The sequence below is a fragment of the Squalius cephalus genome (assembly GCF_949319135.1).
Source record: "Squalius cephalus genome assembly, chromosome: 5".
Taxonomy (NCBI): Eukaryota; Metazoa; Chordata; class Actinopteri; order Cypriniformes; family Leuciscidae; genus Squalius; species Squalius cephalus.
In genome coordinates this window covers 18,868,262-19,009,462 of record NC_137126.1, presented here as the reverse complement: position 1 = coordinate 19,009,462, position 141,201 = coordinate 18,868,262, and the positions used below count along the sequence as shown (strand labels likewise).

General features: G+C 37.2%; 13 protein-coding genes and 1 long non-coding RNA gene across 21 annotated transcripts in view; 6 read left to right on the top strand and 8 right to left on the bottom strand.

Moving 5' to 3' along the window:
• LOC307159720 (flavin reductase (NADPH)-like) overlaps window positions 1–5,290 on the top strand; it is an 8,176-nt gene extending 2,886 nt beyond the window's left edge. For all 4 annotated transcript variants that reach the window (XM_079873265.1, XM_079873266.1, XM_079873268.1 and 1 more), the window contains exon 5: window positions 3,147–5,290. In XM_079873265.1, the coding sequence (XP_079729391.1) occupies window positions 3,147–3,304 (158 nt within the window). In that variant the 3' untranslated portion in view covers window positions 3,305–5,290. The remainder of the gene's footprint in view (window positions 1–3,146) is intronic.
• A 51-nt stretch (window positions 5,291–5,341) lies between these two features.
• Window positions 5,342–16,689, bottom strand: LOC307159719 (long-chain-fatty-acid--CoA ligase ACSBG2-like). The gene is made up of 14 exons (XM_079873264.1): window positions 16,312–16,689; window positions 16,141–16,235; window positions 14,168–14,445; window positions 13,112–13,200; window positions 12,853–12,973; window positions 10,694–10,774; window positions 10,332–10,481; window positions 10,016–10,183; window positions 9,691–9,872; window positions 9,375–9,608; window positions 8,280–8,497; window positions 7,534–7,673; window positions 7,160–7,403; window positions 5,342–6,906 (listed from the first exon to the last, which is right to left on the bottom strand). The coding sequence occupies exons 1-14, from the start codon at window positions 16,371–16,373 to the stop codon at window positions 6,830–6,832; spliced, it is 2,139 nt and encodes a 712-aa protein (XP_079729390.1). The 5' UTR covers window positions 16,374–16,689; the 3' UTR covers window positions 5,342–6,829.
• A 2,685-nt stretch (window positions 16,690–19,374) lies between these two features.
• hint2 (histidine triad nucleotide binding protein 2) lies at window positions 19,375–20,628 on the bottom strand. The gene is made up of 5 exons (XM_079870458.1): window positions 20,468–20,628; window positions 20,182–20,319; window positions 19,937–20,041; window positions 19,778–19,850; window positions 19,375–19,625 (listed from the first exon to the last, which is right to left on the bottom strand). The coding sequence occupies exons 1-5, from the start codon at window positions 20,579–20,581 to the stop codon at window positions 19,534–19,536; spliced, it is 522 nt and encodes a 173-aa protein (XP_079726584.1). The 5' UTR covers window positions 20,582–20,628; the 3' UTR covers window positions 19,375–19,533.
• Window positions 20,629–32,154: 11,526 nt separating this feature from the next.
• On the top strand, window positions 32,155–36,718 carry mrps30 (mitochondrial ribosomal protein S30). The gene is made up of 5 exons (XM_079870950.1): window positions 32,155–32,789; window positions 33,519–33,664; window positions 33,837–33,942; window positions 35,649–35,825; window positions 36,391–36,718. Exons 1-5 carry the CDS (start codon window positions 32,225–32,227, stop codon window positions 36,651–36,653), a joined length of 1,257 nt encoding a protein of 418 aa, XP_079727076.1. The 5' UTR covers window positions 32,155–32,224; the 3' UTR covers window positions 36,654–36,718.
• A 480-nt stretch (window positions 36,719–37,198) lies between these two features.
• Window positions 37,199–40,583, bottom strand: emb (embigin). The gene is made up of 8 exons (XM_079870951.1): window positions 40,381–40,583; window positions 40,002–40,061; window positions 39,640–39,829; window positions 39,421–39,503; window positions 39,194–39,321; window positions 38,004–38,292; window positions 37,874–37,907; window positions 37,199–37,793 (listed from the first exon to the last, which is right to left on the bottom strand). The coding sequence occupies exons 1-8, from the start codon at window positions 40,481–40,483 to the stop codon at window positions 37,733–37,735; spliced, it is 948 nt and encodes a 315-aa protein (XP_079727077.1). The 5' UTR covers window positions 40,484–40,583; the 3' UTR covers window positions 37,199–37,732.
• A 4,099-nt stretch (window positions 40,584–44,682) lies between these two features.
• Window positions 44,683–50,338, top strand: cplx4b (complexin 4b). The gene is made up of 3 exons (XM_079870949.1): window positions 44,683–44,846; window positions 45,115–45,202; window positions 46,914–50,338. The coding sequence occupies exons 1-3, from the start codon at window positions 44,782–44,784 to the stop codon at window positions 47,139–47,141; spliced, it is 381 nt and encodes a 126-aa protein (XP_079727075.1). The 5' UTR covers window positions 44,683–44,781; the 3' UTR covers window positions 47,142–50,338.
• On the bottom strand, window positions 47,453–61,279 carry malt1 (MALT paracaspase 1). Of its 2 annotated transcripts, XM_079870943.1 has the most exons (18): window positions 61,121–61,279; window positions 60,006–60,230; window positions 59,739–59,905; window positions 57,265–57,386; window positions 57,039–57,186; window positions 56,781–56,959; window positions 56,210–56,309; window positions 55,840–55,914; window positions 54,902–54,925; window positions 54,793–54,816; window positions 54,497–54,700; window positions 52,784–52,961; window positions 52,626–52,697; window positions 52,411–52,538; window positions 51,987–52,136; window positions 50,338–50,495; window positions 49,514–49,639; window positions 47,453–49,364 (listed from the first exon to the last, which is right to left on the bottom strand). In XM_079870943.1, exons 2-18 carry the CDS (start codon window positions 60,152–60,154, stop codon window positions 48,906–48,908), a joined length of 2,463 nt encoding a protein of 820 aa, XP_079727069.1. In that variant the 5' UTR covers window positions 60,155–60,230; window positions 61,121–61,279; the 3' UTR covers window positions 47,453–48,905. The 2 variants fall into 2 exon arrangements, with proteins under 2 accessions (XP_079727069.1, XP_079727070.1); XM_079870944.1 differs by lacking the exon at window positions 55,840–55,914.
• A 2,155-nt stretch (window positions 61,280–63,434) lies between these two features.
• LOC307158521 lies at window positions 63,435–64,310 on the bottom strand. Its single transcript, XR_013821243.1, has 3 exons — window positions 64,255–64,310; window positions 64,049–64,187; window positions 63,435–63,672 (listed from the first exon to the last, which is right to left on the bottom strand). It is a non-coding gene; the product is annotated as an uncharacterized lncRNA (long non-coding RNA).
• A 92-nt stretch (window positions 64,311–64,402) lies between these two features.
• Window positions 64,403–77,185, top strand: prlrb (prolactin receptor b). 2 transcript variants are annotated; one of them, XR_013821242.1, is made up of 10 exons: window positions 64,403–64,669; window positions 67,672–67,743; window positions 68,106–68,238; window positions 69,166–69,335; window positions 72,335–72,513; window positions 72,785–72,926; window positions 73,642–73,741; window positions 74,177–74,246; window positions 75,485–76,690; window positions 76,815–77,185. XR_013821242.1 is itself a non-coding variant. In XM_079871130.1 (9 exons), the coding sequence occupies exons 2-9, from the start codon at window positions 67,677–67,679 to the stop codon at window positions 76,118–76,120; spliced, it is 1,497 nt and encodes a 498-aa protein (XP_079727256.1). In that variant the 5' UTR covers window positions 64,403–64,669; window positions 67,672–67,676; the 3' UTR covers window positions 76,121–77,185. The 2 variants fall into 2 exon arrangements, 1 of the variants encoding a protein (XP_079727256.1); XM_079871130.1 differs by having other exon boundaries at window positions 75,485–77,185.
• Window positions 77,186–80,131: 2,946 nt separating this feature from the next.
• LOC307158518 (selenocysteine insertion sequence-binding protein 2-like) lies at window positions 80,132–95,912 on the bottom strand. 3 transcript variants are annotated; one of them, XM_079871128.1, is made up of 18 exons: window positions 95,763–95,912; window positions 95,079–95,165; window positions 93,780–93,972; window positions 93,623–93,692; window positions 93,330–93,547; window positions 93,136–93,217; window positions 92,384–92,499; window positions 92,162–92,302; window positions 91,581–91,616; window positions 91,365–91,475; window positions 91,049–91,169; window positions 84,177–84,340; window positions 83,859–83,961; window positions 83,594–83,765; window positions 82,322–82,542; window positions 82,079–82,233; window positions 81,751–81,907; window positions 80,132–80,279 (listed from the first exon to the last, which is right to left on the bottom strand). In XM_079871128.1, the coding sequence occupies exons 2-18, from the start codon at window positions 95,096–95,098 to the stop codon at window positions 80,137–80,139; spliced, it is 2,223 nt and encodes a 740-aa protein (XP_079727254.1). In that variant the 5' UTR covers window positions 95,099–95,165; window positions 95,763–95,912; the 3' UTR covers window positions 80,132–80,136. The 3 variants fall into 3 exon arrangements, with proteins under 3 accessions (XP_079727254.1, XP_079727252.1, XP_079727253.1); XM_079871126.1 differs by having other exon boundaries at window positions 83,594–83,961; XM_079871127.1 differs by having other exon boundaries at window positions 83,594–83,961; window positions 92,162–92,284.
• Window positions 95,913–107,654: 11,742 nt separating this feature from the next.
• Window positions 107,655–115,822, bottom strand: LOC307158517 (major facilitator superfamily domain-containing protein 10-like). The gene is made up of 13 exons (XM_079871125.1): window positions 115,723–115,822; window positions 114,044–114,255; window positions 113,085–113,181; window positions 112,861–112,964; window positions 112,312–112,470; window positions 112,015–112,194; window positions 110,957–111,065; window positions 110,741–110,852; window positions 110,119–110,227; window positions 109,887–109,977; window positions 109,729–109,776; window positions 108,386–108,475; window positions 107,655–108,178 (listed from the first exon to the last, which is right to left on the bottom strand). Exons 2-13 carry the CDS (start codon window positions 114,188–114,190, stop codon window positions 108,075–108,077), a joined length of 1,350 nt encoding a protein of 449 aa, XP_079727251.1. The 5' UTR covers window positions 114,191–114,255; window positions 115,723–115,822; the 3' UTR covers window positions 107,655–108,074.
• Window positions 115,823–116,838: 1,016 nt separating this feature from the next.
• coq2 (coenzyme Q2 4-hydroxybenzoate polyprenyltransferase) lies at window positions 116,839–122,461 on the top strand. Its single transcript, XM_079870413.1, has 8 exons — window positions 116,839–116,910; window positions 117,259–117,689; window positions 117,778–117,944; window positions 119,043–119,164; window positions 120,203–120,288; window positions 120,413–120,546; window positions 120,630–120,818; window positions 121,705–122,461. Exons 2-8 carry the CDS (start codon window positions 117,386–117,388, stop codon window positions 121,864–121,866), a joined length of 1,164 nt encoding a protein of 387 aa, XP_079726539.1. The 5' UTR covers window positions 116,839–116,910; window positions 117,259–117,385; the 3' UTR covers window positions 121,867–122,461.
• Window positions 121,098–136,631, bottom strand: gldc (glycine dehydrogenase (decarboxylating)). The gene is made up of 25 exons (XM_079870411.1): window positions 136,160–136,631; window positions 135,891–135,969; window positions 133,922–134,057; window positions 133,435–133,599; window positions 131,789–131,866; window positions 131,559–131,706; window positions 130,905–131,101; window positions 130,718–130,814; window positions 129,470–129,575; window positions 129,244–129,383; window positions 129,056–129,136; window positions 128,859–128,956; window positions 128,657–128,741; window positions 128,499–128,540; window positions 128,149–128,291; window positions 127,779–127,854; window positions 125,989–126,114; window positions 125,446–125,595; window positions 124,384–124,496; window positions 124,147–124,288; window positions 123,302–123,413; window positions 123,118–123,213; window positions 122,870–123,042; window positions 122,576–122,656; window positions 121,098–122,474 (listed from the first exon to the last, which is right to left on the bottom strand). Exons 1-25 carry the CDS (start codon window positions 136,433–136,435, stop codon window positions 122,337–122,339), a joined length of 3,078 nt encoding a protein of 1,025 aa, XP_079726537.1. The 5' UTR covers window positions 136,436–136,631; the 3' UTR covers window positions 121,098–122,336.
• Window positions 135,815–139,787, top strand: mboat4 (membrane bound O-acyltransferase domain containing 4). Its single transcript, XM_079870412.1, has 4 exons — window positions 135,815–135,988; window positions 137,703–137,848; window positions 137,965–138,189; window positions 138,270–139,787. Exons 2-4 carry the CDS (start codon window positions 137,727–137,729, stop codon window positions 139,201–139,203), a joined length of 1,281 nt encoding a protein of 426 aa, XP_079726538.1. The 5' UTR covers window positions 135,815–135,988; window positions 137,703–137,726; the 3' UTR covers window positions 139,204–139,787.
• The last annotated feature ends 1,414 nt before the right edge of the window (window positions 139,788–141,201 follow it).

The following is a 141,201-nucleotide window of genomic DNA, read 5'->3' as shown; positions in this document are numbered from 1 at the left end:
AGCGCTTTTAACAATGTAGATTGCAATGTAGAACATGCGCTAGGGGGAAGCGAGACAGCCACCATTCAACCTGAAAAAAGTCATATAACCATTCCAATGACTCTGAAGCTGTTCAGTTAAGGTAAATAAAGCTAAAAAAAAAAAAAAACGGCATAGTTCCCCTTTAAATAACAGGTAAAATGTAGTGACGGACTACATGTAAAAATGTAGTATTTTTATTTAGGGAAAATTTTACATCACTACATTTCATAAAAATTCCTCGTTACTTTGAACTAAAGAAATTATCACCCGCTCTGAGATGCGAGAGCGGTGTCTTTTTAATTAACCTGTTAAATCGGTTTGCAAATCGCAATGAACAAATCATTCGTCAATTGGACCAATCCGATTGCCACAACTCACTGATTCAAATGAACGAACACCACTAACCACTCGGTGAGCTGCACAGTTTTGAAAACTAATGTTAAGGGTTGTTTTAAGGGCATGTTTGTGCATGGCCATAGACTCCCATTCTAAAGCGGTCATGGGCAATTCTAAAATAGTCAAAAAGTCGAGACTGGAACCATTGTCAAAATGTCTTTGTCCACCACTCTTGTTCATCCAAAACAAACTACAAAATAGACAAAATAAAGTGTTAAATACCGGAATTGTCCTTTAACAATTCACTGAATTCACAAGTCTGACTCAAAATGAGCCAAGAACTTGAGATCCTCGGAGCTTACTAATGCTGAATTTTAGGATTTATTATTGTAAATGAAAATCGTATTCATGGCATGACTGTCAGTTGTTTGTGAACTACAGGGGTCCTACGCAGTAGGAGTATGGAAAAGTATGGAATTTGATTTGAGTAACTTCCAGTTCTGGATAAGTATGGAAAAAAGAAAACAGAAAAAGGAAAAAATTGTGTTTCCAGACTAATACCCCTATTTGGTTTCCTAAAATATAAAATTAAGAATTTCTAAAAAATAATTGTATCAAACAAGCAGTGTTTTCATGGCAGAAGTTTAGTGATCATTTAATGAATGAAATCAAGGTGCACATTTTCATAACGCAAAACGTCTCTGTTACAAACGTAACCCTGGTTCCCTAAGAAGGGGAACGAGACACTGTGTCTGACAAGACGCTATGGGAAACGTCATCAACGTGACCGGTGTCTGAAGCACGTATTTAAATGCAACAATGTCATTGGCCGGTGTCCATGATCCATGTCCATGTCACTCCTGGTGCGACCATGAGGGTGCCTGTAGTACACTTAATCAACTTCTTCGTCTGAAGGAGGCGTAAGCAGGCAAGCCTGAGACATGCCAGTGTCTCGTTCCCCTTCTCAGGGAACCAGGGTTACATTTGTAACAGAGATGTTCCCTTTCGAATAGGAACTCACACTGCGTCTGATAAGACGCAATGGGGAACAAATACCCACTATGCCATGCTGAGGGGAATGACTGCCTGATCGGCTGTGACTAAGCACTCAAATAAAAAAGCGCCTTGGCTTGACCCACTGCCACGTATTCCCTTACATTCAGCGAGGACAGACGTGATATGAGCCTCTTCATAGAGAAACTCTTTATAATAACGCGCAAGTCGTGTGTGTCCTCAGGTGTCAGATAATGCTGACACAGAGGCATGCACTTGCTGAAACGCATTACCTGCCATTCATCATAACACTTATCATAAAGGTTGGTGACACATCCTTGGAAAATCTCCTGAGATCCAAAAGCTAATGCCTGCGACTTATATGGTGACTTGACAGCTGAGGACGGGCATTTCACTCACGTTGGATGCGTCAACGTCACATTTGTACAGGCCGTAGTCTACTCTTTGAATTCATGATTTGTTGACTGCCAAATATTAAATAGAACATACCTTTTTCCTTAAACTTACCTTACCATATCTTTTTCAATCAGATCATCCCCTACGTTGTCTACATTTAAATCATCTCTTAATTTATTTTTTTTTCTTTCTCATGCTTAACTCGATAACACCTTTAGTTTGGTTTTAGAGGTCCCGTGTTATGCCCCTTTTCACAAGATGTAAAATAAGTCTTTGATGTCTCCAGAGTGTGTATGTGAAGTTTCAGTTCAAAATACCCAACAGATCATTTTTTACAGCATGTTTAAATTGTCATTTTTTGGGGCTCAGAAAAACGCGCTGTTTTAGTGTGTGCCCTTTAAATGCAAATGAGCTGCTGCTGGACGGCACGGGGGGCGGAGCCTCATGAGCTCACGCTCAGTCTCTCAGGACAATTTCATCTCACGGAATGATGATAATATCAGAAACTCTCAGTAACGGTGTTCATTTCGAGTCGGACAATAATGCCTACAGAGTCAGAGTGCAGTATAGAGATGAAACAGGTATAGTTTAGTAGTTTAATTACGGTTATTATAACGTATTTGTCATCTGCTTGTATGTATCCATTATTTATTAATAGCCTACAAGTCTGCTGTCTGAATGATGATCAAACATATACTGATGAGTTTAATAAAGTTTATTGTACATCACAGAAAAGATGAAGCGTCAGTTTTACTTCAGAAAATCACCGTAAGAGCTGAGTAAACACAGTAAGTTATAAGAAGTGCGCAAGTACATAAACGAATTTCGGTAGAGTTGAGGGAGCATTCCTGTGGGCGGAGGTTAGTCAAAAAACTGTTCTACTGACGTCATTAAAGAAGGAAGTAGAGGGATGTAGTCCAAACGAGCCGTTCGCTGTAGGCGACTTCTGTTAAATAAAATATCTTGCTTGGCATTGAACTTTGAGCTTTATAATTTTACAGATATTATTTATATTCTAACAACAACATTACACACTAACTAAAATTTGAAACATGGGATCACAAAGAACGGGACCATTAATCATGTTTTTATTTGTTTGGTGATGTTTTGTATTAATTCTGCTATTTTATGATCTGGTTCAGATCCTTTCTTTTAATACTTAAGTACATCAAAATCAAGTACTTTTATAAAATTGAAAAGGACTAATCGTTTATTAGAGTATCTGTACTTTTACTCAAGTACTTGATGTGTTTACTTTGTCCACCACTGTTAAAATGCTTATTGACAAATTTGCCTTTGCTGCAAAGCTATTAGATTATCACAAATTGCATTTTTGTATTTTGTTAAATTTGTGGTAATTTTTCTCATTCTTTTCAAAGCCAATGAGTTCCTCACACATGAAGGTTATTATGTCCCTGATGAAAATGGTATGCCAATCGGCCAATCTGTGTCAAGAGGAGATGTGGCTCGTTTCATGCTCTCTCTACTCAATAACAATGCCTGGATGAAGAAAGCTGTTGCTATCATCACCAAATGAGTTTGCACTTTGCTTGCTCAACGTGAACAAGAGAAAAACATTTATTTCATAATGAGATTTTCCCCCTATTGTTTTACTTCAATGAAAGGTTAGAATGTTGTGTATTTTTTGAATGAAAGATCAAAAGGATAAATGCAGATTTATTCTCACATGCAGCTGCCTTTGCTCATATTTACCAAGGGTGCCAATATTGGCACTGTATATGATGCTTATTTTAATTTTAAAATGTGTTTCTTAATGCCAAAGAAAGGTTGGCAGAATTACAAGAAAATGTAATTCATAAAACCTTGTAGAAAATGCATTTTGTGATGTAAATTGGATTTAACATGAAATTCCAGGGGTAAAAATGGAGAGCAAAGAAATGACAATAAGCTGCATGCACTTTTGTCTTCTCTAAAATACTGTATATGAATTGTGAAATTAAATGTGAAAGGCCATATTTTTTATCAAGGCAACATTTGTTCATTTCTAATCATTATCAGTCTATAATTTTAGACATTTGTGTGCATTATGTGTAACATAAAACATTAATCCCTGTCTTAATATTGTAAGCAATTTTTTCAATTCTTTAAAACTACTTTAAAACACCATTATATAATAATAAAAAAACATATTTTAATGGTATACAAATGTTTTAGGCAAAATTCTTTTCTTTTTTTCACTTTTTTTTTTTTTTTTGCATATTTTATGTTCATTGATGTATTCAATTTCTCTTGGTTTTATACAGTACACATATGCCTACAGATTTTACATTTTAAATAGATTTTATACAGCTATTTATACACTATGACTACTTGGATGTTCAGGTTAAAATATTGGCTATATTGGTACATATGTTATTTAACATATGTTAAATAAAGCACACTGACCTGCTATTTAACATATAGTCGTAAGTGATTTAAAACCTTTGATTTATGTATGGAAATGTAAAAATGTATCTCTGGTTTAGACAAAGTAAACACTAACTAATAGCAAAATATCTTTAGAGAGTACCTGAAGTTTGTTCCTGCCAAACACTAATTGGCTCTTCGCCGTTCAAGGAGTTCAGCATAGACACAGAAATCTATAAGTTTTGGAAGTGAATGCTTTGTGAAACGATTTTTGTTTTGGTTGTTTGTTGTTGAGCAAATTAATGAATTAAACTGTCCTCTAATATTCAGTCTGCTAGAGATAGTAAGTGACATTTGTTACGCAATTGGTGTGACCGAGTGTCTCATGACCACATGAGCGCAGTGTTGCACTGTTCACAATAAACCGTTTCTGTGGTGAAAGGCTGATGTCAGTGTGTCAGAGAGTCTATAGCCTGGAAATACATGTTGGTATGTTCTGTATTGTGTTATAAGCTGATAGCTGCCTTATTATTGTTAAAGTAAGGGCCAAAGGACTTACAAAGCTCATACTTTATCATTAAAACATTCTAACAAAAGAACAGCCTGAACATTAGTGCTAAAGATTTTCTTTTGTGTTCCGAAAAAGAAAACAAATTTTAAACGACATTAGGGGGAGACAGAATTTACATTTTGGGGTGCACTGTCTCTTTAAGACTTGTGTAGTAAGATTTCACCCAGTAAATTGATATTTTCTAAATAAAGGTCAAATCCAAAACCAACACAAGTCTGTCTATGTTGCAAGAGCCAAAGGCAACCCGTAAGGACACTTTCTAGATTGTTCCAGAGCCAGATGGGTCTGATGGATGAAATGACAGCGAGAATAGTTGTTGCTAGAGTTCTAGTGATATATTTTTACTTTATACTTATCAAAGTGCAGTTTTTTTATGTCAACAGAGATAGTGAATGAAAATTGTTCATTTCTTGCACTTTTATTACTGGTGAGCTTTTGCAAGTTGAACTGATGACTTCCTTTGATTAATGTTCTGATTGTGATCTGAGGACTTTGTTCTGAATGGACAGATATCATGTTTGTTAATCAGAAGAGCAATAACTAGTGTTAGGAAAGAGGATTTATGCGTATTGTTGAAGGAGTACATTAAATCATTGGGGGACAAGTGAATGATTCACATTTCAAATAAAAATATGAACATATTGAGAAAAAATGATTACTAATGCACAATCCCATTGCCAAGTCTTGTTTTGCAGCACATTGTTCAGATTTTATTTTATCAACCAGGACAGGCTGTATTATTAAGAATATTTGAATAATTATATTTTGAAAGAGTATTAAAAACCGTTTAAAATTTTTTACTTTGACATGCACAAAAAGAAAAAGAGATTAGCTTAAAAAAGTGCTTGATGCTTTTTTTTTTTTTTGCCATGTGCCTCTGTATAGGATGGGTCCTTTCTATGGCTGAAAATGATGCACTGACGCATCTTAAGCTTTTTAAAGAAACTTTGATGATTCACAAGTTTTTTTTTTTTTTTTTTTAAGTATCTCCATATGCATGTTATATATAAAAGTAAGAGTGTCATACATACATACGTGCTCTTAATAACTAGTCAGAACAATGACTAAGCAGTAAAATTACTTTAGATGTCAAAGTATCCTAAAATCTAACCTCTGAGCTATACTAACTTAATAATTACATAATTATAGTAGTTAATTGGGGTCTAAAGTTGCATGTAACACCAGAACCTCCAACAAATGGAAATGCAAAACACACAACACATCAGTTTCAATGAAACCGTGAACAAAAAAAAGAAGAAGTGAACAAAAGATGACTCTTTTTTTTTTTTAGAGAGATGATGTTTCTTGATAAACCCTTCTTGTGTTTCTGCATTACCTCAAAACTGGTTCACGAACACAATATGAACAATAACTGGGGGGGCGGGGTGGACTTAAACCACAATGTGCTTTTAGTTTGAGACCTTATCAGAGAGACTTTTGTGTTGTTTCAGAACACAAGCACATAAGCAAACACAAACACAAACATATCAGCAGTTTTCCCTGCACCTGCTCACTGGTTACACTCCCATTTTAAGAAATGTACACAAAGAAAAAATTACATTCATAAAAGGAACTAAACAAATACTTATTGAGTTCCAATATATTATTCACTTATATTTCAACATATGCTGACAGCCTCCACTCTCATAAATATTAAATGTGCTGGGTGAAATTTGAACAATATTAAGAAGACAAACATTCATCACACATCTGTATCTTTACAGTTACACTGTAACTGTTTGACGTACCAACAACACTCTGCGTGCAAGCAACAATATTATCCTTGTACATATCACTCAATCTAAGCCTGTTTCTAAACATTTTGACTGAACTTCTTCACAGATCCTAGATTAACAGTAATGCGCACAGTAATATCACATACAATCAACTCCAATTTCATACATTGTACAGAATATACATAACCAGCTATAATGACAATAGATAGATTTGAAAACGGATTAATTGACCATTTATAGAAGGTAATGATGTATTGGTATAAAATGGTGTAAAGTTTGACTGAGGCCTATTGGAGTGAGCAAAATACAAATTACTGAACAATGGCAAAAGAATATGATCCAGTGTAGTCTTGCGTTTAATTCCCACAGTTTCATTTGGGTTCTTCTGTTATTCACCATAAAATTGGTTGATTTCTTCTTGATACATTTTACTGACGACAGGCCTTTTGAGCTTCATGGTTGGACCTGAGAAGAAGAAAAAACTTGAGCTCACTTCACATCCAGTAAATCCATCAGTCTGTTTACATTCCTCTCGGTAATTATGCACTCAAGAATGCAGTTAGGCAAGCATGTTCAGTGTGTCACGTAAAGCCATTTCATCAAAACATGTGAGACTTGCATGACATGCAAGCTGACAGATAAAAGTACTTCTGCACTATCTTCACTTCACTTCATCTATTTTATATTCTTGTCTTTATAAAGAAATGATAACACTCACCAAGTTCTCCTCCAGATATGGAGAAGTCTCGTGGAAGGAGGGTCCACTTCTGGACTCTCTGGGCATTGGATGTCGCTTTGGCATTCACGCGATCTACGCCCTCCTGGATGGCTTTGTAAATGGCTGGCTCTTTTTTGCTAATGATCTCTGAGACTTTGCTGGCAGTTACACCGAGCTGCCGACAATACTCCACCGCCAGTGGTGTCAGTTCATCTGTGGGGTCTCCATTGTCATCAATGTTACACTAAAAATAAGAAAATATACATTTTGAAAATGGTGCTTTAGCAAATACTCTCTTATAGTGGCTGGTATAAATGTAAACATTTGGTAAAATGTGCACATTTAATGGTCCCACTAAGTAAAAATAGACTTACTTTGAGTGTAAGGAGCATAGCAAGGAACTTCTTTTTGTCTCCAACCAACATGATATTGCTGATGATTGACACCTCCTCCTTTAGGGCGTCCTCAGTAGGGACGGGTGGTATATTTTCTCCACCGGCAGTAATGATTAATTCTGCAAAAGCAAGGTAATTAGATACAAATCAATGTTAAAGTATATAATTCTATATGTATTTATCTAATTGATATGATAATTTTCTGATAATTTTCGGCATGGAGAAAAAAAAGATTTCCATAGGGGGAAATGATTTTTAATGATAACTCATAGACATTTAAAGACAGACCTTTTGCGAGCTATGTATTTGTTACTCAATCGATGGTATACGATATTGTTGAGATCATCAGTCCACTTTTTTTATATAATTGTGTTTAACAGCAAAATGCCAAGTGAAAAACTAAATTACCCATGATTCTGCAAAGAAATCTGCGGCAAGACTGCATCAAGATTATGTAATTTGCAATGCATTATTAAATTGCAGTCCTTTCCCTCATTTAAGCCATTAAGTTCACAGTCTTGTACCTTGCCTTTTTGTCAAATTTTCAAATACTTTTTTGATTCACCTTGAAGCTGGTCGGTTTGGTTCATATAACTCTTTCATGAAGACTTTTTAAAAAATCCATGGGAAAAGTACTTATGGAACCAAGGCCGATGAAAAAGTGTACAGGCACTGTTGCACCCTAAATGTACAAATGTGAAATGTCTCCAAATGTGTATTTCTACCTTTTATTCGGCCAGTGATGAACAGGAAGTCATTGCTGTCATGTTTGCCCAGGTCTCCTGAGTGGAGCCACCCTTCTGCATCCAGTGCCTCCTCAGTCTTGTCTGGCATGTTCAGGTATCCCATGAACACATGCCTTCCCCAGAAACAGATCTCACCATTCCCATCACTATCTGGTTTGTCTAACTTGGTTTTGCAGCCTGTCAACACCTTACCACAGCTGGAGGAAGAAAAAAAACATATGTCACATACGATTGTCATCAGCAATTGTCATCATGTTTTTTTTAGAAGTATCCAGTGACTTTTAACCAGTAGTCGATGTTTGAAGTCAAGCTCACACAGGTTGAGTTTATCACATTAATCATGGACATGTTCTATAAAGCCTGAACCAGTAAATGTTTTGTCTACATTTTAAAATAATTAAAAAAATTGTTTTGTTTTACAACTTGTAGGCCTATTTCATAACTTTTTAATCTTGGATGTATATTTTGTCACAAATTTTAAAGGGATAGTTCACCCAAAAATGTACATTCTGCAATCATTTACTCACCCTTAAGTTGTTCTAAACCTGTTTTCTTTTTAATGTAGCTTAAGTCTCCACTTAGTTAATAGGACCACTGTAATTACGAAAACAATTAAATAGCACGACATATTCTGGTGTTTATTTTAAGGTGACATAGTTATACATATTATGTGTACTTACTGTGGTAATAACAGTAAAGTATGTATAATTAAGTACTGTAACTAAACCTAAACTAAACCCTAACCCTATAGTTTCAGTTTATTTATTTTTAAAGCACATGTAAGACTGACCAAAGTGCTGTACATGAGAAAAGTAAACAAATACTAAAGTATAAAACATAGCAGAGTAAGTACACGTAGTTCATTAATATTACTCAGTATTTATTTCTAACCCTAACCCTATAGTAAGTACATGTAATAGGTATAAATATAATACCCTGAAATAAAGTGTTTGCATTTTTTTTTTCATAAGAAAATAGAAATAATACCAGCACACAGGTTTGGAGCAACATGAAGTGAGTATAACAACATCTTATATGTTAATATATATATACACGGCACATCATGCCTCTGACCTCATAATGCGATAACCCTCCGCACAGGAGATGGTGTGAGGTCCAGTGCTCTCACTCATGCCGTACAGCTCAAAGATAGGAATGTGAAGGCTCATGAAGTACTCCAGTGTGTCTTTGGTGATGGGAGCTGCACCGGTGAAAAAGGCTCTACAGCGGTCAAGACCCAGAGCTTTGAGCACATTCTTGAAAACCAGATGATTGGCCAAGGTGAAGCCCCAAGGCACTGAAGAATCACTGCAGAGAAATAACATGAGCTTCGGGTTTCTTTCAAATAATTCAATCTATAAATTAATTTGTGGTTCTTTTAAAAACTCACCCATTCATGGCATTATAGCTTGCTTGAAGTCCGATTCCCTTTGCCCAGTCGGCAATCTTCTTCTTCATGACGGATGACTTCGCACCTGCGGCTTTCATTGCTTCTTGCATTTTTTCCCACACTCTGGGAACTCCCAAGAAGCCCGTGGGACGCACCTCTCTCAGCGTGTTGGCCAGGGAGCCCTGTATTGTTTAACCAAGACGCTGCCAGTTATTCATTTGTGTTTCCTCGTTTCTACAGAAGTGTCTGCAGAACGAATACATTTAAATCTAGACAAATATATTTTTTCCATAAGTAAATAATGTAAGCAACTTAAGACTTTAACCTTCAGGGCATCTGGCTCGGCGAAATTGGTTACGGCGGCAAACCTCATGCAGATCCACATGTCTTGGACTTGGGCTGCCACGTGACTCAGGGGCAAGTAGCTCACCACTTCCTCCTCAGCCATCTTCAGCCGGACCATGCGACCTGCTGAATTGGCTGTCCATGTGATCTGGACAGAGGAGAGATGAATTTAAGGAACAACACTACTTATCCATCAAAATGAGAAGAATTACACTGTTTATCTGTGACTAATTACATTTGGCATTGAAGTAAGTGCTGAACTAGACACTTTATGTGACACTATACGTGGTACTCACATTATCATGGCTGAGCATGACCCCTTTGGGATTCCCTGTGGTGCCTGAGGTGTATATTAATGTGCAGCACTCATTGGCCTTTTGACTGTCGATCAGCGCATCCAGCTCAGCATCAGGGACATTCTCTCCCAACTTCATAAATTCAGCCCACTGAGAGAACATCAAATTCATGTATATATTCAAATATAGCACTGTTTAATTATTTGCTTAGTAGACATGATGGAACGTTTTGCTTGTTTACATTCACTTTCCACGACTATATATACATATCTGTAATTATCAGTGGACCTCCAGCTTGCATTTGTATGTTTTGTACAGAAAACCATTTGACAGTTTTATTGTATTATTTGGCAAAAACTTACTGTATATAAGTTTGGTAACTTCTGCTCCAGTTCACCCTTGTACTGAACAATAGCCTTCAAATGTGGCAGCTGATCCCTCACCTATAATGACAGTGAAAGAAAATGTATTAGTATTTTATGAGAAGATTCAGTATATTATGTTTAGTTTTGGTTTCTGTTCATAAGTTTAGTTCCTGTGTCATTTGTTTCCATTGTTTCCTCTGCTAGTTTGTTTCCATGGTTTCTGATTTGTTAATTGATTATGCTCACCTGTCGCATGTTGAATTCCCATCTTTTCCAGTATACTTAAGCCTGTGTTTTCAGTTCAGTTTCGTCAGTCGTTGTCTATGCATGTTTTGTGATAGATGTTCTGGTTTGTGTTGGTTTTCTCCTGTTTCTTTTGTTTCTAAATAACGTTTGCTGCAACTAGATATACATATATAAACTATTGACACACTACACTATTTATTGTTATTTGTTCAAATTACATTAACATTAATACTTTACATGGGGAGAATTAATTCCCCAGTTTCACAGACGAGACTTAAGCCTAGTCCCAGACTAAACTGCAAGTTTGAGTTGTTTTAACTGAAAGCAACTTGCACAGATATATCTTAAAATATGTCAGTTCCATTGTTTCGTCTCAAGATGCACACCAGTAATGTTTTTTTCCCCAAAGGCACATTTATAAAAGCTACTTAAATGCCCTAATCCTGGCTTTATATAAGACCTGTCTGTGAAAACTGGGCCTGTATGTAAAAATTTACATTAGTCAAGATTATTAATGCTGCAAAAGCATTGTTCATAATTATTTAATGTTATACCATGGTCTGTCTGAATACTCGATTCTAATTGGCTGGAAGTGCATTAAGTAAGGGATAATTCACATCTAGCTGTCCATTAAACGATTGTAATGCGCGTCGTGGAGGCAAAAAACTGCAAAGAATTTGTAATGATTCACGTTGTGCATTAAAAATTGTTTAATGTACAGCTAGCCATTGATTATCCCTTACTTAGCTAGTGAATTATAAAATGTTAAAAGATTAGTTCATCATTTACTCACCCTCAAATTGTTTCAAACCTGTATGAACACAAAAGAAGATATTTTTGAAGAATGTTGGTAACCAGACAGTTGATGAGCCCCATTGACTTGCATAGTTTTTTTCCCTGTCAGTCAATGGTGTCCATCAACTGTTTGGTTACCGACATTCTTCAAAAATATCTTCTTTTGTGTTCAGCAGAAGAAAGAAATTCATACAGGTTTGAAATAGCTTGAGGGTGAGTAATGATGACAGAATTTTCATTTTGAAGTGAACTATTCCTTTAACGTTCAGAACCTTTTTGTAAAATGTTACAAAGGACTCATATATAAGAACTTTCAGACTAACAGGTTATTGTACTTCAAGCAGGAAATAAAACTATGTTACATTTTTTGAAAAGATTATTTTTATAAGATCCCATGAACATTCTTGTTCATAATAAGGATTATGTTTGAAGGAAGTATTTCGATTTAGTGGGTTTTTTTAAAGGTGGTGTAATGAATAAATGATTAATCTGCTTTTAACTCATTGTTACACACTCTCTAGATAAGATGGGTCTAATAATGAATCAAATTTTTTAGTGAAATTATTAACTTGGTAAACTAAGTTGTATATAGTTATTATTTATATCCTTCCAATTCTATCTGAATTATTTCATAAAGCTTAACTAATAACTGTTAATGCACTTACTCTTTTGTTAAAAAGAATACTATCTCTGTGTTAGCTTATACATTTTTGAGCAGTTCTGAAACTTTGTAATGCACCACTTATGTTCAAAACCTGCAAAACTGTGGGCTCAAAAAATTATGATAATTTGGGTACGGATTGAAAAACCGAAGGTACGGTTTACAAATCTGAGCGCACAGATCGGAAAATCATGGGTACGTTTAATTAACAGATTCTTAAATTGTTCCCTTGGTTTAACAAATCGCACCGATTTGTTAAACCAAGGGAACAATTTAAGAATCTGTAAGTATGGTTTATAAACTGAGGGGACGAATTGCAAAACTATGGCCACAGATTTGTGGGACTCTTTTTTTTTTTTTTCTCCTACAGTCAGGTGCCTCCCAGGGCTCCGTACATTCGTAATTTGATAAAAGCATCCACTAAATGATAAAATACTGTTCATTTTGAAATTACCTGGAGGATTTTGATCAGTTGCTTGTTGTTTTCAACCACCAGAACATTAGCTTCAGAATTATCAGCAACATACTGGCAGGCCTCTGGAGAGTTGGTGGTGTAGATGCCAGTGGCCAGTCCCCTGTGACAAAACAAGATGTACTGTATGTTCACACAGCTACTTTATCTGATCCTACATTCCATAATCACTTATTCTCAAGTCTTTTCCTCATTGTCTAACTTTGAGAAGATTAAATTTTAACAGATGAACAGTCAATACCCTGCTAGGATACATCCGACATCTGCTATAAACCATTCAGGAGAATTGAAGCCCAGAATACCGACACCATGGAATCGCTCCAGGCCAAGCTAGAGTACACAAAGAGCACAGCGACTCAGTATATGCAAAAGCAATTCATCACCTTGTGTTGTTTAGAGCTTTGACACAACAATGAAACTCGAGTTGTAAAAGCTTTGACTCCTTAATGCCTTAATGCAATATTTTGATTATTACACAAATGATAGCTAGGATATATCATTCAAACTTCAAAGGGACTTTCAAAAACAAATATGCTAGATAAACTTTTAATAATTTTCATTATTTAACATTATTACATGGCTTGGCTGAATTCCAATGTAGAATGCGGTCTGTTATTTCTTGATAACAGACCGCTGGGAATTATAACAGACCGTTGCCATGAAAAACAGAGCGTTGCTATGGACGCGGAACGGACTATTTTCTTTAGCGGAAGCAATACAATCGTTTTTAAATCAATAAACTCCTTTAAAAATCAATTATTTGTGTCAAATTATTTATTTATTTTGTAGGTAGCCATGTAATAAGCGGGATAATGTATAGCGAGGCGGTTGTTATAGCAAATAACAACCCCTTCAGGCTGATTCAAGACCCGTTCAGCCTGTCGGGGTTGTTTATTCGCTATAACAACCGCCTCGCTATACATTATCCCTTACTTAGTTAATGTATTAACTAACATGAACAAACCCTGAGCAATACATTGTTACTGTATTTGTTCATCTTTGTTAACGTTAGTTAATAAAAAATACAGCTGTTCATTGTTTGTTCATGTTAGTTCACAGTGCATGAGCTAATGTTAACAAGATTTGAATAAAGTACTAGTAAATATTAGTAACATTAACAAAGATTAATAAATGCTGTATAAGTGCAGTTCATTATAAGTTCATGCTAACTAATGTAGTTAACTAAAGTTAACTAATGAACCTTATTGTAAAGTGTTACCCAGTTCTTTTCATACAGTGTTTCTGAAAAACATTTGAAATGAATTTTCAAAGAATAAAAAAAGATGTGAACCCTTACCTTCAGAAAGCTTTTGGCTGCCGCTCTTGAATGTTGATAGTACTCCTTATAGGTCAGGGTGACCCATGCTCCATCTTTCTTCGCACGGAGGGCGGGAGAGTCTCCGTACTTCTGCACTGTAGCCATGAACATCTGATGGACCGTCATGGGAGGTTCTGAGCTGAGTTCTGAAGCGTTCATCCTCAGTTTGACAGCCTCGTCTCTGGCTGTGCTCCACAGCTCCTCGGCTGGAGCGAGACGCACATCTTCAGCCTTCAATGGTATAGCCGGTTCATCGTCTTTATGAGCAGGACAGCAGGGACACACAGGAGACATGACCATATATTAAAAGTGCTTCTGAAAGGAATCTTATGTTTATGGATAAAGCTTCTGTATGCTGTCTAAGCGAGAACAGATCAGTCCATCCAAGAACCTGCCCTCGTCTCCTATCACACATTCAGAAAAACAAAGATGAACTGACAGCTTAACAAGAGTGAAGAAGTAGGTCAGGTTACTGGCAGGATATGGTGTGTGTTTCTCACCAATCAGGTTTCACAACTGGTTAAAAAAAAAAAATCTATTTCTATTTTTAACTAGTGCATTTACATGTTGTGAGCTACAAATCTGCATATCTGCTGCAGCTACATTGATAAGTTAAATGTGGTTATTATTATTTGAATAATTATTATTATTGTTAAATGTTTTATTTAGATATTTATTAATATTATTATAAAATCACACACACATTTACTAGGCTATGGGGACTTGCAAAGATTTCTATTGTTTTAATATGCAGCTAGTTATAAATACTGTAACCTAACAGAAAACTTTCTGCATATTTACAATTAAATTTTTTTTTTGCTGTATGCTGTTTTTTATGCTGTTTTTACAAATGAGGACACACCCAAGAGGAGTTTTTGTCAGGTTTAACTCGCTTCTGGGTACAAATTTGTAAGGGATTCACTGATATGAAAATTTTGGCCGATTCTGATAACCGATATATTGGCCGATAAATCTAAACCTAAATTTTTAGATAATTTCTGAGAGCCTGATTACAAAAACAAAAGTCTCACCATTAAAATCCATGTCCCAAGCACACAATTATAATGTTCTCATTATAATTTTACGTAGCCGATATGACATATGCAGAAATGACTGCGCATGTTGCACTTAAAGTCCGCGTGAACCGGAAGTTGCAAACGACTTTTCTCCAGTGTTGTGACGTATTTCCAAGTGAAAGGGAATATTGAACAGAGGGCAGGGTTTTACTTAGCGCTCCTCCTCTCAATCTCTGCTCATAGCAGACTAACGATTTGAGGGGAGTGGTTAAGCGTTTCCCAACCCAAGCCGTCAAACTGACATCATCAGAAAAGGAACGCCATTCCAGACCGGAAGTAACTTTTCAGATTTTGATTAAAGATTACCACGGCAAACAATTTTTTTCTGTATATTAACTGGCACAGATTAATTGTTCACCACAAGACTAGTAATATGCGCTAACAAAGTAAATAGGGTCAATTTTGATTTCATGTCGACTTTAACTGCATTTTCCTTTTTTGAAGTGATTCAAATCATATTTCAAAACCATCATGAAGAACAGTGTGCATCTGAAGTGTTTCAGCTGAAGGAAATAATCCACTATTTATCGGCTTTAATATATCGGCCTTCTTATCGGGACGATAATGACTACATTAAAAAATGAACATATATTGGCCGATACCGATGTGGTGGATTTATCGTGCATCCCTCAAAAATATTGTGTGTGTGTGTGTGTGTGATTTCTACAATACACTGACCTAGATCTGTTAACAAAGTGACATTCAGAAACAAAGTGATTTGTCATTTTCACAAGAATCTATGTGTAAATAATCTTCTGTATATCTGCCAGCAAGTAGAACATGACTGGTGGGAAATTAATATTCCTCAGAATGTATGCAAAACAGTTGGATTTTCAATATGTAAACATTTTGGGAATATTCATGTGAAGACTGTACCTGTGTTACTCTTTACAGAGATTGAACAATTTCCATTTGGATGGTTTTTGGAGTCATGGAGTGCTACAGTCTGATATTCCTCAGTTTTAACAGAACTAAGAAGAAAGACAAATGAGACTTCTGTCATGATAACATAAGAAATTCCATATTTCATTGATTAAGTCTACATACCCATTTCCAGAGACAGGAATTTCCTTGGAATCACTCGGTGGCATACATTCATCGGCAGACATTGCAGAGTCTTAAAATGACCAAAAAAAAAATATTTACAAAACTCCAAAAACTTGGGCTCACAAAGTAGCGACCAAACGCAATATTAAAAGAAAATATAATATGTCCAATGTCTTCCTTTCAGTCAAAACTGGCCGAGACTCTAACACAAGTGGTTACAAAATGTCATTTATCTTTATATGTACCCCAACTCTTGCAAAATACTAGCAATATGTGCCAGTGGATACAGTGCCAGATGATGAAAGCAGCAGAGGAGAGGGTTTCTGTGAAACACTGGCCTTTCATCTACATTAGGAAACTGTTTAAGACACACTAGTCGAATGTGCAAATGTGCATGTCTTTAAATCTAGATTTTCAAATGAGAAATGCCCACATCTTTTGGTGATTCCTGAGGTTTACACAAGTGTGCCATCTAGAGTATGTCTAATGTAGTTCTTATATTTGAAAATTCAGTTGAGTAGATTGGATGTTGCATTTTTGTTACATTTTATATTTGTGATTGTGGTATATCGGGCCATTAGAATAAGGTAGGCCTACTCAAAAGATGTCAAGCTTCTGACATTTGTCTTGAATTCCATAAAACAGTTCATAAATAAAATTAAAATCCTTGTAATGAGACCTAGAAGTTCATCAGTAGACTGTACTCAAGATTGCAAAATGACAAAGTTCATGATAATTACAACATAAGTGTGGCCACATCATGATCTTTGTCATTTTGAACTTGTACACAGATGTGAGAAGAAAAAAAAAAAACTCTGAGACTGTCACAGTTCATTGCTGACAAGGAGAAGGAAATAGGCTCAAGTATAATCTTGTGAAATAATTTGATGGCTTTAAGGAATCGGATCCTAATCTGTACTTAAAAGTAATGGGAGTGAAGGTGTCATGTTCAATGTTCACTCATTCACATAAGCAGCTTTTTACAAGTACCATGATATTGTACTGAAGCTTTATGCATGAAAAATTATTTTTTAAAACTGCAGCAGCTCTATAATGCACAATATAACAGACCACCTGATGACAAAGCAGGTGAAGAGTGCAGCTTGAATACTTTTTTGTAATATAACGGAGGGAGACCAGGGCTAGCGGTCTGTGTTTAATTGGAAAGTCTCTGTATAGGCGCACCATAAAAAAATTAAACATTTACACTGTTATTGCCCAGAGGAACAATAATATACAGTTAATGTCACATATATAGGCATACTATCACACTATATGTTGTAAATCACAGTGGAAACAGCAATTAAATTTCACTCAAAACAACATTAGTTTTATCTAATGACCTAATTTTTGTACTACTACTTTCAATTGTACAGCGACAGATTCGTTTTAAGCAAACAAATGATCTTCATAACAAATGCGTCGCTATATTAACTATGTATAACTATAAAAAAAAAAGAGAAGACTACTTACATGTTTCTGTTTTTTTTTCCCCGTCAGTCCTTGTTATGTTGATGACTTGGAATTGTGCAGTTAGCGGGAGTGGATGAGACACAGAAGTAACGTTAGCCTATGTTTCTCAGGTGCAGTAAGAACTTACTTGGCACCTGGTGTTCCATTCAAACCTATGGACCGCAGTGTGTAATCGTCACATGACGTGTCAGATTATTTATTGTGCTGTGTCTGCGCTCACGTTTCCTTTATTAAATAAACGATTTAATCGGCACAGCATAATAAACGTTTTAAATGAAAGTAAAAAAATAAATGCAATCTAAATTCGACGTTTGTCGAACCCATAGGCCTACTTTTTTTTATAAAAGAAAAACAACACGCATACATTCCGAATGTCTGTCACAGACATAAAACAGTAAATAACAGAAATTTGACCATATGTGTGGCACGTCATGTAAATATTGTGAGATATTTCAATAAAACTCGCATTCTAAAATTTACTTAGGTTGCATTTCACGGCATTTGCATAAAGCGTGCAGTATCTACATCTCAACTGCAAATGTCTGTGTTAATATTGATTCATTAATTCATGTTTGCAGGCCTGTTTTTGGTATTTCCGTTTTCTGGTAAATATAGTGTTTTGTCAACTGATCGGCATGTTATTCATTAAGATTGTGTCATACAAGCTCCAAGGCCACAATTTAGATACACTTATAACCAACAGATAGTATGAAAGAGCTCAGAGATTAAGATAAGATTAATTAAGATTAAGCATCTGAGCGGTTAAGATAAAGCAAAACTCATTATTTATAAGACAATTGTGGACATTTGTTATTGATAAGACAATTCTGTACAATTTAATTGTAATGTATTTTGTTGAAATGAGATATTCACGTGTTTTAAAATAAATTAAGAGACAATGAAAGTCGTTCATGTTTAAAATATTGGGATTGTTATAAACTTTTCTCTTCCAGTCAGCAGCACAGACATTGATGCCTGAACTGTACCGATGCATCTGATGTTTCAGCAAATAAGATGAAAGTTCAGTTAATATAAACACTTGTGCAGGAGCCATAGAAACACACAGACTGGCCACCAAGGTCACTTGATCACACCACCCGTCACCAATGAAACAGCTCTACAGGATGACCTTAGCTGAGGCCAAACCGGTTCTCATGCAAGATTTTAGATCTTTTTTTTACAGCACATCCTAAAATGTGTCTTCATGGTATAAACACTTATTCATGAAACATGGGCAAAAGGAATTGCAGTGTACTGTAAAATGTTAACTCATTTATATGTAAATAATCCCATTGATTTGAATGCAATGATTTTTAGTTGTGTGGGGTTTTTTTTTTGCAAGAAATTTGTTCTGCTTGCATATCACGAATAAAACCCAATATGCATTTTATATAGTACCTGTCCTTCTTTTCAGTACTTTGTTGCATATGTTGCGCATTTAATATTCATTGCTCAACAACCTGGGGCACTTGCAAAACTCACCAGGACGTTTTTATTACCCACTGCTGACAGTAAACAATAGTAAAGTCAACCCAACCCAGCTAAATGCAGGCAATTCAACAGCTCATTAACATCAACTGTAGACTGAAATCCAGAAAAAATGTTTTAATGTAACAGTAGTATTACATTTTTCCACTATCTCATTATCTAACAAACATTTATTGATAATATCCAACAGTTTAAAAAAATGAAATCAGTAATCTCCTCCAAAAATGCAGAACATTACTTTTATTCTGACAGTAGGTCCATCTATCCTGGAGGCCATTTCATTTGCCGTCCTCCAAGAACATGAATGTGAAGGTGATACACGGACTGCGCCCCATTCTTTCCATCATTAATGACTGTAAATAATAATGACACATAATTAAGCAATTATTACATATATTACAGCTAATGACATGGTATTATAGCGTACTGCACTAAAAGTACTGCAGATATAAAGATAATATAGATGCTAAATGAACCAATTTCAAACAAAGGCTATTTCACTCACCAACTCTGTACCCTTCATCCAGTCCTTCTTTCTTTGCTACGTTTTTGGCCACTATCAAGAGATGACCCAGGAGCTGGGTGGAAAAACATCAGTATTTTAGAGGAGTGTCATACTCTTACTAAGACAAGAAATGTATCATATATATATGGGCAGATAAACCTGTGCATCATCATTGTGTGCTTCACTGATCCTGGGAATGGGAATCCTTGGAATAACCAGGAAATGAACAGGAGCCTGAGGATTTACATCTCTGAATGCTAGACACTGCAACAAAACACATTTAACATGCAAACTATTCATTTATAAACTGTTTACAAAATAATATGTACAAAAAATGTTTCAACAAAATGTTACCGTACAATATATTAATCAAAGTTACTAAAGATCTGTGGTCTGTAACTTACCTTCTCATCTTCATAAATGATCACTGCAGGAATAGTTTTGTCAATTATTTTAGAAAATATAGTGGGTTCCGGTTTTCCGTACTTCTTGCTGGCCTCCTTTGCCAAGCGAACCTCATCACTCGTGGAAGAGCAGAAGCTCTGACACAAACAAGCAAACAAACAAACCCTCAGCAACAACATCTCTCCTAAATCAAGCTTACAGTAGACTTCGGCGCACTTCAAATTCAGAGCATACACAGACCGCACTTAAACTCTGACGGAGTGTGCAAAAGATAAAATTAAGCACCTTCACGGGTAAGGCACGCCGTAAATGATGTCCAAGAGGCAACACTTGCCGGGTTAGTAAAATACTGCGGGCTGTCATTGCACTGTTTAAGGACAAACAGCGTCCATGTGCCATAGAAGATCCACTCTCACGTGCTTCTGATTTGTTTACATCCGGTGCTCAAGTTCTGCGGATTTCAAAATAAAGGTCGCCGAGCTACTCACAGTAAAAATATTGGTTTCATTACGCAGATTTTATTTTCACACTTTTTTAGATGAAATGTGATCAAACATTACATATTTTCGAGAGATTTTTAATTTTTTATTGAATAAACACAACATTATGCACTTTGGTTCAATTTCAAATACTAAATGCATAGAAATATATAACAGAAAAAGGGCAAGAAAAAGAGAAAACAACTATAACAATATATTTTTATAGTTTCTTAGTTATTAGTTATATATTACATCTACAGCTACAGATTTTTATTTATAAACGTGCATTTGTGAAAGTGAAACTTTCAAAAATATGAGTAGGCCTAAATGTATTAAATAAATATTTTCCATTTATTGATTCCTGTATAACACAGTATAAATAAATACAATGCCAAAATAAATGCAAGGTGGTTTCATGATAGTTATTACAGAAGAAAATACAATATTATACATTTTTAAATAATGATTTGCTGGATACAGTTTGTGTATACGAGATTTACCCCTGGTTTCACAGACCAGGCTTATGATACCCTTGTGAAAAAAAAGTGCACTTAAGTGTACTTTTATAAAGTGTACTTATTACATAAATAATATACTTTAAATATATACACTTAAGTGTGAATTAAATGCCATCTTTTCGGCGCACTTAATGCACATTAAGTGTAACTAATTTCAAATATATCATATATTAAGTTGAAATAAAATGTAATAAGTTGCCATTAAGAGTGATTTTTTGGAACAACTTAATTGGTACTTTATTACAACTTTATATCTACTTTCATAATTGCTTCTAGTGTTTTTAAAATATACTTAAAGTGCACTACACAATATAATGACACGCAATTAATGTGATTTAAAATATACTTTAATGTCAGTTAACAATACACTTAAGTGTGAATTAAATGCAATGTTTTCAACACACTGAATGCACATTAAGTGCAATTAATTTCAAATATATCACATATTAAGTTGAAATAAAATGCAATAAGTTGCCATTAAGAGTGATTTTTTGGAACAACTTAATTGGTACTTTAATACAACTTTATATCTACTTTCATAATTGCTTCTAATATCTTCAAAATATAGTTAAAGTGCACTACACAATATAATGACACGCAATTAATGTGATTTAAAATATACTTTAATGTCAGTTAACAATACACTTAAGTGTGAATTAAATGCAATGTTACAATCAACAAAACTAAATGTAAAACCCTCTAAATTTACTGACAAAATAATCTCTAAAAGAAGTACATAAAAACCTTTCTGTTGATGCACAATAAAACCCCAAGAAACACTATGCATAAACACAAACAGTTTTGGAAAGAGACCTTTGGGTAATGCTTTACAAAAATATATTAGTTACCTACTTCAGTTAACATGAACTAAGAATGAATAATACTTTAAGCATTTATTAGTCTAAGTAAGATAATATTAGTCTTGGTTAGATCATGTTGGCTAAAAAATAAACTAATATTAACAAATGAGACCTAATTAAAAGTTACCGAACCTTGTTATTTAGCTCTTAAAGGGATGTTCAGCAGAAGAAAGAAATCTCCAAAAGCACAAAAACCAAAATGATTTGTCACCCAATTTTTTAAGTTGTTGGAAAGTGCTGTTTATGTCAATGTCCCAGATGCTCTCCAGAGTATATGTGAATGGAAATGTTTCAAAGATGCAGGAAAGTCAGAAAAAATGCCTTGAGGAAAAAAAAAAAAAAAACAGAAAATTTGTTTATAATACAGATCCAGTCCATTATTATATTTGGCTCAATTGAATGAAAGAGATAGATATACAGTTGCGCTTCAAAGTTGATATACACCTTGCAGTATCTGCAAAATGTTAACAATTTTATCAATAATAGGGATCACAAAAATGTGCGTTTTATCTTTATTTAGTACTACCCTGATGAAGCAGTTTATTCTGCAAGGTGTATGTAAACTTTTGACTGTTAACTGTTGATGAATGTGTGATGTGATTGATTACCTCAATCACCAGGGCCACATCGTAGTAGAAAGCTGGGCAAGGTTCCTTCTATTTCCCACAAACAGCAGGATTCCACTGACTACGCCATCTTTACTGACACTGGGCTTAAAGTGATTAAAAATAGAGAACCTTTTTATTGCTACTTTACAGGGAATTAAGCATAACTTTATCAATTACACAAATATAGATATATGACCCATGCAAACCCAAGACCAATGCAAATTAAGAAAGGTATTCTTACATTTTAAGCTTGCCCCACATAGCTATCTTCATGAAGGATGTTCCTGTTGCTGTATTTACCACGGTTGACACAGCAATGCTGCAAGCCTTCTTCCTTTGGTTTGTTACCTATAAAATATATGATGATTATAGGGCAGGTGTAAATGCACAGGTGGGAATTTATTACTTGCACATGCAAAAGATTCAAAGCATTTAAAAGCTATAGGGATAGTTAGAGACTTGAAAGTAGTGTTTTAGCTTGATCAGGATGTGCTGTCATGATAAATCTTGTAACATCACCTCATCAATTACAGGTCTGTGATTCCACACCGCGTGCACTGTATCTCCAATAACAAATATGAACTGATCCTGCAAAATGAATGTTTAAATCCAGATAAACACAAAAATATTACATATTCCAAAACAAATAGTAATTGAACAACTCTTTAAATACAAAATGAAATTGAACACATTACAAGCATTTTTTATAGAGGTGGGTAATATATTAAATATTTATGGTGGTTATAAGATTGATTATTTGTATTAAATGTATATAAACGTCTTCGAGTGTTACAATATTGGATCAGCATTCAGCAAATGTTTAGTAGCTTGTTTAAAATAATTTAAAAAGTCGGTTTAGTTAAAAAAAAAAATCAGCAACCAAATTCCTCGAACACGACCACACACGCCTTCCTCACATTAGGCTACAATGTAAGACATTATTAGAATGCAATCATATATAAATTATTGAAAACATGATTAATTCACCTCCCGAGTCTATTGAGTTTATAATATATGCGATTAAAATGCACTCAGCAACTGACATGTTACGGTGAAAAAATAATTAAATAAAGAAAGCATCAATATATACTTACTTGACTGATTATTTGCAGCATAACGTCTCATCTGCAAACAAACATCCAAACGTGGTGCTCCTTTTGTTCTCTTGTTTGGCTAGCTTCAGTATTAGGCCGGGAGCCAGGTCCACTCCTCAGGATGTTTTTTGCTACCTTTTTTTCACTATTATTTCCTATTATCTTATACCTTGGGCCATCACAAGTTGATAATGACCACCTCCAACTCGGCCCCGTTTGGTCTCAGGGGCCAAAAAACACCCTTTTTGGGGAAAAGCTTGTGGCGGAATGATGTAATTGTGAATATAAAGATACTGCAGCTACATAAATGGCCATATAACCCTAAAATTTTGCATGGTGTATCCTGACACACAGGGGAAACTAGCAGAAAAAGATTCTGGGCATTGCTGCCTTTTTTCTGTCAAATATTACCCTCAACATACCCCAAAAGATTAAAAAATGGCTGTCCGCCTGACAAAATGTCATCAAAAGTGATCATTTTCAAGCATTTTATTATATATTTCACTGCCTCAAATGTATATGAAAAACTTTCCAAGTTTATAAGCTTCAATTTAAGTCCAAGATGACCTTTCTATCTAGAGGATTATAGCTGGTATAACCAAAGTTCTCCACTGTACCTCAAATCGGAGAAAACAGAAATTTCAAGCATTACCATTCTATATTGGATTAAGCATATTTTTTACATATGAACAATGTCTTAAACAAGAGTTGAGACTTGACTTATGAGCTATATTATATGAAATGAATTACATGAAAAGTGAGCAATGTTATGCCCCTAGGTCAGGGCTATTCAATTAGCATCATTCAAGGGCCGGATTATTAAAGGGGGGGTGAAATGCTATTTCATGCATACTGAGTTTTTTACACTGTTAAAGAGTTGGATTCCCATGCTAAACATGGACAATGTTTCAAAAATTAAATTGTATGATTGAAGGAGTATTTCTGTGCCAAAAATGCTCCTTCCGGTTTGTCACAAGTTTCGGAAAGTTTTTTTTTTCGAGTATGGGCCTGTGTAACGTCAGCTGGGGCGTAATTTGACGGCACGGCACGGCACGCCTCCAGCCGCTCGTTTTTATCCAGAAAGACTCGGTACAGCCTATCTTGATTTTTTATAAATATAATAAAACTAAAGACTTTTTGGAGTTTTGAAGGATGCAATACTACTCTATAGGTACTCAAGATTAACATGAGATTGACTGAAAATGAGTGTTTCACCCCCCCTTTAAATCGAAATATTGAGAAGGGCCGGTGGGTTTAGCTTATTTATTGAAACATTATTTATTACTTATTGAAACATATAGTCCATGAGCCAGGGGGGTCCATCGGTATCAATGGGGGGGCAAATGCTATCATTGTTTTTTGGCAAGGTATACACCCCTAGTATAAGAAAAATCATGATAGCAGTGCAGCGGTGGTAGCGAAATCACTTTTTTGAGCTCATGAAGTTACTAACCCCCTAAAATAAATTCCGTTTTTGAAATCTGGTGTATATCTGGTTTAGGCTCATGCTAGGGATATTATCAATATTCTATAATATGGTGCTTGGTATCGTTGGAAAGGGGACCTTTTAGGCTTTCATTTAAGCCTAGTACTGAATCTGTCTGACAAACACAGAGGTCACATGTCTTCTTTAAACCAGAAATAACACACATTTTTTCACAATTTCCGCCTAAACTGTATGCTTTCTTTTATCCCTGTTGCATGAAAGAACACCACGGACACAAAACTCAACAACTTCAATACTCAAGGCACTCTGATGACTCAGAAAAATGTATAATATACCCATAATATTTATTTGTGAGAGCCTTAAATTAGACTTGTGCAGCCAGCACAAGTCTTCAAAATAGAATAGAGCCAATAGAATGGACAAATAGAATAAACTATTAGTCCAGGGCCAAATGGCCTATTTATTCATGTACAGTTGTAATAAAAAGTAATTGTTTCAATAGTGTAGTCAATGGTGTTGTAAACATAACAATTGTAAGTGGTTTAACAAAATGTTTCTATCATTGGATCAAGTGCATCTATCCATCATAAAAGTGCATCTATTCATTATAAAAGTCCATCTATCCATTATAAAAGTGCATCTATCCATCATAAAAGTGCATCTATCCATTATAAAAGTCCATCTATCCATTATAAAAGTGCATCTATCCATCATAAAAGTGCATCTATCCATTATAAAAGTGCATCTATCCATTATAAAAGTGCATCTATCCATTGTAAAAGTGCATCTATCCATTGTAAAAGTGCATCTATCCATTATAAAAGTGCATCTATCCATCATAAAAGTGCATCTATCCATCATAAAAGTGCATCTATCCATTATAAAAGTCCATCTATCCATTATAAAAGTGCATCTCTCCATCATAAAAGTGCATCTCTCCATCATAAGTGCATCTATCCATTATAAAAGTGCATCTATCCATTATAAAAGAGCATCTGTCCATCATAAAAGTGCATCTATCCATCTTAAAAGTGCATCTATCCATTATAAAAGAGCATCTGTCCATCATAAAAGTGCATCTCTCCATCATAAAATGCATCTATCCATTATAAAAGTGCATCTATCCATTATAAAAGAGCATCTGTCCATCATAAAAGTGCATCTATCCATTATAAAAGTGCATCTATCCATTATAAAAGTGCATCTATCCATTATAAAAGAGCATCTCTCCATCATAAAATGCATCTATCCATTATAAAAGTGCATCTATCCATTATAAAAGAGCATCTGTCCATCATAAAAGTGCATCTATCCATTATAAAAGTGCATCTATCCATTATAAAAGTGCATCTATCCATTATAAAAGAGCATCTGTCCATCATAAAAGTGCATCTATCCATTATAAAAGAGCATCTGTCCATCATAAAAGTGCATCTATCCATTATAAAAGAGCATCTGTCCATCATAAAAGTGCATCTATCCATTATAAAAGAGCATCTGTCCATCATAAATGTGCATCTATCCATCTTAAAAGTGTCTCTATCCATTATAAAAGAGCATCTCTCCATCATAAAAGTGCATCTCTCCATCATAAAATGCATCTATCCATTATAAAAGTGCATCTATCCATCATAAAAGTGCATCTATCCATCATAAAAGTGCATCTATCCATTATAAAAGTGCATCTATCCATCATAAAAGTGCATCTCTTCATCATAAAAGTGCATGTCTTCATGTTCATTTTATGAAGTATACGTAAGTAATTTTACCCTCTTGATAGAGGCCAGTGCAATCAGCAGCAAAATCTTCAAAGAGAGAAGCTTTAAGTCTACTGACTTCAAAGGCTCAAAGGGAGCATCCTGAAGAGCTTGAAGCACCAGGGAAAGGTCCCAAGAGGTTATGGAGGGGGGGACAAGGAGGGTTTAACCTTCTCGCCCCCCTAAGGAACCTGACGACCAGTTCGTGCTTTCCATAGATGGCACATAGATGGCAACTGATTTGCCATCTATGTGGTCGTGATAAGCTAAAATGGCAGCAGCATGTAATTTGAGGGTGGATAGAGACAGCCTTCACTCCAACCCTTGCTGCAAAAAGGAAAGCATGGACCCTATTGAACATCTTCGGGGGTCCTCTCGGCGAAAAGAAAACTACTTGATGAACAGGTTCCACTTCAAGGCACACGTCTCGTGGACGGCGTCTGTGCAGAAGTGATGGTGTTAAGTACCTATGGGAGTCACCTAGAACCAGAGATTGAGTTTCCAGAGGTCCGGACGCTGGTGCCATAGGGTGCCCTGTCTCGGAGTCAGAAGATCCTTCCTCAGAGGAATGGGAGGGACTGTCACGAGGAGCATGATTTCTGGGAACCAGGTCTGGGTGGGCCAATAGGGGGCCACCAGAAGGACCTGCTCCTCGTCCTCCCTGACTTTGCACAGGGTCCTACCTTTGAAGGTGTTCAAGCTCAAGCAGTTCAGCACCGACTGAGCGCGTTTGCTCTGTGAGGCGTGCTGTCTGTGTGATCGAATCCAACTCCATACCGAGAAAAGAGATCCTCTGGGGGTGAGTTTGCTCTTCTCCCAGTTGGCCGGAAGACGCAACTGACTGAGGTGCCTGAGCACGAGGTCCCTGTGTTTGCATAACTGATCTCGAGAGTGTGCTAATATGAGTCAGTTGTCGAAATAGTTCAGGATGTGCACACCCTGTTCTCTCATGGAAACAAGGGTCCCCTCCGTGACTTTTGTGAAGACACGGGGAGACAGGGATAGCCAGAAGGGCAGGACCTTCTACTGATATGCTCGACCCTCGAACGCAAAGCGCAGAAATGGCCTGTGTCGAGGAAGAATCAAGACATGAAAGTACACGTCGACCCTTCAGGTCGATCGCTGCAAACCAATCTTGGGGATGGATGCATTCGAAAATGCGTTTCTGCATGAGCATTTTGAACCCACCACATTTCTTGGGTACAATAAAGTAGGGACTGTAGTGCCCTGACCTCCTATCGGCTGGAGGGACTGGCTCTATCGCGTCCTAGTAGGACTGGGATCTCTGCTCGCAAGACATGGGCATCGGCTGCTCTCACTGTAGTGGAGTGAATGGCCCAATCCATCTCCGGGTCGCCCGTCCTAGGGCTGCTTGCTCTTGGCTTTACCGCCCTGCTTGGCAGGGGCCTGGATGGGTAGGGGGTTGCCTGCCTGCGACTGGCTCCTTGGCTCCACTTAGGTGGAGGCTGCTGCTGCAGCGCGGGAGCGAGGGCAGACACAGAAGGCCGCCCCGGCGACGAGCAGACTGAGGGGCTGCGGGCAATGGGGTGGAGGCAGCAGCTGACCACCGCAGCAGGATGTGCTTGATGGTCTCAGTCTGCTTTTCAGCCAGTTTCTGCTGGGCAAAGTTCTCGACCACCTTGCCTTTGAGTGCTCTCAAGCGCACCTTACCAGCTGTGAGAACAGCTTTTGTTTGCTCAAGTCAAAACAAAAGCAAAAAAAAAAGAAAGTGAGAGAATAAAGACCACTCGCGCTGCTGTGCTGTCACCCGCACCAGTGTGGAGAGGTCCGAAGAAGAAGAAGCTCACTCAGTTTCACAATCTCCTTGAAGGTATGTAGAACACATCGAAGTGCTTGGCTCCAAAAACTGATGAAATCCATATAAATATAGATGAAGATAAGGAAAATGATGATTAAGAGTTTATATTCTACACTAATACAACACACTAACATGACCAGTCATCAAAGTACAGCATGGATAAGCAGCAAAAAGATCTAATAACCAAATATATGTTTTCTATTTTATGTTTGAGCTGTATTTTAGTTTGCCATTTGACTGTAAAGAATGTTTACCTGTACAGAAGGTTACTAACGTTTACTCTATTGAAGGTTTTTTGATAAAAGACTACACACTAGAGTCATCTTTATTCCTTGTGTTGCGAGGACTTTGTGGACTTATGGAACCCGTAAGGAATGGTAATGCTTGAAAATACTGTTTTCTCCGATTTGAGTGGAGAACTTTGGTTACACCAGCTATAATACTCTAGATAGAATGGTCATCTTGGACTTAAATTGAAGCTTATAAACTTGGGAAGTTTTTCATATACATTTGAGGCAGTGATGAATATAATAAAATGCTTGAAAATGATCACTTTTGATGACATTTTGTCAGACGGACAGCCATTTTTTAGTCTTTTGGGGTATGTTGAGGGTGATATTTGACAGAAAAAAGGCAGCAATGCCCAGAATCTTTTTCTGATAGTTTCCCCTATGTGTCAGGATACACCATGCAAAATTTTAGGGTTATATGGCCATTTATGTAGCTGCAGTACCTTTATATTCACAATTACATCATTCCGCCAAAAGCTTTTTCCAAAAAGGGTGTTTTTTGGCCCCTGAGACCAAACGGGGCCGAGTTGGGGGTGGTCATTATCAACTTGTGATGGCCCAAGGTATAAGATAATAGGAAATAATAGTGAAAAAAAGGTAGCAAAAACATCCTGAGGAGTGGACCTGGCTCCCGGCCTATATCATCACGCATCGCAAACGGATCGCAAAACATAGCGCATTTTTTAAACTCTAGTGAAGTAGAGCGTCATAATGACGTAGTATTTCTCGCGCATGCGCATTAAACAAAATATTCATATATCATGCATGGTTAAATGTTATTTCAGCTTTTCTGTTTAAGTTGAAGTTGTTCTAACTCATTGTGTTGTTAAACTCTGTAAGTTTACAAAACTTTACTCATTAACCTAACTAAAAGTCAATCTTTTTTTTCAATGTAGTCTAGTGTGATTAAAATTAAATGTATTTTAACTGAATTTAAATGCAAATTCATTTTGTTTACATTTGTTTAACTTTTGCTCGCAATTAATACAATTTTAAATGTGTGTTTAATTGACTTAGAACAACAATGATATTGAAAGTATTATGTTCACAGATGTAAAGTAGCTACAACACATTACTATTAGACTCCTCTCATATATTACATTTTATTTTCAAATATTATGTAGAAAGCTGACACTAGTTGAGTTCATAGAGCAAGGGCTGGTGATAAAAATGTCAACAATAAGTTGTACTGGATTATACTGTATAAGCAGATATATTGGAAAAATACATTTCAACTGCATAATGCACACAGTATATATTATAGACAAAACACATTTAAAATACATTAACAAATTAATTTTGGACAACACACTTGAGTTGGAATTAAAATCAATTATTTTCCATGTTTTCCATTAAAACTGTTATTTTATATATTAGTCAATACATCAAAATAAATTCCCTTTAATAACTTATAACTTTAACTTTAATAAATTTAAAACACTATAAATCATAATTATTTAAAATGTATGTTTAAGTAAAACTTAGTAGACATTGCAAAGTGCATTTTTTAAAACATGCACTTAAGTGTGTTTATAAATATTGTCATGAAAGTGTTCTTTCTTTAAGTTAAGCTTAATTAGACATTATTACAAAGTGCATTTTTAAAAAGTGTACTTAAGTGTGTTAATAAATATTGTGATGAAAGTGTACTTACTTTAAATTAAACTTAAAGGAGCTGTATGTAAGAAATGTATTTCAATTAATCATAAAATGGCCCTGATATGTCACTTGACATTAAGAAATTATGTTCATTTCAAATACTTATATCACTGACAACAGTAGTACGGCCAGGATATTGTCATTTAAAAAGTGAAGTTGCAGCCCTCAACTAATGTTGATGTTGTCATGTTGTGTTTTGGCCTGAAGCCCCACCCTCCACCTATCTACCAATCACGAAGTCAGTAGTGTTTTGGCATCCGGGTTGCCAGCTCTGCTCTAGTTACCACAGCTATAGCAGCCTACGTTCCTGCTGGATCCTGCAACATATCTGGCAACCTCGAGTCAGGGGGGAGGGGGAGGGGATACAGTGATTGCAGTACCAGTTTTGGCCACAATCTTACATACAGCTCCTTTAATTAGATATTACAAAGTGCATTTGTAAAAAGTGCACTTAAGTGTGTTTATAAATATTGTGATGAAAGTGTACTTTCTTTAAGTTAAGCTTAATTAGACATTATTACAAAGTGCATTTTTAAAAATGCACTTAAGTGTGTTTATAAATATTGTGATGAAAGAGTACTTACTTTAAGTTAAACTTAATTAGATATTATTACAAAGTGCATTCGTAAAAAGTGCACTTAAGTATGTTTATAAATATTATGATAAAAGTGTACTTTCTTTAAGTAAAACTTAATTAGACATTATTACAAAGTGCATTTTTAAAAAGTGTATTTAAGTGTGTTAAGAAATATTGTGATGAAAGTGTACTTACTTTAAATTAGACTTAATTAGATATTATTACAAAGTGCATTTGTAAAAATTGTACTTAAGTGTGTTTATAAATATTGTGATGAAAGTGTACTTTCTTTAAGTTAAGCTTAATTAGACATTATTACAAAGTGCATTTTTTTAAATGCACTTAAGTGTGTTTTTAAATATTGTGATGAAAGTGTACTTACTTTAAGTTAAACTTAATTAGATATTATTACAAAGTGCATTTGTAAAAAGTGCACTTAAGTGTGTTAATAAATATTGTCATTAAAGTGTATTCCCTTTAAGTACACTTAAGTGGTCTTTAATTTTAATTTTATTATATTATCTGCAAGTGCACTTTTCAAAAAGTATACTTTGATTATTTTAAGCACACAAAAAGTACACTTTCAATACAATTAAGCACACTTCTTTTTCACAAGGGTAGCCCCAGACTCAAATGTATGTTTGAGCTGTTTTAACTGAAAGCAACTTGCACTGACATTTCTTAAAATATTTCAGAGCCATTGTTGTCTCAAGATGCACACCAGTAATGCTTTATTTTTTCTAGGGCAAGTTTAGAAAAGCTACTTAAATGTCAATTGAACTAAAGTCTAATATTGGCTTAAAACACTGGCTGTCTGTGAAACCATACACATATTATTCTCGCCTCACCCGCTCCAGGAGATGGCAGACAGCAGAAAACCATACAGTGACACTGAATGACAGAAGAATAACTCTACAGATCACGTGGGGAAAACATGGCGTCTTGCAGCAGGTTGCCCTTGCATCCCTTTCTCTCCACTGCATCAGCACGCCTCGTCTGTAACAGAAATGTCCAAGCTGAAGCTTCCACAGCAAAGAGTTTATATCCACCTATTCTGCCCTCTCGGACCGCGAAGAGTAAGTCAGCGAAGGGCCGCGTGGTCACTGAGTTCTTCGAGCAGCTGCGCGCGCGCCCCGTCCAGGAGAAGATCCGCGCGCTCACACGCGTTCAGCGCAAGAAGTACGTGATTTATCCACAGACATTTGCCCTCAACGCGGATAAATGGTACCAGCACTACACCAAAACCGCATATCTCAGCGGTCTGCCACAGAAATACACCGAAAAACATTCCGCGCCGGTGATTGAGGAGTCTGTGTTGTCCGAGTTGCGATCTGTGGTCTGCAGCTTCATCTTACAAGAACATTGGTACTTGAAGAAAGGGAGAACTTTCCTCCACAGAGAGCAAGAGCAATTCGTCACCCCGTTTTTAAGGAACCTGGTCTGTGCTCTAAAAAACCTTCCTGCCAAAGAAAACCCCGTGCTGTGTCTGTCTAGTTTAGGTGAGTTTGACCTCCATGTTTACTCTTTACTGCAACATATACTGGTTTCTCATTCAGTAATGTAAGATTTCTCTTTATATTGTTTAAAGTCACAATGGAATCAAAATTGACGTGTTTCTATGGAATAATGCAGTGTTTATTATGAATGATTATCTATGCACATACTTTAAGTAATGTGCCCTGTAATCTTGTATTAAAATGTCTTCCCCTCCCTCTTGCAACGACTTCTCTTCTCTGATGACGTGTTTACTGGCATGAGGGCGGGGCCCATGACATCACAGCAATATACCTTTTTCACAGCAGTGCCATCTTTGAATGAAAGGGAGGCTGTGAGGGATAGACATGCATCTCTTCAGTGGGTACTGCTATTTAATGTGTTTTGGTTTGGTCTGCTGACAAAACAGTGCAAAATTCTTTCCAGGAATTGTCAGTAAACAAACTCCAGACAACATGATCAGTGGAAAATAAGTGATCTCAGAGCTTTTTATAGCTTTTACAGCAGATGCCATTGAAAACACGATAAGTGTATTCCTCACAGCCTGTCATGGCGCTGCTCGCAATCTGGTCCGTAGCAAACCACAACAATCCAAAGTCCCACCCTACATTTTTTTTCCTGTTCGAGAAGCCATTCACTCGGATATAAATCACAATAGGGAAGAAAAGTGTTTTTTTGGTCATTCTGGTGTAATTTAATTTCTTATTTATATATTTTCGTATTATTTTGTGAAGATTTTGATCCTCAAGTCAACTATTACTGGTTACGGGGAGAAAGGACTATTCCAGCAGGACACAGGAGTGGACGGATCGAGCCGATGAGATTCCAGATTGATGACAAACCTCACAGTCAGATCAGAATCCCACAACAACTTCCTGGGGTAGGAAACATACTCCCGTTATGATTATGACGAATATAATTTATGCGCATTTAAATGATGGCAGTGTTTAAATTGTAACTTTAACAAAGTCTGTGGTAAGTGCTGTTGTCATGCAACATTTTGGAGGATTAGCATTAATGTACGTGCTTAAGAGTGATGTCATTTCCTGCAGTTTGTTCCTCTTGAGGCAGAGATCTCCATTGAAGTTCCTGTCATCAGTTTGGCTCCAGACCGGCTCCCCTTGTTCAGGAGACAGTATGACAACAACATCTTCATAGGTGGGTCTGTTCTAGTCTTATTTTAGTATATACGACGTAATATTATAGTAATACTCATTTTATTTTAGTGAGTTGCCAAATGTTTATTTTAATCTGTTTATATTTTCTTTCAGCTTTCTGTCGATTAAAAATGATTTTTGATAGTTTTAGTTAACATTTACAACACTAGTTTGTTCCCAGTTTTTTGTCTTCAGATATCCCATGATAGATAATTGTAACTCTAAATTCTATTTGGATGTTGCATATTTTATATTAATGGAAAAGCTTCCTATGTTGCTTGGTTACTGTAAAGGATTTATATTTAGTCTACATAAATAACTAATTACATAGTGAAAGAGTGTTCACTATTATACATTAAAAAATCATTGTAGTTTATGTATTTATTGAGCATTGATGTCTTATCACATTGCTGGTGTCAGTTGTAGAACACCTGTAGTTAGTGATGGGTGCTTTTGAAACACTGCTTCATGAAGCTTCGAAACCTTTGAGAATCATTTGTTTCAAACCAGTGATTCAAAGCATGTGTCAAACTGCCATAGTCACGTGATTTTGAGGCATCCTTACATCACTGCTTCAAAATGTTTCGCAATTTCAATGGTCCGCCTCTAGAGGTCGATGATCTCTGTGAACCCGTGTCTATATAACTTTTACCTGATCTTTGAGCAAATTTAATAATTTTTTAGACAATGACACAATTGTAAAATAAAAAGGAAGAGGTGTAGTCAAACGTCTCTAATTGGTCTGATTAACGAAGCTCTCCATAAAACAAACAAAACAAGCCCTACAATAACACATTAAAAAGACACTTTATATTTAATGGTATTAGATGATTTGTTAATCGCGTTTAATTGACTACACCTTCAATAAAACATTTGGAATTGATTTGTAAAAGGTGTTTTATGCATGTTTGCTGCATTTACACTGTTCTGACCAGCAGGGGTCACCATCATGTGCCGTTTCAAGCTCTTCGAAACTGAATCTTCGAAACTGAATGGTTGGTGGTGGCGCAGTGGATAAGACACATGCCTTTGGTGTGAGAGACCCGGGTTCGAATCCACTGTAAGACACCAATGTGTCCCTGAGCAAGACACTTAACCCCTAGTTGCTCCAGAGGCGTGCGACCTCTGACATATATAGCAATTGTAAGTCGCTTTGGATAAAAGCGTCAGATAAATGTAAATGTAAATGTAAATGAATCATTTTGTGAAGCAATTGGTTAAAAGTTTCGAAAAGCTTTGTGTAAGATTGTAACATTCTCAGTCTTTCTTTTTCACTCATTGAATGAGAGACTGAGGCCTCCCCTAACATTTAGGCTGCCTGGGCCTCTCCTTCAGCTTGGATGATCTTCTGCCTCTGATCTTGTTTTGCTTTCTCCACAAAGAACTGAGCTCTTTGGCTTTGTTTTTCCCATCACTACCTGTAGTAAATTCACTGTAGTGTAGTAGTTCTCAACCGGGTGCTGGGGCCTCTAGGGGTCCTCTGCAAACTTCCAGGAGGCCCCAATTAATCTTTAAAAAATTATTCAAGTTTGGTTATATATAATAAATACTTTTAGTCTATTTGTTAGACCTGAGGTACAAACCAGCTTGGACCCACTGCTGTAGTTGCACAGCCTCCTATGGCCAGTGGTACAAGAGAAATTAACTATTAGTTTTGAATTTAAATTCATTATGCTGAAAGTATGTGCATGTTGTTTTACTCCACAGGCGCCAAACTGGAAGATCCATGCTGCTACGGCCACACACAGTTTCACATGGTCCCGGATAGGTTTCGAAGGGACAAAATGAGCAAGAGAGGCCTCTCTGATCAAGTCGAGGTGTCACTAAGAGCGAATGGTATTGCCAGCCTGTTTGCATGGACAGGGGCACAGGCTATGTATCAAGGTTAGTATTTAGATCTTTTTGGAGGACATTTTTATTAAATAATGCCAGAATTGACCTGAGGTCAGGTTAAAATAAACTAGAGCTGCACGATTATTCGTTAAAATATTGCAAACCCGATTCAAACACCCACGTGATCTTATTCCTAAATGACAATGATTCGGGCATGTCTTTTAAACCTTTGACAATCACAGCGAAACATTCAAATCTGCCTCAGTAACTCACCTTTTGAAATAAACTTGACACTTCTAATGAAGATTGTATCAATTATAGCGTTACACCAGTAGGTGGCGACAAGTGACTCTCATTGAATCATTAATTCCAGAGATTTGTTCAAAAACGCTGATTCATCCAGTAATGAAAATGAGCGAGTCTTTGAATCATTTATTCAAACGATTAAAAATAATAATTCAAATTAATTAATTTTTTTTAAATGGACTACAGCAATTAACATTTTGTCAGAACCTCTAGTAATAACATATTTAGTTGTCCATGCAGAATCGTGATCTCTATTATAAACAAAAAAAAAGTATTTCTTCCTTAACTAAATACGTTTTGTTCTGCCAAGGCTTTTGGAGTGAAGAGGACGTGAGCAGGCCGTTTGTGTCTCAGGCTGTCATCACAGATGGGCAGTTCTTCTCATTTTTCTGCTATCAGCTCAATACTTTGGCTCTGAGTCCAAGGGCTGATGGCAACAATGCCAGGAAGAACTTATGCTGGGGCACAGAAAGCATGCGCTTGTATGAGAAAGTCACAGACGGAGACATAGTGGGCTGGAATGATGCAGTTCTGAGACTGATGCTGCAGTTTCTGTTGAACAAACCACAGTGAGAACGCTGAAGCGTGGATATATGATAGGATTGTTCTGTGTGTGTCAATAAACATAATATATACAGCTGCGTAGTTTTTGTCTCCATTCAAGTATGATTTAAAAACAAGATGTTTAAAGAAGATTTCGTTTCGGAGTCAAGTCACCTTTATTTATATAGTGCTTTATACAATACAGATTGTTTCAAAGCAGCTTTACAGTGATAACAGGAAAATAATGATTCAGTGATGCAAGCAGAATTCAACTCTCTAAAAAGACAATAGTAAACAGTTATTAATCAGTTCAGTGTTGTACATCAAATATGAAATCAGATCAATTCATCTATAAAGCAGTTCTGTGGTGTTTTCCAAAAGCACCGTAAGCTTAAGTTGATCATAGAACAATTGCCACCAATGGTCTCTACGATCAACTTTTGGGAAACGTAGCCCAGCTCAGTTCAGTTCTCATCCGATAGTGTCAGTGTATTCAAATCAGTAATATTGCTGAATATTAAGTGTCCCTGACTAAACAAGTGTTCATGGTGTTCCAAAACCATAAGACTTTTATCTTTGAAAGGCAAATTAAGATGTTTTTAATATTTGCTCTTCATTTCCGTCCCTCCATTGAAAGCCCACTCAACCAAAACTTTCACAAAGTTCAAAAAGTAATCCAGTCTTCTGAAGAGACACAATCACTTTACATGATGAACAAACCCTATTGGTCCTCGCTTGTCAAACAAGCACAGCTGAGCTTCCATTGACCTCTATGAATGTGCAGTGATAAATGTTATTTGAATAAAAGCCTAAAGCATGTTCATCATATAAAGCGATCTAAACCCTTAAATAAAGCCTTTATTATTAAACTGATGTCCAAAATAGGTCATATGAACCCTGAAACTTTATCATAGCACTATGTTGAAGTATGAAAACACGCTGTTTTAAAACATTTAATATTAGGAATGTAAATATATATGATATAGGATATTACTGTGACAGACAAAAAACCTTATTGCTTATGTGATTCAAACCACAAGAATTAAAAAGCAGAATAAAAATGTTTTATATAATCACACGCTGCTCTTTCATCTGATTTCATGAAAATCTCAGTGCTCCAGTTTTCTTTGTCTTGCCGTGTTCTCCAATCCATTGCTGTCATCATGAGTGCTAGAAGAGAAATCAGCACCATCACTAACAATGTCTGAAAAATCTCCAAACAAGTCGAACTGATCTGAAAATACACTTACAGTTTTCTGGTTTGTTCAGAGTAGACATCATTCTCTGCAAAAGGAAAATTTGCAGATAATTTACATTTGTGGCAGCTCTATGTAAATATGAACGACGATTTTCCTATTAATCATTGAAGTATTACTGTACCTCCCCCAGAAGAGTTGTTCTGTTGCGGCTTGTTGCATTTTTCCCAAAGCAAAATCAGTGTGACCAGGACAATGACTTCAACCACTATGGCTATGAAGGGTTTGAGAGGCTCAGTGTACGACATGACCTTCAGCTCCACGTACGACTCGCTGGGTTTGATGTCAAACTCGGCACTGCAGATGTACTTTCCAGAATCTTCCTCGGTCAGATTCAGTACAGTCAGTTTTGATTTAGTTCCATTATTAAGGATCTTGTAGTTCAGAGGGTTTGCAGTGACATTGATGAACACCTGTGAGGAGAAAAATATTGATATGAACAGTGTTATTGTTAACTAAAACTTAAACTACAACTAAAAAATTGTTTTCACTAACTGAAATAAAGATGAAATATAAATATTAGATGAAAAGAAATGCTGCCTTTGTAAACCTGTCAAATAAGGTCAAATTACTTAAAGGGATAGTTCACCCCCAAAAAAAGAAAATTCTGTCATCATTTACTCACCCTCAAGTTGTTCCAAACCTCCCTTTAACATTATTTAATGAACTAACATTAACAATGAACAATACAACTGTAATTGTTTATAGTTCATGTTAGCTCAGGACCATTAAAAAATATTAAAAGAAAAAAACAGATACAACTTTTGATTTTAAAAATGTACTAATTTAAAACTTTAAAATGAGCGTGAACTGAATTTAATAAATGCTTTAGAAGCATTTTTCATTGTTAATGCATGTTTGCTTAATGTAGTGAACTAATGTTAACAAATTAAACCTTGTCTTGTTGTAATGTGTTACCAAAACTGACTAAAAATCAAATAAAAATGGCAGCATTTTATTTTACAGTCATGTTCCCCATGTACATACGATGTACTTATTATATCAATTACAATAACTGTGTTATAACTAGGTACTAACCCTGAACCTACTCCTAAACCGAACCTTAACAGTTACCTTATATTACCAGTACTTTCTTGGGTAACTACATGTACTGTAAAATAGTGTATCCATAAAATAAAAAAAACGAATAAAAATGACAAAAAGTACATAACTAAATTCCCTAAAACTAAAACTAAAATTTTAAAAATAAAAGCTAATTCAAAATATGAATAGATACTATATAAAATAACACTGTATATGAATAAGCCTTTTGTGTGGTAATAATCAATCCCACATTCCCCATTTCTGATTCACCTTTTCCGTGTTGTTTGCCTTGTACCAGTTCCATGTGTTTGGTGTGTGTTTGAGTTTACACTCGAGTACAACTGAATCTCCAATGTAGCTCACTACCGGCTTGTCTCTTTTGTCTTTCATTACCGGAACTTGAGGAAAAGCACAATTACATCAGTTTATCCGGCAAAATCTCCAACAATGATAAATATGAAAACCATTCCAAGATGTGCATAAAAGGATAAACATACCATCTAAAACAAATGTTACTTGTGCCTCATTTTCTCTGAAGACGCATGAATAATTTCCCAGGTCTCTGGTCTGTATACTGAAACTATGAAGGAAGGTTAAACAACTTAGAGCAGTCTTAAGTCATTGTTTAGCAATACTGAATTTCTTGTTTACTTCGGCATTATTTAATTGAATAGAAATGACACATAATCATTTTGTGTAAATAGACATCCACTTACGTCCTTTTAAGAATATACTGTTCATTGTTTCTATCTACAGTTTCTTCCGAGTTTTCAATTTCTTGTCCATCTTTAGTCCAATAGCCAGTAATGTACAGGGGGTTATTTGGTAAATCAGTTAAGTTACATACAAGCTCTATATATTGGGGTGTCAGGATTGTAAGCTCCTCAATAATGACTTGACTTTGACCTGTATGCCAAAACATCAGCAAAACAAACCTCTTCATTGCAGTTATGTAAAGTAAAGGCAGCTAATTATGATGACTAAATTTGTCTTTTATCATTTGTACACTTTTAAATACATCTGTTGATGTCAAATGCATGCTTGTGTTGCGTAATAAGATACGACAGGGTAACGGTACCTTTAGATGCAGCTTTTTTGGTTGTGATTACAGGGTCAGACTCTGGGGAAGAGGTTGTCTCTGGGGAAAAAAAGACAATGTCACATTCAAATGTCAAATGTTGCACTGGATTTACAATACTAACTCTCTTCTACTAGAGAGACAGGCCTAGTCAAGGTTAAATGAGATTTGCATTACTATAATAAGCCTCAGCTTATTGAACAATAAAAAGTGCAAATTCAGGAATAGTGCAATTACTTTAACATCCCCTGGAATAACAGTCGAGAGGACTTCATTTCAGTCTAACTGATAGCAAGGTCATAATGTCAAAGCTTGAAAATAACATAACACACTGCCTTAATGTTACACTAGAGTAGACTAACAAGCAGACGTGCCAAACCTGTGTTCATCCCATCACAGGATAGAAGTAGTAAGATGGGAAGCATGACATTAGCCATGGAGAAGAGCGCTCCTTCCCTGCAGCTCTGCTGTGTGCGAGGCATCTTTACTGGTGCGTCTGCTTTTCGGAAGCAGGTCCCCAGGGACAACAACCCCCCCTCCCTTCACCCATCTTTACTGCTGCTATGGTGACTTGGCAAGACTGGTGTATGCTTGCAGCTTCCTGCTTTAAATTAGTCATGAGTGTCAGGAGGTGGCCACAGCACTGCCTGATCAGATGATAGGAGAGCCTGTAACATCACCCTCTATTGAGATGGAGCAGACACTGTGAACTGCTGGCACATCTCAGTGTTTAAATATAATACAAAACAACTGGCACACTGCTATTCATTAACTTGAAATGTTTCGACCAGACCACAAGGTCTTCGTCAGGCAAACAGCAAATGCACTACTGAATACAACTAATATATCAGCATAATGAATTATCCCACCTGACCTAATTAGTCAATAAATTACCCAATCATCCAGTGGACCAATGAAAATAGAGGGAGGGGGGAGGGGGGATTCACATATTAAATTTTCATTCAATATATGATAGAATATATATTCAATATATATAATAATGTATTATTTATATATTAAATAATAAACAAATAATATTACAAATATTTATTTATTTATCCATAATATATGACCCCCCCCCCCCCCCCCCCTCTCTTTCTGCACTCTCTGTTCAATACTGTTATGCTGTGACTTTTACCACGTTCAACATTTCGTGACATATTTAAAGGAGCAATACCATTTTGTTTGTTTAAGCATATGGTTCAAACAGCACAATTCTTACAGTCAAAATTTCATTGTATACACTTACACTGGATGATCAGGAGTTCAACTCTGTTATAGGGGAACATATTTATTTAAAATTTTTATATATTCTGAATTCATATTTTGAATGGATCTGGCTTGGAACAAAACATGTTTATACGTATATAAAATCCATACATACAGTGATGTAATTAAAATAATGTAGAGCTTAATTTTAAAGCATATATAAACGAAACAAATTATTAGAACTTTGCATGACTGTATCACACTTTCAGGATTTAAGGTATTAGATCAGATTTTTTTCTGAGATATAAATTGTAATAATAATATAAATGTATTATTGCTGTTGTTATAATTATTATTCATATTTATAAATAATTAATGATTGCAAAGGCAACTGTAATTATTTAGTAGTATTATAACAAGCAAACAAACAAATAATTTCCTGAAAGTGTCCCACACAAATAATAGAATTTTATGAAAAAGGTGTTTTGGGACTAATAATAGCAGCAGCAATAATAATAATTATTTATTTTTATTATTATTTAACAATAATCAATTTAGATGCAAATGTAATAAATAATTAAAAATATTTTTCCTGAGAATGCCCCATATATATATATATATATATATATATATATATATATATATAGACCCTTTCCAAAAAATTAGAATATCATGGAAAAGTTTATTTATTTCCATAATTCCATTCAAAACGTTAAACTTCCATAGATTATAGATTCAGGGCCCACAACTTAAACGATTTCAAGTATTTAGTTGTTTATTTGTACAAAACGTTTTGAATGGAATTATGGAAATAAATAAACTTTTCCATGATATTCTAATTTTTTGGAAAGGGTCTGTATGTATGTATGTATATATAAATATGTATATATATATATATATATATATATATATATACACTCACCTAAAGGATTATTAGGAACACCATACTAATACTGTGTTTGACCCCCTTTCACCTTCAGAACTGCCTTAATTCTACGTGGCATTGATTCAACAAGGTGCTGAAAGCATTCTTTAGAAATGTTGGACCATATTGATAGGATAGCATCTTGCAGTTGATGGAGATTTGTGGGATGCATATCCAGGGCACGAAGCTCCCGTTCCACCACATCCCAAAGATGCTCTATAGGGTTGAGATCTGGTGACTGTGGGGCCATTTTAGTACAGTGAACTCATTGTCATGTTCAAGAAACCAATTTGAAATGATTCGAGCTTTGTGACATGGTGCATTATCCTGCTGGAAGTAGCCATCAGAGGATGGGTACATGGTGGTCATAAAGGGATGGACATGGTCAGAAACAATGCTCAGGTAAACAATGCCCAATTGGCACTAAGGGGCCTAAAGTGTGCCAAGAAAACATCCCCCACACCATTACGCCACCACCACCAGCCTGCACAGTGGTAACAAGGCATGATGGATCCATGTTCTCATTCTGTTTACGCCAAATTCTGACTCTACCATCTGAATGTCTCAACAGAAATCGAGACTCATCAGACCAGGCAACATTTTTCCAGTCTTCAACTGTCCAATTTTGGTGAGCTTGTGCAAATTGTAGCCTCTTTTTCCTATTTGTAGTGGAGATGAGTGGTACCCGGTGGGGTCTTCTGCTGTTGTAGCCCATCCGCCTCAAGGTTGTGCGTGTTGTGGCTTCACAAATGCTTTGCTGCATACCTCGGTTGTAACGAGTGGTTATTTCAGTCAAAGTTGCTCTTCTATCAGCTTGAATCAGTCGGCCCATTCTCCTCTGACCTCTAGCATCAACAAGGCATTTTCGCCCACAGGACTGCCGCATACTGGATGTTTTTCCCTTTTCACACCATTCTTTGTAAACCCTAGAAATGGTTGTGCGTGAAAATCCCAGTAACTGAGCAGATTGTGAAATACTCAGACCGGCCCGTCTGGCACCAACAACCATGCCATGCTCAAAATTGCTTAAATCACCTTTCTTTCCTATTCTGACATTCAGTTTGGAGTTCAGGAGATTGTCTTGACCAGGACCACACCCCTAAATGCATTGAAGCAACTGCCATGTGATTGGTTGATTAGATAATTGCATTAATGAGAAATTGAACAGGTGTTCCTAATAATCCTTTAGGTGAGTGTATATATATATATATACTGTATATATATATATATATATATATATATATATACCGGTATATATATACACTGTATATATAAATATATGGGGCATTCTCAGGAAAAATATTTTTTATATAATATATATATATATATATATATATATATATATATTTATTTCTTCTTATTCTTATTTAACAATTAGCATTCATCATAAATAAATAAATAAATACATACAGTGCAATGCATAAGTGAATACACCCATGCTAAAGTTGACTAAAAAGAGGAATAAAAAATCATATTTTGGAAATTGAACTTAATGCCTTAATTAAAAAAATTAGGAAAAATCCAACCTTTAAGGACACCAATTTTCTTTGTGAATGAATAATGTATCGTAAATAAATAAATGTTCTTCCTTAAAATACATGGTGCATAAGTGAGTACACCCCTATGTTAAATTCCCATAGAGGCAGGCAGATTTTTATTTTTATTTATTTTTTTATATTTTTTTTTAGGATACTATGCATCCTGATAAAGTTCCCTTGGCCTTTGGAATTAAAATAGCCCCACATCATCACATAGCCTTCACCATACCTAGAGATTGGCATGGGGTACTTTCCATAAGATCATCTCTCAATGCAAATCAAACTAGCTTTTAGGCTAACTGAAATAAAACCATGCCAATCTCTAGGTATGGTGAAGGCTATGTGATGATGTGGGGCTATTTTAATTCCAAAGGCCAAGGGAACTTTATCAGGATGCATAGTATCCTAAAAAAATATATAAAAAAATAAATAAAAATAAAAATCTGCCTGCCTCTATGGGAATTTAACATAGGGGTGTACTCACTTATGCACCATGTATTTTAAGGAAGAACATTTATTTATTTACGATACATTATTCATTCACAAAGAAAATTGGTGTCCTTAAAGGTTGGATTTTTCCTAATTTTTTAAATTAAGGCATTAAGTTCAATTTCCAAAATATGATTTTTTATTCCTCTTTTTAGTCAACTTTAGCATGGGTGTATTCACTTATGCATAGCACTGTATATACAAACAAACATAAATAAATCCCTGAAACCGTCTGGCACAAAAAGTCAAATTTTTTGAGAAAGTTTTTTCTGCAAGCCTTGACAAAGTTGTAAATATTGAGCAAATGATTAATTAATCATTTCTGGCGATGGAAATAGAGGCCACAGACGAGCTGATGGAATTTGGCAGAATATTGTTACTCTTTTTTTGGCCTGGGTCATTGTCAGGAATCAGGATGTTCTTGGTGATGCAACTTGTCTGCAGGGCTCTTGCTCAGAAAAGCCTCTCATTGGATTTACTCTGATAGACCAATCCTGGAGCTAGAACGAAGCTTGATTCAGGAAAAAAAGGAAAGGAGAAGTGCATCTTTCTTTTGCAAAGATCATCAGTTCACATTCATTGTGATCAGTCAGGTGAAGAAGCAGGAACAACTAGCAAAATGTCTCATGATGGAATGTCCAGGGAGGAATATGAGGAGTATCAGAAGCAGATGGTGGAGGAAAAGTAAGTTTGAATATCTTTTAAAGAACATTGGGTTAGAAATTAAACTCTTACTGCATTTGTGACAGGTTTATAAACTCATTGAGAATAAATATAACTACCCTTCCAAACATTACAAGCATTACATTGGTTGAGCTGTGAAAGAAACTACATGGTAAATACATGGTAAATGTGAGGTATGATGCTCTGTTGTTGCAGTTCTTCAATGCAACTGGTGTCTTTGCTGTTCTTTTATATTCCTGTTCTCTGTGTTGTTTCCCCATCAAACAAGGATGGAGAGAGATGCAGAATATTCTACAAAAAAAGCAGAAAGGGCTTGTTTGAGGACTTGTTTAAGAGACAAATATCGAATTCCAAAGGTGAGAGTCCCATGCAGACGCAGATAATCCAGGAATCCTTCTCAATGATGCTTGCAGAACACTACAGAAACTACATACACAAAACTTTAGAGTTTTATTCCTATCCTTCGTAAAAACCTTTGACTCTAACATGTCAACCGAATGAAACAAGAATTTTGAACCTGGCTTTATACAATGTTCAGATTTATGTTCTGGAAATGTATGCAAATTAGTGCATATTTAATTAGATAATCCCATTTGCATATTTAAACATATAATTTAAGAAAATTTGTAATGTAAAAAAAAAAAACAGGTGCAATTCTTAATGTGATAAATCAACTGAGGACGTATGGAGATATCTGTTAGTATTTTTTTTTTAATCCTATTCACCTGAGGAGTCTTGCCTTAATTGAGTTATTCCTGTCCCTGATTGACTGTAAGCAGCACATTAATAGCATCAGTTTGAAAAGATGGTTAAACTGTCACGTGTGTGAAAGCTTCCATTGCAGATTGTGGCAGGAGATTAAGATAAAATGGTAAGACTAAAATAGTCACTTTGGATGAATAAGGCTTAACCACCCGCAGTGATTCTCTAAACTGAGCTTTAAAAGCACTGCTGTGATTCTATAGTATTTTCCAACCTGATCTCACAGGAAAACGTAACTTGTACGAGTTGGCAATTTGATGTGAATGAACAGTCATTATGAAAGGCCACCTCTAACCCTGCCCCTAAACCTACCCACCAATTTGCCAAAAACGTCAAATAATTACGAATTGCTGCGAGATTTCATGTCGACTGACATCTGTTGAAATGAAGATTCATTAATAAGAATGGTTATACTAGAAATCATCTTTAGAGAAGTCTGACTCCCTACGGAAAATGTACAAAAATGCCAAGGGAGGTATAAGATTTTATTAATTTGCATGGCCTTTCCAGTTGTATAAATCGGTCTTTTATGATTAGGCTACCTCATATATCCAGGTTTTTCAAGACAGGCGCCCCAATGGGTATTAAATGACCATAATTATTTTGAGAGACAATGTTATCATGGTTACACTTTATTTGGTAACACTTTATTTTACAGTGTCCTTGTTACATATGTACTTACCATAGTAATAACAGTAAATTATGCATAATTACATGCAACTAACCCTCAACCAAATCCTAATCCTAACCTAACCTATAGTAAGTACATGTAGTTGCTTAATATTACTCAGTACTTAAATATATAATTACACTGTAACAATGACACCTTAAAATAAAGTGTAACCCCAAACCCTCATCCTAACCCTATAGTAAGTACATGTAGTAAATTATTATTACTCAGTACTTAAATGCATTAGACTGTACTACTGACACCTTTAAATAAAGGGTTACAGGGTTAGGATTTGGTTGAGTGTTAGTTGCATGTAATTATGCCTAATTTACTGTTATTACTATGGTAAGTACATGTAGCATTATGTAACAAGGACACTGTAAAATAAAGTGTTACTTTAAGAGGTTTAAGGTTTGGTTTAGGGTTAATTGCATGTAATTATGCATAATTTTGGTTTAGGGTTAATTGCATGTAATTATGCATAATTTATAGTTATTACTATAGTGACTACATGTAACATGTAACAATGCCATTATTGAAGTAACTAAAAAGCATAGTGTCACCACCTATGTGTTCGGAGTACATTATCCTTTTCAGTTTAGGATTGATTGACATGCTGATGGTTTTTTCCCCAGAGCGAACAGGACGAGATTATGATTCAGCAGGCCGGAGATGACATTGACGTGCCAGAAGAACTGCTCAAGATGGTGGATGGAGAGGCGCCACCGGAGGAGGAAAAGGAATCCATCATGGGTCAAATGCAGAACCTTCAGAACATGGATATGGATCAGATCAAAGAAAAGGCTCAGGCCACATTTGTGGAGATGAAATCCAAGGCTGAGGAGAAGTGCACTCTTATGTAACGTGTAGAAGAGGTTCAAGTTATCTAGTGTAGTCCTCTAATCTTGACACTCATTTACTTATTAATAGTTTCCATAACCTGATGTCCATCACTCTTTAAGAGATCAATGCCCTTGTTCTGAAATTCATTTAATCTTAGTTCTTTCATTTGTCCTTTTTTTTTCTTTTCAATCAATCTTTTTTCTTTGTTTTTCTTTTGTTGCTTGATTTTCTTTTTTTAACCAAACTGTGATCACTGAGTAATCTTAAATTGCAAAGTAAATGTTATGACTTATGACCAATATCTACATGCTAAAAGACAATCATGATATTTGATTCATGCACTTTTTATTTAAAAATAAAGGTTATTTTTCTAAACATCTGTTTAAAATCCACATGAAAAAGACATTTAAAATGTAATGAGATGATGAGATTTTTTTTATATAAATGATAATTTAACATGACTAAATACTTACAGTATGTTACAATATTTTCTGTATGATCAAATATTTTGAAGGTGCCCGTAATAAGTTAGTCGCAGAAAGGTGAAGACTAAAAACTGTTGGAAGTTAAACATGACCACCTGAGATATAATTTTTGCATCACTACCACCACCAAATGCAAATGCAAAAATAATGCAATCAATTTATGGATGGATTACTTAAAGTTAATTTATAGTCTGGACATTTAAGATGGGATAGGAGACAGCTTCACCCTTAACATACTAAACCCACAATGAAAAATCTCTCATCATTAAAGCCAAACTCAGACTACAGGAGTTTTTAAATCTTAACCGATTGTAAAATCTGGTTGCATCACGCACATAAAGCCGCGGATACAATTAACGACTGTATTTTGATACTTTCGATTGATCATGCCGAAATGTGCCGAGTCAGAGACAGTTGTGTTCAGTCGGAGTTCACAGTCTGTGTTTACAATCTGCTGCGGTAATTGGAAACAGTCTGTAAGTGTGTTCAGTTCAGTCTTAGAATGTTTCAGCTAGTCGTTAAGTGTGTCCCCGGCACTGTAGTAAAATAATGTGTATGTGCGCAGGCGCGTAGTCTTTCTTTACAAAGAGACATCGCCAACTACTTGTCTGGCATGCATAACACAGCGTTAATAGTCGTTTTCGAGGATCCGTGTGGACGGGGATCGTTTGTTGTCATATGTACAAATAAAAAACTTTTCCGTTTTTAGCACATTGTTGTCGTGTAAACGTACCCTAAATATCAAACATGTTAGATATTGTCGGGGCGGCCCCAATGTGTCCGCGAGCAGATCGGGAGTTTTAAGATTTGATCTGTACCGACCGACCGACATTTTTTTTTATTTTCTTCAAATGTTGGGAGGGGTAAATCGGGCATAAATCGGCCTGAAACTCCTGTAGTCTGAGCCCGGTTGACTCACTATCATGCAGTCTGATATGTACGACTGCCTTTCTTCAGATAAACACAAATGAAGATTTTTAGCAAATAAATCCATAATCCATCTCTGTGAATGCATATAATGTAAGTGTACGGGACCTCCCAAGCTGACGCTTCAAAAACCCACACAAAACTCACTTATATCATGCTGTGCGCTATATACACACACCTATCATTTCGCTTCGGAAGACATTCATGATTCATCAACTTGGGTCATATGGGTTACCATCGTGTTTGTTTTCAGTGGTTTTTCAACTTTGAGGGTCCCATCCACTTGAATTATGAACTCACAGAGATGGATTATTATTCTAAACATTTTCGTTTGTGTTCATCTGAGAAAAAAAAATTGCATTGTGTGCTCAATCAAGGTTGGTTATAGATTTGCAAACTATTCATGAACTCATTCTGCATGTCATCAATGTCATCAGTGGTCTCAATGGGAATGCTCGGTGGGTTCAGGAAGGGTGAGCATGGCATGTTCTCGTATTCATGTGTATGGTCACCGTGCAATCGAAAGTCCCCATAACCCCCCACAGCTCCGTGGAGATGCTCGCAGACGTTGAGGTAGGGGTTGGCGTACTGCTGGGTGAAGCAGGGACCCTGGCCGTGGAAGCGGCGGTCAGACGCGGGACTGTGGCTGGGACTGGTCGAGGGACTGTGCGGCATGGGACACGTCAGCTGGCAGCTGTTCTTCCTGGTGGGGCGGTTGAGATCCAGTTTGGCGGTGAGGGGCTTGCCGATGTTAACGTCCATGTTCCACTGGACCAGGTCATCTAGGCAGTTAAACTGGACTTGAAGGCAGACAGTGAAAGCTAGCTCCTCCTGTAATACGGGAAGAAAGTGTGAGAAGAAAAAAAGGGATCAATGTAGTTTTGAATTAAATCTAAAATGCATTGTAAAGCTCAATCTAGCTAAAGACCTATTGTGAATCTTTCTAGGTTGTGATGTGTTGAAGAAGTCTTGAGATGTACCTTGAGTTTCTGCACTGAGCTGAGTCTGGTGTAGAGGCAGTGCTGAGGAAGACTGCCTGAAAGTAAGAAGCTTCCCGTTTCTTCCAGAGTTTCCTTATTCATCAGCTTAGGGTCTACATCCAGGTCCTTCAAAGTCAAATTCAAAACATTCATGTGTATCGCAAATACATGTCAAGAAACACAGTTCATGTAAAATGTTAAGACTGCTATTAATCCAATTAAGATTATACTTTAAAAAATGTTATACTGTATAGCTAAATAATTAAGTTGCTCAAAAGTTTGGGGTCGGTACGATTTTTTTTTTTTTGAAAAAACACTTACACTCTCCAAGGCTGCATTTCTTTAATCAAAATACAGTAAAAAAAAAAAAAGTTAATTTGTGGGGGAAAATTCTAGTTTAATATATTGTAAAATGTATTCCTGTGACGGCAAAGCACCATTACTCCAGTCTTCAGTGTCACGTGATCCTTCAGAAATCATTCTAATATGCTGATTTGCTGCGCAAGAAACATTTATTCTCTTATTATCAATGTTAAATGATCAATGTTATGATCAATGCTTCTTAGTTTTTTTATGGAAACCATTACAAGATTCTTTGATGACTATAAAGTACAAAGGAACTTATTTGAAACAGATGTTTTGTATCATTATAAATGTGATTACTGTCACTTTTGATTAATTGAATGCATCCTTGCTGAATAAAAGTATACTTTAAAAAGCGTTGCTTAAAAAATCATCTGAAAATCTTACTGGTTATGAATATGATTATGAATAAATAATGCATTGCAGATTCTTTCTTCAAAATAAAAACAAAGACCACTTACCAGAGGAAGGTTAGTTATGTGCGCCTGGCATGCCAGCATCTCCTCTGACTTTTTCACGATGCTGGTGTAGATGACCAGCACATTGGAGAACTCAGCAGCAAAGTCCATTTTTATCTGAACTCCACACTCAAAGTCCAGAATTTTGCTCTCCGGCAGTTCTGGATTAAAACAGATGCAAAATGTTAGTTTGATTCCCAGTACTATTTCACTTATCTGGAATTATAATCTGTGTTAAAGGGATAGTTCAAAATGAAAATTCTGTCATCATTTACTCAGCCTCATGTTGTTCCAAACCTGTATGACTTTCTTTCTTCTGCTGAACACAAAAGAAGATATTTTAAAGAATATGGGTAACTAAACAGTTGATTGACTTTCAAAGTATGGAAAAAAAAAATACTATGAATGTCAATGGGAACATCAGCTGTTTGGTTGTTTTCAGGTTCAGGTTTGAAACAGCTTGAGGGGGAGTAAATGATGACAGAATTTTCATTTTTGTGTGAACTATCCCTTTAATATCATCAACAAGTTTTTTTGGGGTTTTAGGGGGGTATTGTATGGAAGCTTGTTTTCGCCACTGAATAATAAATAAATAATAATAATTGCGACTTTTTATCTCACAATTCTGACTTTTTTTTCTCACAATTGCGATATATCAAGTCAGAATTGTGACTTTTTTTCTCAGAATTGCAAGATATGAAGTCATAATTGTGAGAAATAAAGTCGCAATTCTGAGAAATAAAGTCACAATTGCGAGATATAAAGTCGCAATTGCGAGATATAAAGTCGCAATTCTGAGAAATAAAGTCGCAATTGCGAGATATAAAGTCACAATTCTGAGAAATAAAGTCGCAATTGGGAGATATAAAGTCGCAATTCTGAGAAATAAAGTCAGAATTGTGAGATACAAACTATTCTGAGGTATAAAAAAAAAAAAAAAGTCCGTCTTTTTTTTCCTTAGAATTGGACTTTATATCTCACAATTCTGAGAAAAGATGTCAGAATTGCGAGATATAAACTCGCAATTATGTGTTATAAAGTCAGAATTGCGTGATATAAAGTCGCAATTGCGAGTTTATATCTCGCAATTCTGACTTTATAACACGCAATTGCGACTTTATTTCACGCAATTCTGAGAAATAAAGTCAGAATTGCGAGATGTAAACTCGCAATTGTGAGATAAAAAGTCGCAATTATCTTTTAAAATGTTTTATTTTGCGGCGGAAACAAGCTTCCATAGTATTGTCAACAATGAAAAAGAGGTGAAAATCATCATTCAATCACCATAATTTTGTAGCAAAATAAAAATGCACTGAACATTTGTTGGAGAAAAGGATATGGTTGATTAAAATAAACCAATTTAACTGTTACTTTATGTAATAAATGATTAAAAACATTACATTACATTACATGGAGTTTGGTCTAATAACTGATTGTGATTTTAACTGATACATTTTGTTTGTATCATCTTTCACATTACTTGCAACTAAAATGTAATTTTCAAAATATGCCTTTTTTGTAATTATTAACATTCTGTTTAAATTGAACTAAAATTTCCACTGCATAGTGCATACATCTAGACAAAACCTTTGAACCTTTTTTATACTGCTATGTATCTGAGTTGCACAGTATGTTGAAGTAGCTGAAAATACCATGTGCTTTAGACCAGAGCAGGTTGTGTGCCTCGGCTGGATGGGAGTAGTCCCCGGGGCGGATGGGATCGGTGAGGGAACGTCTCTCAGACAGGCTGCTGCGGATCTCTAGAGCCTGCTTACCCTTTGTGGGGTCAAACTGACCCATATCTACAAATAATCAGTACAGTTCTTTGATAATGAAGACACAGATCAAGCACAGGTAGATGAAATATACATGTTTGACATATTTCAATTATATTTATATCTAAATTGATCTTTGAAATGACAACGTATAATGTTTAGTAGAAGTAGTAGACATAGTGCAAAATAGTAGTACTCTTTTCAGATCAGTTAATCATTTGTTTGAGCTTAATGGACCTGCATTTAACTATTAAAAGCTGTAATGCTTCATTTAACTTCAACATGCTCATGGTTCACTCACCTTCAGCCACACTGTCCAGCAGAACAGTTATCTTCTCATCCTCTAGGAGGCGCTCTTTCAGGAATTTGATAAAGACTCCATTGGTGAATCCACTTGAACTCAATTCAAAAGCCTCAGCGTCTTGGCAACTTCACAAAAATATTACATCATGGGGTAACATGTCAGATAGAGAACATAATGTACTTCAGCATGTTATTTCTGGATGAAAAACTCACGTTGCATATCCAAAAACAATATTGGCTGTGACTTTGAGCATGACATTTGGCATGGCGTCGTCATGTACATTTCTGAAACAATGTACTAGTATTAGAATGATGATAACCAATGTGAATACGTTGTATTATCCTCCCTTTTAAAACCACGAAATCCCCACCTTTTCCTGCACATATCCAGGAGGAAGACATTGAGTCCAGTCTCCTTCTCCTGCATCAGTTTCAGAATGCTCTGAACACAGAGACAGTTGCCTGAGCGGTATGGATTTGGGGCATCCACGGGCACCATGAAGCTGTTCCCAAAGTTCTCATAACCATGTCCAGCATAATACAACAAACCTACAAGGAGGAGCAATCGTCAAAGAGTCAGTTCAGCCAAAAAAAGAAAATCCTGGCACCATTTACTCACCCTCATGTCGTTCCAAAGCCGCATGACTTTCTTTCTACTGTCAAACACAGAAGAAAGTATTTTAAATATTGTCTGGTCTGTTCTATCCCATATAACGAGAGCGGATGGTGAATTGCACTGTCAATAAAAAAAGTACCATAAAGGTAGTCTAATGTGACTTGTGCGCTGAAGTCAAACGATTGCTTTGCAAGTTATTTAATGAAAATCTTAATTTGAACTTGCGTACATATTGGGCATATGATGATATCAAATTTTCGTATCACAATGGTTGCTGAAACATTTTTATCAAGGTATACAGTATTATAACAGTATTGAAATACAAAAAGAAGTTGAAAAGATAAACTTCAGTGTTGCTATCTTAATAATAAGTTTAATAACTTTTTTAAATAACAAAAATAACCTTTAACATTTAAACTATAAAGAACAGAACATTTTTAACAATATCAAGATATCTTTTCAGGACTGGCATGTTTTAGTCCAGATTGTTTGAACAAATGTTTGAAAAATAAAGTTATCATCAAATCAAAATGGACAATTCTTGTTTTTATGGAATATTGCAATATTTATTATAAATGTTTTTAATTGATGTGCCCTCATTATCTTTAATCTAAATAACTCCCATTCTCTCTTGCAGCAACGCCTCTTCTCTAATGACGTTTCTCTCGGCGCAAGGGGCGAAACAATCTGTCAATCACATGAGATCACAGCGATAGCAAACAACAACGATCCAATGATCCAATCAATACCCGACAGACAAAATCAAGCCTTGTTCAAGAAACCGTTTCAATCAGGGTCACAATAGGGAAGAAAAGACTATTGTTTCATGCCAACTTAAAGTATTTAAATAAATAATAAGCATTTTCACGGCTTGTCTGCCATTTTTGTTCTGACCAATGTGAAAATCGGACTAAATATGAAAAAGCAGCTAATGTGCATTCTAAAAATCTAAACGATTTGGATAATAAGGTATCTGGAATTATTCATACTGTTAATTACCACAATATTATACCAAATATCAGCACAAGCTTAGTACATTTTTAAACATGGCACATTAAAATGTGTTGTGCCAGGTTTGGCACCAAAGATGTCAAATGTCATTAGTTCTCATGTCTAATAACTGATAAGTGACACGCCGAGTGTTAATATGTGTGGAAGCATAAAAATATGTGAAATGAGAAGTGTGATCTCCTTTTGTGCTCCACAGAAGAAATAAAATTAAACAGGTTTGAAATGACATGAGGGTGAGAAAATACTGTAACTAATAGTTTCCTATTCACCTCTGAATTCAGCATTCAACCAATTAGTTGTAGTTTTACATATTGCAAGATGGCATGGTTATTATGGCAATTATACTTTCCAAAAATCATGTTTGTTTGATCTTTCAAGGCAATTACCATGTTTATAGTAGACTGCTATAAAACGTAGTATACTACGGTAGCATAAACTATAGCAGAAGCCACAGTACCATAAACTCCCTTATGAAGCAGAGACAAGAATTCCTCCACGGCGTTCCGCATCTCTGACTCGGTCAGATCCAGCAGAGACACCACTTTAAAGTTGAGCTGCCGCAGGAGATTAGTTAGGTCGTACACATCCACCATGGGCGCCTTCAGCTGTGGGTGGTTTCGATATGTGAGGTTACCGATCAGAAGGGCCACTTTGTCTGTAGCTGAAAGGAGAAACACATATTCACTGTGAAAAATGAGAGACTCCAGCCATTTTGAGTTAAATTAATTCATAGAATATATTTGGTCTACTCACCATAAGGTTTCTCAAGACTGTAATCTGATGAAAAAAGTCATAATCATTCACTGACGTACTAAAAGCAAGAAATCTTCAAGACCGAATGTAATGGGAACACAAAACTTACCCTTCTCAATAGTCAGAAAGTCATCTGAAAAAGAGAAACGTATATAGTAGGTATTTAGAGGATTCTTCTCCGAAGGCATATGATGATGACAATAATGAAAAGAAAGTTGATAGATCACAAACAGAATACATTTTAAAGACCGAAAAATGAGATTTGACCCAATCCTGCCATAGTGAACCCTTAATGCCAGTTCACCCTCAAGTTGTTTCAAACCTGTATTATTTTCTGTCTTCTGCTGAACACAAAGGAAGATATTTTGAAGAATGTCAATAACCAGACAGTTGATGGACACCATTGATTTACATAGTAGGAAAATAATACTATGGAAGACAATGGTGTCCATCAACTGTCTGGTTATTGACATTCTTCAAAAAATCTTCTTTTGTCTTCAGCAGAAGAAAGAAATTCATACAGGTTTGAAACAACTTGAGGGTGAGTAAATGATGACAGAATTTTCATTTTTAAGAACTATTCCTTTAAGAAAAAATATTTTGTCACACATTTGGTCATGTTCTCACACTGCACTCTTTACAATTTCAATGGAAATGTTCTCATTTTTGCAACAGACATGCAGAACTGCATTACTGAAGGCATCAGATCTACCAGTGTTCTCCACCACCTCAATCAGTAAGAGTAGTCAAGAGAGTAGGGAAAAACATTTAAAGGCGTTTTCCGGGTTCAAAACAAGCTCAACTGTGGCACACCGTCGATTACCACAGAAAGAAAAAACATGTTTAATGTAATGCATTTCACATTATTTATGCTTTTGCTGTTGATGGAGCTTGTTTTGAACCTGAAACGTTCATTAAAAGTTGTTAGCATGCATTAGCATTAATCGGCATGACACTATGATGATTAGGTATGACATGCACCAGATTCAGATTGATACCAAAAAGTCCCTAGATGTTAGAGAGGTGCCACTACATATTACATAATACCTTCAGAGCACTCCATTGCTCCTGAAATTTGTAGAGATATTCTTGGATCTTTCATTTCAGAATGGCAAGGATTTTCTTGAGGAGGAACAAGGGGTTGGACCACAAAATGAGTGTATATAAAGTGAACCTAAAAAGACAGCAGCTCACACTTCTTTCAATAAGGCAGTCCACTAACACTAGAGGTTAGAGGTTACCGTCTCTGCACTAGAGTTGGATAAGATACACTTCACATTGCAAAGACCATTTCTTAGTATCCTAGCTATATCATCCTGGAGTTATTTATATTAGAATTACTACTGTTCAGAACACTGATTTGATCTGAAAACATCTAACCAAAGAATAGATATAAAACAAAAGACTTGATCCATACCAGTAACAACAACATCAACTTCATTGCTCCAGGTTCGTTCATTAGTGCAGAAGATCTCGCAGCGATATCTTCCCTGGTGCTCTGGCAACAAATTCTTGACCTAGTTCAAACCAAAACATATTATTCAATCACTCTCACTTCACTGAAAAAAAAAGTTGAACATAAAACAGATTACTGGAGCATGTTTTACAAGAAAATTCAATCTGTTCATCATAGCGAAAGAGTCTCTTCAGAAAATTTGGACTAAAGCGCTCGATTCATATGGATTAGTTTTACACTGTCTTTATGCACTCAAAGTGGTAGCTGCGTAGCTGTCAATGGAGATACAGAAATCTCTCAGATTTAATTTAAAAGATCTTCATTTGCGTTTTAAAGATGAACGAAAGTCTTACGGGTTTGGAACGACTAACCCTTTTGGTTGAACTAACCCATTAAAAATGTCACGTTTAATTCTTTACTTGCTGTTTCTTTGTATTTATAAATGAAATTTGCTACTAATTGCTGAGTGAAATGGTCTCAGAAATGAAATACAGTACACTTTATAGTACAATAGAAAATGTTATCCTCTTACAGTGTACTTCCTCCTGTTGGCTTTTATGATCGGCACCCCGTTTCTGTACCACTGATATTGTGGTAGGGGTCTTCCAATTGCTCCACACTCCAGATGGAGTATATCACCCACCAACAGCCTTTGAGGCTGAGGCTGGATCAGGACCCTCGGCCTACCCTCTGCTGTCAAAGACACTAGTCCTGTACAAAAATACATCAGTGACACACAGTGACAATATCATGACAATTCAACCAAATGTCTCTCTTGTCTCTGATTTACCATATCTTGGTGGAACATCAAGGACGTCTACTTGGGCCCAGTGACTGAACTCATATGCGTTTCCACAGTTCACTCTACAGATGTAAAACCCTGCATCTTTGACCCGGACTGGGCTGAACACCAGGTCTGGGGAAGAGCTGTTATATACCTGAAGGGTTGCGTTAGTTAAATGATCGTGTGAATGACTGACAATTAATTGTTCCTCACTGTAATCTCCTAAGTTTACCTCTTCTGTTTTCTTAAACCACTGGAACTGCACATGCGAAGCACCAACAGCACAACAGCTGAGACGAAGGTTATGTCCGGCAATGACAGCCACTGACTGCGGCTGGACGAGGATTTGAATTCCTGTGAGATCAATTGAGAAAACGGCATCTGAAAGTGGCTTATGAATGCAAATAAATCACTTATGGCTATATCTGCACACAATCTATGCCAGGAATTTCTGCAGAATTTAAATGCATGTGATTCAAAGCATTGTGTGTTTGTTACTTAAACATTTTTGCAAATTTTAGAATGTTCTCAAATATCAATAAGAGTGTAAAGGTGCGGCCACATTTACTGTTCTGCGAATTTTTGCAGGCAAAATCCAGTCATTTCAATAGCAATCCACACACGATCAGGAATTTCGTGTGAAGCCAAACGTTTTCTGTCTGATGTTCAAACTGGTCACGCGGATTTGCCACATTAGCCTAATCAACAGAAAGCTGATTGGTTTGAAAGTGATTTCTGCAAAATTTTGCCAAAATTGAGTGACCACACCTTAATACTTTCTTTTTAACACATTTTACTGTTTTTAAATCCATTTCACACACTGTGAAAAATTATATGATCAATAAGTTATGACAACATATGTTTTTACATTGCTTTAACTCATAGGTTCTCAAAGTGCGGCCCGCGGGCCAATGGCGGCCCGCAGAAACATTTCTGGCGGCCCGCGATAACATCTGATAACATCTGTAAAACTGTTAAAACTGTAGGCTACATTGCTTTGAAAAAATTAATCTCCGTTTAGTGGTGTTTAGCGGCATCTATAGGCATAAGCGGTAATTACAGGTGTGGTCCGACCGATTGACGTTGACGTTGTGCTTTTGTAAAATAAAACAATCAGTAGCCTACGCACTTTCATGATCTCCGTGAACTGGAGCGCGAGAACTGAAACAAAATATAGCCTATGTAGGCTAAAGCTTGAAATGTCACTTTTAAACAAACAAACTCGAATCGAAAGCTAATACCTTCTGATGTTATCCGTATGAAAGGTGCAAATTTCTCTCTAAAAGCGCATCTGCTTAACAGCGGAGATGGAGATATGTTTTTAGCCGACACTTAGAAAACAATAGTTTATTAATAAATAATTAAAATGCCCCGCTGTTTTTTCAGACACATTTATTATCATTATTCTATAACTCACCTTTCTGTGGGCTGTGGTTCCAGAGACACAGGCTATATTCAGCACTGTGGGAAAAATATAAATTCCAGGTTCTAATTTGGCCTTAGAAAACCAGTAAAATCGACATGTTTTCCATATTAATTTGTGAATATTTTAAAAACAAAAATCTGAAAATTCGTCGATATTTATTTTTTTGCGCAGCAGTTGGTGTAGCCAGTTCAAATTAAAATTTTGGTGTTCAACTTTGCTTTTAAAAAGACAACAACCGTTCATTTTTCGTTTTTCAATTACGCGTTAAAAAGATAGATAGCCTAATAATAGCGCAAAACATTTGCGCAAATCTGTAATAATGGAAACGCGACTGACAGGCAATTATATGAATGATGATGATGATTACGACTCGTTTGGTAAGCTTCTATTTTAAAAGTTTCTCTCTCTCTCTGTTCTCTCTCTCTCTCTCTCTCTCTCTCTCTCTCTCTCTCTCTCTCTCTCTCTCTCTCTCTCTCTCTCTCTCTCCCTGTCCCTGTCCCTGTCAGGTTTTCCTGTGGTGCTTTGGTAGCTGGAATTGCCCCTGAATAAGGCCTATGCTGATTAGAAGCAAGGCACACTGAGGCTGTTTGTTCTAAATAAGTTTGTTCTTGAAATGGACTGCACACAGGACTGTTATATCCCAAATTTGTCTGTTGAGGGTAGAGAACCCCAGGGATTTTGTTTGCATTGCAATTTTTCTCAAGATTTGCCAGGTTTAGCCTCAGTTATATAATAATAGCCTCAATAAATGTAAACTGTAGAGATGCAACCTGGTCATTAAAATTATTTCAAATGGGATTTTCTTTTCAGTATTTTTCTTTTTTTCTTTTTCTCCCCCGCCCCTTTGGCGGCCCTCAGTTCAATGTTGGGTTCCTAAATTGGCCCTCACCTATCAAAACTTTGAGAACCCCTGCTTTAACTCATCAAAATTAAGAAATGTTCAACTTTTTTTAAGATATACAAGACTCAACTAATTTTTTAAGTCAGTTTAATGTAATTTAAGTTTGAATGACTTAAACGTCCAAGTTGATTGTACTTAAAAATTTAAGGCAGCAACTTATTTTTACAGTGCAGAATTCAGATTTTCTTTGATAATCAGTTAAGAAAATGTGGGGGGGAAATATTCTGTGTGGGCCTGAGACAAACGTTACTTCTTCAAGTATTTCACTTTTACGACTGTGATTAAATATCTGAGTACAACACAAACAACACAAGATAATGTGATAAAGCACTGAGACATAAACTCTCTCTTTACGATGTTTCCACTAAGGCAGTTGTACCTGGAGGTTTAAGGAACTGTAGCCCATCCGTATGACCCATGATATGTAGAAACTCAACCAGTTCACCCAACATACATCCTTGATCTCCCATGAGTTTGAGCAGAGTGCGGGAGGGACTCCCTTCCGCCTCCAAAGCCTTCAGAGAACACATGTCCATATCATTGAGACTGTCCATGTGAGTGGAAGGAGAAAACAGGAAAAAGACTGAGTTTATTTGTATATATTCCATTAAAAGGAAAAGTGAATAAAGACAAATAGAGTTGTTACCTCACTTTGAATCGCCGGTCACTGTTCACAATCTCCCCCAGTTTTCGCCATCCCTTATTGTTGGCCTTATCAAGAGACTCACAGAGTCTCTTTAACACAGATTCTTTCAAGAAATTTATGTTCAAAGAGTTGTCATTCAAGTCTGACATGATTGAGGATAATGGCTCATACACAACTGTGATTGGCTGATCTGCCGAACTCAGGTTTAAATGTTCAGCAAAGCACCTGCAATATGGGACATTGACATGACATTTCAGACAGTGCCCCGAGATGTGACATACTTCATATGAAAGATATAAAAAAAGATTTTTGACACATTTGAAACCACATGACCTGAAATGAACAGCAAAAAATCATGAAATAAAAAACTTGATGCATGGTGACCAACACCTAAAATAGAAACTTTACCTTAAACATTTGTATAATATTTAACCATAAAAATCTACAACCTTATATATATATATATATATATATATATATATATATATATATATATATACAACCTGACTTCAATAAATTATGCGAGATAAAGGTTTTTTATTTTATTTTTTATGGGTCAACTAGCCTAAGTGAAAGTAGCTATAGGGTTAGTATAATTAAAATGTAAAATTCAGTCATAATTTGCAAACCTTCATGATGTTCCAAACCTGAAAGACTTTATTTATGTCCGTGGAATACAAATTAATGGGATGTTAAAGATGACAGTCCAAGTCACCATTGTATCAAAATGCAATGAAATTGAATGGAGGCACTTTAATTTCTTCTTTTTTTCTTCCACTTAAGAAAATAAGACGATAGGAACAGAGGTTTGTAACGAGAAGAAGATGAGTATAGCCTACATGAGGGCAATATTTTAAGTTCTTGTAGCCTACTACCTTTCAGATAGTTTCACTTTTTACAGTGACTTCAACAACCGCATATCGAGTGATGAAGGTTTGTAGCCTACACTATGAAGGTTTGTAAACTATGTTGGCAGCGCGCCATTCCTTCCTATTTTTTATTTTCAAATGCAGATTACTCAACTAACTGTATGAATTTCTAAAAGTAAATGTTTATGGAAACAAACAGAGATAAAACAGATTAGAATTCACCACGAAAAAAAAGTAATAGCCTACCAGAAAGAGTGTAAACATCGGTCGCATACCACAGGCAGATCAGGTGTTCACATGTATCCCATTATACGTGTATCCCATTAATCTTTCGCTGCACTGACTGATGCGGGGAAATCCAACTTACAAAGTATACGTGTGTGTATGCATCACTTCCTGATGTCTAACAAAGAGGAAGGTGTTTTCGTCTCTCCCGAGTTCAAAGAGTCCTTAAACGGAAGTGTGTTCTTAAAGTCAAAAAGAGATAGAGACTTGCTGTTCATAACGTAGGCTATACGTGCTTTTCAAACGATTACTTTACTTCACTTCACTCACTCACTCACACACACACACACACACACACACACACACACACACACACAAACACACACACACATTTTTGTTGATTAATGGCCAGATCATCAGATATTCAGTATAATGGTGTGTAAAGGTTTAAGTTGGTTAGTCTCCTCTGCCACCATACTACACATATACTGTGGGCCTATATTTTTTTTACAGTTTGCTTACACACAGTGTGAGTACAGAGGTTCTCTGTGGGTACCTTTCTGACTCCAAGTTTTGACTGACTCCAATACTTTTTGACTCCTTTATGACTTTTACAGTTGTTCATGATTTAGCTATTGGATAATGATTAAGAGTAAGGTTTTTTTTTTTAAAAAAAAGATGCTTTACCCAATTTCTATCCACTAAAATATTTTAGAGCTTGGCATAACTAGAAAAATGTATATTCATTGCACAAAATGCACATGAAGTTAATAGCCTACACAGCAAAATGAAGATAGCCTATTAACCAGTTTCACAGACAAGGCTTAAGATAATCCCAGACTAAAATGCATGTTTGAGCTGTCTTAACTGAAAGCAACTTGCACTGACATATCTTAAAACATTGTTTTGTCTCAAGATGCACATCGGTAATGTTTTTTCTAAGGCACGTTTAAAAGCTACTTAAATGCCCCAGTTGAAATAAGGCCTAATCCTGGTTTAATCTAACCCCTATCTGTGGAACCAGGCCTTGTTTTCTGCAAAACTAGCGAGTTTATGCTTAAAATAAGAAAAAAATATCTTCCAGTTGTGTCAAAAAAATTAATTTAATTAAAAGGGAAACCAAGATTATTATTTTTTACCTCACTGACAGATTTTTTTAAAATCTTGTTTTAAGCATAAACTGCACTTCATTTTCACAAGTAGGCCTACAAACTCAAGTACATCTTGATTTAATAATGTTTATATATTTGTTCTGGAAAAGACAAGTAAGAAGACAATTTTTGCAGTTTAAGATTTTATTCATTTAAATTACTTTTTGGGTCTAGAAAATCACACTTTTTAATTATAGACAAGTCCTATAGACAGAACCTAGCAACAAGCAGAAAGAACACCTCAGTAGTAACCAGTCAGAACTACACTATAGCAACCACTTAGTAATGCACTGTCCATCTTTTTATCTGTCTGTATGTAGGCCCATCATCTATCTTTTTTTTATCTTTGACCGCCTTAGTCCCATAACTTTAAATAATTAAAAAATATATATTTGAAACTTCCAGACAATGCTTTATTAGGCGAACATCAATGTTTTATATCGACAAACTTTCCTCATCTGTTGGAAACATGTCACCATTGGCCCGTTTGTGTGTGATGCAAGTAACATCATACCCAATATGGCTCTCCAATAGAATCTGTCTGCAGCCTGCAAGACTTCAAATTACACCCCTTCAAGTTATGCCCACTTCAGGTTACGCCCACTTCAAGTTGCTCACTGGTTTTTCGACTTAGAGCAGCGCTGCACAGACTGGTCGGTGTATGACATCAAAGTACCGTGAAAGCGATTAGAGAACAGTTCCGTATGCTACTGAAGGGTCATAACTGAACATACTAGAGTTGATTAAACTGACTCTTAGCTGTTCAAGAACCGAAATGCTTGTTTTGGTATACAGTAAAGCAAGCTGCAATCTGCATTTGTACCAGGGTACTGATAACGTATTGCAAGAAACCATATTGCAATGTATTGTTTTATCAATTATTCGTCCCACCTCAACTAGAGTGTGGAGCAAGCACTAATATATCCTTTTGGAATTGGGCTTTATTTTTGAAAATAAATAATTGTAAACATCTTTTGATGTCTTATTGTATTCCTGATTTGCTGATGATAAAAAATGTTGACTGATATCAACGGCACTAATGAACAGCTAAATGTACCGCTGACAAACAAATCTTATGATACTTTTGAGACAAATGAACAACAAGCACACCCATAAAAAAAATCTTTTAATTGAAAGGCAACACAATGAGGGTTTATGCAAACCCAATCTAATATGTTCCGGCACTAATTGTCTGTTCTGGGCTACTGCTGCAGCATTAAGCTACATCCAATAGAAAATCAGATCTCAGAAAGTGCCCCCAGCCACATAAAAACAGTAGAATCGAATCCTTGTAGTTTTCCTCTCTGTCCACATCCCCTGTAGGCTTCACAGTCTTTAGATCTAGATTTAGATCTTAGTCTTTAGTCAGAGTTCTGTTGGTCCTTCTATGCTCCTCTGAAAATGTGTTCCAGTATACCACACCTGTTGACAAAAGAAGAGACTGTTTCATGTGTAAAACATGTTCAGATTTTTATTTAACTTTATAAGAAAAACACTTTATGGTAGCAGTGTTTCCTCAGTATTCATTTTAGTAGTGGTGTCACCACAGCAAGAAAAATGTGAAATTAAAAGAAACACCTATTGTCTAAAACAAAGCATTAGTCTTATATAATTATTATATTATAATTATTAAAATAATTTTAGCACTAGAACCTCGACTTGAATCATAACTAGGCCCAAACATGGACAGATAAAGGACAAATAAGGAATCACTCAAAAGCACCACAGCTGCACAAAAAAATAAAAAGGAAACAGTCGTAAACTGGTATAGAAACCAATAAATTAGGTGACATCTTACCCATGCATTTACATTTTAATAATGGCAAGTGATCACTCCAGGCAGGGCGATCTACTAGTGTTGTGCTGCTTGCATCTGTTGGACACTCAGCGAGACAGATTGACAAGCTCAAAGTTCCAGACGCTCTGCTCTGCCCTTGCTGCAATGTAAAAGCGGCAATACGATACACTTCGATTTACACGGTGATCTCGGGAAAATATTCTTACCGTTGTCTCTATACGAGCTGGCATCTTGCCTACAACATCTCGTTTGGGGTATTTAGTGTGGTTCTGTGTGATTTGGCCAACTTCAAGTTACGCCCCCTTCAAGTTACGCCCACTTCCTGTTACGCCCCTCTCTTGTGGTCTGCAGACAGACCCATCATGCCACTCCTCAAGAGTCTCTGCAGCTTTAGGGCTGTTTGCGTGCAAGCACAAGACTCAGAGGGACTGCGGTGTCAACCGGGTGACTTTGTATTTGGCCTTTCCACTCTCATAGTGTGCGTTTTGAGGGGGGACATCGCTTCAGATAGACTGTTTTCATAGTGAAACAGTCCAAAATGCAGCACGTTTGTGGATTATGGGAAAATCACAGGTGAAGCTGTGTGTGTAATTTCGATCACGGATTGGGTGGCGGATCCAGGTGAGTCTCCGCGTCAAAAGAAAAGACTCGATATTACGATGTTTTATAAAGCGGCGGAAACTATGATATGTCATTGTGCACTTATTTTGTTCTGTGCCGTAATACCGCGATCAAAACTATAGCCTATATGCAAGGATAATTAAATGGCGCTAAACAGCTGCGTCCTTAAAATGTGCACTATTCTTTTGTCATTCTTGGATTATTGATTATTGTTTAAACATCAGTTAATATTATTTTATGTATTTCTTATTAGCTGTTTAAATTAAACATCTTTGTTGTTCCTGGAAAAACATTTCAATCAACCAATCATTTGAGAGACAAGTTTACAGTTTATGTCAAGTTTTGGCTTGCAACCAGGGTTAGGTGCTTCTACATCAGTGTTACTCTCATACACTGTAAAAAGATGCTACCTTAAATTTGTAAGTACAATCAACTTGGATGTTTAAGTAATTTAAACTTAAATTACATTAAACTGACTTAAAAAAAATGAGCTGAGTCTTGTAGAGCATAACATAAAAAAGTTGAAAATTGCAAAGCGATTTTTTAAAAATATATTTTTATAATTTCCCTCAGATTCAAGGGAAAAGTTACGGGTAGGGTTAGATTTAGGGGGTAGGGATACGGTTAGGCTATGGCTTGGCGAAATCACGGTGACGATGGAAGCATAGTTTGCAGGACATAATCTCTTTCTCCAGCCTACATTTTTTGTTCAGTTGGGATCATGAACTGGGATCATGGCTTACTGAAGCAATATGTGTTTGTTTATGGCTATAGAGAGCCTAAGTCCCACCCCTTCCGGTCGACCACCATGGGACCTTATTTCGGAAAAATATTGTATGGTAGTCAATGGCGAGAGACAACAAATATTTTGATCTCGTTTGAATTGTGCCCTGATTTACACATATGATGTTTGTCAATTTAAAAGATACATTTTAAAGTCAAGAAAGTCGCAGCTTGATGTAAAACTGCTGAGGTATAAGACTGTGAAAATACGTAATTACAAAGACTACAAACCCAGAAGGCGCACATGCGACGTCACACCTTTTCTCTCAATGAATGAAGCTAACTTTACTGAAGCTAACGTCTGTCATGTTTTCTATAGTCTTACATTATAATCGTAACGTTACGCCGTCATGCCTGAGTGTTTTGAGCCAGAATACACACATACGAGCAACGGATCTTGTGACGTACATAGTGCGAGACGAGAGATGTAGTTCATTGAGCGATTTTCACATAAAACTAAACGTTACTCTTCTGTTTTATGACAAACTGCGACTTTCTTGACTTTCATAATTACCTTTTAAATTGACAAACATCATATGTGTAGTTCAGGGCACAGTTCAGACGGAATAAAAAGATAAGTTATCTCTCGCCATTGACTTCCATACATATTTTTTCCGAAATAAGGTCCCATGAGCCGGAAGCGGAGGGGCGGGACTTAGGCTCTCTATCACATTGTTATCAGTGACTGAGAATGCGGTGGCAAAAATTAGCCCCTGAGGAGAGACCAAATGAGACTGGAGTTTGTGTAGAGTAGACTCAGAAATAGTATGCAGTTTGCTGTTCCCTATTTGAGCATCAGATGAACAGATTTTTTGGAAAAGACTTGCTTTTGTGTTGCCTGTTGCAAAATATGTATTAATTGATAATTCTTTAGACCGTTTATACATTTAGTTTGATCCTTGATGGTACTTGGCCTCCACTGCCAGCTTTCCCCTCATGTGTTTGAGCCCTGTTATATCTAATCTTAGATAGTAAAAATCTGACTTTTAAGGATGAATGTTTAGTTAGTTATTTGCTTAGTGTTTGATTTTGGGTGGTGATGGGCTAATTTCTTTCTTCTGCTGAACACAGAGGAAGATATTTTGAAGAATGTCGGACTCGGTAACCAGACAGTTGATGGACCCCATTGACTTAAATAGTATTTTTTTTCCTACTGATGACTTCAGCTGTCTGGTTACGGACATTCTTCAAAATATCTTCTTTTGTGTTCAGCAGAAGAAAGAAATTCATACAGGTCTGAAACAACTTGAGGGCGAGTAAATGATGACCGAATTTTCATTTTTAAGTGAACTATTCCTTTAATGTCAAATGTTTCGAGGTCCTTTAAACCTGGACTTCAGCCCACTTCCTTCTCAATATATGCAAATATTGTGAGAAAATAAAAGACTGTACTGACCACAGACAATAGCTTGTCGGATTTATACCAAGTTCACTGCATGAGCATTTGGGTTAATCTCGTCCTTGGCATTTTGAAGACTTATAAGTTTGTAAATAAAGCCGATGGCATGTCCATGGAAACTAAAACATGGAAACACAAAATGCATTGCATGAATTGCATCTATATTCTACAAGATATTGTTGCCAAGTGTTTCTAAAAATGATCCAAAAACATAAAGCAGATTGATGACCCTTTCAATTTGTCTCTCATTGGAACTCACCATTTCCAAGGCAGTAACTTTCCATTAAGTCACCTCTCTGCACCTGCCCGATTCTTTTGTTGATGCCTTGTCTTCATAACATTGTACATTACCATGCTGTCAGAAATAAACATTGTTCATTTTTCTGTGTTAAACATCTCTTCTGGGATCATGATGTGCTTGTGGTTTGTAATGTTTTATGATTAGTTTGTGATTGTGCTGCTCTCATAATCAGAGTCTTATCATATCAAAATGTCACTCATCATCTTACTTAGCTGAGTGTATTTACTACATAAAAAAGTAAAATCCACTAATGCCATCATGGCCATTATTTATGAAATCAGAGAGGGATCATCTTTTTTTATATATGTCTTGGCATAGAGTTAGTTAACTCGATGCAATTGTACACATAATGACCTTTCAGCTGTTGTGATAAGTGAAGGTGTTTACACATGCTAAGTGGTTGTTTTGCATGTCTAGATTGATGTTTAAAGTAGAAACAAACTCTACAGGTGGTACTTAACGTGGTTGGTGTGGAGTGGACACCGTATTGACTTTGTGGACGTTTTATTTCTCATGCAGGAAAAATGCGGAGAGATGCAGAGCAGGCGCTGACTCTGATGTGGCTTCTCTCTTGGATCCCACACAGCATGTGTAAGTGAGCAAAGCACGACTTTAAAAAAAAATCAGCCAAACAATTTAGACAGTTGCGATTGTGCGCACAGATTTTTTTTTTTTGGTTGGCCTTTTGTCTATAAACTGTACAGCACATCAGGTTGTGTGCCTTTCAGAATTGAATCCCTGTATTTGAATTGATGTTGCTAACAGGGTGCAGATTTTTAAATTCTATATATTGAGTTTAACCAAGCATCTATATGTATAGTTTTTTAATATTTAATACCCATAAACACACAACATATGGACTAATTCCAGAAGAATTCAATAACAGGGTGTTCTATAATAGGCTTTTACAGATATCATATATCATATACTCTTCAATTACAATATCTCTCCAGGTCATTCTCCCCCGGGGAGGCCCAGACTAACAAGATGTCGGTCACCCGAGAAAGAGACCTTTACTTGCTGGTGGGAGCCTGGATCCACTGGTGGATTGCCCACCAGCTACCAACTGTATTATAGAAAAGAGAGGTCAGTGCAACCTAAATCACTATTCATCACTGTACCTTTTAACTTGCCTTTACATTTTTCTTTTTCCCTGTATTAATTCATGGACAACTGCCTCATTGTGTGCTTATTCTGACACAGTTTTGAATGTAGGCTTTGCTTGGCTCAATAAGATATCCCATGATTTACTCTATACTCTATTGTTCAAATGTTCGGGGTTGGTAAGACTTTTTAATGTTTTTGAAATGAGTATTTTATGTTCACAAGATGGCGTTTATTTGATTAAAAATGCAGTTATATTGTGAAACATTATTACAATTTAAAAGAACTGTTTTCTAGTGTAATATATTTTAAAATATAATTAATTCCAGTGATGGTAAAGCTGATTTTTCAGCATCGTTACTCCAGGCTGCAGTGTCACATGATCCTTCAGAAATCATTTGAATATACTGATTTGCTGCTCAAGAAACATTACTTATCAATGTTGAATATTGATTTATTATCAGTGTTGAAAACAGCTGTCCTCCTGATTAAAAGTTTTGGGGAAACCCTGCTAAAAAAAAAATGTTTAGGATTTGTTGATGAATTCAAAGGAACAGCATTTCATTGAAATATAATTTTTTTGTAACATTATAAATGTCTTGATCCCTTTAATGCATCTTTGCTGAATACAATTCTTTAAAATGAATTTCTTTGAATAACATATTATTGACCTTAAACTTTTGAACAGTAGTGTATATTTGTAGCTCTCATAATTCTGGAACTTAAATTTTTGTTATTCTCTAAATATGAACATTTGTACAGTACGCACATTTATAAATAAGCACACTAAAGCTAGTATGAGTTCATGTTTACATATTTTATAACAACAAATCTCAGGTTTTGGTTCATCTGTTGTCCACAAGTTATGTCATCAATTTCAACTTTTAAACCATCAATAAACTTTTTTAGCTCCGTGGAAGTCTTTGAATGCCCGGATTATCATAAGGCGGGGGACAATTCCTGTTATTTTGATAAGCGGCACACCTCTATTTGGATCATATACAACATCACAGTGGTGGCCTCCAATACACTGGGAAAAGCCTATTCAGAATCTGTGGAAGTTGATGTTATGGATATCGGTGAGTTCATTTATTGTGTTTACAACATGTTAAAATGCATCCAAAAATGGATTTGTTTTTATGTGCTTGCAAAATGCCCCTAGCGTATACTGAGCATGCTTGAATGGTTAATGATGTTTTACTACAGAGACCAATTTCAGGGTTGTTTTGACAACAGCCACAGTGCAGTGAGCCGCCTGCTAAATATAGTGTATATTAAACAGGGATGGGCGACTTCAGTCCTGGAGGGCCACTGTCCTGCAGAGTTTAGCTCCATCCCTTCCTGTCATTTTCAAGGATTCATGAAGACGGGAGTGGAGTTGAACTTATAAAACTCAATATACTGCTATATTGAGCATAAAGGCACATGCAGATTAATTTCCTCATGCTGAAACTGTTTATTACAGAACTTCTATTACTATCAAGTTAGATCATTCTACTAGAACACAAGGCAGATAATGCTGCATTTGAATTATATAGTTTAGTTACAATTTCCCCTAAACCATTGCAGTTCCTGCTGGAAATGTGTGTGCACTGGGCTTATCCATCTGTAACGGTGAGTTAAACGGTGATGACTTTTAGAACGTCTGGGTGGAATGGAAAAGTACTAAATGGCACTAAACAGAGGCCGATCTGGCTGACTAGCTGAAGAGAATGAGGATGAACAGGTTTGTGTCTAGCATAATGCAAAACTCAAGCCATGTATCAAATATCCCACTGAAGATGCTTGAATGTGCTGGCATATGGTTGATGGTTTGACACACGGGGGATTTTTTTTTAACGCATTAAGTGTATAAAAACAGTTATGCAGTTATAGTATGCTTTGTTTTTCAAAAAAAAGTTCTCCAAGGCTGCATTTATTTGATCAAAAATTCATTAAAACTATTTTAAAACAATTTAAATGAACTTTTTTTCTATTTTAATATATATTAAAAAGTTCCTTAATATATATTTATTCCTGTGATGGCAAAGCTGATTTTTCAGCAACCATTACCTCAGTCTTCAGTGTCACATGATCCTTCAGAAATCAAGAAACATTTCTTGGTATTATCAATGAAAACTGTTGTGCTGCTTAATATTTTTGTGGAAACAGAACATTTCTTCCAGGATTTTGAACTTTCTTTGAGTCTTTTGAGCAATTTAATGCATCCTTGCTGAATTAAAATTATTCATTTCCATAAACAACGATGGACTCTTTCAAGAATTTCTTAACTTGTGAATGGTTCTTTTGATGCGAACACATCTGTGTTAGAATTAATTTCAAAGTGCTCTTTCTTGAGAAGGACCTTGACCCTTCTTACCTCTCTGACCTTTTGTGTGAACACCGTTAAGCGAGAACTCTTAGGTCCGCCAACCAGAGTTAATTAACTGTCAAAGTTAAAATCTAGGGGTGATCAAGCTTTCACCGTAGCCGCACCTAAGCTTTGGAACAGTTTACTGATTTCTATTATAAATGCAGCAGCAGTTCATATTTCCAAAGTTAAAAACATGTTTTCTCTTTAGCATACAACTTGTGATGTCCGTTTGTTTTATGCCCTGTTTTACATTCATTATTTCTTATGGTGGGTTCTATTGTATTTTTAATTCATTCTAGTATATTGTACAGCACTGTTGTTGTTTTTAATTGTGCTTTATAAATACAATTGAATTGAATGGTAGTGTACAAGAAGCATATGAGGAATAGCCATCCATGTAGACCCTATTCAGTTCTTTCCTTTTTTAGTAAATGTGTTGTTGTCACTGTTCAGTTGCACACTGATTGTAATGGAACATCGTGTCCGTGCAGTAGCGTTGTTTAACCACCACGCAAACCATGCAAATGTAAAGGGCCCCGCAGGCTTGGGGGCCCCTGCTGGCCAAAAGCAATTAACTAAATTCATGACTCCATTTGACATTATTTATTACCAAGCGGTCCGGATAAGTAGAAAGAAACAAACATGAAGCACACATACCCAAAAGGACCTCAAAAAAGACCCCCCCCCCCCCCCCCAAAAAAAATACCCCAAAATCTAAATGAAACATCTGATGAGGCTAAAGACCCAGGTCGCACATTGAACAAGCTGTGTCCGCACCGTCACTGCCTGTATTTACTGGCAGCTATAGGGTTGGAAATCGAATCGCATACTTAAGGTCAGGAATCAGATATTTGTTATCGCTCATCGATTCCTGTGTTCACAATTAATGTGATTTTCATCTATTCAAGCGCAATAAGATGCACTCGCCTCTCATATAGTGTGCGAATATTGAGTTCTCTTGCGTTTGAACAGAAAAATACTCACTTTACAAGGATATTTTGACAATTTTGTCAGATCTTGACTGAACAACTTTAACTTTAATAAGGATTAATCTATATTTTATTTATAAAAATAACTATATGCAGTGTTATTTTACATTTGATTTGATTTATTGCACTTTGTTCAGTTGTATTTATTTGTGCTACTGCTAATTTCTTCTGTTCTGTTATTACTAACAATAATGTATTTTATTAAACAAACAGTTTAATGGTCTTTATTAATGGTTTGAATATATATTAGTAAGTTGTTTTTGTTAAATCCTATAGGCAAAGTTCCTCGTGTAAGTATTCTTGAGGCTGCTGGGTTTTGTTTGTGGTATTCAGCTGTAACAAAATGTTTTGCAAAATGACTAAATATGTCTGATATCTAAATGTTTGACTTTTATTTATTTATTTTTACTTGAAAAATTGGAATCGATAGGAGTCAGAATTCGCCACAACAGCAGTGGTGATTATACCCAGACAACAACATAGTGTCGGCCCAGATCTGGCCCACATCTGGTACGAGTGTAATCCAGATGTATCAGATGTGGCCCGGATCTGGGCCAACACTATGTTGTTGTCTGGGTAACGTGTGTATGCAGCGTGTCTGCCTCTGTTGTAAGCATTTTGAAAGTGGAAGCATATTTTTCACTTAATTTTGCTTAGGGCCCCCCAAAATGGTAAACCCACCCCTGTGTCTGTGCAGTTGAATGTCATTTAAGATAATTCATCTTCTTTCACACAGTGCAGCCTCACCCTCCAGAGAATGTGAATGTGACTTTGATGCAGACCAAGAACAGTCCATATTTCCTGGTGCAGTGGCAGCCTCCCCATGACGCAGACACCCGCTCAGGCTGGGTAACAATCAGATATGAAGTTCGCTTAAAAAACAGCGGAGACGAGGCGTACAGCAGCAATTGGGAGGTGAGATTCAAATGTTATAATGATTTGTTATACTTAACTTGGGGTCCATAAATAAAACAGGATTTTCTTTAACAATCTAAAAATATTCCATATATTTATATATACATTTGCTTCTAATTGATGATTGATAAATTAATTATCAATTCATTATGAAAAAGAAACTCTCCTTTTTATAATAGGGGCCCTTGTTTTAAGAAGCTAATTTTTGCATTTCAAAGTTTTGATACCATGTAATAATTATGATTGAGACACATTCTTCTTGTGTTTGTAGTCATATGGTGCTGGAAAACAGTTGGAGTTTAGCATCTATAGTCCTCAGCCGGGAGCAAAGTACGTCGTGCAAGTGCGCTGCAAACTAGACCAAGGCCTCTGGAGTGAGTGGAGCCCATCCGCTTTCATCCAGATTCCAGACAGTAAGATGATACCAGCAACAGCAACTCAATCTTTCACACCTTCCAGCCATTGTTCTACATTACTGAGTAGTTTTAGCCTTACACAACAGTGTGCAGGCTACAGGAAAGTAAAGTATAAATAAAGATAATTGAAATAACTTTGTAGATTTTTTTTTAAACAATTCTCCCTTTAGATACATTTTAAAGGGGACCTATTATGCCCTTTTTCAAAGTCTTACTAGAATAGATTTTCATGCTTGAATGTTCAAAAAACTAAATTTTCACATATTTTACATTAGCCTATTGCATCTCCTCTCTTCCCAGTCTGTCTGAAACACTCGGTTTAGTTCCCAGCTCTACGAAAAACACAATGTGTTCTGATTGGTCGGCTGGACTAGTGTACTGTGATTGGTCAACCGCTTTGAGTGTTTTGGAATGTCAAATTCGACGCACTACTAATGAAATTCAAACATCAGGCCTTTTTTGCATATGGTTTGGACGGGAATTACTGTATATAAATGAGGAATATAAATGACGTTCCCGGTAGAAAACTGAAGACAACAATTGAAGCATTTCAAGGAGTTCGGAAACAGTGCTTAGTTATTGATGTAGTGAATAACTCCCTTTGGAGTGGACTTTGTTTTGTAACTCAGGACCCCTTTAACTCAATATACAGCATTAAAGGATTATGATGACACTTTAAAGTAAACAAGTCTTTGTGTTTCTTATTTTGCAGTTATGTCTGACACACAGAATGCAGTTATGATCCTTGCCGTCACTCTAACTGTCATAATTTTCCTGCTGACTGCAGGAGTGCTGACAGTCAAGATGAAACAGTAAGCATGACATCCTACCTATTGACAAAGGGATTTACACTAATGACAGTGCATAAAAGATAACAGTTTTCCCAGGATTTATTTTAGAATCCAGAATTATGTGCATGACACAAATTGAACATTTAACATAATATTGAATCCACCTTATTTTTCAACACAGTTTTCTGATTCACTAGCAAATGTAGGTCAATAACTAGAAGAATAACAATGCGTAGTAAATGGTAAAACTATTTGTGCTATAAAACATGTTTCATTACAATAATAAATTAAAATAATATGAACAAATACAACAAAACATTTTTTTACATCAAGCAGCATAATGGAATGTTTTTGCTCAACTGAAATAACTGGAAGCAAAAGTCGTGCACATTCAAGTTAAATAAAACTGTGCCCACTCTTACATTAAAAATTAGTTAATTCTGCATTCTTCTCTAGGGTGAAGCATTTTTTACTGCCACCTGTTCCAGAACCGAAGATCAGTGGCATAGACACTCAGCTCCTTAAGGTACAGTAGACACTACCATAATTTGTGCATTTCAAGCTTGTTAAAGGGGCCATATCATGCATTACTTTATTTAATTAAATTTTCCCTGAGGTTGACTTATAATGTTAGTGCTGTTTTATTTACAATAAAGTGCCTTTAAAGTGCCACTATTATGCTATTTAAAAGGTTCCTCATTTTGTTTTGGAGGTCTCCTACAATGTTTACATGCATCCAAGGTCAAAAAACACTCTTTTCTCATAATATACATTTGCACATCACCACATTTTTCAATGATTCTCAAACGACTCGTCTGAAGATTCAGTCTCTCTAATCCCCTCCTTTCCGCGAGCTACTCTTCTCTGATTGGCCAGACGGCCCAGTCTGTTGTGATTGGTCTACCACGGACAGCGCGTGTCGGAAGCTAAACGTCCATTAGCATAACTGAACTTCAGCTCCAGAGGCTTCCTCAGTCCTCAGCGATTGTACACACGGTAACGATTTAATTTTAACATATCAATCCGAACGCGAGTCCACTGATGAAACACTGGAACAACTAGTTATTCAACCCGAACCTCCATCGCAAGGACGACCTGAGCAGGACATTTCTCAGTGATGCGCTACTCAGTTTTAGGTGCATTATGAGATGTTGCAACTAATTCCTCACCGTCACCATTAGTGTGAGTGTCCATCAACAAACTGATGTGTATATTTCTAATTGTATATTCAGAAAACAGCATCTTCTCGACATGTTAACAACACAAACCAGCTACAGTGTTTTAGGGTGGGTCAAAGTAGACGTTCGCGTGCAGCCAGTGAAGACCATAGGTGGACATTATGCAAATGTTACATTACGTATATCTCACGGAAGTGAGACTGGAATTCCTGACGACTCGTTTAGCCGGTTCAGAGTCGATTCTTTCTTTTGGGAGACAATAACTTTATTCATCGTGCACTTTCGACTTTACAACTTTGCAGATCGTTTACATGCACAGACAGCTATATTACACACTGCATGAAAGGTAATATTTCAAAAAGCACAATAGTGGCACTTTAAGACTTAGTGTTAATGTTAAATCCAATATCGTTTTCAACTGAAGTTTGTATTACATCGTGAAAGTTTCACAAAACAATCTGTACTGAGGTTTTCTTCTTCATTCCATCATGGTCACAAAAAAATAAACCTTTCCAACTGACAATGAATTGACCCCACAAAACTGCTGTGCCAAAATACAAAGGTCATTTTACTTCTCGTTTCACAGAGTGGGAAGTCTGAGGAGATCTTCAGTGCTCTGGTTACTCTGGGATATCCCCAAATAGCCCAGAGCTCAGACCGTCAGGTGGAGTATCTCGTGGTCTCTGACTATGATGAGGAAACGGAGTTTGATACCAAAGCTCGTCTTGATTACCAAAAGGGAAAAAACGGTCCCGCAGAAACTGCACAAAACAGCATCCAGATCACATGGAACAGCAGTCAGGGACTAAAAACTCAACCTGGGACTGTCTCCAAACAGCTAAGTGACACCATCATTGTCCTTGAAGACCTTCAACAACGACTTCACCTTGATTCCAATGGCTCGCCAGTAAAAGCTCAGGACCAAAACACACAAATGATCTCCGATAGCAAATGTGTGCTAGTCAGCATCACCCCTGGTGGATTTACTGGGTACGTTGAGGTTGACAAAGAGAAACGAGACCCAAAGCTCCTGGTAGAGGAGGACTACAGTATGGTCAGTGACGTTAACAGTGATAATATCCTTGTACTACAAGAAAGCATTCCTGTACAGGGACACAAAGAAGTCAAATGTGACAAAACTTCTGGAGCTGAGGAAACTGGAGGTGTCATCGAACCTCTGGGATACATGGAAACCGTGACAACATTTTCAAGCGGATCTTGACTATTTTGTGACTTAAACTTTAGAGGTTTGGGACTATTTTGTCTTGTAGTGTCCTGTTCAAACTATCAAGCACTTTGTTAGTAGAGATGTGAGAAGGGTTATTTCAGAAATCTGTGGTGCGTTTCCCATACAATGATATAAATTGCTGCTTAACTGCCATAGTACAATGCAATCATTTGAGAAATTAACTAGCTAGTCATGATTGTTTCCCAAAACCACTATTTTGTCATTCGAACCACGTTGGCTCAACAATCTAGAAATGTGTGGAGTAATAACTTCTGCTAATTAATCGGTTCATGATTGAATTAATGTCAGATTATTGCTGTAAATAGCAAACATGGCATCTGAGGACTAAATCAGTATTTTAGTTTGCCATTATTTTGCTTTATTTCCTAATGTTTGATTCAATCATGGGACGCTAGAGCACATTCACTCATGCTCACTTCAAAAACTGTGCTTTCATTCTCTTTCCAAACTAAAATTTCCACTCTGAAATTTGTATACACTCACCGGCCACTTTATTAGCTAGTACTGAGTTGGACCCCCCCCCCCCCCTTCTCCTGCTGGAGAGTAGCCATTAGAAGTGACTGCTGCTCAGAACAGAACTGCTGCTCACTGGATATTTTTCAGACCATTCTCTGTAGATGGTTGTGCGTGAAAACCCCAGTAGATCAGCAGTTTCTGAAATACTCAGACCAGCCCATCTGGCACCAACAACCATGCCAAGTTCAATCACTTAAATCACCTTTCGTTCCCATGTCTCATTTTGAACTTCAGCAGATCGTCTTGACCATGCCTACATGCCTTAATGCATTGAGTTGCTGCCATGTGATTGGCTGATAAGATATTTGCCTTATTGAACAGCTGAACAGTACTAGCACCTTGCTTACTTTGCTCGAGAGCATGATCTAAGTCCGTGTCATTTATAACAAGAAACTAGCTTGTGACCACAGGTTGAGAGCCGTACTTCCAACCATACAACTTTTTTTGCAAATACTTGTTGGAACTATGGTTTTGGGAAACACCAAATCATTGAACTAAGTTGGTAACGACAAAACTTGCAACCATAGTTTGCTAGCGATTCTGTGAAACGCACCCCTTGTTGTGTTGTTTCTGTCAACCTGCACAACTACAGCTACAGCAATGGGTCGAAAAGGAGATTAAAAGACAGCATCATTCTTAACCTTTAAATATTGACCAACAGCTGTTAAAAAATATCCCACTAAAGATAATTATATTAATTGTTAAACCTCTCCAAATGTTTCAACCTACTACCTCATAGCAGACATACAAAACACCACACTGGAGTTTCACCACTCTCTCTAAAGACCTGGCACTTTTCTTAATGCTTTTGCTGCTCTTGATCTTTTAAAATTGAATGTTGTTAAGCATTTTTATAGTTAATATGCAGACAAGCACCTTTTGTATATTTATTCACAATGATACTATGAATATAAAAAGTGATATTTCTTTGGTCAAAACAACTAATGATTTTACTGTGTATTTATTGAACTAGATCTACTGTCGCTCACAATCCATTTTATTTATACTTAATAAATCTTAATTTAATCTTGATTTATCACTGATTCAATGTTAAAATGGCAATCAATATTTACTCGTTTTTTGCCTAAGCAAACTGTGAATGCATCCTTCTGATTTTACAACTATATGAACTTGGAAACTCATAAAGACAACAAGAATGAAGACTAATGTCAAATAATAGATTAGATCTGTGTAAAGCGCTGGCACGAAAGGGTCGTCAAAGCTTAACCAAACACAAGGGCAGTGAGCCCAGAATGGTCTGGCAGGTCTTTGATGTTTTTTTGAAAATAATATTAAATGAACCGCCTCAGAGGAGCTAGTTACGGCGGCAGACATAGACGGGTCAGCTGATCTCATCATGGAACATTTATGGTCTGCAGTAAAGAGTTACTTTAAGTCAAACATTGACTTAACACTATACAAGGACAAACATTCGGTTCAGCATGAAAGAAAATTGTAGTACTGTTGTGCAGCTTTTTTGTTTAGTTTAAGTTAGAATGTAAGGCTTTTTTTTTTTTTATACCACCCATTGTGGTACATATACTGCATTCATTTTGTTTGTAATGTGACAGTGTGAGCTCAAGACGTTTGATGAATATGATGTTGTGGAATATAATTGTTAGCACAGAGGTGCATTGTTGTTTCTAGCATGAGCTCCTCACATTCTTTCACTGACAATGGCACGTGTAATGCGGTTTTCTATCCACTGCTGGACAAAGTCCAGAGACACATGCTAAGGTTAGGAATTGTTTTATTATGTACCATTTCAATAAACACCAGATTTGCATTTCATGTCTTAGGCTAAAATAAAAAAAGTTATAATCAAAAAGTTGAACATTTTCTGTTGAAAAACAACACTTCTGAGTCAGAGAACTGATTCGGCCAAGAATTGGTGGTTTATTCCAGATCGGTTAACATTCTTTTCATTCTCAAGTAGCCTATAAACCCAATTTTGTAGACCCAAGTCAGATGTTTGTGGTAGGGATAGATGTGATGGTACGTTTCATTTGATAATGAAATTTAAAGGGTTCGTTCATCCAAAAATGTAAATTCTGTCATTCACTCACCCTCATGTCGTTCCAAACCCATAAGACTTTCATTCCTCTTCAAAACACAAAGATATTTTTAATAAATCCTGAATGAAAGTCCAGGCGAGCAAAACTTTTACGCTACAAAAAGTTCATGAAGACGTAAAAGTAATCCATATGAATCGAGTGGATTACTGTTTTTAAGTGCTTTTATATGTGTGTTAATGTTTACATGTGAATAAAAATCTAAATTAAATCTGTTCATCATGTAAAGTGATCGTGTCTCTTCAGAAGACAATGTCTTTATGAACTGTTTTAGGTTAATGGACAGACAATTTTTTTTTTTTTTTTTTTATATACATTTCTGATATCTATGAAATTTATATTGGTATTCCAAAGACAAGGCATTTCTGACACAAGATCATTTATTGCAATGAATTTATTGCAAATACTGGAGAAAACTCTAAATCCTTCACAATCACAATGTTTTGGTCCCAAGGTCAACATTCTGAAACTACACAGAAGCAGGGAAAAAGGTTAATACGTGAAAAATAGAGTTACTACCAAGTGAAGTTGTGAATTGTTAGCTCTATGCTACATGAGTATACCATAAACTCGACTACACAACTGCATAACACACACATTCCCTATTGACTGCAGCCGATAGCATAAAGACATAGAGCTAAACTCACATTGAGAAATTTAAGGAGAACCACCTCAAGAACTCAGTATTAATGGATTAGCTAGTGTTGAGGAACAGCCAGAGGAGGGTTAATAAATTTAAAGTGGAGACTATGATTTAGGTAAGTGATGTTTAATAAGTTCTAGGACTAGGAGGGAGAAGTATTCCCACAAACAGTTCACGGTCGTAACAATCATTCGCTTATGAGCCTTCAGAATTAAACAGCAACCTGCCAATAATGACGATACGTGGGCTGCAAACACAGTGGTCATGATCAGTAAAATTGTGCATTCAACATAAGCAAAATACATTTGATTTACAAGTGTAAACATAAACATAAATTAAGTGGTTTAGATCATTCCTATGATTTTATCAAACTATTACACATTTGAATAGAAATAGAGGGATATTGGCTATTTGCAAAAATATTCACCATTCACACTGTGGAAACATCAAACTAAGTATGATTTCTATAAGAAAATATGTAGTCAAGGGCTGTTCGCTATTTTCAGCTGTATTGCCTCTTGATTTAATACACCATTCCAGGTCACAGGAAAATATGTTTACATTTTTTAATAAAATCCTCTAGACAGGCACATTTGGTATTTCAAGCTATTCCTGACATCTCACAACAAGGTGCTAGAGGCTCACATGGGGTTGGAAACACTGTAGTGGATCCGTTTCCGTGTCACAGAAGCATGACCTCGACACTGCAAACAAACAAAAACTTTTTTTTTTTTGCCTCATTCGTCTATGTACTTCCATCAACTTTCTTCATCATCATCAGCATCATCAGCATCATCATCCAGGAGCTGCTCTGAACCAATGGAAACGGATGAAAACTGGTCCTCGAAATTCAGGAAAGGGTGGTTGTAATTTTTCTCAAGCATTTTCCTCCAGATTTTAACTGTGAAAAGAACAGATTAAAACCAATGGGTGAATCAAAATGCAGTGAGCAAAACATTCTTAAACATTAGTACATCAAAATATGTAAACAAATGATTGGCACTTTAATGATGCTTTTAAAAAGTCCTTCCATAAAAACTCAAGCGGATTTATCTATATTTGGCTAACGTGACTTATGGTAATGGACGTTTCGTTTCTGACACTCTCTGTAAGCAGTAGACCAATCACAACAGTCTGGGCCATCTGACCAATCAGAGCAGAGCAGTCTTGCGAAAAGGAGGGGTTTAGAGAGACTGAATCCTTTATCAAATCGTTTCAGACACTAGCTACGTTTACATGGACACCTTATGTTTCAATCAGAATGAATTAATTCTGATTGATGAATGTTTATGTCACAAGTTTTTAATTGGAATGGCTCATGTCATGCGCACACTGCACAAATATAGACAATTCTGCTGTTTGCGCATACTATTCTAATTGCTTCTTTTCTTTGATTTCGGGTCCCAATTAGGAGATGACCAGCGCATAAACTGTTGTGCCATGTCGCTTATATTAATCAAGCAGTAAAAACGACCATTCCCGTCCCCAAAACAAAGAGTCTGTGGATGAGAGTCCCAAACAAGGACTGGTGGGACGTTGTCCTGCTCCACTTTAAAGATAATAAGTGGAAGGAGAATTTTAGAATAACACAACAGTCATTTATAATGCTTCATTCAACAACAGCTCGTTCCATACTCCATTTTCACTTCACTGCACATGCGTAGTACTTTCCAGTTTCGTTTTCAGTCCGATCAAGAGTTTACATGTCCTCTCGATCGGATTACAAAAGGTTTAAACCACACCTTACAATCCAAATTAATCTGAACGGATCTGGCCAATTCATTCTGATTGACCTGGTTACATGTGACTTTTTTTATTCCGATTGATCTAGTAGTCCGATTACAGTCGGATTATTAGGGTCCATGTAAACACAGCTACTGTGAGAAAAGCGGTGATGCTGCAATGTATATTATGAAAATATTCAAGTGGTTTTTTTTAACGTTGGATGCATGTCAACCTATTGTAGGAGACCTCCAAAACAAAATTAGGAACCTTTTAAATAACATAATAGGGGCAGTTTAATTTCACTGTGGCCCTAGTTAGTTAAGAAATGTGTCAATTCACATTTTCAGTTCTCATTTTAGAGAACTTTGAGCACACATTGTGTATAATAATCTAATTTCATCAATTTTGTCTAGATCTTACACAATATCTGTACACATATCGTCAATCACTGATACAGTTTCACAAAAACTCTTGGGGCTATTTCATGGCTGGCATCCCTATAAACAAAGCAAATAAGTTACACATTTACACATTTAACAGTTACGAGTATTTTAACAGAGTAGTTAACTAAGAGAATAATGAAACCGCAGTATTGCACGCAAAAGCAATGAATTCACACTATTTTTAGGTTTTTAATTAGGACGTACTGTACTCTGGCTCTTCTGTTCCAGAAGGTTCTCCCGACGGCTCCACCTCCTGTAGCTCCTCCTTCTGTTCCTGCGATTCTGTCTCCGGATTTGCAATCATCACCTCATATGCTTTCCTGGCCTCGGCTGATAACTCAATCATTTTGTGATAAAGGTCCTGTGGCCATGAAATAATTACATGTACAGGAATCAGCAAAATTCACTGAATTAATACGATCAGTTAAGTATAATGACTTATTTTAAATTTACAGTAATGCCACTCAAGATTCTTAACAAGAATCAACTATATTTACCACAACTACAACCATAAACTTCTAGTACTACTCACCTGTGCGCCATCGTAGTTAAAGATTCCCACCAAGCTGACGGGGACGGCTTTATTAACACAGCGGCCCAGCGCCTTTCTCGACAAGGCAAACACAAACGGGACACCTTGATCCCGGCATGTGTCAATGATAGTGTGAAGAGCCTCATCTAGACCTCCTTCATTAAAACAACAGGCCATCAATCAGCAACAACATACGAGCTGCAACATGAATTGAAATGTGAGTTTGTGCTAAGTTCACGCTACCTTTGGACTGTATACGTTCGCAGTTGGGCGAGATGATAACGCACTTGACCTTCCTGAGTTTGAGGTGTTTCAGCACCTCTCGTAGGCCCATGACCAGCCTGCGCTTCATCCTGGCCTTCATGGGGTCTTTCTGATAAAGACGATCCTGAAACCTCACCAGCTCCTTCAGTAAGCTGCTCACACATTCATCTACATCTTTTCTAAGCACTTGGTTGCAGTAGCTGTAGAAATAGAAGAAAACTATGTTAACTAGAAAAGATGTCAATTTTAGGACCAAGACATTAATTTCATCATGTCTTCAAGTCTTTTTGGGTACATATCTTGCATATCTTTGAGAAACAAAACTATAACCTAGGGGTGTGCGATCTACCGGTCGAAATGATTAACGGGTAGATATTTGTCAACCGGTAGAGATTTTGGACTATTGTCTCCATCGCGGTTACGCTTGTGTGACGTTGCTGTGCTGTGCGTGTCACAAAAGCTTTAAGTTTGCATGCGATTTGAACCATTATGGTTTAAAAACAAGTGATTTTTTGGAGTCATTTTTGACGCTTTATTGGCCTTGAATGGTTAAATACTCTCACAAAATGCCTGTCTTCACAAGTATCCTAGTAAACACAGTCATTTATGCCTTAAGTGAACGTAAACAGTTGCGAAAGGAAACACGTGTAACATTATAATGGATCCGGGCAGCCCTTAAAGTGACAGAAGCCTAATATTCCTGCTGTCTGTCATCCATGTTAATCAAACAACAAAAGAGAAAAATCACTCACTGCTCTTGACTTTGTAATTTTAATCAGACCAATGTATATTTGATTTACAAATTGAATACTACGCAGTGTTTAAAAAAAAAAAAAAAAATTTTTTACATTTGATAACTTTATACAATTTATGTAGCATTTCTTGTTTAGCACTTGAACTTTTTCAGGTAAGACTATTTTAGTTGTGTCTTTGTTCTTTTGTAAAAAAAAAAAAAGCCTATTGCTTGTAATTAATTTATTTGTTCTTATTTTATCAATGAATGTCTTCAGCTTGAGTTTTTATTTATTTAGTTAGGTTAGTATTAGTTTGTGATATTGACATTGGTGACAAGAATTATGAAATTATTTCTATGGTATCTAAATATTACAAAAACCTTATTTAAAGCAAAAATGACTCTATCGTTGTGATATATATATCGTTAAAGTGTAATAAAAAGACTAATATTGTGATAAGATTTTGGTCATATCACCCACCCCTACTATAACCAAAACATAACATTGATTTTCTTACTCTCTGAACTTCCTGCTGTGGATTTTGGGAAGATTGGGATTGGAATTGGGATTCCAGGATTTTAGTGTTGCATTTTCTGACACACTGTCATCCAACTTGTGATCAGATGGCGAACCAGGCTGGTCACACTCTGACTCCTCAGTACCAACGAGTCCAGGGTTCTCATCTATATCTGATACAGATTGTGAACATACTTCCATACTTTTCATACTTGTGAGAAGATGCTGATCATTGTCAGGCAGGCTTGTTTCAGAAGGATTCTCACTATTACTAGTTTCCTTTTCAGCAGCCTCAGTGGACACTCGGGCCGGGTCTCTCTCCTCCAGCAGGCGGTTCTGTTTTCTCTCCTCTCTCTCCCGAAGAATGACCTCAATTGTTCAAAATGCAAAACATCTTTTAGAATGCTTATCAAAAACAGAGAGATTCAACAGATTCAAAATTTATAAAGATTCAAAAATTCATTTTTTAAAAGGTGTGTGATTTCTGCACTAATAGCAGCACCAAATATAAATTATAATTCTGTTTGACGACACCAGTGGCACAGAAATGACACACTGCACCTTTAAATGGACACTGGACTCACTCTTTTGAGAGGTGTTGGTTTTTTCGCCTTGGGAACTTCTCGCTGTTTTCCCTTCTTCACTAAGGGACAAGTGGAGTCCAGCGGGTTGTGCGGTGTTTTCTCTTGCTGCCATTGCTTTTTCTGAACTGAAGTTTCTTTGTGGACTACAGGTAGAGCTCCTCCAACTAACACATCGGCAATATTATTTGTTATATTCGACGTGGTGACTAACATCATGGTGTCCTACAAAGTCTTTAAAGCAGGGGTGCCCAATCCTGCTCCTGCCGATCGACTGTCCTGCACAGTTCATCTCCAACCCTAATCAAACACACCTGAAGCAACCAATTAAGGTCTTCAGGATCACTTGAAAATTAAAGGCAGGTGTGTTTGATTAGGGTTGGAGATTAACTGTGCAGGACAGTCGATCGGCAGGAGCAGTATTGGGCACCTCTGCTTTAAAGGGTTAGTTCTCCTAAGAATGAAAATTCTGCCAACATTTACTTACCCTCATGTCAATCCAAACCCGTTTGACTTTAGTAAATCTTCAAAACACAATTAAATCTGAGAGATTTCTGTCCCTCCATTGAAAGTTTATTCACCCAGAACTCTTGACGCTTCAAAACGGTCATAAAGAGAAAGGAAAAGTAATCCATATGAATTGTGCGGTTTAATTAAACTGTCTTCTGAAGAGACATGATCAATTTACATGAACAGATTTTTGTTAACTCAATAACTACAACTCTTAATTAACAATAAACTATTTATTGTTCCATCGCAAACAACATAGCCGCTCTTCCTCTCATAGGATGCCAGACTTAACTCATAAAAAAAAATCACGCGCTAACCCATAAAGGGTGCTCTTTGCACATGCGCAGTAAAAGAAAACATAACTTAACAATCTCCCTTTTTTCTTTAAAAAAAATAAAATAATAATGTTCAAGTTTAGAACATAAGCATTTGTTATTATTATAACAGGATAACTTAAGTGCTTCAGTTTAAATGACTAGACATTGACAAAACATAAGCAAATAATTGTCAAATCCATTCAGTGCTTAAGATAGCAAACACCTGTGCTGAGAGCTTTCAGAAGGCCAAGTACAGATGCACCCTTTTTTGTCAAGCAGTTAGCTAGCTGCTCTTTAGGGTCTGACCACAAGATCTGCCGAATAGTTCCAGAGTGTATAAGTTCCTTCATACTGCTGATTTCCAGGCGCAGTCTCTTTTCGGTTACAGATTTTGTAGATTTGAGAGCATCGAGAAGGGAATGATTGTCTATTACACACACAATAGGCACATTGATGCATGAGCAGCCACCAGTGGTAATCTCAGAGTATAGTGTAGCGAGAAAAACTGCACTATCAACTCCATCTGCAAGTGCCAAAGTCTCTCCTGCTAAGGTACTCCGTACAACTCTCCTGATCCGTTTTGATTGCCAAGATATAGGTGAAAATTTTCCATTTTCCCCCATAAGCATGATGAAATGTCCACCCTGCGTGCCACCGTCCTGAAGATTTCCCATTGAGGAGTCACTGTACACCACCAATTTAACAGAACTGTTTTCCCCTAAGTACTGGAACCTCATGATGACCTCTTCTGATTTCAGTTTTCTGATAAGTTTATTTGCACAATGCAGGGTCTGAACAGTAGCATGCTTTGTGTTAGATGCCAACATGGATATGTCATATATTATGTCAGGTCGGCTTTGCCTGGCAACCCACAATATTTGTCCAATCTTTGATTTTAGCATATCAATCTCAACGTCTGTCAATGACGCTTCACGTTGTGTTGCTCTGGTTGGGTCCACTGGGATGGGTTGCAGATTTTTTATATATGTTCCTTGTTGTACTTGTATTTCATCCTCCTTAAAATGTACTTCTATTCCAATGTAGCTGAAACTGTCATGTTCTTCCCGTCCGACTTGAAAGGCAGCTTTCAATTGAGGAATGATATTTGTGGAGAATGCATCTGTACCACCCCAAATAAAGTCATCCACATGTGACGCAAGAATCCCCATCACCTTGCAGGAATCATCCACCCAGTAAAATACTGCCGGATCTACCTTTGACACTGTAGCTCCCAATTGTTGCATGGTGTCTTTCACTTTGTTATACCAGAATAAAGAAGCATCTGTTAGGCCATAAACACATTTTTTCAACTTCCATATGGTTCCTTTGTTCTGCACTTCTTGTGGAGGGCGAATATATCTCTGGTTAGCTCTTTACCTTGTAAAAAAGCTGCTTTAATGTCCATGGAGTTTAACTTCCATTTGTTTTGACATATGACTGCCATGATCATTTTTAGAGACTCTGAGGCACATGTAGGTGAGTCTTTGGGAAGGTCTTGAGTGTTCATTTCTTCAAAGCCTCTCGCCACTAGTCTAGCCTTACGTACGACTCCAGCAGTTGTTTCTTTAAGTGTGCACACCCACCTCGTGGAGATGCACTTCTGGCCTTCATCTTTCACTTCTTCAAAGATGTTATTTCTCTTCCAGGTGCTGAGTTCTGTATTTTTTGCAGGCATGAAGAGATCATCATGTACTATCAATATATCATCTTCATTGTAGTCAGTGCTCAACTTAGCATGTTCGGATGGAATCACCTGAACATTGTCCATTTGTCCTAGGTTGACTGATGCGGTTGTGCCTTCAATTTCCTCAGGCTCAGTGTACTGCAAATTGTACCAGTTTTTGTGCTTGCCGTTTGCCTTTCCTGCTCGGCCGAGGATTTTTCCAGTATGTATTTGTCCACTTTGATTATCTGTGTATTTAACTATTTGATCTTTTTTTAGTCTTAGACCTTCACAGTTAGTGGATGAGCAGGTTTGTGGCGTGTGGGATTGATCAAGACTATCCTCTCCAGGTAGCACTGATGCAGAAGGTTCACTGACATCTTCAGCATTAAGAGGTTCATCATTTTCTGGTGACATTTCCTCATTTGCACTTTCAGAGTCACTGAGATCTGCTGCTGGTGTTCTTGTGGGATTTTCATCGGTTTTCATTTGTTCTCTTTCTGTCTCCTCCAGTTTTGTTTGTGGGTCATCCACCTTTCTTAGTCTGGACTGATGCACTCAAACATAGGTTCCACCATGCCTGACAAATACAACCACACTATCTTGGCCTATGACCACACCTGGACCTTTCCACTCATTACAATCTACTCGCTTATAATACACTTTGTCCCCCGTTTCATATCTGTCATCAACGGGCCGCAGTTGCTTACGAAGGGCTCTTCTAATTCTCTCTGAGCATTCAGCTTCTGTGAATGCTGTTCTCATTGCATGTAGTGTGGTGATTTGTTTAGCTATCCAACTACTCATACTTGTTTCCAGAGCTGGAGGCTTATCGGTGAGGACTGAGGGAAGATTTGGGTTCTGCCCAAACACTAACTGGTAGGGACTATAACCATGCACATTGTGCATTGAGTTCTTTGCCATTAGTGCCCAATCTAGGGCTGTTTTCCAGTCACAGTTGTTATCCCTCTTCAGTTTCAGCAAAATTTCAGTTAGAGTCAGATTGTGCCTTTCAACAAGGCCATTGCTCCATGGACTGTACGTTGCCGTTGTTTTAATTTCAATGTTAAACCTTTCAGCCATATCCTTCATTTCGTCATTATTAAATTAACCTCCTTTATCACTAAACAGTCTGCACGGGGGACCATGAACACTTATCCAGCAATGAATAAAGTGCTTCACTATCTCTCTTGGGTTCTTTGTGGTGACAATATTCCCTGCACTGAAGCGTGTGAAGTGATTAATAGCATGCAAATACCATACTCCATGCTCAAGCTCATGAAAGTCCACAGCCACAGTCTCATTGTAGGCTGATGCCATAGGCAAACCCACTATCGGCTTATGTTTTGGCTTGCTGTATCTGCTACATGTATCACAGTTTTTGACAATGTTCTTGAGAACTGTGTTGCTTTCTTCATCGTGATTACCTGAGCAGGCCAGTAATTTTTTCAGTCTATCAGCTGAGGCATGTCCAAATTGTCTGTGTAGTTTCAGTAGGACTGTCTCCTTTTCTTTTGTTGTCATTATTTCTGTCACAGCAAGAATTTCATTTTCATTTTGTGTCTTGTTCTCACTTGTCTCCTTTTCATCTGGATGACCGTCTTCTCTCAAATTCACACAGTAATGTCCTGAAGATGTTAATTCAAGTTTAACAGGTTGTTTAAACATTGTTGCTTTGTCATATGCAATGTCCAGAACTGCACTTGCTCTTTTCAATGAAGTCTTGCTTAAAAGCATTGGTATTTCTGCAGGAACAACTTCTGTCTCTATTTTGCATGTGGTATGTCCTATCCTTGCTGGAATAGTAACTTTTCTTGTGGAATAAACAACCTTGCCATCACCAAATCTGAAAGGTCTTGCACTTTGTTTGTCGTCTATTTTTAGTAACTCACTCTGTGGCAGCCCACTTGTATATAATCTTCAAGACATTTTTCTCCACACACAGTTCTTGTACAGGCTGTGTCAATCACAGCTGATCCCAAAGCCTCCATCATGAAAATTTCTGTGTTAGACAAAGATTCATTTGAAAACAAAGTGATGTTACATTCTTCAATGTCATCTTTTAGTCCTTCATCTTTTGTCAGTCTTACATGTTCCTTTTTATTTGGACAGTCCTGTGCCCAGTGATACGTGCTTTGGCAAATTGCACATTTCGTTCTTCTTCCATATTTATCAAGGGGGTTTGTACCTTGAGCTATGGTTTGGGGTTGTTGTGTAGTGTTTGACTTGTATCCCCGTTTTCCTGAGTATCTCGTGTAATAGGCACTGTCACTATCTGTGTTTTGCAGTGCACTGCCGCCCTCTCGTGGTGAAGTAACGTTATCTCCAAAAATTCTTTTCAAGGCTGATTTCATATCAGTGAAAGAAACGCTAGAGCAAGCTGTAAGTGCTAACTGTTTATCTTTAACAGTAAGTCCAGCAGTATCGAGTAGCTTAAAGGGTAACTAAACCCCTGGTCAGAGCCTGACTCCACCCACTGGCAATATTTGAAAAATGCTGGAAAAGTAGGCAGAGCCCAGTGGAGAGGGGGCGTGCATCTGAGACGTATCTCTCTGTAGGCAAGGGCGTGTTTAGCTGGTACCCTCTGACGTCAGAGTGTACCACAACTTCCAATAGGAAAATTCAACTGCAGTAGCCACCGTTCAACCTGAAGAGGGCAGCACTCAGACGTTTTTACACCATATTTTGTAAAATTAAAACACTTTAAACACAAATGTAAAAAAAATTACTTGAATCAATGAACAGCACTAATAAAGCCCCATTCTTACAGATCATTAACTAAAAAAAGTTGGTTTAGGGTTTAGTTACCCTTTAAAGGCTAGTACGGCATCAGGAAGCTCCATTTTGAACTTACGTAGCCTGTTGTATCGACGCTCAAAATCGACGATGTATTCCACCATAGAAACACCGCTCTCTCTAGTGATCCGGTCAAACTCCGTGTATGCCTCGTACTGCCGATCTTTTTCTTCTTTTAAAAACACTGAGTCCAATTTCGCTATGAGTGTTTGCATTCCAGTGTCATCATTCAAATCCTCAGTGGAAATTTCCAGAGCAATGTCCCTTGCTTGGCCCGTTAGTGACAAAGTAACTGCCAAGGCTTGTTTTTTTTTTTTTCCAGGTCAGTAACCCGTCTCCAGATTTCAATCTCATTTTTCCAACTTTCGTAAGCTGTCTTCTCGTCAAACGGTGGGGGATTTTTGTAATTCCCAGCAGCAGCCTTCCTCTGCTACCAATGTTAACTCAATAACTACAACTCTTAATTAACAATAAACTCTTTATTGTTCCATCGCAAACAACATAGCCGCTCTTCCTCTCATAGGACGCCAGACTTGACTCACAAAAAAAAAAAAAATCACGCGCTAACCCATAAAGGGTGCTCTTTGCGCATGCGCAGTAAAAGAAAACATAACTTAATTTTAACTCAGGCTTTTATTCACATATAAACATTGATCAGCAAATGTACATAGAGCAGAGTGCTCAAATTTGGTAAAATGGAAGCTCAAACATGCTCGCATGATGCACGAGAACCAATGAGGTTCATTCTCGCGTCAAGCCAGCTCGTTTGAGCTTTTGCCAGAACCAGTGAGGTTTGTTCTTGCACGTAAAGCAAGTGCGGTTGAGCTTCTGTTTGCTTGCTGATCAATGGCTGCATCCGAAATCGCATACTTCCCTATTATTTAGTAGGCGAAAAACAGTATGTGACAAAATAAGTATGTCCGAATTCACAGAACTCATAAAAGAGTAGGCAAAAAGTACCCGGATGACCAACTACTTCTGGCGAGATTCTGAAGTGTGCATCCAATGGACAGTTTACTATCCCATGAGGCCACGGGAGAGGATTTTTAAATGGCAGTGAAGCGGCGTAACTGATGCTGGTAGGTCACATGATAATGACAACAAGGCATCAGTATTACATTCATACTATATAGAACATACTTTTTCAGCAGTCATGAAGTAATTACGTATTCAAAATAAGTACCTACTTAAGAGAGTATGAGATTTTGGATGCAGCCAATGTTTATATGTGAATAAAAGCCTAAATTAAATCTATTCATCTCTATTCTATTCATTCTATTTAAAGTGATCGTGTCTCTTCAGAGGAGTTGGATTAAACCGCTCGATTCATATGAATTAATTTTACATTCTCTTTATGAACCGTCAGTGTTTTGGGTGAATATACTTTCAATGGAGGGACAGAGAACTCTCTCAGATTTCATTATAAATATCTTGATTTGTGTTTCGAAGATGAATAAAGTTCTTATGGGTTTGCAACAACGAGCAAATTATGACAGAATTAAATTTTTTGGGGTGAACTATCCCTTTAAATGCATTACACCACCAGAAAAAAAAAAAAAAAAAATAGTGTATCCACTTATATTTCTTACCTGAAAGTGTTACTGGTCGCTGATCCTGTTTGGATTTTTGAGACTGTTGCTTCTGCTCAAGAAATGCCAGCATGTTTCCAAGGTCAAGCTGTACAGGAACCTTTGACTTTTTCTGACTAGTCTGATGAGATAAGATGGGATAAGAATCAATTACATGTGCGACTGTCTCGTTTTTCAGAAAAATCATTTAGTGATTCATTTTACATTGCACAGTATTGTCAAGTTCAATCAGATTTAACTGTACAACCTTATACATGATGGACAGAGTGTTTTGTTTTGATAGGGTTTAAAAATTGCACTGGAAACGGACACCAACCTGTGTTTTCTTAGCGTCACCGGAGGCAGAAGCGGGTGTAGTGGCTTTGTGTTTTATCCCTGGGTGTAGAGACAATCGCTCTTTTTGTGCTTCTGAATGTCCTTTGTGTTCCTGAATCAATGTAATTCCAGATGACACAATAAAGCATGTGCATATCAAACATTTTATTTGAACTGCTGGCATCACAATGTGCTCAGGCCAAAAGAGTCAACTCACAAATGCAAGCGACAGGTCTGGAAACTCCTCTTCATCCTACAAAAACAACACTTAGATAATCACCATTATGCTTCTATGTAGGTTAACGATCAAACATAAGAAAATTAAGGGCGAAAAAGAGCAATATTTCAACAATTAAAATTTAAAAGAAATATTATCAGTGCAAAACGGTGGGGGGGGGGGGGGGGAAAGTTTATTTTATAATACAGTTATTTTAGTATTATTTATATACCATTATAGTACTTTGTTCTTCAATTTTAGTTTGAGTTTGAGCATTTTTGTTCTATACACCTTTAATAAATTACATTTTAGTTTGAGTAATTTTAGTACATCATCTTGAACTTATTTCAGTTAGTTTTTTCAAGGCAAGGCATCTTTTTTAAGTTTTTCATCTAATGTTAATATTTTATTTCAGCTTTATTTATTTTTTTTATTTATTATTATTTAATAGTTTGAGTCAACAATAATGACACTGATTTAAACACCAATCACCAATTAGTTACAAACATAAAAAATTCTAAAATCTAACTTCAGAAAATATCACATGATGTGACATGATACTATACATAAACAGTCTTTACCTCAAACTTCGGTGGCTCCTGCTGTATCAGATGTTCCTCTAGTGTCTCTTCTGTGTTCTCAGATATGGTTTTGGATTTCTTCTTTTTCTTCCTCCTCTTCTTCTCTGTTTTCTGCTCTACTTGCTGTGAGGATAAATCCTCCTAGACAGATTTTTTTTTTTAAATTGTGTCTATTTTGTATAGTATATGCTCAAAATGCTGATGGACAGTGCAGCAGTTTACCTGGGAAGATGTGTTGGCTTTGGGGATTTTCTGGATAACTCTGGGAGGCTGAGAGGCAATGTTTGCCCAGGAGTGAGCAGAAGATCCAGTGGGATTGGATATTGCACTATCCTGATCTAAATCAGATTGGATTAAAAAAAAATATGATCCATTTAATTCCTTTAATATTGAATTTAAATATCTAATTTAAAACGATTTGCAACCCATTTCCGAAATATGATACATTTCCCATTGAGATGAAACTAAATATTCAATTTATTTATTTTCCTTCAAATAACATAAACTGACAAATTGTACAAAATAACAAAAGGGAAGACGCGTATTAAGTTAGCATGTAACAGATGATGTGATGGTGTTTTCTTCCCTATTGTTACATACATATTAGAGAGGCATCTTAAAACAAGAAAAATAATGTAGGTTGGGAATTCATTTTGTCATTAGATTTAATCATTAGATTGTTGTGGTTTGCTATTGCTGTGATGTCATGTGAGTGACAGGTTGTCCTGTCCTCGCGCCAGTAAACACGTCATCAGAGAACAGAAGAGATGTCGCTGCAAGTGTGAGGGGTTTTGATTAAAGATTACAAGGGCACATAACTTAAACAAAAAAAATGATGTGCACAGATAAATGATGTATAATACATACTGCAATATTCCATAAAAAATAAGAATGGTAAATTTTGATTTCATGGTGAATTTAGGGAAATAAATAGGGTCAATTTTGATTTCTGAAGCATGTTTGCACATCTTTACCTGCTTTGACAGCTAATGACATGTCACACTTTCCACTGGATGGGACTTGCTGTGCAGACTTGGTTCTTCGTTTCGGTACATTCTAAGAAAAAACATTGCCAAGCTTCAGTGAGACCGTGAAGTTGTTAGAAAACAGCTTGTGCTTTAACAGAACAATGTGTTCTTTGGCTCAAACCATCATCCATGATAGTTACCTTACAAATGAGTGCTGGTGAACTTTGACGCTCTGCTGGCATGACTGCACTAGAACATACTGTTGGCTCCTGGTGCAGGGAAGCTGCTGTATGGTTGCTTGGTGTGATATCACCCAATTCCGGGAAATCGGCAAGTTTCATTTCAAATGTGCTACTACATGTAATGGCCGATTTGGCTCTCTCGGCGGGGTTTGGGGAAGGTTTGGTCCCTCTGTAACCTGGAAACAGAATCAAATTGATTACGATTTAAACAGGAAATTATTATCAAAAGGCTTCTTGAAAAGAATTAGCACCTCTGTCTGTTGATCTCCTGCTAAGTCTTTTGTCCTGAGAGGAAGGCTCAGCTCTGTTGTCCTTCAACATCTGAAAGATCGAAAAACTTCATTAGGCTTTTAAATGCGCAACAGTATAAAGATGCAAATCATCCAAATGGCCATACTAGAATCAGACCTTTACAGTTTGCTTGTTTGAGCCTTCTTTTAAACCACTACGGGTTTTGAGATCAGCGCTCTTGTTGGTGTGAAAGCTGCTGTTGTAGCCGTGCATTCTCTGTGCCGCGTCATACTGATTGTCTACTGATCTCTGCCTTTTCTTGAACCAGTCCTCATGTGATAACTGGCATGTGGAGTTTTTAGATGGAGTTCTGTGTGTAATAAAAAAAATCAAAATCATACTATTTTCATATGTATCATACTGTTATACTTCACTGCAATGTGATGTACAGTGGCCCCAAAATGCAGTTGGACAATTCAATCAAATGATATACAGTTTAAAATGAAGACAAGAAATATCGCGATGCTGTCAAATTGTAGTGAAAAAGGGATAGTTCACCCAAAAATGAAAATTTTGTCATCATTTACTCGCCCTCAAGCCGTTCCAAACTCATAAGACTTATCTTCGAATAATTATCTTCTAAACCAGGGGTGCCCATTCTGCCCAACCCTGGTCCTTACGATCGACTGTCCTGCACAGTTCATCTCCAACCCTAATCAAACACACCTGAAGCAACCAATTAGCGTCTTAAGGGTTTGGAATGTCATGAGGGTGAGTAAATGATGACAGAATTAAAATTTTTGGGTGAACTATCCCTTTAAGATATTTGTAATGAAACCTGAGAGGTTTCTGTCCCTTCATTGAAAGTCCAGGTAACCAAAATGTACAAGATCTAAAATGGCCATAAAGACATTTTAAAATGAATCAAGGTACTTTAATTAAAGTCTTGTGAAAAGATACGATCGCTTTATATGATGAAACAAAAAAACAAGACAAAAAAAACAAAACAAAAAAAAACTTGATTAATATGGATTCATATTATGACGCCTTAAGGATCTTCTAAGTTTGGCTACCTGGACTAATGATGAAGTACACCGGTGGTTACTTTGATAGAACACCTATGAGACCTTTCAAAATGGCACAGGAAGCCATATCCTGGCCACAAATTAAGAACTGATTCCCACAAACTCATGGCCATGTTATAGGTAAATCTGGGTCATACTGTACGAATTCATTCACTAGTTTTAATTTGGTTAAATTGTGGCTGGGATTTCCCCAAAGCACTTATTTGATAGTTTATTATGCAATGCAATTTCAATTAAATATCAATTACATTTTTAGCATCTCAGTCTTTTGGGGGCACAGCATGTGCTTATTTGGAAAAATAATATTATGTTGATGAATCATATTTCTCAATGCTGGCCTGCTTTGACTGGAAAATAAAGACAGGTGCCACATACAATCACTTATATTTACCTTTTTAAATGATCCTCCATTTTGTCTTGCTGTGGAAGGCTATGAATCAAACAACTTCAGAGGATCAACAACTCCAGCCTTCATTGTCTGTGAGCACAGAGACAGGTTCAAAGAACAGATAGGTGATAAGACAACACGCACGAGGCTGAAACATGTAGTGCACAAATATGCGTTTAAACAAACGATGCTGAATCCATGACAAATAATGACGCAGCAAACCGAAGTTAAAGACTAGCTGCTACACCACTCAGTAAACAGTATTATGTCATAATCCACTCAATCAAAGTCACATTCGGTTAAAAATACGGTTTAATATTTGCAACAAACTGACGTTTATTATTTTAACAGTTCATCGGTAAAGATATATTTTAGAATGACTGTTGTCGTAATGGAGATGTACTGGATCGGTTAGCAGTCAGCTGTACTGAAGTGAACATCATGCAAACTTTGATTCAAACTTAGATACTGCCTTACATGTCAAATAACATGTAACGTTAACGTTAGAAGGTGAGCGTGACGCATGTTTAACTGTCGACATCTTTCTGCAGCTCTTTTGTGTCGGCTTCACCAGCATATGGGATTTCTAGATAGCTCGTTTAGACATCATTCTGAGCTAATGTCAACACAGTCATGATGATAAGCTAACGTTTATGGAAAACCAACAAATAGTATGATCTTTCATACCTTCCGGCCTTTAACAAACTCCATTTTAAAAAGACGTAGTCCGTTCGGCTCAGATGTAAAACTGGTAGGCCAAATAATTAAAGATTAAGCTCAAAGTTGACAACAAGCTCAAGCGGTGCGGGAACTTTTATTTTGAAGGGTGGTCTGATCAGTGTTGCCAGATCTCGCGAGACAAATAAGCAACCAGGGCTGCGTTTTTTTACAGTCTAACAAAACGTTGCACAACGTTTTTTAAACAGAAACGGTGATGCGTTGAACACATTGTTCTGATGACGCAAGAGTTGCAACTATGGCAGTTGAGAAGGCCATTCTTTGTGAAGAATTTTCGGAGCCTGATGAAGTCGGTATAAATATGTGTTTAATACTACAAAATATGTCCGATGTTACAGTTACTGCACTTGCCGCCCAGAACAAAATAGAACATCCCAATCGAGTGAAGGGATTGCTGAAACTGAAATGGTAGCACACATACTAATTCAGACTAAAACACATCTATTTAGCCTCACTCTGACTTTATTTGTAGTTCATACTGTTTTAATACCCTGTATTTTCTTTCTCATTTTTAGGAAAAGCACTTAATTACCATTGTTTATTTCTATACCAAATGTCATACTTGCAATGAATCTAAAATAAACAACTACATCATGTTGATATCCTATATTTTTACAATAAAACTTACGACAAACATAATCTAATATCCTCAGTTGTTGCGTATACCGAGCTGCATCGAACACATTTGTAAATTACTTTCCTTGAACCCATTGTGCGAGTTCACTTTAATACCGCGTGCTTTATATACATGATGACACACCCACCAAACAAGAGAAAACGTCTCCGGTTACTTTCGTAACCTCGGTTCCCTGAAAGGCAGGGAACGAGACATTACGGATGTCGTATATGGGAACTCCCTCCTCTTCACATCTGCTGAAATCTTATAGGCTAACGCCAGCTGACACAGCTGGCCAATTGACGCAAAATATGCAAATACTGACAAGACACCTGGCAGTATAAATTGCATAAACGCGACAATTGCATCAGAATAACGAAAAACGCTAAAATCTGAAGCGAACACGGCGGCTAGCGTAATGTCTCGTTCCCTGCCTTTCAGGGAACCGAGGTTACGAAAGTAACCGGAGACGTTCCCTATCAAGGCGGAACTTCGACATTACGGATGTCGTATATGGGAACTGTATAGAATCCCGCCGTGGAGCATAACATACCACTTTGACACTGACAGAACCCACAACCAATAACCGCCCTTCTGGGAATGCGATCATCTGATAGGGCGAGACTGCCCAATAGCAAGCCCCTTACCCTGATAGGCCGAAACTGGCCAATAGCATGCTCATCTGGACCTTGCTAGAATTTGCATATCCCAGGCAAAATAATGAGGAGGAGGATGCACTGACAGTTATTCAGGGCAACACAACTCAATAGAGAACAAGTCAACGCATAGCGGCGACAGTGCACTAAGCATAACACAGTAAAACACAGATGACTCATGAGCAATGCGCAGAGTAGAACAACTGTAACTGTGTAAGGGGAATCTTAACTCACCGAAAGCACTTGAGATGCTACAGAGGGTATATCCAACTTGTAAAATCTGGCGAACGTATTGTGAGAAGACCAGCCAGCCGCAAGGCATAAATCCTGAATAGACATACCCTTGGCCCAAGCCCATGAAGAGGCAACCGCTCTCGTCGAATGGGCCTTGATGCTAAGGGGGCATTCCTCCCCCATGCGATCGTAAGCCAAAGCAATAGCGTCCACAATCCAGTGAGCAAGCCTCTGCTTCGAAACCCCCCGACCTTTGTTACACCCGCCAAAGCACACAAACAGCTGGTCCGATTGCCGAAAAGCGGCCGAGCGAGTAATATACGTCCGTAACGCTCTGACCGGGCAAACAAGACTCTGAGCATCAGCGTCACCCGAGGCTGACGTCTCAGCAGATAAGGCAGGCAGGGAAACAATCTGCGCTCTGAACGGGGTATTGAGCGACTTAGGGACATACCCAGGTCTCGGTCTCAGCGTAACATTACAGTCTCCCGGTCCAAAGCGAATGCAGTCGCCGTTTATCGAGAATGCCTGTAAGTCTCCGACCCGCTTCGCCGAAGCGAGAGCGAGAAGAAGAGCCGTTTTTATGGAGAGCTCCTTGATCGCGACTGAGGCTAGGGGCTCGAACGGCGGAAGAGACAAAGCCTTCAAAACCAGAGCCAAATCCCACGGCGGTACCGAAGGCGGTCGCGCGGGGAATAATCTCCTAGCTCCCTTAAGGAAACCGATCACAGATGCATGCTTACCGATCGACCGTCCGTCGACCGGGGAGCGAAACGCTGCAATAGCGGCCACATACACCTTCAGAGTGGACGGTGAACTCCCGTTATCCATCCTGTGCTGAAGGAAGCGCAGGACATCCGACACGGAACAGTTCCCCGGGTCGATGTCGACATCCTGGCACCAATTAGAGAAAACACCCCATTTCAGAGCATACAAACGTCTGGTAGACGGCGCCCGCGCCTCGGCAATGGTGTTCAAAACCCGCGAGTGCAGCGCGTCCTGTCCGCTCAGCAAGCCCGCAGCGGCCACACGTGGAGGTTCCACAGCCCAGGGTTGGGATGCCAGATCGTGCCGCTCGCCTGGGTTTGGCCAGTTGGGAGCTACAAGGATCACTGACGCTTTTTCCTCCCTGATCTTGCACAACACCGTGGGCAGAATTTTCACTGGAGGAAAGGCATAGAGTCTGGTCTTCGGCCAGCGCGAAGTCAAAGCGTTGCCCAGCGGGGAACGAGTCAGCGAGAAGAACACCTGACAGTGCGTGTTCTCGACCGTGGCAAAGAGGTCGATCTCTGCTCTGCCGAAACGGTTCCAAATCAGTTGGACCGTCCCTGGGTGAAGCCTCCACTCTCCTTGAGGAATCCCGTCCCTCGACAGCATATCCGCCCCGCGGTTCAGGACACCGGGGATGTGCGCTGCTCTCACAGAGAGAAAGTGCCTGTCTGCCCATAGCAGGAGAGCCTCTGCCTGCTTGAAAAGGGCTTTGGAATGCACTCCGCCTTGGCGATTTATATAGGAAACCACGGACGTGTTGTCGGTCCGGATCAGCACGTGCCGTTGTTCCAACTGAGACCGAAAAGCTCTGAGGGCTAGGGAAACCGCCATGAGCTCCAAGCGGTTTATGTGCCACTTCTCCTGCAGTTCTGACCACTGACCCGAAGCGGGCTCGCCCAGGCAGACCGCTCCCCAGCCTGAGGTCAACGCATCCGTCAAAACCTCTATGCTTCGCGTCACGATGCCCAGGGGAACTCCTGAGCTGAATAACTCCGTGTTTTTCCACGGCGCCAGAGCGCGAACGCAGCTGTGGGTAACCGTGATACGCTTGTGGCCGGAGGACCACGCACTCGGAGGGACTCGATCTTTCAGCCAGAGTTGAAGCGGTCTCATATGCAGCAGACCCAGGTGACAAACTGAGGAAGCCGCTGCCATCCGTCCCAGTAGTCTCTGAAAATCTTTCAGCGGGACCGACCTGCCCAGTCTGAAGAGACCCAGAGATGATCTTAGAGCCTCGACTCACTCCGGGGAGAGACGGGCCCGCATCCTCACCGAATCGAAACACACCCCCAGAAATGTAGTGGTTTGACTCGGCGTGAGCACACTCTTCTGGACGTTTACCCGCATCCCAAGCGTACTCAGATGGTGAAGCAGAGCTTCCACATGACCGATCAGCGTTTCTTTCGAGTGAGCTAGAATCAGCCAGTCGTCCAGGTAGTTTAGAATGCGCATTCCGCTCGACCTGAGGGGAGAAAGCGCCGCATCTACACATTTAGAAAATGTGCGGGGGGCTAGAGCCAGTCCAAACGGAAGCACCGAATACTGGTAAGCCGTGTTCTCGAACGCGAATATTAGGAAGCGTGTGTGACGCTTCACTATTTGGATGTGAAAGTATGCGTCCTTTAAGTCCACTGAAGCGAACCAATCCCCGGGACGAACCTGTGCCAGGATCTGCTTCAGCGTCGTCATCCTGAACGCGCGTTTGTGGAGCGCTCTGTTGACGGGTCTCAGATCGAGTATAGGACGGAGACCTCCTCCTTTCTTCGGCACCACAAAGTAGCGGCTGTAGAAACCGCTTTCCCTCTCGCTCGGGGGGACCGGTTCTATCGCTCCTTTCTCGAGCAAGCCGCGAACTTCCTGTCTCAGGACATGGGCGTTTTGAGAGCACGGCGCTTGGGGGAGGGCCCTCCCTGGCACTCTCTCTCCCTCTTGCCCGGGTTGTCAGGATGACTGCTTGGGAGCCGAGGGGGGCGCGTTGACTTTCCCTCTGCGCGGACTCCTCCGCTGGTTCAGCCTCTTCCTCCCGGGCCCCTGCCACTGCCCGCTCCGTCCCGCGCGAGCATCTGGTTCGGCGCGGGGTGCCGCTGGCTGACTGGCTGAGGGCTGTGGGCGACGCGAGGCAGACGATGAGCGGGAGCGGTGCGGAGGTGGCGGTGCCCTGCGCGGGATAACGTGGCTCATGGCCTTGGCGCGCTTTTGGGTCTCCGAGTAGCGCTCCGTCACCTTTTCCACGGCGTCCCCGAAAAGGCCGGCCTTGGTGATCGGCGCGTTTAACAGCGTCTTCCTGTCCGCTTCCTTTACATCGGAGAGGGTGAGCCACAGGTGTCTGTGGAGGACCACGAGAAAACCCATAGCGCGGCCGACAACGCGGAGCGTTTGGTCGCCATCAGGGCGAGGTCCGTCGCCGAGCGGAGGTCTCGGATGACGCCAGCGTCGACTGAGGCGCCGTCATCGAGGGACTTAAGCAGTTTAGCTTGGAGGACCTGGAGAACAGCCATCGCGTGGAGGGCTGACACTGCTTCTCCTGCCGCTCCGTATGCCTTGTCAGCCTGATGAGCAGTGAACCTGCAGGGCTTGGACGGCAGGCTGCGGTCTGAGCCCAGAGCAGGCGTCGATGGGCAGAGATGGGCGGCGACGGTCTCTTCCACGGGCGGCACATGCAGATATCCTTGTGCCTCCGCGTCGTCGACGTGGGGGAACAAGCCCTGGGTAGAGGCGAGGGTGCGCGCCGACTGGGGCGCAGCCCACGACTTTACCACGTGGTCGTGCACGTCCGGGAAGAAGGGGGTTCCCCTCTTCGATGCGGCCTGGCGGCGGCTCGAGTTGAGGAACCACGAATCGAGCTTACTCTTGGTAGGCTCATCCGGAGCGCTCCAAGAGAGGTCCAGCTCGGACACTGCCTTACTGAGGATCCTGAAGAGCTCCTCCTGGAAGTCTGCAGGGCCCTCCTCTGGCTTGACGGATTCAGATGCCCAGTCCTTCTCCGAAGCCGACAGGGACATCGAGTCGTCTTCCACGCTCGCACCAAAGGAGATGAAGTCCGCGACTTCACGAGGGGGGTGGAAGGAAGCATCCAGGAAGCTTACCGCGTCCCGTTCTTTGTCCCCGGGGGTGGCGGGACCCACCAGCGGTTCGCTGGCGGCGGTGGACCCAATCCCTGCTGCTGCACGAGCTACTTCCCGCCTGGCCTTGAGTGCTCTCATGGGCATCTCAGCGCAGAGATCGCACGCGAGGTCGTCCATGAGCGCTGACTCGGCGTGAGCCAGGCCCATGCAGGCGATGCAAAAGAGGTGCGTGTCGGGCTGTACGATGGGGCCCGCGCACAGGTTGCATACGGTCGCCATCGGATGCTGAAGACAGTAAGGTATCTTCTGTGCACCTTCAACAATGGCAAGGTTGATTTTCTATTTCCAGTCGATAGAGTATAGCACACTTGATTTGAGCGTGAAATGAGAGATTCTGATGCAATTGGCGCGTTTATGCAATTTATACTGCCAGGTGTCTTGTCAGTATTTGCATATTTTGCGTCAATTGGCCAGCTGTGTCAGCTGGCGTTAGCCTATAAGATTTCAGCAGATGTGAAGAGGAGGGAGTTCCCATATACGACATCCGTAATGTCGAAGTTCCGCCTTGATAGGGAACGTATCTCAAACCCCGTTGCACACCGGTGCACGCCGTTTCCAGGAAACATGACGTTCAACCCGGAAACCGTAGCAAAACGTTGCGCTCCGTTTTGAACTTGAACGTGCCCCAGGCCTGTGAAAACAAGCCCAAAACAAGCGACTTTTTTACGGAGCACCCCTAGGTTCCGAGAAGAAAAAATAAAATAAACTGTGTGCACGGTTTTTAAACTGTGGGTACAGATTGTCAATTTACATCCATGTGGACAGATTGGTAAACTGTGCGCAGTTTTGCAAAACTGTACACACAGTAGCCTACAGTTTATTTATTTTTCTCCCCCCTGAGCTTCAGGACATTAACGTATATACACAGTAAACCTGATAATTAAAAATTAAACTAAAATTAAAATTTGCACACAAATAAATATCATCCTGAATTTACAAATTCTTTATTTATTATTGCAGGGACTGCAGAAGATCCCATTTTTAAATAACTATAACCCAGAAACAGGAGAAATTATTTATAATCTAGTGTGCAGCAATAAAGTGGCTCCTGCTCTGATAAACAAATGAGTTAGAAAAGAACTAAACTGGTTTAAAAACCATTCCAGTCAAAACCATTTGAACAGGTGAGGATGAAGCTTGGTCTAAAACATTTTGAAATAAAATGTTTTATTTTTAAATAAAACATTTTCAAACTCATAACACTTTAGCCTCATTATATGAAGAATAACACCACCATTATCTTTCTCTTTCTCCCAGTCTGTTATATTTCTTCCCGTATTTCGCCCACTTTGTCCCGGGCATTTTTGTTCCTCGAAAAATTCGACCTACAGTCCAGTCACCATCAGTCGCGACTCGCGCGTATTTTCATTTAAACGTCACTCACTGACGTTTCCAAACCAGAAAAAAAAAAACCAGATTGCCCTACTATTATGGCAAGCCATTTTAACATTTAACAGCTAGACTGGATATGTGTTGCAGATATCTGTAATTCAGTTTTGCCTAGTCAAAAAGAACATTTCAGATATCCGCAACTACATTCTTCCTATCCATTATTGTCATTTCAGATATCCACAAAGACATTCTTCCTAGGACAAATGACGTCACTTTTGCCATTCATTTGTATGGGGTTTGTCATTACAGATATCTACAATTCAGTTGCAGATATCCACTATGTGAATTACGGATATCTGCAACTGAACTGTAGATATCTGTAATTCTAGTTTGAGATATCTTCAATTTGATTCTGACTAGTCATAACTCCAGTTCAAGATATCTGTAATTCACCTCAATTAAAGATATCTACATGTTCCTTTTCAGATATCTTAAATTAAGTTTTGACTAGGCGAAATGACGTTGTAGATATCTCAAACTAAACTGGAGTTATGACTAGTCAAAATGGTATTGTAGATATCTCAAACTGGAGTTAGGGATAGTCATAATTTAATTGTAGATATCTATTATCAAGTTATAGATATCTTGAAATTAATTTTGATTAGAGATATCTGAAATTTGAGATATCTGTAACTTTCATTCTGCCTAGTCAAAATGTAATTACAGATATCTTGAATTAGAGTTTTGACTTGACCAAATGACGTTGCAGATATCTGTATGCAAATTAGGCCCGCATCACACTTTTGGCGGGAGCAGAGCATGTTGTTCAAATCATCAAATCACATAGCACCTGTTAACTGTTAACTTGTAATTAGCATTGATTAGCACCATGTCGGGGCGAAGGAGTTTTTAATCGTCTTTTTAATGCTGTTAGATACTGTTTCAAACTGAAAAAAATAAAAAAATAAAATAAGAACTAATCTGGACTAAGAACTTTTTTTCTCATCTAAGGAAGTTAATGTTATTGTACTTTCATGGCAAGAATAGCATGGATGTCAGCATCTTTATTAAAGTGAATTAGTGTGAATCTCTTTCACGTATAAATCTTACGTCAACAATAACCTACGTAATTTTAAGCATGATCATAAACATAGCATTGCAACATTTTCTATTTTTTTTTTGTATATGAAATATTGTATATAATTTTTTTATTTGTATGTAAAAAAAACATTTTCTGGTGTTTTTTTTTCGATTACAGCCAATGCCATGACTGCTTCTTTCTTCTTCCATTCATAGAAATAAGGAAATGAACCCAGTTCTTCTTTGATTATGGCGGGGAGGGGAAATTACTTATTTAGGGATATCTAAAATAGAGCAATGTCATGCACAATAATTTGCACTAGTCATAATGATGTTTGAGATATCTTTAACTTTCAATTTGCCTAGTCAAAACTGAATTACAGATATCTGCAATTGTCATTTAAGATGTGTGACGAGTTGAATGTCGTTTTCAATGACGTCATTGCAGATATCTGTAATTCAGTTTTGCCTAGTCAAAACTGAATTACAGATATCTCTATCTGTCGCTTCGACTAGTCACAATTACGTTACAGATAATTTGAATGACAATTCCAACTATCCAAAATGTAATTACGACTAGTCAGAAAGACATTGTTGATATCTACAATGTTAATTCCGGATAGTCAAACTTAGCTTTTAAATGTTAAAAGGGCTTGCCATACTACTTTGCCTCTGATTGGCTAGTACTCGTTGCACTCTGCTGTATCATGTGTGTATGGGGAAAGGGGAGGTATAGAGGGAACAGGCAAGACAAACTCCCACGTTTAAAAAACATATCGAAAATTTCTGCTTGACAACTTATTATGGAGCTGGGAACAAGCTCAAATAAGCAACTGGGTCAATGACGTATAAGGATTTTCAACAGGCCAATTTTAAAATACGAAAATTAACAATATATATTGCAATTGTTCAATCATTAAGAATGTTGTGTACATATAAATTCAAATAAAAAATGTAAATTAAGTGATTTTAGTGTTTTTTCATATAGATGAATTGTCCATAGGCTTAAAAAATGTCATGTGGGGCGACCGTGATTTATCTTAAAATTAATTAATTTCCTTAACATAAATGTTTTTTTTTTTTTACATGTTCTCAGTAATTAAAGTGTTTAAAAACAGAGTATTTGAATTTCTTTTGAGTTTTTGTATAATGATCTCATATTTTTGTTCTGCAATTTCAGTCGCCTTCTAGAATGCAGTTAACAGACTTATTTTTCCTGTAAATCGCATAAAACTGATAGAAATGTTTTAAAAATATAATTTACTAAAGCATACTGTATCAGTGATTCATATTTCAGCCACAGAAATAAGATATTTTATTTGAAATTTAATACAGTGATAGCTTTTATTGGTCGCACCACATGATAAGTGGTCGCTCCAAATGACACGAAAACCTTATATAGTTAAAAATCTATTTAAAGAGATCAATGAACAATACATTTTATAAAAAAAATTTTATTTAAACCAGATTTTATACAAATTTCACAGAATTTTCCTGAACATAAAAATTTTATAAACTCACTTTTATAAAAAAAAAATCACTTCACAAACACAAGTGCACCATTTAATTTAACTTGACTTAGAATTTCTTTCTAACAAATAATAATGTTATAGATATAAATTATTTCATAAAAGTATTGTATACAGGTAACATTTGGGGTCAATAGTTTTTTAAAGTAATTAATACTTTATTAATCAAGGACACATTCAGTGTCACATTCAGGCGCAGGCTATAATGTTCCGAAAGATTATATTTCAAATAAATGCTGTTCTTTTGAACTTTATATTCATCAAATAATTCTGACATAAAATGCATCACAGTATACAAAAAAAATATGAACATTGATAATAATCAGAAATGTTGCTTGAGCAGCAAATCATTAGTGACCCTGGTTCACAAAACCAGTCACAAGTCGCACAGGGTATTTGTGGCAATAGCCAACAATACATTGTATGGGTCAAAATTATCGATTTTTCTTTTATTCCAAAAAATCATTAGGATATTAAATAAAGATCATGTTTTATATTTTGTAAATGTCCTACTATAAATTTATAAACATTTATTTTTGTGAGTGAATATAGCAATATTGCAAACATAAATGGACAACTTTAAAGGCGATTTTCTCAATGTTTCGATTTTGTAGCACCCTCAGATTCCAGATTTTCAGTTGTATCGGCCAAATATTGTTCTATCTTAACTAATCACATCAATGGAAAGCTTATTTATTCAGATTTCATATGATGTATAAATCTCAATTTAAAAAAATTTACCCATGTGACATTGACCCATTGAGTGGTGTTATGGTCTAGGGTTACATATTAGAATTATTTCTGAAGGATCATGTGACACTGAAAACTGGAGTAACGATGCTGAAAATTCAGCTTTGTTTTTTAAAAAAACAAGTTTACTATATTTTTACTATATTTACTTTACTATATATTCACATAGAAAACAGATATTTTAAACTGTAATAATATTTCACTCTTCTCCTATCAAGGTACTCTGCTCTTGCTGCATGCAGGGTTAGAATTTTTTCGCTTGGCAGTGGCATCTGGTAAAATAGATTAAAATAGTTTTAAATAAATAAATAGGCAATAATAAATACACTACTAATAAATGCATTATTACTAAACTGAAATTACATGCTCTCATTTTTTTTTTTGTTGCATTTTTCTCATATTGTACAAAGAGGAAACACAAACTGTCTGAAATCTATAAAAAAGATCCCAAATTGCATAAAAATCTATTCCAAATGATACTAAAGTAAAGTACTTTTTTTATATAAACCGCCAATTGAATATAAAAGCATAAAACTGCCAATCTAGGACATATATCTATCATGGAAAACAATCTGCAGTGGTCGCACCACATGATATTTGGTCGCACCACATGATATTTTCAAATTCAGTCATAATTTACAGGCACAGAATTGGCCACCTAAACAAAACAAGCTAGCTTACCAAAAAAGGTCACTATGAAATTTATAATAAAAATATATATTTGTAGAAATAACTTTAATATTAATTTTTTTTTGAGGTCATACCACATGACATCCAAATGTGGCAACTACATACCAACCATTACAAAGGTTTATTTTTTTTTCCAATTTGAGAGAATTACAAACCTGCTTGCTGCTTCCATGGGTCCTTGGTAAATTGGTTTATGATGTAACTTCCTGTGTTTGAATAGTTTTCAACATATAAGTCCCAAAATGGTAGTTCCTTGATGGTCACATCACATGATATTTCATAAAATGGACATCATCGGACAAAGTTTGTTTGTATATTATGATGGAAATATAAATACAAATGCTTTGAATTTTTTTAAAGGATTACAAAACATTTTGTAAATCATGCCAAATAGTGCAGAAAATAAATTTGAATAAATTCAGAGTAATTTCAAAGACGTTTTCAAAACAGAAGTTATGGCCGGACGGTCGCACCACATGATGTTTTGACACTTTAAATAACAAAAAAAATAACAAATAAGTAAAGGTTTTTTAAAAGTTAAAGTGAGTACATACATGGGAGAGGTACTATAGCCTACTGTAAATATACAGTATCTTTTTATGCATTTAAACCCATTTTTGCCAAAAAAAAATGCAATCGGACAGAAAATTTAGGCGTCACGTCATTGACCCTCTACACTTTAGAAACAAGCCCAAAAATACCGCGACCCGCAACTACCAATATTTGTAAGCGACTTTACAGAAAAACAAGCCCAAAGTCGCTTATAATAAGCGGACTTGGCAACACTGGTCTGATACGACATTACTCAACACACTGTGGTTGCAATGTGTGATATTCAGCAGATAAATTAGTTGAACTGGTTTAACAATATACGTTAAAAAAACGTAAAAAAAAAAAAAAAATAATAAAAAAACGTTCTTGCAAGACCTATTTTGTTCTGCGAGTTTTATCCAACGATAACCATTTTCTCAGCATCCAAAGTAAACTAAGGAAAAAACAACCTTCATGAAGTGTGCTATGCAAATGAATAAAAAAATGAAGATACATTTAAAATAATGTAATAGACAATCATCTTTATTGTTTTAAGAATGTATGAATTACATTCAGAAATACACATTTTGATATATAAACACCTCTCTGTGTGTGAAATATTTATAAAATTGTCATATAAAACGGTGGCACTATAGAGGCATAAACATCCATATCTTGACCTCTGTGTTGGGTTGTAAAAAAAAAAAAAAAAAAAAATAATACATTCATGAATTACTGTTTTACTATTTACAGTCTTTGTTATTTTTAACAGAAAAGTAAACATTTTCATAAGCGTTACAAGTACATTGTATGTGTTTTTTTATTATTATTATTGTAAACAAACACTATTTAAGAGGAACTTTCTTTAGTGGGCTTTAAGGCTTTCAACAAGGAAAAAGAGGTCTGACCCCCTGATGACACAATAGTGAATCCCAAAACTTTTGATCTCACGCCTCCTTCTGTCTCTTCAGCTGGTTCAGTAAAATCAGAGGGACTATAAAGAACACCGAACTGACTATAAAACATAATTCTGCTCCAGCCAACCAGTACACTGAAAAATAAACATATTAATAATGTTATGATTTGCTGAGAACTGCAAAAAAACAAAAACAAAGGTACAGACTGATATAAATTATATACAGTAATTGAAAGGGACATTTCATTGCAATTCTAAGTTATAGTTAGGGTTGGTCACGTAATCACTCAGCGTACATATGAAAAAAAGACATTTAATCTTTTTTTCTTTTTCTTTTTTTACCTGTAGAAGTCACAATAGGACCTAGTGCTCGAGCTAAAGCCCCAAGACTACGAAGGATTCCCATTACTGTTCCCTTCTGACTGGCTGAGCCTAAGACATCAACACAGACATTGTTAACACCATCACACATTCAAACTAACAGAAGTGTGAGAGATCATTACCATCCTTATTAAAGGGACAGTTCAAGAAATAAAACATTCTTTCATCGTTTCCTCATCTTCATGTTGTTCTAAACCTGAGTGACATTTTCTTTTCAGTGGAACATAAAAAGAAGATATTTTGAGAAATGTCTCGTTTTTTTTCTTGATACAATGGAAGTCAATGGTAACCAAAACTTTGGTCACCACCTTTTTTTAAAAATATCTTCTTTTTTGTACCACAAAACAAAAAAAAGTCAATTTTCAGTTTTTGGTGAACTATCCTTTTGAAGGGATAGTTCACAGAAAAATTACAATTCTATTATTAATTACCCTGATGACGTTCCGAAACCGTAAGACTTTTGTTCATCTTCAGAAAATAAATGAAGATCTTTTTGATGAAATCTGAGAGCTTTCTGTCCCTCCATTGACAGCTATGCAACTACCACTTTGACACTTTAAAAAGTTCATAAATAGATCGTAAAACTAATCCATTTGAATTGAGAGGTTTAGTCCAACTTTCCTGAAGAGACTCGATCGCTTTATATGATGAACAGATTTAATTTAGGCTTTAATTCACATATGAACATTCATCAACTCACACATCAGTTGTGGTAAACAGAATCTCAAGCATGTTCGCTAGATGTGTGAAAACCAGTGAGGTCCATTCTTGTGTTACACAGCACGTTTGAGTTTCCGCAAGAACCAGTGAGGTTCATTCTCATGTGTTACGCAGCACGTTTGAGCTTCCACAAGAACCAAAGAGGTTTGTTCTCGTACGTCAAGCAGGTTCGCTTGAGCTTCTGTTTATGTTCGCTGATCAATGTTTATATGTGAATAAAAGCCTAAATTCAATCTGTTCATCATATAAAACGATCATGTCTATTCAGAAATGTTTTGACTAAACCACTTAATTCATATGGATTAGTTTTACGATCTCTTTATGAACTTTTTGAAGCGTCAAAGTGTCAGTTGCGTAGCTTTTCAATGGACAGAAATCCCGCACATTTCATCAAAAAGATCTTCATTTGTTTTCTGATCTGAAGATGAATGAAATTCTTACGGGTTTGGAACATCATGAGGGTGAGTAATTAATGACAAATTTTCATTTTTGGGTGAATTATCCCTTTAAGTAATGACCTCTCAAAAAAACTACAGAATGGATAAAATATTAAGGCACTCAACAACAACATAAAAAACCCCCACCATGTTCAGACACTTGTGTTGAAAGGCATGGAACAACAATAGCAGCAGCTGCAAGAATAAATACATTAATTATTACAAATTGAAATACTAATGCAAAAAATACAAAATAAATAAATAATGCATTTTTATACTGACAGAACTGATGCACAATTGCTTACCAAAAGAGTACAAAAATAAGCCTGAATAGAGTAGTGTCAAATTCCATGCTATTCCAATGAGCAAGAAGGCTGGTACAAGTGATATAATGGCCTGAAATGCACAAACATGAAAACAAATAGGCCTATGTAGTCATAATATGCAGGCCTTTGAGTAGTTAATCATTAAAGTTCCAAGAAAATTGCAAGAAAATTTGAACTGACTCGTGATCCAGTAATGCATGAAAGAGTTTACCATGCGAACAGTCTGGATCTGATGACCTGGTTTGATCCTGCGGGCATATCCGCCCTGGATCACTGCCATGGTAATGCCGATGAAAAAGAACATCTTCCCCTGCTGCATGCTACAACAGAAGAAGGCAGTGTCTGACTTTAAAAACCTCAGGCAAGACCACAGGGTTCAGCTGCTCAATGATACATGCATGTCACAGTTCTGATTAAGCAAAACATATCTCAGACTGTACATTAGTATACTGAAATCATATATTGTCCTAAGGGCTGCTAACACTTTTCTTCGACCTTTGCTCAGTCACTTTCCCCCTTTCTGGTTGTTTATGATGTATAATAAATTCTCCAAAACTTCCTGGTTCCTAATGCCTACATACAAATCCAAAACCCACAGGCTGTTTTTCTCAACTTCCTGGGTCACATCTCATGGTTTGAGTTGAGCCCTGAACTCAAAATCGATTAGTTAGATTTGCAACGGAGGGTTTATCAGTTGAAGACAATGGCATGCTTTATAATGTTATACATTTTTTTGAATGCAGAAGCAGCACTAACCACTGCTTTTGTAGCCATTTTGCAGAAGTTGTGACATTCAGCAGCAATGTTGTGTTAGCTATAGATTCAGGCCTTACCTAGAAAACTGGAAGCGCTGATGTGTCAGAAAACTCAAGGTGAATTCCAACCCAGAGAAGAGATATAGATATGTGAAGTAAACCAATCCAAGCACCTTAAGATTTTGCATTTCTATTGTAAAGAAAAGTCATCACACAAAATTAATGTGACAGATCATTCGTTATTCAACCTGGTAGTTCAAGACTTCTCGGTTGGGTGAAACTTTATGCTCTCACTTTGTTCAGATGGTGGATTCTCTGTTCTTGTGACCGCAGTGAATTTGAAAAGTGCAACAGGGTGAAGAAGATCTCCAGATTGTTGAATACCTGAAGATTCTGATGTCCTCTGAGTCATGAAAAGCATTCATTACATTTAGAATTAAAGACAATGCTATAAACTATTACAACGAAGTTGAAGTCTATTCAGAAAGTGATTAAAGTTGCGATGTAATGGAAGTAGCACCAGATCTTTTCTTCCGTAATGTGGAGCCGATTAAAATGTAGGGTTGGGATTCGGTTCTATCCATCAGTTGTTGAATGGATGGAGGCAGATCTGAATGCAAGCGTACTAATAAACTCACTAGTTTGTAGCGCAACTGTTTTACCGTTTACCGCACTTTGTAAAGTGGGTCAAACATCAGACGTCAATCGTCAAACTGCACTGCGGCTAAAGAATTAAAGTCAAGCACATGCACAGAAAATAGTCTTTCTTTCCAAGAAAAATTCATTTAAAACTGGAATAAAGTTTTTCATATATTGAAACAAATAAGGTTAAATATTTCAAGAAAGTTACATGCAAACATGCATCTATAATTAGTTCGCAATATGATCAATAAGATGTATTTAGAAAATAGATAGGGTGAATTTCCATTTCATGACAACTTTAAATGTTACCATCCCCTGGTTTCACAGACAATGCTTAAGCCTAGTCCCAGACTAAAATGCATTATTGGGCTGTTTTAGCTGAAAGAAACTTGCATCTGTATCTTAAAATATGTCAGTGCCATTGTTTTGTCTCAAGATGCACACCTGTTATATGTTTTCTAAGGCATGTTTGAAAAAGCATGGTGTTTAAATGTCCTAATTGAATGTGAAATGTCCTAAGTCTGTGAAACCAGGCCTATACATATTAAAGCACATTCGAATAATGAGTTCACTGAGAATGACATATTATACATGATATTATTACAATGTACCTGAAATGGCAGATTACATATCCCAATCATTATTTTAGTCACTAAATGATCATTATTAAAAGTTAGCCTCTGGGTGTTGCATATTGTCACATTGCTGACCTTTTGTAAAGTCTCTGGCAGCATGAAGAAAATAAAAAGAAGGTCTGCCAAAGAAAAAATAACAGCCAGCATGGCAGGGCCTTGATAAAACACCTCAGCGTCTTTGAGTCTCAGAGCAAAGTATGCTCCCATTAATGGACCCAATGTGAACCCCAAGGAGAAAGCAACACCAATCATTGCCTGACAACAGAAGAAAACAAACTCAATGAATCTTCAAGTCACTCAAAAGTTATAAGGTTAAAAATGTCAAATCTGTCCTGAAATCATCAATTAATGATGTTAATGACCGTAACTCACCATTCCCTTGTTTCTTGCTTTAGGGCAAGGCAGGTCCGCCACAACAGCAGTGCACAGGCTGACATTTCCTTTACAAATGCCTCCCACCACTCGAGACAGCAGAAACAGAGTAAAACTGTGAGAGAAAGCCCACAGAATGTAGGACGCCATGAGACCTACCTGAAAAACAAGGAGAACGTTACTTAGATCTACTAAGTCTACAAAAGGCCTTGAGTCATTGACATACATACCCTATTTCAGAGTTCCCAAACCGGGATTCATTTATTTGATTAATTTATTCATTTTATCAATTCAACCTGGGGCTTAAATAAATAATAAAAATATATAAATGCATTTTTTTTATTCGTTTACCTGCATGTCATATGACCATTAACCAACACGAGAATAGTGAACATGTGAATGTGTTGTTAAATTATGGAAATATTAACTTAAAATCTCAGGGGCTACTTCCAAATAAATATTTTAGGTCAAAGGTGTTTGACTTAAAAAAAAAATGTTGGGAATCCCTGCCCTATATTATCTAATTTTGTCAGTATGGTCTATACTCACAGTTGTTAACAGGAGCATTGGTTTTCTTCCATAATCATCTGAAAGAGCCCCAATAATGGGTGATGACAGAAATTGTAGCAAAGAGTAGAGAGAGCCTATCAGACCTAAGACACCAAAGAAGAAGATAATCAATGTACACGTCCTTAATTCAAAAGGTCAGTTCGAATTATGTGCTGCATTTAAAGAAACCCTTAATATCAGCCAGAGTAGGCTATTGAAGTTACCTCCAAAAAGAACACTGTTATATTTTGTGTCCATTGGAACTCCAACTGCCCCTCTGAACCAGTCCACTACGCTCTGTAATGACTGATAAACGCTGTCCTGTAGAACACACAGGAAAAAAGTGATGCAGAGATTACAACATCAAAATCATATGCGAAAGCCATTTTATACACACTGCAATAAATCAAGAAATTACTTCAGATATTAAGTATTGTTTTCTTAAACATTTTTTAAAATTAAGTGAATTTGTGCTTAAAACAGGAAAAAATCTTATCTGTCAGTACAGTAAGAAATGTTTTTTTCCCCCATTTAAAATAAGTGCATTTTACCTCGCTCATTCTTACCCCACTGACAGATATTTTTCACCTAATTTTTTAAAACATATCACCTGATTTTCAGATAACAAGTCATTTTGCTTCTCAAGTAAATATATCTTGATTTAAGAATGTTTAGACATATTTGTACTAATAAACAATAAAAATAATACTGAATAAGATTTTTTTTTCCTCAGTTCACATTATTATGTTCCTATTCAATGGCTGCTTTTCCCCATCCAGTGGGGAAAAATGTAACCAAGTAAAACATTTTACACATAACACATTAATTGGAATAGTTCAATGAGACCGTGCTACATGAAAACATGAATGAAGCCATTGTCAGCGTCATTTAATAAGAAAGAACAGCTCTGAGCTTGGAGGCTTTCCACAGACTAAATTATTTAATATTATAAAGTTCATTCATTCAGTATGCAATCATTTAAGTCATCGCTGACTTTTGTACAGGAAATGCTCTGTTTCTTCAAAAGTTATAAGAAGGGGAAACATGTCCTAACTGGAATATGCACACAGTCTACAGTTGACTAATCTAGGTCAAATTACAGCAGCATTTCTTTTTGAATAGAGAGCCAGCCAAACACCTTTTGAGAATTTATAACAACAATATATCCGAATGATGATCTCACCCCAGTTTGACTGTAGTGGTCCAAGATGGAGGGGAGCAGTGGAAGTATTAATGTGAAACCCAGCAAGTCAAGTAGCAGTGCCAAGAAAACCATCCTGATGACTCTGGAAGAGTGAACGTCCTCAGATGTAGTTTTGTCACCTGCCATTTCTCCACTCCGGTTGTTTTTCTTTACAGCTGAGAACTCTTAAAGCATCTCCTCTGGGCACTGAACTGAATCAATGAACAAAAACCAAACAATGAACAACAGTATGTACTCCATTATTTGTTTTCGAAACTAAAGTACCAATAAGTGCACTGGTATGGTAAAGTTTTTTGGACATGATGGTACCATATGTTCAGAGGTCAAAAAGTAGAAGTCCTGCCATATGTTTATTCCACCCATGAACTGATTTCACTAATTAGTTCTATCTACTGGCTGAATAATCAAATCCAGGTGATTGGAACAAAGTACTGAGGAGGACTTTTACTTTCTGAACCTGGACTTTACTCCTCTGCATATGTTTTTGGGTATTCTTCAAAGTCATGCAAATATAATTTACAAATCATTCAGTCAGTACCATGGAATATATCTAAATACCTTGGTATTGTATTTTAATACCACCACTTTACATTTTAGGATATTATATATATATATAATATCCTATATTTGGTGACCTTATTACAGTGTAATTGCACAAATAAGTACTTAATAGGGTTAAGGTTTGATTTATGGTTAGTTGGTTGTAATTATGCATTATTTATTGTTACTACTATAATAAGTAGACATGTAACATGTGTAACAAGGACACTGTAAAATAAAGTGTAACCAAAAAATATTTAATAAATATTTCAGTGTCCCTGTTGTAATTGCACAAATAAGTAGGCTGGATAATATTAATTAACAACATGTTCTTACTATAGAATTGGGGTTTGGTTTATGGTTAGTTGCTTATAAATATGCATAGTTTACTGTTACTACTAGTAAGTATATGTAACGTGTAACAAGGACACGGAAAAATTAAATGAAGTGTTACCAAAAAGCAATTAACAAATATTTCAGTGTTCTTGTTGTTATTGCAAAAATAAGTACTGGATAATATTAACTGACAACACGTACTTACTTTAGAGTTAGTGTTTGGTTTATAGTTAGTTGCTTGTAATTATGCATCATTTACCATTACTACTAGAGCAAGTACCCATGTAACACGTGTAATAAGGAAACTGTAAAATAAAGTGTTACCAAAAAGCATTTGATAAATATTTCAGTGTTCTTGTTGTAATTGCACAAATTAATACTGGCTAATATTAATTGACAGCACGTACTTACTTTAGGGTTAGGGTTTGGTTTGCAGTTAGTTGTTTTAATTATGCATAATACTGTTACTAGTGCGTAACAAGTACGTGTAACAAGGATACTGTAAAATAAAGTGTTGCCAACAATTATTAAATAATATTTCAATTGACTCTTATTTAATCGACGACTGATTTAAAAAAACAACTTGCTATAACTTATTAAGAATTCATCATGCACCGGTCATATAAACATTTCACTCCAGTCTGCTTCTGCTTGAGAGTCCTCGGGAAAACAGTTGTCAAATCAACTCTAATAAATTCTAAGATACTTGGCAGTTTGTAACTCATTTAAGTCGGATATTTTCTTCGTTTAACCTAGAGGGTACAGTTCAGCTGATATCTTACCTTGAGCTCGCAGTGCGCAATCAAAGTTCCCAGAAGATGCTGCTACTTCCACACACATCATGAACACACACCAGGAAGCGCGAGCGCGGTGTCTTATTTCACCAGCTACGACAACCGTGACGTGTAGTGGGATGAGCACGAGCAATACAGCTGATTTCTGTGAAGTCAATTTAATGAAGGCACAAAAAGTGTGCAAATATTTACAAATGAGAGCTTGCCACACAATATAGATTCATGCAGACTGTATTATGAAGGTATAACAAGCATCACTGTAGGCATAAGCATCACAGTCCACGATGTGTTCCTCATCTGTCAGATCTGTCAGAACAGATGATCAAAGGACATGCATTATCAATGAAAATAATACAAATCAATAAATTAATCATTCATCTCAAAAATGTTTTAATTTACTTGTTCAATTTAATCTTCAACATCACTACTGTTGTAATGGTTTCCAAATACCACGAGAGGGAGTGATAATGTTCACAACAGATTGGCCGCTGAAGCAAATGATTTCAAAACTTTCAATATGATATGCTTTTCAAAATATATTATTTGAAATAGTATTAATTAGGGGTCTTCTGCTTCTGGATAGAGAGAATGAGCATACATAAACTAGAGTTGAGTGATATTTTGTTTGTTTGTTGAGAAAGCACTGTCATTTTATTTTCTAAACCTTTCACCATGATTTAGATGAATATGACAATGTTAAATAACAAGGAGTCCACCACACAACCATTTTTGTCTCTACATAAATATATGGGTCATTTTTATTGGTTTGCCTGGTTTGCTATAGTAACAAATTAATGTATTTATATAGCTTGATTGATATAGAGCTTGCATAGCAAAGACACAATAATTATGACCAGCGTCATGCTTGTACATGACAATTTAATTAGAATGAAACGGATTGGTCTGGTTGAAGTAGTCTAACTTTTATTAAATCATATTTTATGATACTTTCAAATGTTTTATAGCATATTGACTGTGATATTTCTTTAAATGTCATCTTAAATTGATGCTCGCAAATACTGAATAATAACATGAAAGACAATAAGTACACTAGAATGAAAAATTGAACCGCCAAGCAGGCGGAACTATACATAAAACAATCGTTTCAGGGGGAACACGACATTGGCGCACACACCATAAAGGACTTCAAAAATTGTTCAGCTGTCACATAGCGCTGTAAGTTAAATATATCCGATAGAAATTAATGATTTAAAAAGCTTTAGCAGGCAAACATCATTGACATTACTGATCTATCATTTTTCCCCCGGGACATGACATATTATGCTTGCTGCTGTTTGTAACACCTTTGTTTGATCAATCGGGGCATTTCAGTGGGAATAAGAGTGTAACAGAAGGAGCGCAGCATTTCAAATCTTTAAAATTATATTCATTTTGATTACACTTACAGAATACTGGCACACATTTTTACAAGAAAAAGCCTTATTTTCACTCAACGTGGCATTTTCATGTCAGTAATCTGTTTTGAATACGGTGTATTGTGTTCTCTGCTGTTTGTATTGCCAGGTTTATTGTTCCCGAAGAGGTCCCTCATTTACACATGAATGCAAGTAGACAATGAATGAAGCACCTCACTACTTTGCAGTCGTGACATCTCTTACTAAATGTCGGTCATGACAGCTCAACAGACAAAATGATGTGCACCAGACTACTGACACTGCTTAAGCCACATGCAGTGAAGAGGAATCTACCACAGATCTGTTCTGCCCGTTTATCAAGCCTCAGAAGACAGCATGAAAACATCATCACAGACTTCTGTCAGCCTGGATCCTGCTTTAACAAAAGTGATGATCACAAACAGAGAATATGGTCTCCTTCACTGGCAGGTCACAACTACGGCAGAAGGTTTTTCAGCCTCACGCCTGCTGGGATTGTCAATGCAGCTCCAGCGTCTGTTCAGCCGTACCTCAGATTAATGAGACTGGACAAACCCATAGGTGAGCTCATGTCAAACGACACATTATCCAGGAAGCTCAAACAAGCTCTTCTGTGTTTCATTATAATATTAATGAAGTGTTCTTGTAGGAACGTGGCTGCTGTATCTGCCTTGTACGTGGAGTATTGGGCTAGCGGCAGACCCGGGATGTCTTCCTGATCTGCGCATGCTTGTGCTGTTTGGTGTCGGAGCTTTGCTTATGAGAGGAGCTGGATGCACTATCAATGACATGTGGGATAAAGACTTTGACAGAAAGGTATGAGCACATGAATTTAAAGTCGACATGAAATGGAAGTTGCAATATACTTTTCTTCCCTATTTTGACATATATCTGAGTGAAACAGCTTCTCGAACAAGAAAAAATGTAGGGCTGGCTGGACTTGATTTTGTCCACTGGGAATTAATTGGATCTTTGGATCATTGTGGTTTGCTTTTTTGCTGTGATCTCATGTGAGTGACAGGTTGTCTTGCCCTCGCACCAGTAAATGTGTCATCAGAGAAGAGATGTTAATGATCACAGATAAACTATTAATAATAATTACTGCAATATTCCACAAAAAATTAGATTTTATGGTGACTTTAAGATCCCCCCCCCCACCATAATGTTCTTCCCTTAGTCGTCCCAAAAAGTCATCTATTGTTTTTGCTTATTATCTGAGAACATTAGATGTGGTGTACATTTCTATAGAAGCTTGCTTCCGCCACAGAATAAAAAACAAAATGTAATTGTGTCATTTTATCTCACTATTCTAACTATTTTACATTTCGCAATTCTGACGTTTATTCTTATTTGTTATTATTGACGGTTATTATTATTGTCTGTGAAACCAGGCACAGATCTCACAATTCTGACTTTATTTCTCACAATTGCAAGTTTACATCTCGCAATTCTGACTTTAAAACTCGCGATTACGATTTTATAGCTCATAATTCTGAGTAAAAAAGTCAGAATTGCGAGATAAAAAGTCGCAAATTACTTTTTTCTTTTTTATTCAGTGGCGGAAACAAGCTTCCATAAATTTCAGCATTGTTATCTGCTTTTCAACACTCTAACCTAACCAATCTCCTAATCTGTGTGAGATAAACGTGCCATAAACAATGTCAGTGTCAGACTTAGTTCATCAAAAAAGAATATTCTCTTATCACTTACCCTTCCAAACCTTTATGACATTTTTTTGTGGTACATAGAAAAATAAGATGTTTCAAAAAATGTTGGTTACCTTAACGGTTTTGATGATAATTGACGTTCATTGCATGGACAAAAAATACTGAGGCATTTTTAATAATATCAAATGTGGATTTGATCTTGGCAGCTGTTGGAGTCTGATGTTGCGATCTGTCATGTTTCTGGTAGGTGTCAAGGACAGCCACTCGGCCCATTGCATCAGGGGAGATCACACCGTTTCGGGCTCTGGTTTTCCTCGGAGGCCAGCTGAGTTTAGCACTGGGGGTCCTGCTCTGCCTCAATTACTACAGGTACTTCATATTTTACAGTTTTTCTTTTTAAACAATATTTTCATGTATTTTACCAACAATTGGGACTGAGGCAGAATTTTTACTTTCAAGTTGATATTATACTATTAGCAAGGAGTTCAAAGGCCGCTCTGCTGTACATTCTCAAAACAGCAACAGTTATACTCTACACAGGTCATTAAACTACATTATCGCGTCAGGTTGAATGATTCTGATTGGTTAAGACACAGATAAACATAGAACATTTCCACATATGGCTGTTCTTCAGAAGCCTATCTCCATTTATTATCAGGATGTCAGTGAAAATCCCGGTTTAGACACAAAGTGACCCACTGAGGTCACCAATCTGAGTTTCCAGGCTCCAGTTTGTCTGTCAGATGGTCATTTCATCTCCACTGCATGCTAGTTGCTCACCTCACAAACGTCAGGTTCCGTAACAAAAGGGTACAGACACACACAGTGATACACAGATACACAGCTTCTTCAAGGTCTGAGTTGGTCGAGCTCTAGCTTTGACGAAGAAACTTTCCCAAAATATAATGATAAGATATACATTCTTTCAGTAAAAGGTTTAGACAATATTCGTCATGATTCTCTAGTGATTGAAGATGAAAAGTAAAGTAAATACTTTAACATAAGCTTGAAGATGTCATTTAGAAGCATAAATATTAATTAATAACTTGATTACCAACCACTCAAAGGATATACATTGAAGTGGCAGTGGATTCAAGAATCCACCCCTTCAATGCAAATTAGCAAATACCATCAATTTACAACCTTGTAGCTCAGCCTGTAGGTCTGTTTATAAGTTGTTGTTAAAAATCAATTTTCCTATGGAGAAAATGAATGGGTTTTTTACTTCTGGAACACAACTGCTGTACTCTATTAGCAAACAACAACAATCTGATCAATTCCCGATTTTTTTTTGTTGGAGAAGCCATTTCTTTCACATATACATCACAATAGGAAGAAAAGATGACTACAATTTTGGTTTCATGGCGGCGATAATATCTGATAAACTGACTTCCCATCTCTCTCTAGCATAGCTCTTGGAGCTGCTTCTTTGTCGCTGGTGGTCACATACCCTCTCATGAAGAGAATCACATACTGGCCGCAGTTTGTTTTAGGTGTGTTACCATTTATTTAATCTTTCTCAAATTCTAAATCTTTCTCCCTTCCATATTACTCTGAAAAAAATGTAAAAGTGAAAGTACTTAAACTGAACGTTCTGCATGATTTGTCCACCTGTAGGTCTCACTTTTAACTGGGGTGCTCTTCTGGGTTGGTCTGCTGTGAAGGGATCATGTGACTGGTCTGTGTGTTTACCTCTCTATGTGTCTGGTGTCATGTGGACATTGATTTATGACACAATCTATGCCCATCAGGTACGGTGTCCGATTAGTTATCACAGCCTAACATAAATGAGCGCAGTGTACATTTTTCTGATTCATCTCCCCCTCATGAGCAGGACAAAGATGATGATTTAAAAGTGGGTGTGAAGTCTACAGCTCTGAGGTTCCAGGAGAACACCAAACTGTGGCTGAGTGGCTTTACAGGGGCGATGTTGTCAGGGCTGGTTCTAGCGGGAGTTAATGCGGACCAGACTTTGCCCTACTATTGTGCAGTGTCTGCTGTGGCTATTCATCTGGCACATCAGGTGAGCAAGTCAAACTGTAATTGATAATAGTGGCTTGCCTGGGGTTACAAAACAATTAAGCCTTTAGCCGTATTTGGATGGTCATGTGGAGGTCTGTAAAAATAAATTTGCATGGCACCTCAACGATAAAATTCGTGCGTTCGAATGGCAATTTGTTCATGGTGGAGGAGCGAGTTCTGTGACCCTACGAACTCAGGAACGTGCTGCTCATGTGGTCAGTCACATGATTGTCAGCTGCATATGCTTGGAATTATTTTAATAAATATATATTTTTTTGTTGCTTAATCTGTTTATTGAACTTTTACCATATTAACAGGATAAAGATACAGGACAATAAGATATTTCTAATTTAATAATAGGAAAATAATATCCCATTTAATATTTGATTTACATTTAGCAAACGCTTTTATCCAAAGCAACTTACGAATGAAGAGAGCGATAGAAGCAGTCAAATCAACAATATGCAAATGTCATGACCAGTCTCACTCTTATTTAAATCTCCTATTAAAAAAAAAGACATGCTATAGTTAAAATGGTTAGTCTTGCATTCTCTCAAAATGGTCAGAATGAAGGTTTTTAAAAGCTCCTTGTTTCACTTGTAAACTGAATAGTTGTGCAAGCCCTAATTTATATAAATGTATATAATATTTTAAAAATATTGCATACCATAATGAGCCATTTCAAAATTTGATGTGATTTTTTTTTTCTCAACAGCTCCAATTCCCTGCAGTAATGTAACAAAAAACATTTGGGATTAAAACTACTTGCATGACATGCTAGATTAATTTATTTTATTACCTGCATATCAATATTTGCTGAGGAAATCTCTCAAATAAAAGTTTTGCATTGACAATTATTATTTTTTGTGTGTGTGTGTGTTCCATAGATCTACGCTGTGGACATCAACAGACCTGAGGACTGCTGGAAAAAATTTGCTTCAAACCGAAACCTCGGACTGCTTTTATTCTTAGGAATAGTGACTGGAAATTTATGGAAAAAGAGAAACGATGATCAGTATGAAACGCAGCTTAACTCCATTTCGAATTAGAGAGTCTGTTGGTTGTGCGACTTGTAATAATACCATTGATTTACGAGACATAACATGTAAACCAGCGTTTCTTTTAAAATATTTATTAAATTGCTACAAACTGGCTCTATTTATTAAATAATTAGAAAACGTACATAACATCTATAAAATTAATGTTAACATCGAGAACAGCGCCAGAAAGTTATACCTACATACGGACCAAAAACACCCAAATATTTTTATACAGCAAATAAAAATATAAAAAACAACAACAAAAATGAACCCCTATATAGGTTGATTACAGTATATGAATCAGATTTGGATTGTTTTAGTAGAGTAACAGAGGCCAACTATTTGTGCATTGTATGCAAAAGGAAATCTGAGGCACCGTGAACGTACCGAAGAGACTGTAAATCACAGGGAAGAATGTATGATCATATTTGATAGGAATGATTCATTTGGATGAAGAAGCGTGTCATTGAGTAATGAGGTCACGAGGAAGCTCTTTCTTCATATGGAGACTCGTAGACGTCCATGGGTGGACAGGTGCAAACGAGATGTTGGTCTCCGTAGATGTCATCGATCCTTGAGATCGTGGGCCAGAATTTGGTCTCAGGTCTCACAAAAGGCTGAAATAACAGGGTTAAAGATACATTTTAAAACTGAATTAATAAGAACGCATTTGTTTTGCGCGAGGAATCTGTATTTTACATTGATTTAAGGTACGCACCATGGGGAAAGCAGCATCCTCTCGGGAATACGGTCTGTCCCATGTGGTCGAGGTAATAGTGGCCAATGAGTGAGGAGCCATCTTTGGACGACAAAATGAAAGTTATATCGGGCAAGGCAATATGCTCATGTTTTTAATAAAGCGCTTCTATTAATTCTTCTGTACATAAATGTGTCTAATTTGAGTTGGCAAGAGGGATACAAATAGTTTAACGCTCCGTAAACGTCCAAATGCATTACTGTAAAGCTCCACAGACGCTGCTGACAAAGAATGTTCCGTTAAGTTAACGCTCACCTTGAGAGGATTAATCCTCGAGTCCATCCGGCCCTCTTCGATGTCTGCGATTTCCTGTCGGATGGCCAGCAGCGAGTCACAGAAGCGATCGAGCTCGGCCTTATCCTCAGACTCCGTGGGTTCGATCATTAGAGTTCCAGCCACAGGCCACGACATGGTCGGTGCATGAAAACCTGCCATAGAAGGTTGTGGAGGATCAGGGAATTGTCATCCATGAAATAACCTGCTTTAAATGTTTTTCTATTTACCATAATCTTGCAGTCTTTTTGCTACATCAACTGCCTCGATGTTTGCAGACTTTTTAAAAGGCCGCACATCCAAAATAAATTCATGAGCAACGAATCCTGCAAATAATCAGAAATGTTTGTGAGGTACTTCAGTTGATTTTTTTTTAAGATCAGAAAATACAATATTTCATTCAATAACGCCAACCTTTAGTGCCCCTGAAAAGAATTTTGTAGTGGTTTTCCAGTCTTTTAGCCATGTAATTGGCATTAAGGATGGCCACCTCTGTAGCGTGCCCAAGACCCTTTGAACCCATCATCTGTTGAATGGAAAATAAATCAAATATTAGAAAAATAAATTAGGGATGCATGATAGATTGGTACCATATCAGCCAATATTAGTTTTTATTTATTTATTCATATTATTTCCTTTATTTTATATTTAGAGTACCTTTGCCATCATCTAAAACGCATTTAAAAGTTAATATTTAAAATCACTAGTAAATTAATCACAATGCAATCTTCAGCAAATATCAAGGTAAATGTTGGACCATGTAACGTTGTGATGCCCAAATACACATGTAGAATTTAAAATGACTTCAGCGTTTTATTTTCAATACATTTAGGCAAATAGTGTAGAAATGTAGGCAACACTTTACAATAAGGTTTCATTAGTTAACATTAATGTATTAACTAACATGAACAATGAGCAAAACATTTGTTACAGTATTTAATAATCTTTGTTAATGTTAGTTAATAAAAATACGGTTGTTCATTGTTTGATAGGTTCAGTGCTTTAAATAATGTTAACAAATACAACTTTTGATTTTAATAATGTATTAGTAAATCTTGAAATTAACATTAATTTAGACTGATAAATGTTGTAAAAGTATTGTTTATTCTTAGTTCATGTTAACTTATAAGTCGTTAACTAATGAAACCTTATTAAATGTAACCGAAATATAATATAATTAGTCTGTATCGGTCAATGTTAATATCAGTACATCACTGTTATTCAAAAGGTAAGACTGGAAGTGCAGAGGGAGTGTTGACCTTAATGTAAGCCCATGAGATGGGCAGGATAGCGCTGGAGCCCCAGGGAGCGGCGCTGATGGTGCCCAGAGAACTTCCTGCATTCGTGAACTGAATGTTAACCACTGGATGATTGGGCAGGAAGGGGGCAAGATGCTGTTTCCTGTAGGCAAAAGCAATTAGGTTAACTGGAGTCAACAGATCAACATTTCTGGTACAGGTGTCATAGGGAAGGTCTGTTCACTTCAAAACACTTACACTCCGATTGGTCCCATCCCAGGGCCGCCACCACCATGAGGAATGCAGAAGGTTTTGTGGAGATTCAAGTGAGAAACATCTGAGCCGTAGTCTCCTGGTCGACATAATCCGACCTGCATCAAAAAGAAACAAGAACATGAAAACTCCAAAAAGAAAATGCACATTTAATGTAAAACACTGTAAACCGCTCTTATTGTAACACAAGCTTCTAAAATGCTTACAGCATTTATTATTAATATTAATTCAGAATCATGGCGCACATTTTACTGTTAATGTAAAAAAAATTAGAAGTTAAGATTAACCAAGAGTAATAAATGCTGTAAAAGCACTGATTATGTTTAGTTCATGTTAACCATTGCCTAACTAATGTTAATGATTACTATTAGAGCTGCATGATCCTGGATTTATTGAGAATCATGATTTTTTGTTTCAAATAGAGATCACTAATCTGAGTAAACAACTAAACATAATAACATGTAATTTACTAGAGGTTCTGACAAAATGTTAATTGCTGCTGTCTATTTAAAAATGCTTAATTTGAAATATTTTTTTTTAATCGGTTTGATTCATTGACTCAGTCAAATACTTCACTTGTTTCATTATTGGATGAAACAATTAGTTTTTGAACAAATATCTTGAAAGAATGATGCAATGAGAAATACATTTTTTTAAAGTCACTTGTCGCCACCTACTGATGTAACGATGTAATCAATGGATCGTTATTTGAAGCGCCAAGTTACTTTCAAAAGGTGATGTGCTCTATTTTGATCGCTACCGTAAACATCAGTGTTTATGTGAACAATAAACTTAGCCCAGTACTTCTGTGATAATTTGAATATTTGTTACAGAAATAACGATACTGTGTGGTTGAAAAGACCCAAACCCAGATTTAAATGTTCCGGTGTGATTTCATCAAAGGTTTAATAGACATAGCCGAATTGTTGTCATTTAGGAGAAAGATCATGTGGATGTTTGAATCGAGATCGGGATGTTTTACAGATTAATCGTGCAGCTCTAATTATTACAGTACTGTAAAGCCTTACGGTTCCATCTTCTTCTTACCTGTGCGTTCATGTTGGCACCATCCAGGTACACCTGTCCACCGTTCTGATGAATGAGCTCACACACTTCACGGACGTTCTCCTCAAACACACCGTTAGTGGAGGGGTAGGTGATCATTATGGCGGCCAAGTTGGCCTTATGTTTGTCCACCTATCAAAAATGTGGTAAAGTGAGTCTTAAAAGGTGAAGAGTGTCATTTTCCCTAGCCCAGACATAACCAAGCCATTCATAAGCTGATTCCATCCAAAAAGTATGAACACTGAGCTTTCAAAACAACTGAGCATCATGACACCGCAACAATGTGTGAGTTGGGACTATTTGTTTGCTTTACCAATGGCAGACAAGAGGTGCATTCAGGAAACTGGTTTTAATCTCGTCATTATTTTCGCAATTTTGTTTGGTGCTGCTAGTGGGGCAGAAATGACACACTTTTACACCTTTAACACTGATGTGATAATGTTATCATAGACATATCAGTGTATTGGTGTAAATAGCCCTCGAACAGAAGATGCAATACTAAACTCTTTAAATCATTGTACATACCATGGCTTTAAGGTGAGACACATCGATGTTGCCATCTTTATCCACTTCCACCACCTGAACCTTCATGCCCGCCATCTGTGCGCTGGCAGGATTCGTTCCATGAGCTGATTTGGGAATCAGACAGACCTGAACAAATCCATAAAAGATTTAATATGGGAGATTAATAGACAAAACAAAAACAAACAAACAAACAATCTTATTTTTCTAACAAGGAAACTTGCTGGTTGTTACACAGATACACAGAACCAATTTTTGCGCTCTTATTTATTAACTTTCTGTCAAATAGATTTGCAACACTAAGACAGATGACAAGATATGATAACTCTTATTTGAACTTATATATATTTTGCAAACTACTTTTGCCAAAACAGATTTCGGTCTGATACTTGCATGAAGCCATAGGGACTACTTTCATGGAGCCAAGTAGTCAAGGTCTACTTTTTTTATGCATCTTTTCATGTTCCACAGACATTTGGATTAACACGAGGGTGAGTAAAATAACAGAATTCTAGGGTGGGTGTATTAAATTTTAATCAAGTGTCTTCCACTTAATCATTAAATGTCAAAATGTCATAGACTGTATGGCAGACTTTCTGAACTAAGGACACAGTGGCCTAAACACTTAAGGTTGTGCAATTTGCAGCAGGTCACCATAAACAAACTCATCGTCCAAGGACTGCAAGTCTTGAAAATCACCAAATATGGAATCTTGCACTGAAGTTGAATCCTGTAATGGGGTGGTTGTTTTCTATGGCTATTTACTCAAACATGGCAGTTTGAACCTTGGCTGGTTTAAGAGCTGCATCCGCTATCTAAGATCTGCTTATTAGGGAGATGATAAAAAACAAAGGCCAGGTTACAAAACACTACAATGACTTGACTAAACGTTCTTATCGCTGATCTTCTTTCCAGTCCCAACTCGTCAAAACAATTTACCACTTTTTCAGCAATTTTCCCCTCAGGTTCAAAACAACTCTTGAAGAATTTAACAGTAAAATCACTGTTAAAAGACTTTGAGAATTTTTTGTATCACTCATGAATCGTTTGCTTTCCTTTCACCAACTTTTTGCAGGTAGTGCAGCATGAGATCTACAGTTGCTGACAAAAAATCTATTTCACTGCGTGCATATACACAAACACAAAACCTCCTTTTGTGGACATATTTATTTGTAAAAATTTTGTACAAATTGTACACATGCAGGAAGTTTTCTGTTAAGGCTAGGTATTTATAATTATGCAATGTCCCAATTTAGGTACCCAAATAAACATGAATGTGTGTGTGTGGGGAGTTCAGGCTTTCCCTACGTTTTAGGGAGGAAATGTCCGCACAAGGACAGTAATACCAGAAATCTTTGACTTATGGGGATATATTTGGGGTACCCATTAGGAAAACAGCTCTTAGCGTTTCAATACTAAATTATGTTTTTTGAAAATGTAAAAATGCAGAAAGTTTTGTGTGAGGGTTGAGTTTAGGGTTGGGAGATAGAATATACAGTTTGTACCATATACAAATCATTATGTCTATGGAAAGTCCTCAAAAAACATGAAAACCCATTGCATGCGTGTTAAATTAATTTGACCTACTTTTAACTTTTTTATGGAGGACGTTTAAAGCATATTATCAGATTGAAATTCTGCTTATTATCAGTTCTCATAAGATTAGTAAAAAGTCATGAAGTCTTGATCAACCTGATCCTTCAAATGTCAAGAATGTTTTTAAAAAGGCCCTGAGATCAAACATGAGGCTTAAGGTTAATGAGAGGGGCTTTTCACTGCAGGATGATACTCACTGTTCTATGAGATTCTCCTTTGGAATTCAGATAGGCTTTGATCGCAGCCAAGCCCGCGTATTCCCCCTGCGCGCCGCTACGGGACAAAGAAATCAATAGCATCATGTAACCATTCTGCCTCAGCACAACAGAGTTCAAAGATTGCTTCAAATGGCTCTTGCCCAAGAGTACAGTATACTAATGATCCTGTTAAAGTGTCAACCAAGCAAAATGCAGAGATGCGTGCACACCCCCAAACTTATCAGCACAAGAAACCTGAATGAAACAGAGTCATGTTGACACTTGATTTGCTAACTACAAGACCACTGTTTGCAATCAGAATGAATCATCTGCTTGATATTGAAGCAGCAATTTCAGGCAAGACACTTACCTGTTTGGTTGAAAGGAGATCTTATCATATCCTGTAATCTCACAAAGGTCTCTCTCTAGCTGCCTGAAGAGCTGCTGATAACCTTCAGCCTGGTCCAACGGCACGAATGGGTGGATGTTTGCAAATTCTCTCCAGGTGATTGGCTGTTGGGAAAAGGTTACAGTCAAACAATGAAAAGATCAGGGCTGCGTTTCTCAAAAGCATTGTAAGCCTAAGTAGATTGTAGAGCCATTGGCACAAATGGTCTCTACGATCAACTTTGCTCTGATTGGTTGAAGTGAGGCGATGTCAGAGAAAAGAACGAGTGAAAAGGAGGGCTATTCTAGAAGAGCAGAGCAATCCTGACTCACCATGAGCTCTGAGGAACTGTTCAGCTTCATTGTGCATGAGCCCTGAATTCAAAAGAGGAGTTTGTGTTACTGTGACGTTTTTATGTAAGATCATCACATGGGATGAATCCCAAAGTAATGCTTAGTAAACCTCTGTGATGCTTAGGTTTTTGACTTACCAATGGAATCATACTATGTACGAGAGAAATATCCTTATTTTCCAGGCGCTTCATGTAACGTACAATATTGGTTTCTGAGTGATAGCTGAAATTGAAAGCAATACAAGTATTTATTACACAGAAAAAAGCACATCCACACAATTGTAGAAAGTTTCATTCACAAACAGATTTGTTAAAAACAATAGCTAGCATTGAAACAGACCTGTTAAATACTGGATGGGTGAGAAACTTGCTGGTTCTCTTGAAAGGGCTTGCCAGCAATCCTTTTGTGCGCTCACTCATTTTCTCAGCAATAAGTTCCTGATAAAGGTCAAAAAGACTATAAATCATGAGGGAACGAAGAAGACAAACAGATTTTTAGCAATATTTAAAATCTTTCTGAATTAGGCAAGAACTTACAGCTGAAGATTCACACCCGAAGATCCAGAGCAGATCATCCAAGTCTCTCTCAGAGACGGTTTCATCCAGAGACACTCCAAGCTAAAACCACATCAAGAAATGAAAAACATTAAACAAATGAATAATAAAAAATAAATAAAAAAAAAGATATTTGTCAATTTGTGTTTTAAAATTTTCACAGGTCTCACCAGTCCATCACTGTACAACCGCAGGTTGATTTCCCGCTGCGTAGCTTTTTCTAGGATGTCCTTGCCGGCCACGCCACAGTTGATCTTCAGCGTGTCAAAGAAGTTCTCGTGTTGGAGTTTGTGCCCAGCTCTTTTCAGTCCTATTATCACAACAAGAAACAATCAGTATCACAAAAATCACTATACAATTCTTGTAAAAAGAGTAAACAGGAGTCAAACAACTTGCCCTCAGCGAGAATCAACGTTGCATTGTGGGTTCTCTCAGCAATGTGTCTCAATCCTTGAGAACCATGATATAACGCATACATGGCAGCCATGTTTGCAAGAAGAGCCTGAGTAAAGACATTAAAATGGAGTACAGAAATACAACTTCACAGATAATATACACACATTCTTATACAGCCATCTTTGTGAGAACATTCATTGACACATTACTACCTCTAGCTCCTTACCCTAACCCTACCCATCACAACTAGTTGCCTAACTCCAACCCTTACCCTAAACCTAAGTATAAGTATCGTGAGTTACGTAATCAGATTACTTTTTTTTCCCAAGTAACTAGTAAAGTAACCCATTACTTTTAAATTTACAACAAAATATCTGAGTAACTTTTTCAAATAAGTAACCTAAGTTACTTTGTTTTCTCATGTATTGACACCTTTCTGTCCTCAATGTCGAGAGAAAAGCAGAGGCGTTGAGTGTAAACATAAGTTCCAGACTAAACGTGAGCATGCATTTACTCATCTAACTAGCACAAAAACATTCAGTATTTCTCAAAATGAATAAAAATAATAAAAGGCAAAAAATATTTTGCAAACCTGCAATAATTAATTCATGAATTCATTAATACTTTATGTATTTAATCTCACTATATTAACCAATGTCTTAGTTGCTGACCTTCGATTATCCAATTCAACCATAGTAATAAGCAAAAATGACTTTAGATTAACATCACATTTGCATTTATTTATTTTTTATTGCTGAAGAGTGTTGAAATTTCTTCAGCAAGCAGAGCTGAAAAGTTGTTTGAGCTGCACCCTCTACTGTCTCATGTGAATTTGCATTTTCTTCAGCCTGAGGCATATTCATTTCACTTCTGGTGTGAAAGGGCCTTTACATTTGCCAAAAATATAACTTTTTTGTTATTAAAAACAAATAAACAAGCCCAGCTTAGATGAGGAAAAGCAAAGCAAAAGTAACGTAACATTACTTTCCATAAAATGTAACCAAGTAATGCAGTTAGTTACTTTTTGCAATATTGTCATGCATTACTTTTAAAAAGTAACTTTCCTCAACACTGATTATTCCTAAAACCAAGTGTAGACCATCAAACAGGCCTTTAAAGGTGTCTCAGAAAGTAAGGACCAGCCAAAATGTCCTCACTTTCGATGGTCTAAAACTCAATCGATCCTCACAAAGATAGTCGTACAAGTACACACACACACATAGTATTTTCTGATTATTTAAGCTCTACCTGGGCAGTGCAGATGTTGCTAGTGGCTTTGTCTCTGCGGATGTGCTGCTCTCTGGTCTGGAGAGCCAGACGATAAACCTCTTTACCAGCTGCATCTCTGTAACCGGAAACATTTGACAATTTATACCAACACTGATGAGGCAAACTACATTGAGGCCTTGAGACTATAAAAAAAGGACAGACTCACCTGGTCACTCCAACCATCCTTCCAGGCATCATCCTGACCAGACTATCTTTGACTGCAAAGAATGCAGCGTGAGGCCCACCATAGCAGAGAGGAACTCCAAAGCGCTGAGAGTTGCCCAAGGCGATGTCAACTCCGAACTCACCCGGAGGACGCAGCACGCAGAGCGCCAACAAGTCTGTAGCACAGCAAGCCAGTGCCTTTGAAAAAAAAAAAAAAAAAAATCAATGGAATCATGCATTGATCATGTATGAATCATATGCTATAATGCATCTGTATAAAAAAAATAAAATAAAAAAAGACTCTGTAGTGGGAACAGGATAGTTCACCCTCATGTCGCTCCAAATAAAAATGACTTTTTCTACGTGGAACACAGAAGGAGATATTTTGAAGAAACATTTAACTCTGACTTCAACATATTCAAACATGCCATGAAGACAGGTCTGACATCAGTAACTGACATTATTTAATAGTACGGAAAAAGTGTTCTTCAGTTTTTTTCCCTTTTGTTGTACACAGGGGAAAGTAGTCATACAAGTTTGGTATGGTGAGTAAATGAGTCTTAAGGTTAAATTAGGTCAATGTTTCATGCAAAACCTAATATATATACAAAGATTGGTATCAGAAAATGTGAGTTTTAAAATGACAGGTACATACACCACCCTTGTGAGCCTGATCAACAAGTGCAGTGAAATCTTCCACCCTGCCCTCAGTGTCTGGATACTGGAAGAGCACACCGCTAACATCCTTCCCACTGAAGTCCATCTCATGAGGAAGCTTGAGTACGGTCTTCACGCCAATGTAACTATGGGATACAAACATTTCATCGGGATAAGATAGATAGAGAGATAGAATGCTTTATTCTATAAATTGGTGAACTTCCTTACTTGGCTCTGGTTTGCACAACTGCAATAGTCTGTGGATGGCAGCGTGGGTCAATGTAGAACGTTCTTCTTTTGTTTTGCCTTTGAAAATGACAAGTTGAGTGTTAATCATCATCCCCAGGGCTGGGAGTACGCCACCCTGCATGTCGAATACCTGAATGTACCGTTTCAGGTGTTGGCTGAAAAGCCGGGACATTTTGTAAAATGCAAATGAAGAATCTGTGATTTGTTAATTCTCTTTAACCTTTACTTAACTGACAAAAGTACATAAAAGTTTTTGAAAGGTTTTCACTGACCAAGGTAAGTGTGTTGTAAATATAAACGCATTTCGATGGCTGCAGCAACACACTCCAAAAAAGTTGGGACAGAGGCATGTTTACCACTGTCACATCACCTTTCCTTTTAATTACATGTTTTAAATATTTGGGAATTGAGGATACTAATTGTTGAAGTTTTAGCCCAATCTCGCCTGATACAAGACATCTGCTCAACAGTCTGTGGTCGTAGTTGTCGGAGTCTCCTTTTCATGATGGCACATCCCTTCTATGGTGCAGAGTGTCTAGAAACCATTTTAGCATGTGCAGAATGAGGCCTGGCATTGTTTTGCTTCCCAGGAAAGATGTCATCTTGATGGCAGTATTTGTCTCTGTACAATCCCAATATGCCTCCACATGAATAGTACCTTCAGACAGATGCAAGTCACCCATGCTCTTGCACCCCCAAACCATGACAGATGTTTGCTTTTGTACCTGTCGCTGATGAAAGACTGTATGGTCCCTTTTGTCTTAGTAACTTGATATCTTTTTTTCCACAAAAACAAGCTGAAAGTGGATTGGTCTGACCACAGCAAACATTTCCACTGTCTTTTGGACCACCTGAGATGAGCTTGGGCTAGATAACTCTCCAGCATCTCTGCATAGAATTGATGTATAGCTTTCTCCTTGCGTAACACTGCTTCTGCATCAAGGAATGCCACTTGAATCTGATTGTTAAGTGACAATGGTTTTCCAAAGTACTCCCGAGCCCATGTGGCTGTACTTAACAGAGTAGCACGACAGTTTCTCATGCAATGCAATGTTCTGAGATTTCTGCGGATACCCTGAATCTTTTCACAATATTATGTATGGTAGAAGATGAAAGACCTAAATTCTTCGCAATCTTACATTTTGAACTGTGATTTTTGAATTGACAGTGCTCTCATGATATTTAGCAAAGTGGTGAGTCATGACCCATCTTTGCTAGCAAAGACTGAGATGCTCCTTTTACACCAAATCACGATACCACGATCACCTATTAACAAATCACCTACTTATTGTGGAATGTTTCAAAAGAGTTTAACTTGGATATTCTTTTTTTTAAATTTTGCCTCTATCCCAACTTTTTTGGAAGGTGTTGCAGCCATCAAAATTAAAATGTGTTTATATTTATAAAATACACTTAAGTTGGTCAGTGAAAACTTTGAAAATATTTTCTTTGTACTTTTGTCAGTTAAATAAAGGTTAAAGAGAATGAACAGACCACAGACTAATATTTTATTGCATTTTACAAAATGTCCCAACTTTTCTGGATTTGAGATTGTAGAGTAAACTCCTCCTTGATAAAATGGCATCATGTTCTTTACAGATGTTTCCAGCAGTTGGTGGACTAACCTGTTGCAGAGCTGCATGGCCTCTGCAGCAGCAGTGCCTTCATCCAGCAACGATGCATTGGCTACTGCCATTCCGGTGATGTCACAGACCATTGTCTGATAATTGAGCAAACTCTCCAGACGCCCCTGAGAGACCTCAGGCTGGTACGGTGTGTACTGAGTGACCCTATAGAGAACACACAAAAAAAAAACTCACTAAAGCTCTAACCAAACACCTTCAGCTTGAGTCACAAGACACATCTGATGCTGGGCACGCTACTCCTTTATGTAATAAGAATCATCAAAATGCAATTTGCTTTTTGACTAGAACTGACCATGAGAAACTAATGAACATGGTGTTCTAGCTCGTGGCTGTAAATTTTAAGTCTCATTACAGAAACAAAGGGTTAATGTGTGTAAAAAAAAAATTTTTTTTGACTGTGCTCCACCAAAAGGTGAAATAAATGCTTAAAAAAAAAAAAAAAAAAAAAAGGCAAGACAATACATACCATCCTGAATTCTCAAGCAGGTTTCTTTGTATGACCTGTGGGACGGAGCAGTTATAATAGCCCATTCCAATATAGGACCTCCACAACTTGTTCCTCGATGCAATCTTTTGGAGTGAGTCAAGAATTTCATTCTCACCTGTGGTAATTAAAGTACAGAGATAAGAACGATTTGGATATCAGAGGTTACTAATTAAAACAAACTCCCTAGGTTAATTAAACAGTGCTCGCATACTTTGATTTGACAGTAAAAAAGAAACACTCTTATGGTTTCTCTTGCATCAAATTGAAATCAGCCTCATTTTACAAGTGACTGTGCCCACAATGTTTTTAAGAAGCTTCTCACATGACTCATATAATGAGTACTTAACAACTGCCTTCACACATCGTGGCAAATACACCTGGTATTTAAGCACACCCCTACAAAAATATCACATCAATTGCAACATGATATAACCTACATTGTCCTGATGAATAATACAAGAGCACGTAATCTCACTGATTAAGAGTTTTGCAATTTATAATTTAGTAGTTAAAGGTAGATAAAGGGCAAATATGGGACATTTCTGATGGCTTGGGAACTAGTTTAATGGCTGTAGTTCGAGGGCACTGGAGCCGGTTCATACCGAGACACACAAATTCCCGAGGCATTGTGTTGCAGCTTAGCAACACAGCAACTGAGCGGGGCAAAGATAATGCAGTAGTAAAAACAGCTAGAGAGAAATACACATTACGGACACCCCCCTCACACTAACATGTCTGCGGGATGTTCATTTTGTTTTACACTGAAAAGGTGTGGATGCAGCTGTTTGGTGTTTTAGATAGAGTTTGTCAGTGTAAAAAATGTAAAAGATAAATTAAACTTTTTAATAAAAACTACAAATGGGAAAGTTTAGAGTGCCAAAGTAGTCCATTCTTGTTGAGCAGTGATTTGCAGATCAAGCTCTGTGCAGCTGAACCAGCAGAATCCAGTATAGCCCCCCCATCAGCTTCAGCATGGCTTGCTTCATTAAAGACACACACACAAGCAGAGGAGAAAACTGACTCCTGCCATATGTCAAAGCTCGTAGTGACTATAATAAATTAGACCATATATATCTTTTAAAACCTTTTTTTGTCATTCATAACAATGATTTGGGTAGTCTAGTGAGTGGTGTTATGTTGGCATAAGAATATTGCTCATAAAATTAGACATTTTACATCTGCATAGTGTGTTAATATAAAAAAATTTATCTGGTTTTAAGTTTTAATAGTCGTATTGTCCGCAGAAATTAAAATTAAACCGTGTTATTCACACACCGGTGTACTCTGTTGTTTGTGGGTAAATCGTCGCTTTTAATAGTAAATGTATTTGTAAAATAATTGTCAGACGTTATGATTGCCAATGCAATTCAAAGTTCTTCCTGTTATACGTCGTTATCCCCATTAAATTGTCAATTATTACGCAAAGTTATATGTTGAGCGGTGCACGCGTGATGTAATGCTACTGCTAACCAGATCAAACTGGCCGTGTGACGCTGAACTTTACACTCTAATTGTCATCCTATTGGCATCGGCGGAGGGCGTCAGGAGATTGGTGCTGCTCGCCGGGCTCCGCAAAAACAACTCCTAATATGTTCAAAGGAAGACTTAACGGTGAAAAACCCTCCAGTAAGGTCTATTGGCACACAAAGAGCGTGTAACCTACATTCCTCGCTCAGATAGACTCCTTTGTTAGAGTCTGGTCTGTTAGAAACCCCTAATTCGAAATATTTCGAAATAAAAATATGTTTGATAAAAAGGCTTAATGCAATTAATAATTCCGCTGCCCCAAAATCTGCCGCCAAAAATAGTTTTACAATACCGCTTAAATGAAATGCAACCTCGCGGTTTGCCTCACAGACAGTCAATGCAAATATATGATGAATTCACAACAACAAACGACACGTGTTTCCTCTGTCTGCCGCTGCTGAGAGGAGTAAGAGCAACTTACACACAGGATCGTCCATTTTCAAACTTCTTCCCAGGCGGATGGATGCGGGAATTGTGTTTTCTATTAGCTGAGCGATTGACTGAAATCAAAATCAAAATGTAAACTATTATTTTGTTCATTAATTGTATTATCAACACAAACCGCGAAAATTGTTGCACATTAGAAAGTTGAAGATGCGGGTAAAATGCTGACATAAAACGTTTAAATTGGCTAGCATTTAAGTATATTGGTTTAAAATATGCTGTTTAATTCGAATGAATAAGTTTTACCTCAAGTCCAAGAGTATTGAGCATCTCTCGTTTCTCTTTGTCACCCGGTCCAATGTGTCTTTCAGAGAAATCATCGTGTCTCGGCAGAATTCTTTCAATCTTTCTGGACCACAGAACTTGTGAGGTGCCCATACAGCGCACATTTGCAGACACATTTACGGTTAAACCGCGAAGTTTCTTAAAAACATCCCCTTTGCTGCTGATATTCCTATACGGCACGCGAGCGTTCATCGACCGGCTGATGACAACCCGCCAGGATTTAGCGCAGCTCTGCATGTTCTTCGCTTGAGATTGACGAAAATTGTTCGCGATAATCTTTCAGCCAGCCTCCACGCCGTGTACCCCACTAAATGTCTGTGAAATTCCTTAAAAGTGTCTATTTATGCGCCTCCTCGTTGCACAAGGAGCAGCCAATCGATAAGTGAACTGTCTCTGACGCAGAGACAAGCCCCGCTCGCTCAGGTTCCGCCGTAACTTTCGAATGTGCCGTGGGGAGTTTATACGAAGCGCCTAAAGCTTAATTACTCATACAGCTGGTATCTGCTCGATATCCTTTCTATGTTTTTACATGCTTTTGTAGTTGCGTTTCTGAACGCACAATAAAACGCAAAGAAAATTGTGGAGCAATCAGAATGGAGCAGAAGCTGGAAAGTGTTCCTCATTCTCCACACCTGGGATGCTGTATTATTTAAAAAGAGAATCCACCTATCTATCTATCTATCTATCTATCTATCTATCTATCTATCTATCTATCTATCTATCTATCTATCTATCTATCTATCTATCTATCTATCTATCTATCTATCTATCTATCTATCTATCTATCTATCTATCTATGTCTGATAGGCTCTATCTGATATTAGGCTATCCATCCATCCATCTGTCATCCGTCCGTCTATCTATCTATCTATCTATCTATCTATCTATCTATCTATCTATCTATCTATCTATCTATCTATCTATCTATCTATCTATCTATCTGTGTCTGATAGGATCTATCTATCTATCTATCTATCTATCTATCTATCTATCTATCTATCTATCTATCTGTGTCTGATAGGATCTATCTATCTATCTATCTATCTATCTATCTATCTATTTATGTCTGATCTATCTATCTATCTATCTATCTATCTATCTATCTATCTATCTATCTATATCTGATATTAGGCTATCTATCGATCTATCTATCTATCTATCTATCTATCTATCTATCTATCTATCTATCTATCTATCTATCTATCTATCTATCTATCTATCTATCTATCTATCTATCTATCTATCTATCTATCATGTGTTGAACTTGTGTGTGTAAAAAGCGTTTTCTTGTTCTGTTTGAGATAATTGTTTACTCATAACTTGGTTGGCACGCTCTCAGATTCCATTTAGGAAATAAGTACACACTGTGACGGACTGAATGTCTGTCTATCTATGCACGTCTGAAATGCAGAAAGACATTTTGCTCTGAAAATCAAATAAAAGGCAAGTCAGCCATACTGTACATATTCATCTTCTCTTTTACTCACGCACACCACTCGAGCAGTTCCCACAACTATCTGGCCTGGTGATGGATCTCGTTTGGATATTTTGTGGTGGAAACAGACAGCTGGTTTACCAGTTTGTGAACATACCATTTGCATTTCTGTTTTGTTGTTTAACCAGACAAGGACATCTCTCAATGATTAGCAGGTACCATAACATGATCCATGCTGTTACTCATGATTTTTAATAAATGCATTGTCCTTTCTCCGAATGTTGAAGTCAATTGTGAAATGAAATAGCTGAAATTCATCTCCTACTGCAAGGTACATCTATCTGACATTGGGAGGATTCATCCTGGCCATTGTAACAATGGGTCCATACAGCTTATTGCTGTTCTTCAGTGCCGTCCTTCTCCTGCTGCTGATCCAATGTTTACATCCAATGCATATTCATCAGTGGACGATGGGACTGCAGATGTGCTGGCAAACCTGCTGGCATTTGTACATCCAGTACCAGTTATACTGGCTTCAAGAAACACCAGACTCTAGGTACTGTATTTCTCCAAAAGTACACTGTATGAAAACATCCAATTTTATCCAATTTTGAGCTTTTGTTTTATTCCTAACAGACTTTTACTGGCCATATCCGCTCTCATGTTGATGACCCAGAGGGTTTCTTCTCTATCGCTTGATCTGCAGGAAGGAAAACTCTCTAGTCCCTTTCAAAACAGCAGTCAGGATCAACCCGACCTTATTCCATTTCTAAGCTACTCACTTTATTTCCCTGCTCTTCTTGGAGGACCACTTTACAGTTTCAAAACGTTTGTGGAGTCTGTTAGGCAAATTAGTGTAACGCCACCCCTTGCTTCATATTTAGGGAATCTTACTTCAAAGATATTGCAAGTTGTAGTTTTGGTGTGGATTAAATATCCTCTCAAGGAACTCTTAAAATCAGTCACATTAAGAGTAAACAGCACTTGTGTTTTTCAAGATATATTATGGATCTGGATCCTGTCGCTGCTACTTAAGATGAACTATTATGCGCACTGGACGATCAGTGAGTGTGTTAACAGTGCTGCAGGAATAGGTCTCCATGGTTATTGTCACAGTGGAAAAACATCACGGGATGGGCTTTCTGATGGAAGTCCATGGGTGACTGAAGCGTCGAGTCGTCCATCAGTTTTTGCACGCCAGTGGAACAGAACCACGGCGGAGTGGCTTCGAAGAATGGTCTTCAAAAGGTCCAACAGATCTCCACTGTTCATGACCTTTGGGTTCTCAGCGTGGTGGCATGGCCTTCATCCAGGGCAGATTCTGGGCTTTCTCATCTGGGCCTTCACCGTGCAGGGGGACTACAAGCTACATCACTTCTTACATCCAAAGCTTACTTCCCTGTGGAGGAAATGGCTGTATGTGTGTCTAAACTGGGGCTTTACTCAACTGACCATTTCATGTGTTGTTGTCTGTGTGGAACTTCAGAGTTTAGCATCAGTGAAACTGCTCTGGTCCTCATATATCTTTGTGTTTCCACTGCTGAGTATTCTGATGATTTTTATCCTGTGAGAAATTCAGTGTATTTTATATAAGTGTTTATATAAGTGTTTCAGTGTATTTTATATAAATATAATCAAATATCTCTTCAAATATGGTACACACAGAAGATTAACCAAGTTTGCTTGACCAGCCAAACAAACCTCATTGGTACTTGCACAAATCAGGGGTGTATTCCAGAAAGCAAGGTTACTTACTGTCAAACATACCCTGAACTTTCGGCTGATTAAACCAAACCTTGCTTACTCGAGGTATGATGGTTCCAAAAACGTGTCCGGGAGTAGGTTCATCCAACCCAGAGTATGTTAACGGTTAACACACCAGACACTCTCAAGTCTCAACAGAGCGACAAATCAACGAGTCACCATGGAAACGGACGGACGCTAAGAAAAAGTGTGCCATAGTAGCTACTTCTTTCTTCTTCTTTTGTTAAATGCTGATTTACATACTTAGTGAATATCGCCACCTATTTGGTGGTTGTTCAATCATTTTTCAATCTTTTCGTTTAATAATCTTTAATCACTGTGAATAGAACTACCTATATAATTTGTTTGATGCTAATTAGGCTATATAATAAAAAGAAAGACTGTGCTTGCAAAGATAACATGGCTGTATAAGTTTGTTTTTGTTTAGTCATTTTGCTTTCACATTGAAGGTAAGATGTATCACATCTTTTATTATAGAAATGCATTATAGCATACAGTAGAAAACGTCCTGTTGAAAAAAAAAAGTCTGAATGCAGATCAACGATGTGTGAGATGAGAATTATATAGCTATTATTATAAAATAAACATAGCCTTAATAGCGCTTTATATATCGATATAACTATAGACCTGTATATGCGCAATCTGTCACGCCCACTGGAGCCTCATCAAGAGCACGCACATGTGCTGAAAAACCTCTGAAGTAAAGTAACCCTGGAATATAACCTGCTGCTATGGCTACTTACATACCCTGAAAGTTACCTCCGTTTTTGGAACCGAAAGTTGAGGTTATCCACTTACTTACCCTTCCTTCATCCTTCCCTCGGGTCATTTTGACCAGGAAAATGTTTTTTAATAAAAAAAATAAATTGTGTTCATCTGAGGGTTCCAAGACCCCAGGAGTTTTGTCGCACTTGAACCACGAACACACACACAAAAAATTGAATGGATTAGATGAGTTTTGTGGTTGAAATTTTAAAAAAGTAACAAAAACTTCCCTTGCGGGTCAATAGGCTATATGCACGATCGCTTCCGTGTTTTGTCTCAGCCCGCCAACGATGCTGCGTCGGAGGCCGCTTTTGCATTCGGTGGAGATAATGGTAAATTACACTCGCTGTATACAAGAACTTCCAGTAGTTAACGTGAATGATGTTAACAATATTGTGAGGCAGTTAGCTGTCACACGACTCACACCTAAGAGTAAGAAAGAGAAGGGCTTTAAATTATATATTTCGAGCTACATTGACAACTTTGAGGGTGAGTATTCTCTCAAATCATGCGAAATCCGACTAGCGAATTAGTTTCTAAAATCGCTGTCTCCGTTTCTGAGAAAATTAATTTTATGAAAGTTTTGCCGCTAGTACACTTCACTATAGAATGCGCTATGCGGAAGTAAAGACGCTGGCTGAGATCGTACCGGAAATACGTCAGCAGCGTTCGTACATAGAGCGTATTTGTCCCCCATAGGAATGAATGGAATGCACATTCCGTGCTTCAGTACACATTGAAAAACCTAAAGCATAAAAATGCTCAAAATTCAAACTAAAAATGCTAAAACTTTACCAAAAAAACCCCCCCAAAAAAACAATTTATACAATTTATCTATCTACATATCATATTCATATATATCTAGACTGTAAAAAAATATCTGAATGCATACGGAAGAAAAAACTGACTTTAGGACCCAGCGGAACAGCTCATTTGCTCCATAGAGCTATAAGGCCATCTAGTGGCTAGAGTCATGAAATATGTTATTATTCTATTTTTCCACAAGAGGTCGGCAAAAACATCCAATGTAAGATATTTT

What these genes read in the sequence shown, in the direction of transcription:
- cplx4b (XM_079870949.1), top strand. Translation starts at nt 44,782, where the DNA reads ATGTCTCATGATGGAATGTCCAGGGAGGAATATGAGGAGTATCAGAAG. An exon ending in AAGCAGATGGTGGAGGAAAA is followed by an intron (nt 44,847 to 45,114) that starts GTAAGTTTGAAT and finishes CCATCAAACAAG; the next exon opens with GATGGAGAGAGATGCAGAAT. An exon ending in ACAAATATCGAATTCCAAAG is followed by an intron (nt 45,203 to 46,913) that starts GTGAGAGTCCCA and finishes TTTTTTCCCCAG; the next exon opens with AGCGAACAGGACGAGATTAT.
- mboat4 (XM_079870412.1), top strand. Translation starts at nt 137,727, where the DNA reads ATGGATCTCGTTTGGATATTTTGTGGTGGAAACAGACAGCTGGTTTAC. An exon ending in CATCTCTCAATGATTAGCAG is followed by an intron (nt 137,849 to 137,964) that starts GTACCATAACAT and finishes TCCTACTGCAAG; the next exon opens with GTACATCTATCTGACATTGG. An exon ending in CAAGAAACACCAGACTCTAG is followed by an intron (nt 138,190 to 138,269) that starts GTACTGTATTTC and finishes TATTCCTAACAG; the next exon opens with ACTTTTACTGGCCATATCCG.
- coq2 (XM_079870413.1), top strand. Translation starts at nt 117,386, where the DNA reads ATGATGTGCACCAGACTACTGACACTGCTTAAGCCACATGCAGTGAAG. An exon ending in GAGACTGGACAAACCCATAG is followed by an intron (nt 117,690 to 117,777) that starts GTGAGCTCATGT and finishes GTGTTCTTGTAG; the next exon opens with GAACGTGGCTGCTGTATCTG. An exon ending in ACACAATCTATGCCCATCAG is followed by an intron (nt 120,547 to 120,629) that starts GTACGGTGTCCG and finishes CCTCATGAGCAG; the next exon opens with GACAAAGATGATGATTTAAA.
- gldc (XM_079870411.1), bottom strand. Translation starts at nt 136,435, where the DNA reads ATGCAGAGCTGCGCTAAATCCTGGCGGGTTGTCATCAGCCGGTCGATG. An exon ending in GAAAATGGACGATCCTGTGT is followed by an intron (nt 134,058 to 135,890) that starts GTAAGTTGCTCT and finishes TAATTACCACAG; the next exon opens with GTGAGAATGAAATTCTTGAC. An exon ending in AAAAAGACTGCAAGATTATG is followed by an intron (nt 123,043 to 123,117) that starts GTAAATAGAAAA and finishes CTTCTATGGCAG; the next exon opens with GTTTTCATGCACCGACCATG.
- emb (XM_079870951.1), bottom strand. Translation starts at nt 40,483, where the DNA reads ATGCCTCGCACACAGCAGAGCTGCAGGGAAGGAGCGCTCTTCTCCATG. An exon ending in CTGTGATGGGATGAACACAG is followed by an intron (nt 40,062 to 40,380) that starts GTTTGGCACGTC and finishes TTTTTTCCCCAG; the next exon opens with AGACAACCTCTTCCCCAGAG. An exon ending in AGGCAAACAACACGGAAAAG is followed by an intron (nt 38,293 to 39,193) that starts GTGAATCAGAAA and finishes TTCTCCTCACAG; the next exon opens with GTGTTCATCAATGTCACTGC.
- LOC307158517 (XM_079871125.1), bottom strand. Translation starts at nt 114,190, where the DNA reads ATGGCAGGTGACAAAACTACATCTGAGGACGTTCACTCTTCCAGAGTC. An exon ending in AGATCCAGACTGTTCGCATG is followed by an intron (nt 109,978 to 110,118) that starts GTAAACTCTTTC and finishes TGTGCATTTCAG; the next exon opens with GCCATTATATCACTTGTACC. An exon ending in TCCTATTGTGACTTCTACAG is followed by an intron (nt 108,179 to 108,385) that starts GTAAAAAAAGAA and finishes TTTATTTTTCAG; the next exon opens with TGTACTGGTTGGCTGGAGCA.
- prlrb (XM_079871130.1), top strand. Translation starts at nt 67,677, where the DNA reads ATGCGGAGAGATGCAGAGCAGGCGCTGACTCTGATGTGGCTTCTCTCT. An exon ending in TTGGATCCCACACAGCATGT is followed by an intron (nt 67,744 to 68,105) that starts GTAAGTGAGCAA and finishes ATATCTCTCCAG; the next exon opens with GTCATTCTCCCCCGGGGAGG. An exon ending in AGTTGATGTTATGGATATCG is followed by an intron (nt 69,336 to 72,334) that starts GTGAGTTCATTT and finishes TCTTTCACACAG; the next exon opens with TGCAGCCTCACCCTCCAGAG.
- malt1 (XM_079870943.1), bottom strand. Translation starts at nt 60,154, where the DNA reads ATGTCAGACTTGAATGACAACTCTTTGAACATAAATTTCTTGAAAGAA. An exon ending in GGTTTAAGAAAACAGAAGAG is followed by an intron (nt 57,187 to 57,264) that starts GTAAACTTAGGA and finishes GCAACCCTTCAG; the next exon opens with GTATATAACAGCTCTTCCCC. An exon ending in GCTCTGGTCTAAAGCACATG is followed by an intron (nt 50,496 to 51,986) that starts GTATTTTCAGCT and finishes GTTTTAATCCAG; the next exon opens with AACTGCCGGAGAGCAAAATT.
- hint2 (XM_079870458.1), bottom strand. Translation starts at nt 20,581, where the DNA reads ATGGCACATGGACGCTGTTTGTCCTTAAACAGTGCAATGACAGCCCGC. An exon ending in GGCGTGCCTTACCCGTGAAG is followed by an intron (nt 20,320 to 20,467) that starts GTGCTTAATTTT and finishes TGTTTGTGTCAG; the next exon opens with AGCTTCTGCTCTTCCACGAG. An exon ending in GGATGAAGGGTACAGAGTTG is followed by an intron (nt 19,626 to 19,777) that starts GTGAGTGAAATA and finishes TATTATTTACAG; the next exon opens with TCATTAATGATGGAAAGAAT.
- LOC307158518 (XM_079871126.1), bottom strand. Translation starts at nt 95,098, where the DNA reads ATGGAGGATCATTTAAAAAG. An exon ending in AACCAACACCTCTCAAAAGA is followed by an intron (nt 83,962 to 84,176) that starts GTGAGTCCAGTG and finishes TGAACAATTGAG; the next exon opens with GTCATTCTTCGGGAGAGAGA. An exon ending in AACAGAAGAGCCAGAGTACA is followed by an intron (nt 80,280 to 81,750) that starts GTACGTCCTAAT and finishes TTCTTTTCACAG; the next exon opens with TTAAAATCTGGAGGAAAATG.
- LOC307159719 (XM_079873264.1), bottom strand. Translation starts at nt 16,373, where the DNA reads ATGTCTGCCGATGAATGTATGCCACCGAGTGATTCCAAGGAAATTCCT. An exon ending in AGCTATAATGCCATGAATGG is followed by an intron (nt 9,609 to 9,690) that starts GTGAGTTTTTAA and finishes ATTTCTCTGCAG; the next exon opens with TGATTCTTCAGTGCCTTGGG. An exon ending in GAGGGTTATCGCATTATGAG is followed by an intron (nt 8,498 to 9,374) that starts GTCAGAGGCATG and finishes TTCTTCCTCCAG; the next exon opens with CTGTGGTAAGGTGTTGACAG.
- mrps30 (XM_079870950.1), top strand. Translation starts at nt 32,225, where the DNA reads ATGGCGTCTTGCAGCAGGTTGCCCTTGCATCCCTTTCTCTCCACTGCA. An exon ending in TCCCACAACAACTTCCTGGG is followed by an intron (nt 33,665 to 33,836) that starts GTAGGAAACATA and finishes CATTTCCTGCAG; the next exon opens with TTTGTTCCTCTTGAGGCAGA. An exon ending in GGCACAGGCTATGTATCAAG is followed by an intron (nt 35,826 to 36,390) that starts GTTAGTATTTAG and finishes TGTTCTGCCAAG; the next exon opens with GCTTTTGGAGTGAAGAGGAC.